General features: G+C 42.0%; 4 protein-coding genes and 1 pseudogene across 5 annotated transcripts; 3 read left to right on the top strand and 2 right to left on the bottom strand.

The window, feature by feature from the left end:
* Window positions 1-25,263: 25,263 nt before the first annotated feature.
* On the bottom strand, window positions 25,264-35,662 carry Rab33b (RAB33B, member RAS oncogene family). The gene is made up of 2 exons (XM_032898435.1): window positions 35,010-35,662; window positions 25,264-27,872 (listed from the first exon to the last, which is right to left on the bottom strand). Exons 1-2 carry the CDS (start codon window positions 35,256-35,258, stop codon window positions 27,432-27,434), a joined length of 690 nt encoding a protein of 229 aa, XP_032754326.1. The 5' UTR covers window positions 35,259-35,662; the 3' UTR covers window positions 25,264-27,431.
* Window positions 31,623-31,963, top strand: LOC116896889 (annotated as a pseudogene).
* A 7,995-nt stretch (window positions 35,663-43,657) lies between the features above and the next one.
* On the bottom strand, window positions 43,658-105,351 carry Naa15 (N-alpha-acetyltransferase 15, NatA auxiliary subunit). The gene is made up of 20 exons (XM_032898436.1): window positions 105,069-105,351; window positions 82,062-82,146; window positions 79,877-79,981; window positions 77,275-77,432; window positions 76,266-76,400; window positions 74,979-75,132; window positions 72,817-72,936; window positions 69,520-69,615; window positions 69,296-69,402; window positions 66,391-66,463; window positions 62,215-62,384; window positions 60,783-60,935; window positions 59,698-59,826; window positions 58,353-58,566; window positions 55,301-55,494; window positions 52,892-53,000; window positions 50,433-50,531; window positions 48,936-49,079; window positions 47,559-47,656; window positions 43,658-46,490 (listed from the first exon to the last, which is right to left on the bottom strand). Exons 1-20 carry the CDS (start codon window positions 105,120-105,122, stop codon window positions 46,290-46,292), a joined length of 2,598 nt encoding a protein of 865 aa, XP_032754327.1. The 5' UTR covers window positions 105,123-105,351; the 3' UTR covers window positions 43,658-46,289.
* Window positions 105,352-112,205: 6,854 nt separating this feature from the next.
* On the top strand, window positions 112,206-116,090 carry Ndufc1 (NADH:ubiquinone oxidoreductase subunit C1). 2 transcript variants are annotated; one of them, XM_032898437.1, is made up of 4 exons: window positions 112,206-112,333; window positions 112,971-113,074; window positions 113,776-113,852; window positions 115,824-116,090. In XM_032898437.1, exons 1-3 carry the CDS (start codon window positions 112,267-112,269, stop codon window positions 113,833-113,835), a joined length of 231 nt encoding a protein of 76 aa, XP_032754328.1. In that variant the 5' UTR covers window positions 112,206-112,266; the 3' UTR covers window positions 113,836-113,852; window positions 115,824-116,090. The 2 variants fall into 2 exon arrangements, with proteins under 2 accessions (XP_032754328.1, XP_032754329.1); XM_032898438.1 differs by lacking the exon at window positions 115,824-116,090 and adding an exon at window positions 114,489-115,600.
* A 7,238-nt stretch (window positions 116,091-123,328) lies between these two features.
* Window positions 123,329-131,361, top strand: Mgarp (mitochondria localized glutamic acid rich protein). Its single transcript, XM_032896750.1, has 4 exons — window positions 123,329-123,517; window positions 128,050-128,153; window positions 128,725-128,818; window positions 130,427-131,361. The coding sequence occupies exons 1-4, from the start codon at window positions 123,436-123,438 to the stop codon at window positions 131,020-131,022; spliced, it is 876 nt and encodes a 291-aa protein (XP_032752641.1). The 5' UTR covers window positions 123,329-123,435; the 3' UTR covers window positions 131,023-131,361.
* Window positions 131,362-144,179: the final 12,818 nt, after the last annotated feature.

Genomic DNA, 144,179 nt, shown 5'->3' on the forward strand with positions numbered 1-144,179 from the left:
GAGTTGGGGTCTGGACCCCGGGGGTGGGACTTCACAGATTTACCAATGCTCTTTGCCTTCTGACCTCCCTCTCCTAGAGGGAGGAGGAGAGCAGCCGCTGGCAGGGGCCATTCTCAGCACACTCCTTATCCTGTCTCAGCTCTGGAAGACTATGCATCTAAGCACCCGACTTCAGCCAGAGAGGGAGACCTCAGAGGATAATGGAAACCCGTGATTCCTGTCTGTGACTTCACACGCAGTTGTTAAATGTCATTTTAATATGAAGACCATTCATGTACCTAAGACCTCCCAACTCTTCCGACTCTTGAGTTACTGGAAAGAAAAACAAAACAAAACAAAATCCTTTCCGATGCTATCCCACCTGAGTGCGTTCCCCAACCCACCTCTGGCCCTGGGTATAATGAAACAATACCTGACAAGTTTCACTGTGTACACTAGCAATATGAACACTGAGCCAGTGCACCTCGGTTACCATCGGTTACCACAGTGAGTCTCCACACACAGGGATACCTACGTCATACCTGGTGGTTGCTTTAGAAAGTTATGAAGTTACGTCCATGATTCTTAGCTCCTTTCTTCAGACGTTTTTCCCCCTCCTGGTTTTTCTGTGTTCTCCTATCCTAAAGAGCATTTGACTGGGTTGTGAGGTACGTTTATGGAGTAGAAGCCAGGGGCAATGCTTTCGGGCTTGATTGTAACCAAAAGTCAACCCATCGCAGTTTAAAAAAAAAAACAAAACATCTTTGGTCTTTTGTGGAATTTGAACTAAATCTATGAGCCTTATTCGATATCTATAATTCTATGATTTTTTTTTAAATTACGGGAAATCAATGGAAGATGTTTACATGAGTAATGTTTGCCCTTAACTGTGTTATGAATGAATTTTTTGTAGTGTGTCTGGGCGCATGTGCAAGAAAGTAGGAAAAATGTTTCTGAAACAAAACTTGACAAATATTTGTAATGAAAAGTAAACTTAAAGATTGCTATAATCGCGCTATAGAAACAATGCAAGTATTAAACAAAATATACAATCACCTGTTGTCGGTTTTCTTTTTCTCAGTTGGCTAGAGAAGAAGAGCAGCAACAGTGTCCATAGGGTGTGCCTTCCTGTATATTTAAGTTACTAAGTGAGCTTCACTTTGTAAATTGTTTAGAAATTCCAGGGATGGAGCCAAGGTGACTCAGTGGTGCTCTGACTGCCATACACTGGGGCTGGAGAGATGGCTCAGAGGTTAAGAGCACTGACTGCTCTTCCAGAGGTCCTGAGTTCAATTCCCAGCACCCACATGTTGGCTCACAACCATCTGTAATGAGATCTGGTGCCCTCTTCTGGTGAGTCTGAAGACAGCTAGTGTACTCACATACATAAAATAATTCTTTAAAAAAAAAAAATAAACACATTCTGGCTGGGCCTTTGATCCCAGCACTTGGAGGAAAAGACAGATCTGAGTTCAGGGCCAACCTGGTCTACAGAGCGAGTTTCAAGACAACCAGGACTACACAGTGAGACCCTTTCACAATAAAGCACAAACAATCACAGCAATAAGAAACAAAAAGATTACACAGTGCTCAGTGCTCTTCCAGGGCACCGGAGTTGCCAGCACCCATGTCCGGTGACTCACAACCGTAACACCAGCTCCAGGGGTCCTCATGATGGCTTCTGGCCTCTGCAGGCTCACGCACTCGTGTGCACATAGCTTCACACAGACACACACTTATCCTCGTAATTAAAAGTAAAGTGGATCTTTAAAATAAAAACCTTATCATGAAGATTGGCTTAGATGGATCAGCAGGTAAAGGTGTTTGCCACCAAGGCTGAGTTCAACCCCTAGGACCCAAAAGGTGGCAAGTAAAGAACCATCTCCTGCAGGTTATCCCTGACTGCCACATATCTCCTACGGCACATATGCCCCCTTGCCAGTAATAACAAAAGTTTAGCTTAAAAAAGGAAAGAAAACATTTACCACAAGCCCTTCTTTTCTGTGAGAGCCTGGACTCTGGGCTCCATCAAGTTGACATCTGTAGCCAACTGGGACTCGCCCCGTTGATGACAAGTGCTCAGGGCTCAGTGTCTTCTGGGTGTGTAGGGTGCACTCTTAACTGATGGCAGAATGTGAAACCATGTCCTCCGTTCTCCATCCTACCTATCTCTTCAGTTACATACAGCAGGCCCAGAGGCTGCCAGCAAGTGGGAAACAAACCATTAACGAGCCTTGCAGTGACCAAATGTGCACAAGTGAGTAGACTTGGGGTAAGAAGAGGAGTGAATAGTGCAGGGGAGGCTGAACCTCGGAGCTTGGAGTCAGGGAAATTTCCTGAGGGTAGGAAAAAAACTAGATCACCATTCCAGGCTGGGGAGAGACCCCTGCCCCCACCCCTGCCCTGCTCCCGAAGTCTGAAACACCTGTGTGTAGTTCTCACAGGAGCCTTAATAGGAGTCAGGGCTGGCTGCAGAGGAGGACGTGGGCCGGGGTGCCCAGTGTCCAGCTGGGAACGGTGTTCCTAAAGGTCTGGAAGCCGTTTCCCAGAAAGCCACCCAATGGAGTGAAGCTGTGTTTGTCTTCAGAAAGCAATTTCGTTCAACTGAGTTTATTACAGTTTTTAGAAACAGTCTTGTTTTGTTGATTGGGAAAGTATTTTAAATTACATTTGTTTACCGGGAGTTGGGATGTGGTGGGCACATTTTTGCTTTGGTATTTCTGTCTGTCTCTATAGGTCAGAAGATTGTTTTTAAAGATTTATTTATTTTATGTATGTGAGTACACTGTCACTGTCTTCAGACACACCAGAAGAGGGCATCGGATCTCATTGCAGATGGTTGTGAGCCACCATGTGGCTGCTGCGATTTGAACTCAGGACCTCTGGGAGAGCCGTCAGTGCTCTTAACCGCTGAGCCATCTCTCCAGCCCCAGAAGATGACTTTAGGGCAGTAGCTCTTTCCTTCAGTCAGTTGCTCCAGGGATCTAATACAGGTTGTCAACAAGCACAGTTGAACCACTAAGCCATCTTGTTTTGAGTCGGGGTCTGGCTATGTAACACAGAGTGGCCTCAAACTGTGGGCATTCCTCCTACCCCCCAGGCTCTGGGGTTACAAGCATATGCTACTCCATCTGGCTCAGAAACACTCCTGAAACCATGTTATCCCAGGATCTTCCTCCCATGTGCTAACACTTGCTCCAGCTGTGGTATGAAGACTCGGGTGAAGAGGGAGGCCCGGTGGAAATAGAGATTGAAATGTTTTATTGGTTCTTCATGAATTTCACATCATGCACCCCAATCCCAATCATCTCCCCTTCTCCTCATACCCTTGTAACCAAGCCCCCTCCAACAGAGAAGCTGTAGGGTGTCGTAGTGCACTCCACGTATACCCCCTTGCCCACACTTATTTGCTTGCAAATGCTCATTGCAGTAAGTCCTTGGTCTGGTACGAGGCCTCTGCTTCTGCTTCACTGTCAATACTGGACCCTCGCTGGGACTCCTCTTGGTTAGCCTGTTGTTACCCTGTGTTCTGTAGTTCTCTATCTGTAGGACCGGCCCTTTCATGCACTTCAGCAGTTCACCGATGGCATAGATGTTGGGATGGTCCAATTTAAAGCCCTGGATCTGGACCTGAGAAGTGTCTGAGCTGCTCAGCCCACCAGCTCTCCCACAACCACACCGTAAGGGCGAGCTCTCCTGCCCCATCCAGACTGGCTCATCCAATGGCACCGCCAGCAAGGGGCAGAGCCAGCTCTCCCACTCATGCTCTCCCATGACCTCCGAACTGACTCATGCACACCCACGCCGTCAGGCCCAGTTCCATTGTGCTGCCCAGGCACATTGCAGAGCCCGGTCTCCTTGGGATGTATCTTACAATAGCAATTGCTGGACTATAGGGCTGGGCTTTTAAAATGCAGATTTGGGGCTGGAGAGATGGCTTGATGGAGAAGAGCACTTGCTGGTCAAACATGAAGATTCGAGTTCAGATCCCTAAGGACCCACATTAAAAAAAAAAAAAAAAAACTAGCTGTGGCCCCCACCTCAATGCCGGTCTCAGTGCTGGGGCAGGGGAGGTAGGCAGTGACGGGGAGGAGACAAGATGGCCACTTTGGGCTTGCTGGCCACCAGCCCAGCTCCAGGTTCAGTGAGAAACCCTGTCCCAGGAATAAGGGCAGAGAGTGGCAATGACCAATACCCTTTTCTGACCTCAGGAAGATTAGAATATAACACACACACACACACACACACACACACACACACACACACAAATAGAAGATTTGTTATTTACGTACAATGATAGAAGACCAGAACGCAAGTGTCAGTGAAGAAATACTTTGTCAACAACAGTTTTCCCGTCCTACGTAGCCACACAGGGAGGCACAAGATGGAGGAAGACAGGAATCTAGAGACGCTTAAGGCAAGAGCTTTGCCTGTGTCTCCCTCAGGAAGGATGCTGAGTCAGGGGAAGCACAGTAGGACTGGATAGGTTCTGGGGTGCAGGACCTTCCTGAGTTCAGACCTTGGGGTGAACGTGTCAGGAGGTAGCCAAGGTTTATGGAGATCACTGGAGTTGTAGCTCCTGGCTGTGCTGGGTCGCGTGGGAAAGACACCAGTCTAGGGTCTGCAGTTGTGGGAAATGAGCTGCCCTGGGCCAGCCAAGGGCCTACATCAAAGCAGAGCTGCAGGACGAGGAGTGTGGCTCGGTAACAGGGCTCTGGGCTTGGGTCTCCAGAAGTGAAAAGAAGATGCTGGACAGTGAGTAAAGGGGGAGCCTTGTGCTTGGAGTGTGCACCACTGAAGTGAGGAGAAAATGAAAGTCACCTCCCATCCTCAGGTCACTGAGGGGTGGGAGGGGAAATGGTTCCCGGACAATCCTTGACTTTCTTTAGGGCTCAGCTCCCTCTTGTGGTGAGGATTTCTTCTCATATCATTAACCTAGATAAAGAAACACAAAGGCCAGGCACCTTTCACTTGGGAAGGGAAGCAGAGGCTGGAAAATCAGGAATTCAAGTCATCCTGGGCTACATCAAGGCTAGCCTGAGCTACGTAAGAACTTCTTGGAAACAAAAAACAAAAACAAACAAACAAACAAACAAAAACCCAACAACAAAACAAACAAAAAAGAAGAGTAAAAAGAAGAAAAGTCTGCCAGGGTTGGGGTATGGTTGAGTGGTAGGACAATGCACAATATGTGGGAGACTCTGGCACCACAGACACACACACACACAGACACACACAGACACACACACAGACATACACACACACACACACACACAGACACACACACAGACATACACACACACACACACACGCACACACACACACACACACACACACACACACAGACATACACACACACACACACAGACACACACAGACATACACACACACAGACACACACACAGACACACACACAGACACACACACACACACACACACACACACACACACACACACACACACACACACACACACACACACACACACACACACACACACATACACACACACACACACACAAACACACACACAGAGGCACACACAGAGATGAACAATACACAAAGGACAAAAACAACCTTACCCAATCGTAATCACCAGATTGAATTTTGAATAGCTTTTTAATTGTTTTAAAAGCCCACATTTAAGAGGGCTAATAGCACTTTTGGTGCCTACAGTAAACCTTATCAAACAAAGCTGGTTTATCGGGATTTCTAACTCAAAACAAAAGCAATTCAAGAGGATTTTTTTTAGGGTTCTGGTTTGGGACGGGGAACAAGGATGAGCTTTTATAGGATTTGGGGGAGCAGAAGCAAGCATACAGAAGCAGATGCATGGTTACAGGGATATAATTGGTGGATTTAATGTGGATGGGTTGAGGTTTGGCCCCCAAATTTTGATTTTCAAGACAGGGTTTCTCTGTGTCCTACAGGAACTTACTCTAAAGGAATCTCTTCCTGTTGTCTTACCCTCTGGTATTGTTGGGTGAGACTGAATGACTGAGGCTGAACTGCCTCTTGTTTAGAACCCAGAGATCCACCCATCTCTAGCTCCCGGTGCTGGGATTAAAGGAGGTGCCACTACCACCTTGCACAGAGATACTTTTCAAAGTGCTCAGGTAGAATGCAGTTATCTAGACTGATTGTGCCTTTTGTCCCCTAAGACAGATATGGGTTATGTGCCCATTAGTCCTAAAGGATCAAACCCTAGCTAGCTTAGGGCTGGAATTGAACAGGGTGGAGGCAGAGGATCTGTGTATGAGTTCAAGGCTGGCGTGCAGTTTGCATAGCACACAAATCAAATTCCAGGGGCAACCAGAGCTCCCATTTAATGAGACTGAACATCTTCTTTAAAAAAACAAAACAAAACAAAACAACAACAACAACAAAAAAACCACCTTGAAATGAAAATTAAGATTCCCTTGGGATGGCCAGATAGCTCAGTGGTATAAGGCAAAACCTACTGCTGGGCCCCGTGGAGCCTGAGCCAAGTTCCCATGGTGGAAGGCGAGAAGACTCCCACAAAAGACTCCTGGGATTGTCCTTTCCTCCACATATGTTGAACATGCATGCAGAAAAAAATAATTAAAATTTTAATATTTTAATTTATTATTTTTTTATTATTAAATTTAAAATTTTAATATCTGTGTGTGTGGCAGCAAGGTGACCAGATTGTGTGTGGGTCGGAGCAGTCCCACCAGTGGTGGTTTGTGTGTTAAGCTTGACCAGTGGTCCCATGAATGTGGAGGTCAGAACATTCCCATCCCAGCATCAGGTTGCACTGAGACAGGTCAGTTCCTTCAATGCATTTCAGCTCACGCAAGCCATTTTTGGGGAGCAATTTTCCAAGGAGCAAGGATGGGGCAGTCAGGGGACACTCATGAACTAGTGGGGTTATCCGCCCACGCCAAGGTCCATTGTTCTTCGGGCAGTCCATAAGTATTGTTAGGTGTCAGTAGCCCTTGCACTCAAGGTGTCTTTTGGATATTGGCCCACTGGGGCAAAGGACAGAGCATTGGGTCCCTGTACATAGCCAGCCCTAGGACCAAGAAGCTCTCCAAGTGGCCCCTCTTGTTCTTTTCTTGGGCAGTCCCTGACCCAGTGTCCTTTTTCTGCATTAGGCACTGATCTTTAGCCAGGAATTCTCTTCTGTTGCCTGGGTACTATCTTCCTAGGTTCCCTAACTACTGTGGCCAGTATATGATCCTCTCTCATCTTTTTTATCTCTTTAGCTCTCAACTTTTTTAGCAACTTAGCTTAACCCTTTAAATTTCTGTAACTTTTTCTTCATATCCTTTCCTTATCTTAGCCAGATTGGTGGGGCATTTTCTAGCCCCTCAGAGACCCACCCTTGGAGCCTGGCGGCAGACCTGGAGCACTCCCTACCTTCAGGCGTATTGAAGTCAACAGTCAGGAGCCTTCCATCCATGTCTGGAACATTCTTTCTGTCCTCTAGTAGGATTCTGTCTTTCCTCAGTGGTAAAGAAGACCTGTAACAGCTACTAACAAGCATCTCAAATGGGATGGTGAGAAAACAAGAGAATCTTGAGAATAGAGGTCTACTGAAGAGGGCAAACAGCATTTAGTCACACAACTAAACCAGGAGGCTCTCTTGGGACCAAAAGGCCATTGTAAATATAAGCACAACTTTGTCTATGAAACAGAAAAGGAGCAGGGGGGCAGCCTATTTACACGCTGTCTCTCTGGACTTAGATTTTCCCTTAAGGAGTACCTCTCTTCAGTGTCAGCTTGGTGGCTTTGCCTCTCAAGAGAACCAGCCTCCAAATGACACTAGCCTTCTCAAAAGATTAATAGAAAAAAAAACAGAAGCGCATAAAAACAAAAGACAACTGGCCACCGCAGATCACCACAAAACAAACTGATTCAGATGGGAGCTTCTGTGAGCTCACCAAACAGATGAAGGGGAGCGGTTCCGCATCACTCTTCTTTTCCCAACCAGAACACAAAACAAAGACCTAAGACACACAGACAAAAACCACTCTGGAAATACAGATGGCCAGGAGGGCAGGTCTTTTCCAATCCAGAGAATCACTGAATCCTCACAGGCACCCAGATGGAATCTCCCAGGCGTCCCTGGGGGTCCCTCACTCACCTCCTGGGACGTCTCCCAGGGCAGTGCAATCAGTGAGCCCAGGCACGTTTCTACGCTCACACTCGCTTCTCTCCTGAGAAACGAAGCCTCCCTCTCAGCCTGAGATGGGAGTGACTCGAAACCAGAACTCCAGAACTCATGAGCAAATACAGACCCAGAGTAGCAAATACAGACCCAGAGTTTAGCCGGCACAAAACACAGACACAGACACAGACACAGATGTTGTTCCACCTTCAAGTGGGTCTTTGAGACGAGGGTGGTCACCCATCCCGGACAGCCCCTCACTCAAGTCTCGGGATGACGCAACCCCCCAAGAACTCACACAAGACCGTCCTTGTTGTAATTATATGAGGTTTATCGATAGCAACCAGTGCACTGGGGTCGAGACTCGTATCCCACGCAGGGGCAGTGGAGTTCGACCCTGAGAGGCTGGGAGAAGAGGAGAAACCACAACCTGAGGGGGCAGGGATGGCGTCATAGAATAACAGTGAAAAATCACAAGGAAGAACTCTCTGTCTCCCAAGATTGTTTCCTAGGAGAAGCTGTCTCTTACTTCTCAGATTGTTTAACTTCATGGTCCGCTAGTTCTTAGGAGACGTTGTTTCCTGCTTCTCAAAATTGTTCTCTAAGATTTATGGTCAGCTAGTCTCTGGGAGAAAGCTGTTGAGCTGGCCAATGTAATTATCCATTCTATAGCCCTAGGAGAGGCTTCTCTGTCCCCCAACCTGGGGCATTTTGACCACAGGGGCAGGAACTGGCTGCTATGGGGATAGGATCAAAGGCACTCTCCATGTCTGGCCACTGAAGGCAGCAACTGGAATTATTTTTTTTTTTAGGGCCAAAAGTCTCATAAAACAACCACTAACTCCACGCTATCTTTTTGTTGTCAAAGCGTTAACCCTGGCAGGCCTCATCACCTTGAAACTCCTCTTACACTGACTTGGCCTGAGCTGCGCCACTGCCCACGCGTAGCCTGCAGCTTGCTAGCAGGCCTGTATGCTCAACACCCTCAGCCCCTACATTTTTTTACTCTGTGTTGTCCCTTCCTTAGAAGCTGTGAATGTTTAAGCAACAGGGAGAAATTTTCTTTAGGATCTAAGGTAAAGCTTTCAGGCTCTTGTTAATACCTGTTTTACACGGGGGGGCACTCGCTAACCTGGAGCAGCTCGACTGGACAAGGGGAGCAAAGGGAGGGGCATCTCTCCTTGGGGAGAAGGCTCAAGAGAGAAAGACAAAACTCCCTGGCAGAAAACAATTTCTCTCAAGCAAATTATTTTTAACTTTTAACTTAAGCACCAGGAGGACCAAGTAAAACTCTTTGATGAACAAAGCAAACAGTTTCATGATTTTCAACACAGTCATCGGTCCAAGATTTTAAACACAGTCGTCAGTCCAAATTCAAACACGAAACAAAAGTCAAAAAGACACTAACAGACACCAACACGTCCAGAAAACCACAGTCAGGTCACAAAGAAGACAAACAATTCCAACAGTCAAACAAGTAACAAAAACAGATGGCATGCGCGGCTTTGGTACCAAACTGAAAGCAAAAAGTCAGATGGAGGTGGCAAGGTCAGGGGCCCTCTGAAAGCCAAAAATACAGACAGAGGTGCCGTAAGTCCGGATCCTCCTCCTTTAACAGAGTCCCAGATTGAGCCCAGTGGGCTCCTAACACCCCTTGGAAGCGTCTTCCAGGGCTGCGGGCGAGAAGTCCGAGCTCGTCAGCCTTCTTCCCGCCCAAATTCCAAACAACCTGGCTGAGCGCTCACAGAACAGACAGAATAGGGCAGAACGAGACAGAATCAGACAGCGCTGGCTGGCTTACCTCCCAGTGGGTGGTCGGTGGTCCCTGGGTGAGAGGATCTCCTTTTCGGCCAATGCACCAAATGATGAAAAGTTCTCAGGAGAACTTCCCGGGATGGAGGTCCTCTAACTCAATGACCAGACCGAGACCACCGGATGCAATTAGCAAGAGGATTTGGTTTATTGTCGGGATACACAGGACACACCTGTGGGCGCTTTCAGTCACTGGGACTGGCGCCCCACGGAAACTCAAGGATGAGCTTTTTTATAGGATTTTGGGAGCAGAAGAAGCATACAGAAGCAGATGCATGGTTACAGGGATATAATTGGTGGATTCTAATGTGGCAAGGGTTCAGCCCAGGGGCAAGTTTCCTAGCTACCTTTCTGGAACATAACAACTGACTCGGCCCCCCAAAGGTTTAGCCCGGGGGCAAGTTCCCTAGCTACCTTCCTGAAACATAACAGCTGACTCGGCCCCCCACCAGGGTGTGGGACCTCTCCCGGGGCTTTTCTCATTGTCAGGCGCTCAACCGCAGTCGTCCTGTTGCCATGTCTTCAACCATACACATCCTGCTTGGCAGCCGCTGTGTACTCAGTGTTCTAACCTTTCTCTGAACCAGTCATCTTAAGTACAGCCTTGCAAAATGGCGTTACTGCTGCTAAGCTGGGGTCTTTCAATATTTAAAAACAAAAGCTCTTTTGTTCTGGTTTGGTTTGGGGTTTGGATTTTGATTTTCAAGACAGGGTTTCTCTGTGTCCTGGAACTTACTCTGTAGACCAGGCTAGCCTCGGAACCCAGAGATCCACCCATCTCTAGCTCCCCGGTGCTGGGATTAAAGGAGTGTGCCACTACCACCTTGCACAGAGATACTTTTCAAAGTGCTCAGGTAGAATGCAGTTATCTGACAGATATGGGTTATGTGCCCATTAGTCCTAAAGGATCAAACCCTAGCGCTTAGGAAACGGGAGGCAGAGGATCTGTGTATGAGTTCAAGGCTGGCGTAGTTTGCATAGCAAATTCCAGGGGCAACCAGAGCTCCCTAATGAGACCACATCTTCTTTAAAAAACAAAACAAAACAAAACAACAACAACAACAAAAAAACCACCTTGAAATGAAAATTAAGTCAGGGATGGCCAGATAGCTCAGTGGTAAAGGCACCTACTGCTCCCGTGGAGCCTGAGCCAGCATGGTGGAAGGCGAGAAGAGACTCCTGGGATTGTCCTTTCCTCCACATATGTACAAACATGCATGCACAAAAATAAATTAAAATTTTAATATTTTAATTTATTATTTTTTATTATTAAATTTAAAATTTTAATATCTGTGTGTGTGGGTGTGTGGGTGTGTGGGTGTGTTAACATGAATGTGGAGGTCAGAGAGCAGCTTGTAGAAGTCAGTTCCTTCCAATGCATGGATCCCAGGGATGAAAACCAAGATGGCCACAACCCCAGCATCTGTGCTTTCACTGGCTGAACTGTCTTGCCAACCCATAAAAAGTAATGTGAATCCCAGCTTGTCATTTGGGTGGGTTATGTATATACTAAAGGAAGTAGCCTGCCCCCTAGCAACTAAACTGATCCCTAAAAGAGCAGTCAGATATTTATCATCTCATGTATATATTTATATCATGAATGTAAAATTATATATTACAATTATAATCCTCCACCCGAGTGCATGTGTGAATGCGTGCTTGTGTATGTACATGTGTGTGCACAAGAACACCTCCTAGGTAGGTGGTGTGGCGTACAGCCGGAAACCTGACAGGAGTCAACCACGATCTCAAGTATCGTGCACTGGCCTTGACGCAGTCACTGTGGAGTCACTCGGAGTCTCAGATTCAGGGAGAAAGGAAATCCAGCAAAGGGGAGAGGAGTGGGGAGCACCAGAAGGGCACAGCTGGTTTTCCACAGTTCTCCATGCGGGTTTTAAGGAGCACACACCACCTATGAGCCTTATTAACCTCTGGCAACATTCCTGAGTTCACCCTCCAACCTCAGTGGCGTCAAAGCTTTACACGGGAGATTTTCAAATGTTGGGTCTCTTGAACTCTACGCTCAGCCCCATGAACTGCATGGAGTTGCCTGGGCAGGACCCAAAATCCCTGGCGCTTTGCCTTGCATTTGAGTCCAACAGTTGATGCACGTGGTAGTGTTTCCGGGCAATAGCGAAAAGGTTAAAAGTGAGCAGAAAGGATGATGGTGGCTGTCTTCAAAGTGCTCTCTGGGGGCCATGTCAGGATCCAAGCAGTGCTACCCAACGTCACCAGAGAACAAGCCAGTGGTCTCAATGTTTGGAACTCTGCAAGCTAATACGGGGGTGGGGGTGGGGTGTACCGGGAAGCTGAGAGGCAGGCTCTGGAGAAATTCATTATATCATCATGCCTGCTTTTATGTTTTTAAATCTGGAATAAAAAAAAAAACAATAAAATAATTTTAAGATTCCCAAAGGTTGGGGTTGGGGATTTAGCTCAGTGGTAGAGTGCTTGCCTAGCAAGCGCAAGGCCCTGGGTTCGGTTCCCAGCTCCGGAAAAAAAAAAAGAAAAGAAAAAAAAAAGATTCCCAGAGGTTATTAACTATAAACGTATGGGGCTCAAGAATCACTGAGGCAAACAAACATTACCTGTCCTAATTCTAGCTGAGCCATTGCCTTTCTTTAGTTTCTGGGGCCTCCTGGCATCTAATCCCTATTGTGAAATGGACGGCTTGGGTTTCCCTAAACGTTACACTGCTCTCAGAACCCTCCTCCAGTCTGATTTCCTGCTCCTTAAGCTGCTCCCTGGCTGTCATTCTGACTTTGGGGGAAAAGTGTTGGACGTATTAGCACAGCCCGTCTGTGTCTGTGGTCGTCACATTTCTCCTCACTGACTGTGACTGCTCTGGGACTCTTGCTCTGAACGTAGGTCTTAGGAGTCTGGTTCATAGATCTGTCCTCAGAGGTGGGACCGTTTGTAGCAGGGTGGCAAAGCATCCAGGTTTTGTGCCTCTGAAGATCTAGGAAAAGACCAAACCAAGGAAGGTTTTTCCAAGGTGAACATCCCTACTCGTATCCCCGCCCCGAGCCCCTGTTCCTGTCATCGTGCTCTGGTCTTCTGTCGTTCAGACCTGACAAGTGTGTTCCTAACTCCAGACCATAACATCTGCTAATCTCACAAATGCTGTCCCTACACAGCTTCTCTCTCCACATCCAGCACTCAGCACCATGTCTATGTGACAGATGCCTTGCGGGCCATACATATCCCACACTGCCCGCTCCAACATCCCATGTTTGTTTCAGTTATCCTCCATGGTGCATCTTCTGCTGAGCACCACTGAGGTACAGCGTTTGCTTAACCCTTTGTATGGTGCCTGAAGCGCTGGAGAGTCTCATTCAATATTGACTAGACACATGGATGAGTCTTTCCTGGGAATTTCCACTTGGAGCGATTGTTCTTCCGTGAAAGAAACATGGGGCTAAGCGGTAGTGCACAGCAGGAGTAAGAAGTACAAATTCGGACACCCAGAATAGTTGGATGACGTCCAGCAAGAGGCAAAGTCAATCAATCAATCCATCCATCCACCCATCAATCAATCAATCAATCAATCACTATAGTGGGAGAGCCATTGAGATGGGCTGAAAGTGGAAAATAGTAGGAAGTGTGGAGCCTGCATTCTATGAACCACTGTCCCAGGAACCATCTGGTCCCGTCTGCTAAGGCAAGGTTGGGAGGACGACCTTGTGGATGTGGAGACAGCTCTTTCCTTCAGCCTTCGGTGTAAAGCTGTCCTCTGACCTCCACACACTCCCTGACATATGTCCACACGCACGTACACACCATGCATGCGCACTGTGCACACACACTAATGATAATGAGGAGGAACAAAATGGTTACGAAGAAACAGGGTAAGAGTTTAAAAAAAAAAAAAAAAAAAAAGGACATAGCAAGCTGGGTGTGGTGACGTACGCCTTTAGCCCCAAAACCCAGGGAGCAGAGACAGGTGATCTCCGTGAGTTCAAGGCCGGCCTGATCTACATAGAGAGTTCCTGGACATCCAGGGTTACAGAGTGAAACCCTGTTTTGAACAAACCAAAAAACAACAACAAAAGAGTAGGAAGCTCTGTGCGCATGTGGCCTGGGCCTGTAATCTCAGCATTCGGGAAGCTGAGGCAGAGATTGAGATTAACCTGGACCACACAGGAAGACCCTTTCTCAAAAGAACAAATACTGGGCTGGAGAGATGGCTCGGCGGTGAAGAGTACTGACTGCTCTTCCAGAGGTCCTGGGATCTAATTCCCAGCAATCACATGGTGGCTCACAACCATCTGTAATGAGATCTGATGCCCTCTTCTGATGTGTCTTGAAGACTGGGTACTCATATACATAAAAAATAAATATTTTTTAAAAAGTACAAATATTAAAAAAAAAAAAAAAACGAAACATGTGGGACCTGCAGAGGACTGTGAAGCAGTTAATACTTGTGGGTAATGTGATTACCCATATGTAACATCAAGAAGAATGGCTGAGTGAACTTTCACAATTACTAAATATTCTCTTTAGCTCCACGGTACCATATCAACGTGCTAACGTCAAACTCACTTCTATACATTAGCAACAAGCAATGAGGAAAATTAAACATGGTGGAGCTGCAGAGATGGCTCAGCAGTTCAGAGTGCTTGCTGCTCTTGCAGAGGACCTGGGTTCAATTCCCAGAACCCACAGGGTAGCTCACCACCAACTGTAACACCAGATCCAGAGGATCCAATGATGCCCTTTCCTGACCCCTGAGAGCATCAGGAACACGTGTGGTGCATAGACACACGCATACAGACAGAACAGCATAGATAAAACAGGTAAACCTTAAAAGAAAGAATAATAAAGCGGCGAGGGATGGAGGGGGACACCAGCCAATCCCTGACTTCCGTAGGCACCTGGACCAAGGCACACAACCAACCACACATACTGTATCCACACGCAATGAAGTAAAAACTCTCAAAGACCGAGTCCCTTTAAAAACAACAAAAAGACAACAAAAGTACAATTCTAATAAGTAAATCCAATCCTTTAAGAAGAAAATTCCAGCTCCTCATTGGAAGATACTAAAGAAAAGCTAAATAAATAGAAGAATTTGCTATGCTCGTGGGCAGAAGGATCTAACTTTATTACCATGTACCCATGCTATTGTGAATTTCCTCTTAAACTTTTACTATTTATTTATTTATTTATTTATTTATTTATTTATTTATTGCCTCTGTGAGCTGTCACGATGGCTCAGTGGGTAAAGGCAGTTGCCACGCAAGTCTGATTTTTTAAAGTACTTCTGCCTCTAAAATGATTTAGTCCCAAGTAAACCTTTTAATTTCTAGTCCACATTTCGCAGCAAGCATGGTGAATACTTGTCAATCTTTTGAAAAGGGATTACATAATGTGCCTCCACCTGTCTCCAAATATAATCACTGTTTTCATAAAGACGGGCTTTCTTGCAGTCCTGCCATGGCCCCACACATGCTAGATAAGTGCCCCACCATTGAGCTACATACTGCCGCACACTGCACACTAACGTTTATCAATTAATACTGCCAGCATAGCTTTTAGTCGTGGTTATTTAGTTCAACGCATGGCTTGTCATATTCGCTTTATTTTCATATCCATATTTTGGGGCCAATCCTTTTTGCTTTCTTCTGAGTCCTCTACATTTTCATAGATCATCTGAGAACTCCCTGGTCTAGTGATTAAAGGAGCTTTGCAGAGGTCAGGAACTAGAAAGCAGCTCCGTGCAAAAATAGCCACCTCCTCCACCAGGCAGCTGCTGCCCACAAGCTCCTAAACTGAACCAAGGTGGAAGTGAGAAAGATGGCCTGTGGCCCCAAGGACAAGGAAGAGGGAAGCAGGGCCAGATGGCAAAAGCCGCTTTTCAAAACACAAGCTCCCAGCCCCTCAGTGTCTGCAGGTCGGTGCTAGAGGAGACATCTGTGGGACACTGGCTGGACCTCTGCAGAACCAGCCTCTCTCTTCGGGGCAGAAACAGCTGAGCAGGCAAGCACCACAAAGCTCAACGCCTCTCTGGATCTTCCGTCTCTGTCGCGTCGCAGAGGCTGAGACTGGAGGTTCATGAGTTCAAGACCTGCCACCCTTACAGAGTGTGTTCAAGGTCAGCTTCCGCAACTTGTTGAGATCCTGCCTCAAAATGAAAAGTTTAAGTTCAAAATTAAAGTTCAAGTGGGCTGGAGAGATGGCTCAGCGGTTAAGAGCACTGACTGCTCTCACAGAGGTCCTGAGTTCAATTCCCAGCAACCACACGGTGGCTCACAATCTGGTGTGTCTGAAGACAGTGACAGTGTACTCATATGCATAAAGGGAATTAATAAATCTTTTTAAAAAATTAAAGTTCAAGGCCAGCCTGGTCTACAGAGTGAGTTCCAAGATAACCAGGGCTACACAGGGAAGCCCTGTATGGAAAAAACAAAACAATAATAATGATAATAATAATAATAATAATAATAATAATAATAATATAAAAGTTAGCCTCACAGTAGTGGCACAAACCTTTTTTTTTTTTTTTTTTTTTTTTTTTTTTTTTTTTTTTTTTTTTTTTGAGCTGGGGACCAACCCAGGGCCTTCAGGCAAGCTCTACCACTGAGCTAAATCCCCCAACCCCTGGCACAAACCTTTAATCCCAGCCCTCAGAAGGCAGAGGCAGACAGACCTCTGTGAGTGTGAGGCCAGTCTGGTCTACAGAGCAAGTTCCAGGACAGCCAGGGCTACACAGAGAAAGCCTGTCTTGAAAAACAACAATAATAAACATTACTTAATTAATATTAAAAAGTAAAATAGTGACAGAAATTTAACAGGCAGAAGTGGCCCTTGCTTCTGTCAAAATGCATCATCATCAGAGGGTGGAGAGGGGACTGGTTAGTCTCACTCTCTTTCCTTCTGAGAGAGGATCTTATTATGTGGACCAAGCTATCAGTTCTCCCTCAGCCTTCTAGGGTTGTGCTCCAAATGTGTGCCATGTCTCCCCCCGCCCCCGCCCCTATCACCTCCTAAAAGGGAGGGGTACTCGCTCGCTACTCATAGCAGAGAAAACAAAGTCAGAGTGCATGACTCGAGGTTCACTTCCAGTAACGAAACTCCCAGAAGGCGCACATTCCCAGCAAAATCCCGATGCCATGTTGCCAGAGCATCGTCACGCTGGGCAGAAATTGCTCATTTTCACAAAGCATGATTCAACCATCACATCAGGAAATGACTCCTCTTGTAAAGCCCTTGGAGCCAAATTGTTAGAGAATCCAGAGGAATCGTTTACAGAGTGATTTTCAAATGTCAAACGCTTCGGGAAGAGGGGATGACTGTGTGGCAATCAAATACAAGACACTGGCCTCGGAATGTGGAGACTGGCACAATCAAAGCCATTATAAACAGAATTAATGAGACCGCCCCTCCTCCCGACCAGGAGGAGCCACGGGAGGAATCTGTAAGCAGAAGCCCTTTACTGTGCCTCGCACAGTGAGGAGGCATGGGGCCACGAGGCCACAGAGCCACAGGCTATAAAGCCGTGATCTAAAGTGGCATCGCTGGTCCTGAGGAAGCTGGTTTACAGAACACTAACAAAGCAGTGTGGCCAGGGTCTTCAAACTCTTCAGGTGACATATTCTAGGCAGGATGGCTACCAGCAAAGGGGCTGCCCAGTCTGGAGAACTGAGTTCAATTCCAGTGACACACACAAAGATAGAATTGATCCCCCCAAAGTGATCCTCGGACCTCTGCGTGTGCCCATACCCAGGACACACTGTCCACGCTTGCTGTCTGAGATACACACTATAACCAAAAAGACTTACAAATCCCCATCGCACTTGATTGAGGGAGGTCAAGGCAGGAACTGAGACAGAGGAATGCTACCTACTAGTTTACCCCTCACGGCTTACTCACCCATCAAGTGAGCATCCCTGACCCGGCTTAGCCTTGTCCCTGGGGTCTCTGTTCTACCATAAGCCATGCAAAAGTCTTTACTGGAATTCACTTGCTACATTGGCGTCTCCCCCAGCTTGCTCTTGCAGTAATTAGGTGTCACATTTGTCTTTTTAACAAATGGGTCCAGAGTCTAATGCAGCTCTAAACCTGGAAGGCTCTTCAACAAGATGAAAAATCCTAACTTTTTTTTTTTTTTTTTTTTTGTTTTTTTTTTTCGGAGCTGGGGACCAAACCCAGGACCTTGCGCTTCCTAGGTAAGCGCTCTACCGCTGAGCTAAATCCCCAGCCCCGAAAAATCCTAACTTTTAACATGCTGAGGGGGGCGCATTTTTTCAAGATGCTATAGACTTCAGAAACAAAAGACATCAGACCAAACCTCCCTAAGGAAGAGACAGTCTCTCTCTCTCTCTCTCTCTCTCTCTCTCTCTCTCTCTCTCTCTCTCTCTCTCTCTCTCTCATTTTGTTTTTCAAGACAGGGTTCCTCAGTGTAACCCTGGCCGTCCTGGAACTCTCCCTGTAGACCAGGCCAGCCTTGAACTCATAGAGGTTTGTTCCCTCTGCTTCCCAAGTGCTGAGATTAAAGGCGTGCAGGTTTGCATCACCACTACCTGGCTAAGTGCTTGGTTTTCTAAAAATAACTATGAATGGCTAAGAAGTGGAACCTACCTAGATAATCATCAAAAAGATGAATGGATACAAAAAACGTGATCTATAGATATGGAATTGCATTCAACCGTGAAGTGCTCAGCTCTAAGTGGGACTCCCGTTGATACTCATCTCAGAAGAGGAGGTGGGAAGAGTGTGAGAGCCAGAACTAGAGGTTTCCAGGTGTGACAGGGGCGTTACACACATGGCCTCACAGCAGCTGCAACTGCGTGCACAAGCCCTGCACAGGATCGAGCCAGGGAAAGTTCCAGCGTAGTCCTAACCACAGCCGAGGAGCTATTAGCAATGGAGACTGACTGTGGGGAAGGGGAGCCAGGTTTCTCTGCCTGTGGTGCCTGGGAGGCCATGCACATACTGGCAGCAATAACTGGCCTTAGGACCTTAGCTCCCAACATGGACGTGCTGGCTCACAAAAGTAAGAGGACACAGCATTGAAAGGGAAAGTGGTAGGAAGGATATAATAAATATTTAAAAGGAAAATGAGCAGCTATAGAGATGGCTCACTGGTTAAGACCACTGGCTGCTTTCCCAAAGGCCGCAGGGTTCGATTCCTACCACCCACACGTCAGCTAACAACTCTCTGTAGCTCCAGTTTCAGGTGTGCCAACGCCTCTTTCTGACCTTCCTGGGCACCAGGTACATACATGATGCACAGGCATACAGGTAAGGCAAAACACCCATGGGAGAGAGAGAGAGGGAGAGAGAGAGAGAGAGAGAGAGAGAGAGAGAGAGAGAGAGAGAGAGAGAGAGAGAGAGAGAGGATTGAGATAGTGACAGATAGATAATTGACAGGTAGCTGATAGATGATTGATGATAGATAGATAGATAGATAGATAGATAGATAGATAGATAGATAGATAGATAGATAGATGACGGATAGATGATATAGATGTTTTCTAATGAAATGACATTTACAGGACTGTAATTTACGGAACTGGGGATAGTACGTTGAATAAGCCAGACTCAGAAAGACAAATATGTTGTGGATTTGCTTTATTGCTTAGGTTAATTACACGGGAATTTGCACATCTGCATGTAAGATGCTGAGAGTCCCTGCCCCCAGTAGGCTCTAATTGGTAAATAAAGTTGCCAGCAGCTAATGGCTGGGCAGGGAGACGGAGGCGGGACTTTAGATTTCCTGGTCAAGGAAACCATGGGAAGAGGGTTTTAGAATTGCCAGGGAAGCAGGAAGATTAAGCTTGGGAGCTGTGGAAGAGAAAGCAAACAGCCATTAAGAACGAACCAGGGACGAGCAGCCCCGGGCCCCTCCCCAGTTTGGGTCTGGGATGGCAAAGATGGAGTTCAGACTTTAGTAAGTGATAATTCAGGAGTGTCAGAGGGGAGGCATTAGCGAGAGAGAGAGAGAGGGAGGGAGGGAGAGAGAGAGAGAGAGAGAGAGAGAGGAGATACATGTGACAAGGGGACAAAAGAGGGACAATTGTCAGAGAGAAGGACCAGCACGGAGGTAGCAGGAGTGTACACAAGAACAGTGTACACAAAGAAAGTGTCACGAGGAATCCATTACTTCAGGCGGTACCCTAAAAAGCGATTTTTAAGAAAGAGAAAAATAAGTGAAAGAGCCAATGAGGTGGCATATGCCGTGGTGTAAGTGTGCTCTCTGTGAGAGGTGTGGCTCAGCCGTCCACATGACAAGGCTTTAATTGGCTCCGCCATGACAGAGGCACTGTGAGCAGTAACTGCCCACGATCCCCTGCGGAGAGTTTGAAAGGCCATAGTTCATGCCAGACCTCTCATTCCAGACAGAGCCTGTCCACACAGGTCAGGAAGCTGCTACGACTGCTGACCAGAGTGACTTTTGTACCTATTGATCATAAGTGGCATTAGGACCATGCAAATGTATCTTGAGCCACTTGCTTCAGGAATTTTCCACACACCCACCTCCATCCCCCGACTTGAAGCTGCCATGTGGGAAGAATACAAACGTCAGGAAGGACCAACCTTAAGCTGTCCCACCTCAGCTGTCCAGCCCTCCCCAACTGCCCCTCAGGTGACATCGTCCTGGATACCCCATCCAGAAGAGCTTAGCCCACTAGCTTGCTATCCCTCACCCACAATAGCTGGGGAATAATACATATTGTTTTATCCACTCAGCTTCAGGGGAATTCGCTGGATGACAATAGATATGGCATATATAGTAACTCATTTAATTGTACAATAACCCAAAGAGTGACTGTCCGTCTTTTCTAAAGTGAGGATATCCTGGGCGTGGTGGGGCAGGCCCTTGTCCCAGCACTTGGGAGGCAGAGGTAGGTGGATCTCTGAGTTCTAGGCCAACTTGATACCCTGTTGTTCAAAAGAATATGAGTACACTGGAGGCCATTGGTAGCGTTATGGTTCAGCAGGTGCTGAGCAAAGCTGGCCACCAAAGCTCGAAGCCTGGAATTCATAAAGGTGAGAAAGGGAAACTTGGGCTGACCTGACAAGGCTGTGCTTTGACTCCAGTACACACACACACACACACACACACACACACACACACACCCATGGTTATGATAAAAAAAATTTTCTTTTTTTTCAAAGTTTTTTTTTTTTTATTTTATATATATGAGTACACTGTAACTGTCTTCAGACACACCAGAAGAGGGCATCAGATCCCATTACAGATGGTTGTGAGCCACCATGTGGTTGCTGGGAATTGAACTCAGGACCTCTGGAAGAGCAGTCAGTGCTTTTTTTTTTTTTTTTTTTCTTCGAGCTGGGGACCAACCTAGGGCCTTGCGCCTAGGCAAGCGCTCTACCACTGAGCTAAATCCCCAACCCCAGTCTGTGCTCTTAATTCAGAGCCATCTCTCCAGCCCACATGATAACATTTTGTAAGTGAGATTAGAAACCACACAAACAAGGCCAAGGGGTTAGGCAGAGCTCCAGGCATCAAGGTAGACAGGAAACACGGGACAACAGCCCCTTTCTGTGATCCTCAGTGGTCTCTTGGGTCACATGCACCGGGCTGAGACCTGTAGAGCTGACTCCTTAACGAGACTCATCTGGCTTGACAAATATTGACACATTTAGGCGGAAGGACCGGAAATGAGGACAAATATGTTGTGTGTTTGCTGACCTGGAGGGTGCAGGTGAAGGAGGCTAAAAGTCTCTGCTCAGCACAGGCAAGGCATGGCCTCTGTGTTCAGCTCTCTACAACTAAGTGAAATTTCAAATACCAAATACCGATAATTTCACATATTAGACTTTCTCTACCTGTATACGCGTGGAGCTGTCGGCTGGTCTGCGCCCGGTGATACTCCGTATGATAAAGCACAAGCCGGTTGAGAGGGGATGCGGGTGGGAACGTGGTAACAGGCGAACGGTCCTTTGGGCACCGTGATGTTAGAGGCCTTCACTACTTCCGCAGCAGCTCAGGGGATCTACTGATGGCAGGTCCTGATATCGCTGAAGAGAGCGGTCCTGACAGAGGGCCCAGTGAGCATTTCTCTTGGATGTCGCTGTTCTTCTATTTGTCACATCTGTCTCTTTCCTGGGTCTGTCTAGTGACTCCAAAAGCCACCCCAAACCCACTAAGTCTTTCTGTTCTCTTTTATTTTGTTTTTATTGTGTTGGGGTTCACGGCATATTGAACTTGGGCCTCAAGTATCCTAGGCAGATAACCTACCACTGCACAGTATTATCAGCCTTTTAGATTTGTATTCATTCATTCATTCATTCATTCATTCATTCATTCATTCATTCTGTTTTGAGACAGAATTTCAACCCAGTCTGCCCTCAGACTCATTGTGACCTTTAAATTCAGATCCTCCTACCTCCACCTAGGATTATGAGTATCCCGTACATTCTGCCAGGGTCGCAGTTACAGCTGTGTCTTTTAAGCCACAACAGTAAGTTGATTGTCACCATGACCTCACTTCCACATGCCTTCCATTGCCACAGAATTCCCAGCATAACTGTGATGATGTCACTACCCTGCGACATGGTCTCATTTGTTACCTGAGTAAAGTCCACATTTCTGTGAGGCTGTCACACTACTTCTTTTCTACCCCCGCCCCCCAAGTCCTTCCCTAAAATCCAAAATACTTCCTTTGTTTACTTAAGATAATGGCCTTAGGGGGCTGGAGAGATGGTTCAGTGGTTAAGAGCACTGACTGCTCTTCCAGAGGTTGTTAGTTCAAATCCCAGCAACCACATGGTGGCTCACAACCATCTGTAATGGGATCCAATGCCCTCTTCTGGTGAGTCTGAAGACAGCGACAGTGTACTTCTATATAATAAATAAATCTTTTTTTGAAAAAAAAAAAAAATGGCCTTAGGCAAGTACCTGACTGGCCAGACCCATCAACAATCCATTCTAGAAATAACTTAGGACTGACAATCAGTTCGTTCTTCTCTGCGTGGTTGCGACATCCAACATCAGAAATAATCAGTGGCCACATTTTCCTCCCTACTGAGCCGGAAAAAAGAGAGAACTCCAGTTGTTGGAGGAAAACTGAGGACATTCCGTGTGGGGCTCAGTCAGCAAGTGAGGAGCAGCCTCAGCTCCCGAGTCCACGGTGACGAGTCAGAGGCCAGTCAGGCCCCGAGTCCACGGTGACGAGTCAGAGGCCAGTCAGGCTTCTACGGCAAACGTCTGAGCTTCCCTTCACCTTTTCTTTTCTTCTTTTTAATTTTTATTTTTGAGGTAGGGTCTCAGGTAGTCTAGGCTGGCCTTGAACTCACGAGGCCAAAGATGACACTAGATCCTGATTGTTCTGTCCCCACCTTGAGCCTTGAGCACACTAGGCAAGCATTCTGCCTACTACCTCCAGGCCTGGTTTAGCCTTTTTGATACTTGTAAGGGACAGTCCTAAGCCATACCAAATCTAGCTCCTCTTGGGGCCATCATGATTCTTCTGTCCCTTGATTTAGAGAATACCTCCCAGGGACCTCAGAATGTCATCCAGATGTCTTTGTTGATGTGATGCTTCTACACAACTCCACTCTGCGTCCCCTCCTGTGCTGTCTGTCTGCTTGTCCAACCAATCACACTTTCTCAGTATGACAGAATCCCTACATTCCTGCTGTGGTGTGCTTTTTGAAACTATCTCTTGCCTACAGAGAGACTGAACCTTTGCTGGGCCTCGTAGCCAAGTTAATGGAGGTTAAGATTATATACTTCACCTATCTGTGTGCTCAGCCTGTTTAACTTGCCTGTAAGGGAACAATGTCACCAATCTTAATATGCTTTGGATTTTCCACACAATCAGCTTTTACAACATAAGTCAAATGCATATTTACTCTTAAAATTGTGTACCCCTCCATGAGCCAAAATAGTGTGTGCATGCAGGTGTGTGTGGTAATCATTTACCGAAAGCATGGCTGCAGGTTGAAGGCAATCTTAAGACAATCTTAAGCAGCCACCATAACTGCTGGACGTGCTCATATCAGTTGACAATGTGTGAGGTTTTGAGTGCTACTGTGGGTCAGTTAAGGTGTTTCTTTCCTTGTAAACCTGTTAAAGAGTTCCTCAGAGAAGCCCATACCATGTTTCCTGTGTTCAATAAATACAGAGCGAAGTTCTTTGCTAGGAACAAGCACAACACACAGGCAACACAGGGCGAGCAACGGGGGACGATCAGACAGACAACACACGGGCTACAGACAGAAGAAACACAGAGAAGTGAAGAAATCAAATCTGGGCTCTCTGGGTCAACCTACTACTCCAAGAGAAGTCGGATTTACTCCTTAATGAGACGTCCAAGCATTTACTCTGTGTGTGTGTGTGTGTGTATGTGTGTGTGTGTGTGTGTGTGAGAGAGAGAGAGAGAGAGAGAGAGAGAGAGAGAGAGAGAGAGAGAGCACTTGTGTCATCTGTAGTATGCAGGTACCTGTGAAACCCAGAAGAGGGCAACAGATCGCCCAGAGCTATCGTTACACGTGGCTGTGAGGCACCCAAAATCAGTGCTGGGAACCTAACTTGGGTCCTCTGGAAGAAGCAGCACTATTAACCACTGAGCCATTTCTCCAGCCCCTTACCTACATTCTAAGCCCTTCAAAGACAGTCCAATTTGTTTATACAATTCCACAGCCTACGACCACTGGGGGACAACACATAGTAGGAATTTGGCAAACACTGAACAGACAAGATTATTTCAATAAACCAAGTAAAGTAGCATGTGCCAGTTTCAGCAAAGAGGACCCAAGTTCCCAACACCCATGTCAGGTACCTCGAAACCACCTAGAATACAGCTGCAGGTGATCTGACGCCCTCTTCTGGGTTCCACAGGCTCCCTCCTGAGTACACGTCTGAAGGATATGGCCAGTTGGTGAACCCAGTATCTGATTAAGACAGCTATGTCTGGATGCAAGTTAGCAGCTGAACTCGAGTAACTTAGAAAACACAAACTGACTATCAGCCACCTCTGCACTGTCCAGAGGGTCCAGGTTGCAGTCTTGTACCTGACACACTCTTCCTTCTCCACCTCTAGTTACCTCTATTCACGCTACTAAATCCACACCAGCATCTTTAGAGCATGCGATGTCTGCACTGAGTATTCTTGAGAATCCCTTATGTTTTAGACTTTGGGTTTGGTTTTAGTCATCTGTATCAACTTCACTGGTTGAGAATTCCTAATTCAAAAACCTTCAATCCAAAATCTGCAAGATTCTGAATGGAATAAAGATCGTATTTTGGATTTTCAAATGAACGAACTGCAGACTGTACATATTTTCTGAAAAGCACAGTAGACAGGAGGAGGTATGTTCTTTAATTTTATATTCAACCCAGTAAACAAAAGAAAGGAATACCATTGCTCATGGAAAAGATGATTTATTGTACATTGTGGGAGAAATATCAAGAGTGACTGTTTCACAGCAAAGCTACTAACCTGGCTGAGAAAACGTCAAAGACCTTACACTGTCATCAAGCTGTCTGGAGCCAACCACAGCAGATGCCAAAGGAGTTTGCTTTGCTGTCTGCAAATTAAGATCTTTTTTCTAAAACATCTGAGACTTCCAATTAAATGTCAGCCAAAATAAATTCCCAGATGTACAAAATGTGTGATTTGTGCTTAAAAAAAAATAACTGGATGTCAGCTCACCGTCGTTTTGGACAACAGTCAATAAAGTGCTTTACAGACACTTTGGACTACGTCGAAAGACATTATCCTTGCTCGCCTGGTATGTATCTGCTTAAAATAAAAAACACTAAAGTGGTAGGTCGTTACAAATGAGATACAAATATGTTTTGATTAATAAATACTAAAATGAAAAAATTATGTAAAGAATGCTCATTAAAAAAAAGTTACTTTAAAAAGAAAATTATTAATTAACAGTATTGAGAAAACAGTCCTGAAACAGCAGGAAGAAAGCCATAGGTGTGCTAGGAAAACGTAGCAGCCCTTTCCCCCGTGTACAGAGTGCTGAAGAACAATGAACAGACAGACGCTCCTCTGTGGAGACATCCTCGGCCGCCTGTCACCACAGCCGTGTTTCACTAGGAAGTAGTTCACAAGTCAGCATTCATTCGGACAAAAGAATCTTTAATCTTTAATTCTAGTACGATTAAGGAAAATGTATTGGACCAGTCCTGGTGACAGGGCCTCTCATGCCCAGCCCTTGGAAGATGAGGCAGGTTGGTATCTCTAAGTCTGTGACCACCCTGGTCCCAGGCCAGTCGGGCCTACGAAGTGAGGCCTTGTATTTAAAAAGTCAGGAAGGAAGGGAGGGAGAGGGAGGGAGGGAGGGAGGGAGGGAGGGAGGAAGGAGGATCTTTCTAACTGCAAAGAAAGCCAATCTAGGCGCTAATCTTTATTTCATTGTATTTACTGAATTAATATTTAAATTTTACAATTATCCCTTAAGTTACTTTTACTTAGTTTATTAAATAGAAAAATTTTGCTTTCATAACTGAATTGTCCAGTTGAGACCTTCAGAATAAATGAAACAAAATCTAAAACTAGGTTGGATTATGTTTGTTTCCCACATTACGAAAATATTTAAGTAAAACATATTTTGGCTTCATTTCCTCTAAAATTGCCAAGGGTTGCAAGCTGTCACAACAAGGATGTGCAACTCAGGCTGAGCGTGGCTTACGCACCACTCTGCTAACGTCTTCATATGTAAACGTGCTATTTCCTTTGTGCAAAGTCTTAAATTCAAACTACAAGTACTTAGGGCGAAAAAAAAATCTTTCTAAACTATTTCTTTCATCACTGAGAGACAGGTAAGATATTTTTCAATATTTAACTCATTTTGATACCAAGTAACAGTTTGTTTACCAATTTTTATACCAAGGCCATAAAATTCAGGCATTTAAAAAAAAAACTCATCCAACAGGAACACATGTAGAGCCCCCAGCCAAATGGATGTTGACTGATACCAGCTCCGAGTCACCCAGCCGTCTGGGAACAGAGGACAAGGGGTACCAGAAACTAGCTTTGTAGACATTTGATATTTTAACTAAATGTCACAGCTAAAATAAACTCCTGTTACAACTGCTTGAATTCTTTTGATTAGTTTTTAGTGCTTAAAGACATAGAGTAAAATAAAGCACCCTATTAACGTGCTGCTCGCTCTAGCTCTGCTCAGCACGTGTGCACCGGTCAGCACATGTGCACCGGTCAGCACGTGTGCACTGCACAGCATGTCTTTTGCTGTCCCAGGAACACAGAGTGGAGCAAGACTGACCCTTGAAGTTCCACCATGCTCACTTGATGCTGCTTCATCTGGCTGGAACTGGAAAGATGGCTCTGGTCATCCTGCCTTTGCTTCCCTTTCTGTTCCAGCTGTTGAGCGGCTCTCTCCATGTGTTGTCTCAGTGACAAACTTGATTAAGAGGATGCAAAATACAAAAGGCATCGGAACAATGGTAACAGCAGGACGATCCATGACATTTAAGATTTACTCTGAGGAACTTAACCACTGTCACACTTCACAAGCTTCTCCTCAGGTAAGTAGCCGGTGATGGCCGCGCCTACAACTTAGCACCAGCACGTCACCGCAGGTTTTGTCTCAGGCTTCAGGCTGATTCTGTTATCAGGCAGCTGGCTAAGCATCAATGGTTTGTGGCTCTTTAGTTTATGAGCCAACGTCATAAATATAGCTTCTACGTGGTCATTATCATTGGGGTTTTTAGCAGAGGTCTCAAACAAAGGCATACTGTGTGTGTCAGCAAACTTTTGTGCCAAGTCTGTGGGCACCTGAATGGCGCTTCTCAAGTCACATTTATTTCCCACCAGAATTCGAGGTATGTCATTTGCCAGCAAATGCTGTTTGCATTCCTCTATCCAAGATGGCAGGCTGTGGAAGCTGGCCATGTTGGTCATGTCATACACAAAGACCACAGCATGCACGTTCCTGTAGTAGTGCTGGACCATGCTCTTCCTGAACCGCTCTTGTCCCGCAGTGTCCCACAGCTGGATCTAGAGGGGAAAACAAAGCAAAGCCGACAAACTCAGTCCAGTGACACACACAGAGCTTAGCCACTATTCCTGCTCCCCAACTCCTCCCCACTGTCTAGTTTGTCTTTTCTGTGTTACCTGCAGGGTTTAGACTTCATGTTTCTAGTCTAGTCACAATGTAGATTATAAACCTGAACAGGTATGGTCTTTAAAAATATTTTTAAAGATTACTGAAGGGGACACACATACATGTACACACACACACACACACACACACACACACACACCCCGTGCCATTTAAATTAAAGCATCTCAGAATAATACAACCCGGTGTTGCACCTAGCATATCGCTGAGTGTAATTCTATTGCTCTGGAGATGGGGGCAGGGTACCTAGAGTTTGAGACAAGCCTGTGCGACTGACTGAGCAATGCTCTACTCTAAGTTTAAAGATTGAGAGGCTGGAGAGACAGCTCAGCGGATAAGGGCATTTGCTGCTCTTGTAGAGAACTAGTATCGGTTCTCAACAGTCGGTAACTCTAGTTAGGGGAACCAGCATCCTCCTCTGGGTACCAGGCACACACATGGCACATAAAATGAAGTAAATGAAAACCTGCTTCAAAGGTGGACGCTTCACTGACTCTTGTGACCTCCGCTCCTGAATGACCTCCGTCACGGGGACCACTGTGGCCTCTTTCATGGCCTTTGGCTTTAGCTTCAAAACCACCTTTCTTTTCATTGCCTTTTTTTTTTTATTAAATCATTTGAATTTGGGGTTTCCAGGGTAACCTACCAACTGACCTGTCTGAACAACTGAACCCTTGGCTCTGAGCTCCTACCCAGCTACACAGATGGGGGGTGGGGGACTATCAGTTACCAGACCCAATCCCGCCCTGACCCACCCTGACAGGAAGAGAGATGTATAATACAACGGGATGATGGTTTGATGGAGGGCTAAGAGGGTTTACACAGAAGCAAAATGGGTGGGATCCCCAAGAAAGAGACACTGAGTAACAATCTTGCAGAGAAATACAGGAGAGACATTCCAAGCCAGCAGCGGAAACCAGAGAATGATTTGAACCTTGAACTCTAGGATGACTGAAGGGAGAGGGCATCGAGCATCAGTCAAGGGAGGCTGTGTGAGCTGTTTTTAAATGAGAGCTGAGCTGCTGTCGAAGTTCAAAGCAGGTTTGGATTTTCCCCAGTACTAAGAAGGAAACCCATCACCCCGAACATGCCAGACACGCACTCCATCACTGAGCTTTCTAGACCTCTATCCCCTCAGAGAGGGGCTTAAAAGAAGTCTTTCAGCTAGGGTTTTGACGATGGGAGTAACAGGAAAAACTGCACAATGAAGCTAGCTGAATTAGGATGTAAAAGATAAAGATTACATCGGGACAACCTAGTAGATTCTGAGTTTTATGTAATCTCCATTTATCATGATAAAAACAGGGCTGGAGTACAGCTTAGTGATAAGAGCACTGCTTGAGCAGAGGGTATGAAGAAGCCTTGGGTTCAACCCCTGGCACAGAAAATAATACAAAAACTATTCTTAGATTGCATGTCACATAAAAAAAAACCAATAGAGCATTTGACTCTCAGCTTGCTATATACCACGTTTCCATTCTTCGTGTTTAATAAAATACCCATTTTATCAATTATTACTCTTTAAATACTTGATCTAAGGGAAAAAGGTATCGATTGTTTCTCCTTAGTTAAAATTACTATCCTGTCTTTAACATGGCAAAACCTCACTTTTCCCTTTATAAACAGGAGCCTCTGTCTTATATGTTTAAGTAGTGATTGCTGATCGATGATGGAACACTGGATTAAATCTCAAAATATCAGGCTATACTCAAGTATCTGCCACGGCAAAATGACTGCTAAGAGAGGCGTACAGCTAGACAGCAGGAAGAAGCATGTGGATTAAGACCGGGAGAGCCAATCTGAAAGTCAAATGCATTTGTATTTAAGGAATTAAGTTTTATTCAGCTGCCAAAATTCTGTGAACAAGATTTTCTCTTTCAGTTATATGTATCTAGCACTCAGAAATCAATTAGCAAGTACAGACTTAGTGGAGTTCTGGTTCCTTTGTGTGTGTGTTTAGACAGGCTCTCACTAAGCTCTGTCTGGTGTGGAATTGAAGACAACTCTTTTTTTTTTTTTTTTTTTTTTTTTTTTTGGAGCTGGGGACCCAACCCAGGGCCTCTGAGCCAAATCCCCAACCCCTGAAGACAACTCTTTAAGGCTACCACACTGGTGGTGGCTGTCACACAGTTCAACTGCCCAGCAGCATAGCCTGACTTCTTTTTCAGACTGATCTGAGAGGGCTGGATTAAAGGTGTGCTACCATGCCTGGCTCTTTTTTTAGACAAAGAGGCCCTCAATTCACTAAGAGTCAGGCTAGCCTTCACCTCAAGGCTGTCCTCCTGGCTCAGCCTCACATTATGTAACTCTGGCAGGCCGATGACTCACATCTACCTACCTATGCTTCCTGAATGCTGAGAACAAAGGCCTGATCAGACCCTGCTTAGGAGAGGTTTCACAAAGACTCTCTACATACAAGGACGAGAGGGGAGTTTAGACCACAGTGCTCGCCCAGCATGTCCACAGCCTTGGACTCAATCCCCAGTGCTGTAACCATGTGTGTGAACCTGTAATCCCAGCACCCAGGGGTAAAAACAGGAGGTTCATGAGTTCAAGGTTGGGTTGGAGAGATAAGTCCCACTTTCAGAAAGGCCCTGTCTCAAAAACTACAGCAGTGGAAGCAATTGAAGGAGTCATCTAACATCAACCTCTGGCCTCTACTCACACATGCATGAATGTGTACACACACACACAAAAATGTACATAAACTCTGTGTGTGTGTGTGTGTGTGTGTGTGTGTGTGTGTGTGTGCGCGCGCGCGCGCGTGTGTGTGAGCGTGCGCTCGTGCGTTTGAGGAGACAGGGTCTCACTGTTTCCTGGATGGCCTGGAACTTGCCATGTAGATCAGGCTGACCTCAATCTCAGATGTGCCTGCCTCTATTCCTGAGTGCTGGGACTGAAGACGGACCCCACGGCATCCAGTCCTGGAACCATAACCTTATGAGGGTTTTTTTTTTTCCCAAAAAAGAAAGTACATCCTTTAATCTAAGCCAATGACTGACTTAAAATCAGATCCTAGGTGTAAGGGACTATTCCTAATACCCTCTCACCACTACCACCATCACCTTCTCCTCTTCCTTTTTTTTTAGTTGTTCAATAGAGGGTTTCTGTACAGTTCTGGATGTCCTGGAACTCACTATGCCAGTGATCCTCAACCTTCCTAATGCTGTAACCTTTTAACACAGTTCTTCATGTTGTGGTGACACATAACCATAAAATATTTTCATTGCTACTTAACTGTAATGTTGCTACTGTTATGAATTGTACCTGATGCTCTTAGGTGACCCCTGTGAAAGGATTCCTCAACCCCAAATGGATTGTGACCCTCAGGCAGAGAACCACTGCACTAGGAAGACCAGGCTGGCCTCAAACTCAAAGATCCTTCTACCTCTGTCTCCCAAGTGCTGGGATTAAAAGGAGTAGTAGATGGATTTCAGTGAGTTAGAGGCCGGCCATGGTGCAAAGAGGGTTCCAGGACAGCCAGGGCTACACAGGAAGACAGTCTCTAAATTAATTAATTAGTCAGTTAGTTAATTAATTAAAAATTTAAGTGGGGTTTGCCTTCCTCTTTCCGCCATCTTGGCAACTTGGAGGCCTGCTGGGAACAGGACTTCTAAAAAAAAAAAACAAGTATGTCTGGAAGGCTGTGGTGCAAGGCCATTTTTGCTGGCTACAAACTAGGCCTCCGGAACCAAAGAGAGCACATGGCTCTTCTTAAAATTGAAGGTGTTTATGCCCGAGATGAAACTGAGTTTTCCTTAGGCAAGAGGTGTGCTTATATGTGTACAAAGCAAAAAACAACACAGTGACTCCTGGAGGCAAACCAAACAAAACCAGAGTGATCTGGGGAAAAGTAACTCGGGCCCATGGAAACAGTGGCATGGTTTGTGCCAAATTCTGAAGCAACCTTCCTGCAAAGGCCATTGGACACAGAATCCGTGTGATGCTGTACCCCTCCCGGATCTAAACTAATGGAGAGTAAATAAATAAAAGTAGATTTGTGCTCTTGTAAAAAAAAAAAAAAAAAGTAAATATCTCTGAAAAGCAAAAACAAAACAAAAAGCCGGATACACAGCCCATTACCTTAGAGAATAGAGGTTTATTTGGTTCCCAGCTTTATAGGTGGGCAAGCACATCTAATAACCCATTAATCCATAAATGAGATTAATTCACTACTCTATGAGCTAATCCCTTAACCAGCCAACAGATTAGCCTAATTAATCTGTGAAGGAATTAGCCCATCCATAAGTCTGAAGACCCAGTCACCTCCCAAATGTCCGACCTCCGAGTTTCATTAGCTAGGAGTGTGGGGATTATATTCCCACACCTGAACGTGGGAGACATTCTCAGGCCACAGCGTCGTTGGCTCACACTTGCGTCTTGGTTGACTGGACTCCAAAGCCTGGGCAACTTTCCCCATAACTGCTTACCCCAAAAGCACACACCAGAAGCTTTCCTGCTTCCACAGGCTCCTCTGCTGTCCTGGCTGGGCTGTGCCGACTCGACACAAGGTAGAGTCATCAAAGAGGAGCTGAGAAAAGGGCCTCCAAGACATCCAGCTGTAAGGCATTTTCTCAATTGGTGATCAGTGCAGGAGGGCCCAGCAGATTGTGGGCGGTGCTGGGACCCCTGGGTTCTACAGTGAAGCAGGCTGAGCAAGCCAGGGGAACCAGTCCTGTAAGCAGCACCCATCTGCATCAGCTCCTGCCTCTGGGTTCCTTCCCCTCCTCCCCACCACCCCGAAATTGCTTTCTGGTCATGGTGTTTTGTTGCAGCAGCAGTAAACCTTAAGACATATACCATAACCATTTTACTTTTTTTAAAAAAAAATTATTTATTTGATGTATGTGAGTACACTGCAGCTGTCTTCAGACACACCAGAAGAGTGCATTGGATCCCATTACAGATGGTTGTGAGCCACCATGTGGTCGCTGGGAACTGAACTCAGGACCTCTGGAAGAGCAGTCAGTGCTCTTAACTGCTGAGCCATCTCTCCAGCCCCCTCTTTTCCTTTTAACAGAGAAAGTCACCTTCTACTCAACCACCTCTTACTGCCACGTACACAAATGACTCTTTCCTCAGCTTCTGCTGGAATCGAACATGGGGCCTGGTGCATCCTGGGAAGCACCCTGCTGCTGAGCTGCACCCCATTCCCATGAGTCTCCCTTTACTGTCTTTATACCATAGTGTAGCCAAATGACCACGCTGGTGACCTGAAGAAGATGAAGATTAATGTTTACGGGGCTAGGGACATGATCAGTCAACAAAGTGCTTGCCAAGGTAAATTTGAACCCTCAGCACCTGTACAATGCAATCCCAGCCCTGGAGAAGGGCTTCCTAGTCAGACAGTCAGTCTCATGGAATCAGTGGGTTCCAGATTCATTGAGAGACTACCTCAAAATGTAAGAGAGCACCTAAGCACCTGACATCAACTTCTAGAGCCTAGATTTACCTCACTCACATACACACATGCTCAAGCACATCTGTGCGTCCACACACATAAAATAAATGCAAATTTAAAAGCAAAGGGGCCCAGAGAAGGGTTGCTCTCTTAATTCAGTTGATTTGCCCTTTATTGAAGAGCAAATCAAACCTGTTCCAAGACTGCAATGTAAATCAGAGTAAAATCAGTTGCTTAAGGAAGTCAGGAGTCCCGGGTTTCATCTGGAGGGGGAGGGGGAAGAGTGTTATGTTTGAGACAGGGTCTCACTGTAGTCCCCCTGGCTCTCCTAGAACTACACACACACACACACACACACACACACACACACACACACACACACACACACACACACACACACACATAAGCTGACCTTGAACTCACAGAAATCAACTTGCCTCTATCTCCCAGAGTGCTACAGTTAAAGGCATGGGTACTCCCCCCACCTCCATTTCACATGTTTTAAGGAGTAGTACTAAGTGACCTTTAGTGGTTTTGCAATGACATGTCAAGGTTGACAACATCAGGAGGCCCCTGACTTGTCAAGGCTCTTTATTCTGCAGTTGAGGACCCCAACCCTTCAGAATCCCAACCTGGCTTCCTTGGACTTCCCTATGGTGATTACAGAGTCTGAGTCTCAGAAGCCACCTGGAAGAGGGTCTGTCCTTGTATCAAGAGATATGAGTTTGGCAAACCACTTAAGAACCATCACATATAAATGCCTTGATGAGGAAATAAATTTTTTCCTAGATAAACTGCTTATCATACCAAAAACGCCTCAAAGGCAACAGGTTTTTGGGCTGGTTTGTGTTTTTTTTTGTTTGTTTGTTTTTGTTTTTTTTTCTATTCTGTTTTTCGGAGCTGGGGACTGAACCCAGGGCCTTGCGCTTGGCAACAGGTTTTATTTCCACAATACTTTGCATTTGTGCAATGCTCAAATGAATTCCTAGAAATAACGGAGGTTTTTGTTTTGTTTTTAAATTTGGGTGTTTGGGGTTTGTTTGTTTGTTTGTTTGTTTGTTTGTTTGTTTGACACAGGGTTTCTCTGTGTAACAGAGCCCTGGCTATCCTGGAACTAATTATGTAGACCACGCTGACCTCAAAATCACAGAGATCCTAGTCTCTGTGAGGTCCGCCTGCTTCTGCCGCTGAGTGCTGAGATTTAAGGAGTGTGCTCCCATACCCAACTTATAACGGAGTTTTCTGTGCTTGAGAAATTTCTGGGTTTCTTTAGGTCATGCAACTCCCAGCCCTTAACTCTCACCCAAGCAACGGGAGCAGGAGATGACCACCCCCTAACACCCTTGATACTCAAAAGTGTGGTCCACAGACTCATTGCATGTGCGTTACAGGGGAGCTTATCAAATCATAACATGCTTTTTTGAAAAACAAGATGTCCCAGGTAAACCTGATGCACATTAGAGGTGGGGGAACACTGCCTCAGAAGTTTGATATATACAAACACACTTTCCCAAGGAGCGCACACACTTGCCTAGACCCTGGGTGCGGTCCAGACACCTGCCAAGAAGGGGTGGCCCTGAGTAGAGACAGCGCCTCCGCCCCATCCGCTCACCTTAATGCGTTCTCCATCGATATCCACGGCTCGCTCTCGGAAGTCTACCCCGATCGTGGCCTCGGTGCGGTCGGGGAAGCGGCCGGCGCAGAAGCGGTAAGTCAGGCACGTCTTGCCCACGTTCGAGTCACCGATCACTATGATCTTGAAGATGCGGGAGCGGGCGGGAGGCAAACATCCAGACGCCCCTGACACTGCACAGCTGGATGAGAAGCTGACCTCCAGCGACGACTCCATCTCCGAAGCCATCCTCCCGCCCCGCCCGGAGCTGAGCCGGAGCAGAGAAGCCGCGGGAATGGCGCCACGCCAGCGACAGCGCTCCCTGGCAGTGATACACAACGCCCAGCTCCCCACAGCCCGCAGGCACCACGGCGCGCGTGCGCGAGCTGCTCTTGCCCACCCAGGTGTGGCGCCCCACTAAGGCCCCGGCGCGTGCGCAGTAGATCTCTGCCTGCCGGCGCAGTGTACCTGGAAAGATGCGTCGGCGATCCCTGGCTGGACTGCGGCGCAGAAGGTCCGCCTGAGGGGCCTCTGTGTGCGGCGCTCCACCTTGGACCGCCTCGCCACGTCCCAGGTTCCCAAGCTCTGGAGGAAGCGGCGCAGCTCTTGGGGGCGGGGAGGGAGACAGCAGAGAGGAAGGAGGTGCGGCCCGGCTGCTGTCTCGCGAGAGGCGGCAGCGCAGTGTTGTCGTGGCCGCCGGATCGCGGCCGGGGATTGGAGGGGGCTTGGAGCTGGGGTCTGCGCATCTCCGTTGCTCACCGCTTCCTCCAGTGCGGAGCGGGGCGGAACGGCGAGGGCAGGACAGTGACAAGCTGCTCAGCTCCTGCCCCTGACCTCTACCTCCACATTGCTGCTATGAAAAGTGTGCACTAACACGCCCAGCCCAGTTTGTCTTGTAAAAACGAAAAATTGTCTTCGGCTGGTTTGAGCAACACAGGCCTCTTAAATCTCTGATTCTCTTCATCTTCATAGAGTTCCAGGACAGCCCGATCTCCGTGAGGCAGGATCTCTCAGTCAAACCCAGAGCTCACCCCATAGAGCTAGTCTTGGTAGCTAACTTGCTCTGGGGATTCCAACTAATTTTCCAAGGTAGGAATTACAGGAGGGCTTTCATGCCTGCTCAGCATTGCCCTGGGTTCTGGGATCCAAATTTAGAACCTCTTACTTGCCCTGAAAACACTTTTAAGCACTGAGCCATCTCCTTATTCCCTTCTTTCCCATTCAGCCCCCAACAGAGTTTTCATATTGTAGCTACAGCTGGTCTAGAACTTCACTGTGTACCTAGGCTGACTCTGAACTTGTGGGAATCCTGTCTCAGTCCCCTGAATACTAAGGTTATAGGCTAACCGAATTTTTCCATTGGGTTAAAAAAAGTGCTGCTGAAGCTGAGTGTAATACCACATGCCTATAATCCCAGCACTGAGAAGGCTGGGTCAGGAAGATTGTGAATTTGAGACCTACTTGGGCTTTATAATGTTAACGGCTACATGTTGACATTTTAGAGTCAACTCTGAAGGACCTGACATGTTAACGTTGTAAGTCAGCAAGTTCCAGTGCCCGTTAATATCTGGCAATGAAACTCCTAGGTGAGAAAGAAAGGGCACTTCTCAAAGTGGCTGAGGCCATCGTGTATGCCCCATTCCCCAAGTGATGCCGTGAAGCCAAGCTGATGTCTGTCCCATGTAAGTGGTAGCATTACAGGAAATGCTCAGCAGGAAACTGGTATTTCATAAATGGCCACTGAATCTGTCCAGCTTCATCCAGAAGAGTGATGGTCCCTTTTCTCATCCTGGAGACCAAATAAGACTTCCTCCTAGAACAAGAAGAGAAAACAATTTTCACTATACAAAGATGATTGCTATACAAATATCCCTGGAAAAGACAGCCCAGAAAGAAAGCTGTTGATCCCTGGCCAAATAAATGGAATTTATAGAGGAAACTGGGGTGCAAAATTTGATAGGACGACTTCAGATTTCATGAAAAAATATCCTTTTGGTATAGGTGGCAAAAAAAAAAAAGCTAGGCATTCTGGAAACACTCCGGGATAAGCAACTAGATAAATAGCAAGTGTTTTTAAAAATCATGTAAGAAATGTCAAGACAGTGGTAGAACATATAATTGGCATGCACAAAGCATGGGTCCAATACATTGTGTTAAGAAAGGAAAGCGTTTGTCAGCCAGGCAAGGTGGCACATAGCCATGATCCCTGGTCCTCAGTAGGATAAGGCAGGAGGATCCCAAGCTCAAAATCAACCTGCTGAATGTAGCAGGATCTGCTCTCAAACAGTATACCAACTATGTACACATAATGTCAAATAAATGTGTGCATAAATAAAAGCTCAGCAGTAAATCACTTGCCTAACAAGGCCCTGCATTTGATCCCCAATACTAAATACCCTTAAAATGTCAACAATTCTCTTAGAATAACACTTATGAATGACTAAACTTGTTTTTTTCTAAGTAGACTTATATAGTGGAAAAGAGATTTCTACAAAACAGGATGACGGGAATGGCTGTTAAACTATTCACTGGTGCCCTCCGGTGGCTACACAGGGAGGATGCTCTTTTCCACAAAGCCATCTTTATTAACATAAATATAATTGAAAAGTAATACTGGAGCTAAAGGTGTAACTCAACAGTATAGCACATGCTTAGCATGTGTGAAGCACATTTGATCTCTAGTGCCAGATATAGTTATTTTTGCTATGTTTTTTTTTTTTTTTTTTTTGGTTTTTTTTTTTGGAGCTGGGGGCCGAACCCCGGGCCTTGCGCTTCCTAGGCAAGCGCTCTACCACTGAGCTAAATCCCCAACCCCCAGATATAGTTATTTTTAAAAGACAGTTACAACTATCGCGTTATAGTTGAATAAATATAAAAGTCAAAGAACTCAAGACACATTTTCTGCTGGGGTCGTAGCTCAGTTGTGAGTGTCCCTATGTAGTATAGGCAAAGCTCTGGGTTCAATTTGCAGAGCTGCATAAAACTGGGTGTGTTGATACACTCTAATCCCAGCCTTTGGGAGATGGAGTTGGGACACCAGACTTTCAGGAGCATCCTCTGAAATCTACACCATTTATCCACCAAACTTCTATTCATACTTCTAGTTGCAACTACCTTTCCTCTTTACAACCCTTCTTCATGTATTTTACTGGGTACAAATTATTCCTTCTGGGATATTTTGTATTGGTTGCATTCCATTTTCCCTTCTTGCTTAAATCTATGTACAATGACTATGTACATACATGTTGATGAGTGTGTATCGTGTGTGTACCCAGATGGATGACAGAGATCAGTCATGTATCCTCTATCAATCTCAATTGGCTTTTTTTTTTTTGGGGGGGGGGGTCTGTCCTAGAACTTGCTATGTAGAGCAAACCTGCTCTGTCTCCCAAGTGCTGGAACTGAACTCAGGACCTCTGGAAGAGCAGTCAGCATTCTTAACCACTGAGACACCTCTCCAGTGCCCATCTTATTTTCCAGTTCCCGTCTTATTTTTTGAATTATATTTCTGTGCAGATGTGTGTAAACAGCCACATCACAACAGGGATATGGATATCAATGGAATTCCTTCCACCATTTAAGTCCCAGATCATCAGTTTTGATGTCTGATGCTTTCTTGTGCAACTACCTCACCAGCTTTAAACCAGTTAGTGTTTTAAGACAAGTTTTCTCACTGAGTCAGGCAATCTGGCCAGCAGACTCCAAGGGATCCTCCTATCTCTGATTCCCAAATGCTGGAATTATAAGCCTGGTTTTTGTTTTTTTGTTTGTTTTTGTTTTTGTTTTTTTCGGAGCTGGGGACCGAACCCAGGGCCTTGCGCTTGCTAGGCAAGCACTCTACCACTGAGCTGAATCCCCAACCCCATAAGCCTGGTTTTTATGTAGGTGCAGAGGTATGAACACAGATGCTCATGCTTTCAGGGCAAGACTTTACCAAGAAAGCCATTTCCAGAGCTCCATGGAAGGTAATTTTTTTTCAGTTCTGCTAATTTACTCATTTTAACTATAAAACCTTACATAGTTCAATTTATCCATACCTATTTATTCTTGTGGGGGTTTTTGTTGGTGGTGGTTTGGGTTTTGTTTTGTTTGCTTGTTTCAAGACAAGTTTCTCTGTGTGGCCCTGGTTGTCTTTGAGCTCACTCTGTAGATCAGGTTCGCCTTGAGCTCAAAGAGTACTGGAATTAAAAGCATTCAACACAACTGCCCAGCAACATTCTTGTATACAAATATAATTCATAAAAGTTAAAGATTGAGGGGTATCAAGGGAAGAATTATAAACGATTTCCTAAAATATTGGCCCAATGAGCCATAGCAAGCAATGATCAGGAATAATAAAACTAGCAGTACTGATGAGAATGACCTCATTCATTTAAAGTGGGTGTAGACTCTACATTGAGCTGCAGTGATAAAAAAGGATAAAAGTTTTATCTGTTTGACCTAGAAATTTTTAAGTGTCTGAGACATCTGAGTCAGTCTGTAACCTAATTCTAACTTACCTACAAGCTGCTGCATCAATTCCATTATATTGCTGTGGTACTAAACCTTTAGTTTGTGTCGTTACTTGGCAATTGAGTCACAGGATCAAAGAAAATAACCTTAATAATGCTGAGCTTCTGTGAAGGCAAATTGAAAATGGAGACCTCCAGGTTACCATGGTGAGGAGTAATATAAACTCTAGAGAGGCAAGGAATAACTTCAATTCTGCTACTTGTTTAATAGCCACTAACCAGCAGAAAACATCCTGGATACAACTGAGGCTGGATGGCAAAATTATCTTTTATTACCTAAAAATAGGAGCTAGATTTTAGAGTCCTGCCCAGAATGTTTGTTTGACACCCTCAGCAGGTAAGTTTACATGACGACTTTGAAGCCTGTCCACCCCTTTACCAAACGCTCCACTACCAATATTCCTGGCACAACTAAGACTCGTAATAGGGATTCATTTATTAACAAGTAAATGCAATCTGGTAGTGAAAACAAATGGTCAGATTCAGAAGTACTGGACTGGTATTTAAAAGCCCAAGGATTTGTCATTTGTCCATTTAAAAATGCTACTGTCTAGGGAAATTTTAAAGTTGTTTCAATGACATAAAATTAACAGGCTGGCTTTTTCTTTGTTCTCTACTGGTGTCTCAGTATAGTAAACATGACTTAAGTATATAGTGGATGGTAAATCAATCAGAAAGCTCTTAACAGAGTTAAAATTCTAGGCTCATTTACTTAGCCTAAGAGAAGTCACAATCTGTACTTCCGTACTTTCTTGTTGTTTGTTGCTTTTAGAGACAAGGTTTCTCTATGTACACCTGGCTGGCCTGGAACTCACTCTGAAGAGTAGGCTATCTTCAAACTCAAGATCCACCTTGCTTTTGCCTCCCCAGTGCAAGGATTAAAGGAGTGCGCCATCATGCCTGAGACAGTGCCTCTTAACTTTGACTGTACCTTAGAATTTCAAAAAAGGTCAGGGTAGGTTAGACACTGTCAGTACTAATACTAACTGTCGATCATTAATCGCATTTCCAGTGGGCCTGGGACTTGAATACAGGGTCAGTGCTGAGTTTACAATTTCAAGGACTGGGGCTGGAGAGAGGACTCAGTGGTTAAGACCACTGGCTGCTCTTCCAGGGGACCAGAGTTCAATTCCCAGCAACTGCATGGTGGCTCACAATTTCAAGGACTAAACTGTCTCCTCCATGGAGAAAAGCACAACTATGGACTAGAGCTGATGACTCTCACTATGCTACTGAGAAGCTAGACAATCCTGCATACTCTATCTTTGTAAAGACTAAAGCTGTTGGGCTATTGAAAGAAACATCTAGGTATGTAGTATGTCTGACGCCAAAGCCCTTAATATTCTCTGAAGGATTAGAAACTGAGTGGCAGTCTTTGTAGTTAGTTTCACTAGGTATGGAGTACCTGGAAAGTGCCTGCTTCAAGATGAACCATTCACTGCCAAGCAGTATCACAGCAATGGGAAAATTAAGAGATGGTAATTCCACCACCTGTGTCCTACAAAGACATGACCATTTCTGATGAACTATGTAAGAGCAAAGATTATGTGGAAAATATACGTCAATAAATGATTACCTGTGGTATATTGACACGATTATATAAGGCCAGCAGATGAACCAAGAAGATGAATCTTCTATAGTCATAAATAAGGGTTAGGAAACTCAAGTGTGCAGATGACCTAAGTTCAGTTATTGCTACTTCCTACATTCTGTGGGTGCAATTATATTTACACAAATCTTGAATATCTATTATGCATTGCTCTTATACTTGTCTAAGGCTGCATAGGTTTACTACGTGGGTGAAGGCACTTGCCACAAGCCTGATGGTCTGAGTTCAAATCCCGGGACTCATACACGGTAGAACTGACTACGGCAAGTTGTCTTGGACCTCCAAGTTTACACACAATGAATAGAACTTTCAAAAATTAAAAATGGACTTACAGCCAGGCATGGTGGTGCACACCTTTAATCCCAGAACTGAAGGAGCAGAGGCAGACGGATCTCTGTGAGTTCAAGCCCAGCCTGTGAGTTTCAGGACAGCCAGGGCTATGCATAGAAACTGTCTGCGGGTGGGAGTGAGGAGACTTACAAGACAACACATTAGTCATATAACTTTATGTTAAACTAGACATTTTAATCACAAAAATTCTAGCAGTCAAACAGAAAATGCTATGTTCAATTGACTATTTAAAACTATAAAATGGACTGTTTTAAACTATAAAAACAGAAACAACCAAAGCAGTTGGCTTATTCTTAGGTCCTTTTTAATGAATTTCTAAACAAGTTATACTGAATTCATACTCCTAAATATGTCTATTGATGTCACTTTAAAAAAACTAAATTAATGAAGGTAAGAATTATTATTTGGTATTCCAGAACCCAGGTGAATAGTCTTGTTACCAGCTACTTGGAATGGTGTCTTGATCATTTTGAAAGATACAAAGTAGCAATATGATTACTTGAGGGCAGATAAGTGGAGCTCCTAAGAAAAGCAGTTTGAAATAATGTAGCCATGTGTGTGTCCTGAGAAACCTGCAATTGCAAAGTAAACAAGTGGTAAATTCATTCAGGACCAAACAATGGAGAACCAGAGAGCAGAGTCCCTGTGTCAGTGATGCACAGGTAAACAGAAGAGAGGCAAGCATCATTCTGAAATCCACTCATGAGATCCAGAATACTCTCAAAACCATCTCACTCCTAAGTGAGAAGGAAGTTTGTCCTCTGGGTGGCCAGACCATCTTTACAATGAGATTTCCAACATGTAGAAATATGCCACCTGCATGAAATATAGGCTCTTAAACTACAGACCAAGGCCTCACTTATGGGCGGGTGAAGGGTCTCACCAGGTGAGGGTGTCATGCAGCCTGACTCCCTTGTAAAGGATAGGTAAAGGTGGGAGGTGGAAGGTATGATCATGTAAGTTTTCCTCTGACTTACACACATACACATGTGCCCACATAATTCTTTTTTAAGTCTTCATAGATAGGCATGGTATATGTGTTTAATCCCAGCACTCAGGAGAGGGAGGCTGACCTCTGTGTTGGAGGCCAGCAGGGGACATAGACCTCAGAATAGTGTGTTGCACTGCTAGTGGCATCCTTAAGTTTGCTATATGCAGCCTTTAAACAAAGACTGCATCTGGTTTTGGTACATAAAATACAGACATCATAACATCAGTAAATTCTAATTTATATTGTACCAAACTTCTCTTTCTTCTAGCTATTATGCCAAAATGACGCTGCCTGAGAACCCACTGCATAAAAGAAGAGGCCGAGTTTTGACTCCTGTAGTTTTCGTCCCTGCTTTCTTTGCCCTTCCAGAGCGGTCCCCAACTCCATCTCCCAAGTACTGGAGAAATAAGCATGCACTCTCGCACACAGCATCCTTGGCTTTTTTTTTTTTTTTTTTTTTAGGGAATTAGGCTCATTTTACATTTACTAGAGAATATATATCAAAGACACCCTTTGTTAATTAAGTACAGCATTCTTCAGAACCATCTACACACCACAAAGATTTTCCACAACCATCTCATAGCTGCAGAAGGGAAAAGTGAAACTTGATAAATAACCTTTTCCAAAAATGTTTTATTGCTACAAGTTGTTAAATTTTCAGCCAGCAAAAACTGAGACCATCTCTGCTTCCTATGGCACAACATAGCCAGCCATTTCATAGGGTTTGTGTATTAGATTAACAATGGGTTCAGCGAAGCTTAGACAATAGCAAAATGGTATGAAGAATCCTTCTATGTAAAAACCAGGAACATGATGCAAAAAGGGAAGACTCCCTCCATCAGAAAGGTTGATCTGAATTCTCTTTATATCGCCATTTTCCGAATTCAGGGGCAGTAATTATCTAAAATAACAAATGCCTGGCATTTTCAGTACTCTACTTTTTAGCTTTCCCCAAATAGATGGTATGCCCAGCAACAGAAATAGTGTTACCAATTAATTAGAAAGGATTTGAGTTCGTCACAACCCACCTGATCCTGGACCATGGTGTTCTAAGCTCTTCATACATTCCCAGCTCTCATTTCACAGCTCTGACAGTAGATAGAGCATGCAGTACAATCGTGGTGACAACACAGGGCCGAGTAAGACCCAGAAACCTTCCCAGCAACATCGGCACTACTTTTCGTCATGCTATTAGAGATCATTTTATTGTTGTGCATAATAAATACAGAAAAAAGGGTGAAAATGTATGACTCACCTATCTAATTAAAGCTAAGTAAACTAAGCTAGTCAGATTTTAGCTTTTCAATGAGAAATAACAGTGAGTGAATATGAAGAAAAACAGAAGGATCTTTACTTTCCTATATTAATACAGGCCGAGGACCCCTTCTCATTAAAAGGGTTGATAACACCAGTTCTTAGCAATAAACATAAGGCACTTGTTTAGATTACAACATCACACTGCATTTTTCCAACTTGTTTATCTAACCCTGTTTTCCCCCACAGTATCACTGGAAATTAACTCAATATGAATGGGGCAAATGTGAAATGATCCAATTGATAGATATGCTCAGAGTAAAGTACAATGTTTTAGGTGAACCCAGTCAAGGTCCTGTGATACCAGACAATGTATCCACTATCAAATAAACCTGAAAGAAAATAAAAGATTTATTCAATAGTTCCAGTAAAATTGGTTGGAATACAATATACACGACAGGAATTTGGCTCCTCTCGGGTGGCATCGGCATCAGAGTTCTGAGTATTTCTGGTTATTCATCCTAAGACAATCTATATCATTTAAACATTGTCAAGACAAACAGACGGATTTCATTATGATATACAGTAGAATTTAAACAAATCCACACACGCACACCTACTATATGGCTGGTGCTTCCTCCAACACTGAATTAGTGGCGGACATACCACTAGTGTCTTTCCAAACAAAAGGAACCTCAGTTGCCACTCATAGGAGAAAAATTTTTAAAGTTTGCTCACTTTTCTTTTGCCATCTGTTAAGATGTTCCTGAGACAGGGCCTGTTAAAGCAAAGCACTGGAGTTCAGACTGTACGTACTTGTGCATCACTAACCTGCTAGACTGGGACGTGGAATGCAGATCATGTACTATGAAATAAATGGATCTCATCTTCTGAAAATTCCCTTTAGTGTATGTACTATCTATAACTAAAATACTACAAAAGTTCAGTTTTATATACACTTAATTCATTATACTTAAACTTAATTGCTCAGACCTTGCAAACATAAAGAAATATTGAGCCTGAGGCTAGTTCTCAGTGTCCAGGTTTGACATGTTTAAGGCTCATTATCCCAATCAAAATGGTCATGTTTAGTTTTCCTTTCAGATTATGAATTACATTCATAGGACCTGCCACCATCCTAGCCCTCAGTGAAATCTGAACAAAGGAGCAGCATTCTACTTAATTCTGGAACTTCCCTGACACCACCATTTAGCCCATTCTAAAAAGCTCCCCTCTATACTAGCCCTACAGTGCATTTCATTGCCTCTGGCTTGCAACCTCTGTTTCCACCTGTGCATTTCACAGAAGCCCAACTCGGATTAGTGGAAATATTCACACAACTGTTTTTCAAAACAATTTATTGCATCATATTTGGTACCTTATGTTTGACAACAAAAAAGAAATTACATTTGTAACTGCAGGAAAAAGAAGCTGGTCTGTTATTGAAAAGAAAAATCTTGGGCCCTTTAAAAATTACAAAGTCTTGGGCTTGCCTGAAACAACTGAGCAAGAAATATATTCTTAGAAATGAAGGGCTTCAAGTATTACAAACCTGTGACACTGTGGAAAAGTTCCAGAGGTATCTAAACTGCAGCACTTTTTCTGCATATCGTGAACAAGGCCTGCTGAGGTTTTTAGCTATTAGTCTCTTGATCAGAATGGTAGTCAGGAGTTCTGCTCTTTAACTTCAAGCCATGGTAGAGTTTCCTTTTTTCACTCTCAGGTGAAAAAGTCATGCTTGCTAATTAGTTGGTGCCACATCACAGTGCATTTGGTTCTTGCATTACAGTTTTAACAAGTTTGGCCAAAACAATGCTAAAGCTTTGCATTGTTATTTTAGTTCTTCAAGTTTTAGTTAAATTGAGATTGTTCCAACTGGTTCCTTCGGTTAAAAACTGTGGTACAAGAACACCAAACTGATCATGTACAGTGAATTTTGGAAACACAACACACGTACTGAACACCTTCTAGGTTTCATTTAATCTGCTTGGTAGCTATGTGTCCAAGTTATCTACAACGTCAAGCATCTGTTGTAGATGGCTCTGTACACAGTGATTCACATTGCATACTTCCTATGGTCAATAATCAACCCCGTAACAAAATCAGTCAGATGCTAAAGCCCCAACAACTCTTTGTGCTCAGTGAAAGAATCCAGTGCTAAAACAGCATTTATGCTGTCTGAGATATAGTAAAATCTCACAAGACAAATTTAAAGTAATATTTCTGCCACACACCTGCTATGTTAGCTGTTATAGCCTCCAGAGTATATAAATTAGTTAAAAACATGGGAAGGGAAGGTAGGAATAGGATACGGATTTTTTTTTTCTTTTAAACCCCTCAATTTTAGCAGCTTTTAATTTTTTAAGAAACTGAACCTATATCCTGTAATGTTAAGATATTTTATATATAGTTTTCAGCAGGATAAAAAAACGTAAGACTATTTGAAGGCAAGAACATTTACTCCTCTCATTCTGTGTAAGTAAGAGCAATGCAGCAGGTGCGTGACAAAAATATTATACACTAGATATGGTCCAAAGTCATTCCGTTTGCTTGTTTAATGATGTTCAAATTTCATTGGCCAGTTCTTCCGTTTCTGCAGAACTATCTCCGTTAACTGTGATCTTCATATCCTCTTCATATCCAGGAGGCATGAAAGCCAGAGCATAAGGGAAAAGCTTATGACAACTCACTCTATACGCTTCAGCAGCTTCTTTACAGTCTCCTAAGCTACCATCACACAAGGCTTCCAACACCTCCATGCACGTCTACAGAAGAGAAAAGTCACGTTAGAACTCTCGGCAGAAAACAGGTCTCACCATGAGACAGTTCAACACCAACCATTTCCAAAATAAGAATAAAATAGATTTTTAAGGGAAACCAGAGCATTTCCCCCAGCTTATAAATTTCATTATGGTGGTCTTCAAGGCACAATTCAACCATTTCTTCATAAATGGAGGGTAAATGCCAAAAAGAAAGAGACAAGTATATGGATATTCGATAAGACACATAATGCATTTTAAAAAGTACTCTTTTGGGCTGGAGAGATGGCTCAGTGGTTAAGAGCACCGACTGCTCTTCCAGAGGTCCTGAGTTCAATTCCCAACAACCACATGGTGGCTCACAACCATCTGTAAAGAGATCCGATGCCCTCTTCTGGTGTATCTGAAGACAGCTAAAGTGTACTTATATATAATAAATGAATAAATCTTTAAAAAAAAAAAAAGTACTCTTTTTAAAAAAGTACTTTGAGGAAGCACACAACCTTATGAAATGACTTTACCTTAGCCTAGCTTGGCCCTAAGTATAAATATTAAATTACATCGTCAATGCCAATTTAAGCAGATAGGCCATTTTACTTCCTTTCCTTCTTTTGAGAAAGCGATGTGCCAGCAAAACCAAATACTGGCCCTGAAATGGTAGCCCATGTTTAATCCCAGCACTTATAAGCCAGAGAGGCAGGCAGGACTTTATGAGTTCAAGGCCAGCCTGGTCTGTATAGTGAGTTCTAGTCCAGTCAAGGCTAAGAGCATCCCAACAAAAAAACAACAAAATTAAACCCTGTTATTTAACCCCCAATTTAAATTAAGGAATTTTGAGGTTAGAAAGATGAAACTAGCAGAGTTCCAACTAATCTGGTATACTTGTGCACAAGTGTGAGCGCACATACAGACATACATACACACACCCTCAAAATGTTTAAGGGGAAATTTCTCACAGATGATTTGGGAAGTATTATGTATAAAGAACAAAAATTATTTCATTGTTCTTAGTAAGAAGTAGTTAGTTTTTCTTATAGAGAGACGATTTAAAACAAAATAAATAGGCTCTGTTACCTGAAGGTTTCTGTTGGTGAGGGATCCATCAAGTGTTGTTGCCAGCTCTATTGCTCGTTTCTGACTAGAAGAATCTAAATAATATATCATTTTGGCAGCTAAGTGGAAGGAAAGAGGAGGTATCTTAGTTTAGGAACCTTCAACAGAATTCTTGTCCTCTATTCGTTTAGCTATAAAGTAAAAGATGATGTGAGCAAAGTACTGCCTGGTAGCTGCTGGAGCCACTTACTGCAGCCTGAAAGGGCTGGACTGTGTAGAGGAGGAGAAAGGATTAAGGTACAAATGTATATCCACTCAATGGGATAGAATGTGTTAGTGAACCATGCATAGTAAAATACATGAAGCAATACAAATATTCTAACACATTTCTTGGTATAATGAGATTATGAATCATTTTTATTGGATATTTTATTTATATTTCAAACGTTAATGAATCATTTTTTTACTAAAATAAATATAATTTGGTAGTGAAGAGGAAATGTTTCATTAATTTCCTGTGGATAAAAAGCCATGAGAGGAAAAGTCAACCTTAAAGGTATGAAACAAAAGCTTCCAATCAGCTTCCCACAGCAGCATACAAAGCTTCTATAAGCTTTCGCCAGGTTTGCTTGGTTGTGTCTGAAACACAGTTTGCTGTGCAGCTCTGGCCTAGAACTTGTAAAATTTACCAGGTTGCCCATAAATACAAAGAAATCTGCTACCTCTGCCTCCAGAGTGCTGGGATTACCACCGCCACCTGTTTTTAACCAGGTGGTATTTTTAAATAATACTAATAAATCCCAGACTTCCGTTCAAGGTGAATGATTCTTCTTGCCTCGGGCTTTCTGAAATGTAGGATAGTTTAGCTTACCAATATAAACATATGAGCATGAAATCAAAATCACACTAAGTGAGCTTTATGATCACAATAAGGGAAGCATGAGAACACAAGCCCTACCTGCTTGTATCTATAATGTACACTTACATTCACTCTGGGGTGGGTTGGGCAATGGAAATAAAACCCACTTAACTTCACTTATACTGATAGGTGGGGTGGCAGATGCCATTAGTGCCCACAACTGGAGACAGAAGCAGGCAGACTTTTATGAGTTACAGGCTAGCCTTGACTAACTAGAGAATTCCAAGTTATATACTGAGAACCTGTTCAAAACCAGTTATACTTTGTTTATGTTAGTGCTAAGCTTTCTCTGTAACAATCCTGTCTCATAAAGATTTAAAATCTAAAGGAAGCACGTGTACATGGCCTGTTTCCCTGTAGTGAAAGTACAGTGCACAATGTCATTCTGAACAAAATGTATATCCTACCTTGGCAGTGATTCATTAAAGCAATAAAATCTTTCACGAAGGCTACCAAAAAAACCAAATAAAAGTGATTACCTGATAATCTATGTGGCAATGAATCAGAATTCCTTTTCAGAAAGGTTTCATTAAAATTCTTTGGATTTGTTGCTCCAAAAAGACGATTCATTTCTTGTTTTAATACTGTTCTAACTGCTTCAGGTAAGTCTTTACTTTCACACACTGTTGAATAAATTAGAAAACGAACTCTCTTAGCAGTTACTCTGATAAAGCTTATAGCAATTTATCTTCTTATAAGCACGAGTAAGGTACCTTTACTAGTCAAAACAAAAATGAAGTGTGGCCAACTTCCCTGACTTTCATCTTCAGGAATTACATGGATAGAGCTATTCGCTTTATAATAAACATTAAACATCAGGAAGAAGTAACCTAGAAGATGGTGTAAGAAAAAGCTACTGGGGGTTGGGGATTTAGCTCAGTGGTAGAGTGCTTGCCTAGCAAGTGCAAGGCCCCGGGTTCGGTCCTCAGCTCTGGGGAAAAAAAAAAAAAAAAAAAGCTACTGTGTGTCATTCTAGTTGTATAACTGGTATTCAATAAATTATACTATTTTACTATAGTTTTGAAAATACTGGGTTAGGGATTTAGCTCAGTGGTAGAGCGCTTGCCTAGCAAGCGCAAGGCCCTGGGTTTGGTCCCCAGCTCCAGAAAAAAAAAGAAAAAGAAAATAGTAAGCAGATTTTCCTAAGTTACAAACTCTGCTGATGGGCCCTGCACCTCACTTGGGTAGCACAGTAGCGCTGGCCCTGAAGGTTTAAGCATGGATGAGCCAGCTGGGGAAGAACAGCAGAGCTTGCCCAGTAGTGTAGGTGTGGGAGAGCTGCTGGGCTGACCAGCTTAGATACCTCTCAGGCACAGATAAAGGGCTTTGAGTTGACCTACTCCTATATCTACCCCATTGATCAACTACTGGAGTGTATGAAGAACTACTGGTTCTATAGATCCAAACCTGCAGGGATTCTGGCACGGCAACAACAAGATATTCAAGAGGAATCCTAGTGAGGTTCCAGTATTGATAGCGTAGCCAAAGCCAGAAGCCTCAGACCAGACTCACTGCAATGTAACAACTCATTGAGATGATCATTTAAAAGCAAAGAATTGTGGACAAATTATACAGCTTCCACAAAAATTTTTTTTACTTTTATTACACACACACACAAACACACACACACACACACAAACCTATTTTCCCCTCATCTAACTAAACAATACCTAACATGCAATACCTCTAAAATGACTGAGTATATATATTCATATTTTTTTAAAAAAATGTATTATTTGCTTTTACTTATGTATGTGTACACCATGTATATTTAGGTGCCACTGGAAGCCAAAAAATGGTGTTGGATACCCCAACCAGAGTTGAAGTCAGAGGTGATTATCTAGTGTGGGTCCTGTAAATCAAACTCGTCTTCTGAAACAAAAACAAAAATCTCTGACCCCTGCAAGGCATCCTCCAGCCCTATATCCATTATAAACTACTAGAAAAGTAAGTGCAATATGGAAATAAAAACCTACCAGAATTAAAGAGTCGAATCATGCATTCATGAAGCCAGGGATGACTAGAATCAATAGCAAACGCCCGCTTTACTGATTGTAGCATCAAAAGAAACTTTTCTATAAAAAGAAAAAATAGTATTTTGATAATTTGATAAAATAAGTTGTCCTTCCTGGAACGGCCAAGGACCTTACAAACACAGTAAGTGAATTTAGACTCAATCGCATGAGCTATAACACCTTTGAAGCCAACTTTTCTTCCAATCGACTACATGGTAGCTATGTTCATATACCATTCTTCAAGAGGTTCTGCCAAGAGAACTTGCACAACATTCTGTGATATGAACTAGGATCATATAAACAGAGAAACTAAATTGAAAGCCATTCCTTTCTAGCTTCCATTACTTAGAACTCTTGTACCTCCTTTCCCTTCCTGCCACCTCTGGATGCATCCACCCAGGCTATGTCTAATTGCTCTACACTATCCCTATTCCCATCTGCTTACCTTTCCCAAGTCTCAGCGGCGCCTCCACCTGTTAAACAGAAACTTCCACTGAGTCTTCTTGACAGTCGCCTTGGTTGAGACTTTCCTAATTTGGTATCATGCTTCCAATATCTAAGTGTAAAACCCTGACTTAAACAATTCTTGTTTCCATGCTCCCCAAACTCAGAAAATAATAAAATTCCTGCCATGCTTATCAGCACCTACTAGCCAGCACTGCAGGGTGCTGAGGCCCCTTTCCACACACAGGGCAGCTTCTGTGTATTTGGGGATTCTACCTAGAAACAGCTTCATTCTTTTTTTTTCTCCTTTTTTTTAAGGAGCTGGGGACTGAACCCAGGGCAAGCGTTCTACCACTGAGCTAAATCCCCAATCCACAGCTTCATTCTTTTATTTACATTTTAGACAAGGATCTTCACTTATGTTGGGGCTGACCTAGAACTCACGAGCCTCTTGCTGAGATCAAATGAACAGTGGCTACCTTGGACTCTAAGAATTGTCTGACTGACTGACTTTGTGTCCACTTGTGGAGGTTAGAGAACATTGGTAGAAGTCAGTTTTCTCTTCTTCCAAATAGTTCTGGGGTCGGAATTCAATGGTCCAGCTTGAGGGGTACCTGATGAGCATCTTGCTGGCCCTCTAAAATTACTTTTAGAAAGAGCTAGGTTAGAAAAAAAAAGCAGCGTGGCAGACCCCTTTAATACCAGCACTCAGGAGACAAAGGCAGGCAGGACCTCTCTGAGGTCACATTGAAACTGTCTCCCCAACCCCTCCCCCAAAAAGGTAGAGTTAGCTGTTAAACATATGAAAATTACTTATCTAATACTTATTTTCAAAGTTATAATTGTAAAAATAGAATATAGTAAGATATTTTAATTATTTAAAAATCTATCAAAAATCATTCTGTTATGTTTCAACCTATTTATTCCTAGTCACTTCTGTGTTATATACCTTCATAAATCTATTAACTACTGGGCAGCTGACCTATACCCGTGATCCTACACTCAGGAAGCAAAGGCAGAAGGACAGCTGCCAAGTTCAAGTCTAACCTGATCCACAAACTGAGTTTCAGGCTGGCCGGGGTAAACAAAGGGACTTGTCTCAGTAAACAAATAAACATTCAATTAATACTAAGTTCTGCATCCTACTTCAAAATAAAAGTTACATTACAAGCTATCTGTATTTCCCATGCTGTCCTTGAACTCATGCCTTTGTCCTTCTAGCCTCACCTTCACATTTGCTGAGACCACAGGTATGAACCACATGCCTGGCTACAATAGTAACTACTTTTTGGTATAACAGTCTTCATCTGAAATTAGTAATAACCAGCATCTTTTTACTTCAATTCATTCAACCTCAATAAACTTTTCCAGTGAAAATTATTTGATGCATAACTGTGTCACTCACTATTCTAAGCTTTATATGTACCTGAAACTTTTATGTATCTGAATTACATAAATATGCAATCTACTATATACATATATGCTCAAAACTGTAAATGTGAAAAACAAAGTCATTAACTCCTCTTCCTCCTGACCCCTCCAAACAACGCAGACACCAACACTGTTGACACTTTGTAGTGTCTTTACTGGGCACTATTTCCTTCAGAATAATCAACTATCCTTTAAGATTCAGCTCAGAAAAAAAAAAAAGATTCAGCTCAGACTAGTTTCTATTTATGACATCAATTCCTAACAGCTAAAAATTATTTGATGCTTAACTGTGTCACTCACTATTCTAAGCTTTATATTTATATTAAGTAACTTTTTCCACAAAACCCTGAGTTCCTTCACTGATTCACATATGAGGTGATCACTGTATCTGACTTAACCCAGGGATCAGTGTGCATCTACTGTGGGACCCTGTTCTTCAAGAGGTCAGATACATCACTGTGCCAAGAAATACAACCGTGAAGGGTGACATTAAGTCTAAGAAATCTCATCAGTTTTATGATGGCTACTATACCCTAATATCCTACCTTTCCTAAAGTAAATCTCAAAGGCAAAAAGATGAGTTTCTATCTTGTTCTTCACCAAGTTCTTCAATGGTGTTAAAAACTTAATAGCTTCTTCCAACGGAGTTTCAACCTAACAAAAATAAAAGACATTATATAAAAGGAAGTAAGATTCTTGAAGAATATGAACTTAATTTAAAATGCTGTTTTCTTGTATCAAAAATAATTTTTTTTAAAAAGGCACTTACCAGTTACTCAGAAATATACTATCAAATTTCAGCCTCCCATAATTCACACAAAGACAATTTTCAACTCTAGAACTCTCTTCAATGTTTTTTTTTTTAAATCTTATTATTTTTATGTATGTTGGTGTTTTGTCTGTATGTGTGTCTGTACATCACATTTGTGCGGTGTCCTCAGAGGTCAGAGTGTGAGACGCCCTGGGACTGACTGGAGCTCAGACTACTGTCAACAAGTAAACAGGTGCTAGTCTCCTAGAAGGGCAGTTTGAAGATGACTGGCTAGGCACTGGAGACATGCCCTAGCACTAATCAGCAACTGCTGTTCTTGCAGGACTCAGGTTTGTTTCCCAGCATTCAAATGGTAGCTTATAGCCATGTGTAACTCCACTTCCAGGGGACATAATACCCTCTTCTTCCCTGACAGCACCAGACACTGGTGTGGTGCACAGACAAACACGTAAGAAAATACTCGTAGATACAATCATGTATATACAAAGAACACTACAGCTTGACAGCTCCTGGAAAGTATAATGAGAAATACATGAAGTCCATGAAGGAATTCATGATTATCAAGTACCGCCCCATGATAAATTAGAAAACAAGTAATTTAAACTTTTTGTTGCTATGCTGGGAGACAGAAAAAGAAACCCCTCCTATACAGTATGTCTAATGACAGTTAAATTTTAAGGCAATTTTTAAATCTGAAAACTGTATGCTAGGTATGGTAACTCATGCTTGGAATCCTAGCACTTGAGTCTTGGAAGGATGGCTGCTGCAAACTTGAGAACAGCCTGGGCCCAAGCAAGTTCATGTGCAGTCACGAAAATTTCAGATTTATCCTTTACTGACTAAGTATCAAACTTACTAAGTAAACCCATGCCATCTTCCATTTCTTCACAGGTAGAAATACTGATGACTTAATGGTTTTGTTTTATTTTATACGTGCTATCTTGAATTGATTATCACTGAATTTCCTATCCACATCTACACTTTAGACTATTTACCCAGATCTGTCAGCTACTTTTAAAATAGACGTCAATGTTACAACTATTATGATGGCTTGACATACCCTGCCCTTGCCACTTTTAGACAGGTATGGGTGCTGCTGGAGAGGGCATCTTTAAGGTACTTATGCTAGGAAGAAAGTTTTATGTTCCTAACAATAATCCTGTAGAGTAAGCAACAATCTACAAGAGGAGTTCCTTCTACATTCCTTTCAAACGAAGGAAAGCACCCAGAAACATGTTTCCAAAAACTCTATAACCAGAACTACTACTAATGATTAGACCGTACTGTGATGACTGGTACAAAAACAATACTACAGTCCAGACTCAGAAAAGCCTTTTTTTTTTTAAAACAATTTTTAAAGATTTATTCATTTATTATATATAAGTACACTGTAGCTGTCTTCAGACACACCAGAAGAGGGCATCGGATCTCTTTACAGATGGTTGTGAGCCACCATGTGGTTGTTGGGAATTGAACTCAGGACCTCTGGAAGAGCAGTCGGTGCTCTTAACCGCTGAGCCATCTCTCCAGTCCCAGGAAACCCTTCTAAAGGAGGCCTGGCACACAGTTCTTTGTAGGGAGCACAGAGTCCCAGTAGTTACATATTGTAAAAACGTGTAAATAAACACATGATAGAGTCAAATCACATTGTTTTTATACCCCTACTGCTATATGTAAAAAGGTGATTACTTGCCCAATTCTAAATGTAGTGTTTCTTTCATATCTTAATTTTTCTACATAATGCAATAAAGAAAATGATTTTAGATTTCAAGAGATTGGTGATGCTAAAAGTACAGAGAAGTGTGCTTATTCTATCAGTTTAACACATTATTTCACCATGGAATAGTCTTGTGAACAAAGAAGGAAAGGTTTCTAAGCAAAAAAAGTCATGTGACAGTGACTATCTAGTTGGGTTCAGTGGTCAAAATCCACAAGTCAGAGTCTGGATTTGAGAAAATAAAGACTCAAAAACATTTTTTTTTTCCAGACAGAGTCTTGATAGGTAGCCCTAGGAGAGCCTGAATTCACAAGTTGTCTTCTAACCTCCACATGCAGACAGACAGACAAACAGACAGACCTGCACAAAACACACAAGTAAATATATAAATGAGACTAAACATTTTTCAATGCCAAAGCCTGTTGTGGCACTCACTCACTTGTGCTAAGCACGACTATGAAATACCTTGGCCAATTTCTCAGGGATAAGTTCTTCTTTGGGGCCTCCAATTTCCTCATCGTCGTCATCCTTTTTCTTTTTCTGATTTCGCTGCTGCTTTTCTTTTTCTGCATTTTTTTTCTCTTCTTCTATCTGGGCTTTCTTTTGAGCTCTTCTTTGTTTATTACGTAGTTTCTTTAACTCTTTGTCAGACATGTTTGCTGTAGGCAGTGTTAACAGAATTATAAACATGTTAACTAAATAAGTCATTGTAACCACCTTAAAATTTTTCAAACATTCATTTTATAGGTATGGGTATGTGGTAGTTTGAATAAGAATGGCTCCCACTGGCTCATATATTTGAAGACTTAGTCATCAAAGTAGAATTATTTGAGGAGGATGGGAGGTATGGCCTTGTTGGAAGTGTATCACTGGAGGAAGACTGAAGTCTCAGAAGCCTAGCTATACTCTTTCTCTACCTGAGGCCTAAGGATCAGAAAATAGCTCTCAAACCACTTCTTCAGTACCATGCCTGCTGCCATACTTCCTACCATGATGATAATGGAATGAAACTGTAAGCAAGCTCCCCTAAACAATTCTTATACAGTGTTACCTTGGTCATGGTGTCTCTTCATAGCAATAAAATAAGAACTAAGACAGGATGTAATGCCTGCTTTTATGTTATGTGTACTATGTACATAACTGGTGCCCTTGGAGGTCAGAAGAGCGCTTTGGAGCTCCTGGAACAGAAGTGGATATGAACCAATCTCTGATCTTTTGAAGGAGTACCAAGTGTCTTAAGTGCTGATCTTTTGAAGGAGTACTAAGTGTCTTAAGTGCTGATCTTTTGAAGGAGTACCAAGTGTCTTAAGTACTGAGCTACCTCCAGGTTCTACTTCTCCTCACCTAAGCTTTTTTAGTTATTTAACTCTTTATTTAAGTATGTGTGCATGGAAGGGGTAGGGTACTTAAATGCAATACCCACTCAGGTCAGAAGACAATGTCAGATTCCTCTGGAGCCATTAGTTATGAGTAATTATGAACCATCCATCATGAGTGCTAGGAACCAAATCTCTCCCTACTCTTAATTTTTTATTTTAAACAAACTTTATTTTGTATGCAGTAATACTGTTTACATATTAAATGAACACTGTAATAGAATGATTGACATAAATGTTTTGCTTTTGTTTCCCCCAGTGTTAGAGGGAAACAAGGCAGGAAAAAAGGAAGAAGAGATGGGGAGAAAGAAAACCAAAGGACAGACTTAAAAGTGAATATGGAAACTTGGCAAGACAGTTACAAACATTACAAATGAACAAAGTGATGTAGTTATTTTCCAACCATAGCCCTGAATGTAACACCTGCTTCTTTCTGCTCTAATAGCAAAATGCAAAAAAGAACCGAAAGAAGTACCAAGGAGCTGATAACAAAAACAAAAGGTCTGACATTAAAATGCAAAAAGATGCCCAGGTGTGGTAGTGAATGCCTTTAATCCCAGCACTAGGAGCCAGAGGCAGGAGGATCTCCAAAGAGTTGTTCAAGGCTGTTATAGAGAGAAACCCTGTCTTGAAAGACCAGAAAGACAAAATAAAACAGAAAAATGGTGCCCAAAAGTACCGTTCTCCCTGAAGACAACAACGACAAAAAGATCTAACAAAATTCATGGAAACAGCCACCATGCTGCTGATAGAATCATATGGGCAGAATCATATCAAATTCGGACCAAAAAGAAACCATGTAAAATAAGAGAGAAGGAGAAAATATCCAACTGAAAGTAAATTTATTTATGTGCCCTGCCCCCTTTTTCCAAACAATTTCCCTTTGCAGTCTAGGTGAATTATTTAGTGAGTTCCAAGATAACCTGGGTTACTGAGTGAAATCCTGTCTCAAAAACTGGTGAAAAATAATAAAAATTATTTTAATACTGAAAATTACATTAATACTGTAGACTGTTCCTTTGTCTGCAGTCCCTAATTAAAAAACAAAACAAAAACTTAGAGTAGATCAAAAAAGAATCATCATACAAGGTGCTATAAGTAATCCAAAAATAATTTAAAGAATATATAAAATAGTACACTGAAATATATAAACTAGCACACATTCTTTCTGCAGTGGGTAAGGTACTAAGTGTTGTCAGTTGTATAGTAAAGCTCTCGTAACTAACAACTGGAACACGAAAGGAGCACACAGGACATGGAATGGACTGGGTCTCACCATACTGAAAATGTTCTTATCAAAGCAAGATCCCTGTATAGATCTGACAGATTTTTGGACTCTATTTTTGTAGTGCGTGGCCTTAATGTACTAGAAAAGAAATCTACCAATTGAGTGACTACTTTCAGCTCTTCTGAAACAGGGTTTTGCTATGTAACTTAGGCTATCCTCAAACTTACTATGAACTAGCCTGGAACCCCAAATTCTCTTGCATATGTTTCCATGTCTGGCTGTGCCATAACTATTATTACCTACCATTATTTTAAAAGGGCTCAGGTTAGTTCACCACAGTAAAACTGTCATAAGTTAAAAAAAATAAGATACACACACACACACCCCAAATAAATGTTTTTGTTTAAAAGTAACAAGCTGAAGAGTCAACACAGTAAGGTAGTTTTCACACTACACTATTTACATCACTAGCAGTTATAATACTATAGTTACCTAAATAATCTTAAATTAAATGTGAAACTTAGGTAGTTCAAGCATTGTTAGGTACAAACATCTAAGCACAAATTAATAAATCCCTATCTGGGAAGTAACTCAGTAACAGAGTACCTGATAAAGACAAGGTACTGAATTGGATTCTTAGTCACCTCCCAAACATCCAAACAAAACTCTCAGATCAGATTCAAATACCAAATAAATCTATGTTTGAAAATTATTTTGAAAGCATAAAAGTAGTTTTTCCCTCTGTTGCTTAGAGAAATTCCCAAAATACCCACCATTTTTCTAGCCTTGGCTAACAACCTCCCACAAAGATACTCAATAAAATCTCAGAGAATGGGGGAACCGTATTTGTTCATGAAAATAAGTTCCTATAAACACAAGCGAGCCAATAATGGCAGATGTTTGAAGGGCATACCTGTATCGGCCTCATGCTCTTTGTTCTCGTCTGTGAGAGGGTTGTCATGCAGCTTCAGATAGATCTCAATAGCAATTCTGGCTGCTTTGAAGTAAAACGGATGCTGCCGAAGTACATCTTCTAGTTTTAATAAGTCCACGTATGATCTAAGGGTGATCTTCCTCATACAGTACGTATGAAAATCAAACTGGTCATCGGTGATTTCTATAAAATGCTAACAAAATTATCTTTTTATTATCACTGGAATATAGCACTAAGAAAATAATAAAAGTGAAGCCTGCAAACTATCTGCTTCTTTTTTTTTTGGTTCTTTTTTTCGGAGCTGGGGACCGAACCCAGGGCCTTGCATATCTGCTTCTTTAGTATGAAAAATTAAAACATGAAAATTACAGTCACTTTTATATTTGGCATATAAAACTAAAAAAGTATAGTGGACTACTGACAAGCAAAGAACAGGAGAAAATACATGCTTTAAAGGAAAAGAGGATAATAATGTTTCAACTATATTCATGACTATATTTATTTCCTTCTTAATCATACTTAACTAAAACTAGTATATATAACAATTCTATATAGTTAGCACATATACTGTACACAGAAATCTTACTTAGAAAATATATAGCAGTGATTCTATAGCATAGTATTTGGTAGGTCTTGTGAGGTTATAAATCTGAACTCTATACAACATGCTGTTGGTATATAAATGAAAAAAATCAAATCAAGAAATCAGCAATGCCATAGTTCAGAGAGAAGCAGAGGAGAGAGAGAGAGAGAGAGAGAGAGAGAGAGAGAGAGAGAGAGAGAGAGAGAGAGATCTCACCACTCATCATAGAAATGAAGATAATAAAACAGTGATGTTTTTTGTTTTGGGGACACTAGTGGAAGTGTTCATATAGTCTTATACCACTGGGGCTGAGTTTCAAACACTTGTTTGAATCTCTATCTTTTTGTCTTTACATCCCAAGTATTAGGATTACAAGTATATACTACCATACCCAGATTGAAAAACAATGACGTTATAAGAAAATTATAAATTGCAAGGCATACAGAAACACTGGGAAAAAAGTTTCAAAGCTTAAATCTTTATCAAGGTAGATAGCATGAATTAAACCACATGAATTAACCACAGGACTCTAGAATTAATGGGATTTTATGTATTAGGGAACAATACAGCAGCAATTCAAAAATTCAAAGTACAATAAAAATATTTTCAGTTTTATAAAATATAAATGTATTATTGATGCTAAATCACATACTGTGAATTACAAATGGGTACAGACTTTTGCTCAAAAGCTTCAAGATCTAACCTAAAAAAAATAGCAGCTCACATATATAAGATACTTACTCTCTCAATTTCGTGGCATTTCTTAAGTGCTTCACCAAATTTGTTCATTGCTTTGTATGCCTGGGCACACTCTGTCTGGAACCACATACACTGCATCTCATTCAGGTTCTCTACCGCTGATGTTCCTTCCTAATGAAAACCACATGGTGGTCCAGAAAATTCAAACCAAATACATCACTTTACCATAATATTAAAAGAATAAGAATGGTCAAATAATCAGAATTCTCCTGAAGTAATTTTTGGGTTTTTTTATTTTCATTTAACAGATTCATTAAATTAAGTTCTCTTTCAAAGTACTAGAGATAATAGCACTAGGTCTATAATAAACATAACAGCACATGGAAGATAATTAATAAATACTAGTCCCCTTTACCCCTAAAACATTCAACAAATGACTACAAGCAATTTTAGCTTTTTTGGTTTCAAAACAGGGTTTCTCTATGTAGCCCTGGCTGACTTCTACAGCTACAAATCTCATTATGTAGCCCCACCTGCCTCTGCTTCCCAAAGTGCTGAGAATAAAAGCATGTACCACCACACCCAGCTGCAAACCAGTTTTAAAAACCATTGTACAGGAGCCTGAGTGATGGCTCAGGAGTTACTCATGATGCTCTTCTAGAAGACCTGGGTTCAATACCCAGCACCTACATGGTTGCTCACAACTCTCTGTAACTCTAATTTCAGGGGATCAAACACCTTTGCACCAATGCATATAAAATAAAATTAAATATATTTTAAAAAACTGTCCAACTCTATTAAAAGAAAGTACTTAATGTTGACTATCTAATACAGTAATTTAATTTCTGGACAACTGCAATATTGATAATAAACTTTAGGAACTGGAAAGAGGGCTCAGGTTCAATTCTCAACACTGACATGGCTGCTCTTCATGTCTGAAATTCCAGGTCAAGGAAGTGCAATGACCTCTTCTGGCCTCTGTGGGCACTGGGCCTGCACATGGTTGACAGGCATACAAGCAGGTAAAATATCTATAAGCATAAAGGAATTAAATTTGAAAAAGACAAATACAGAAATACAAAGTCAATTATATCCTGTTTACGCTCAAAAACATAAACCATACAAACCCTTGTAAACTTGGAACACATTTCTTCAGCCTCTTTAATCAGATTGGCTTTTAACATGTATTTTGCGCACTTGGAATTAATAAATCTGTCTGCTGTGTCCAGGGCCTGGGCTTCATCCATCCACCTGGCAGCTTCTTTAATATTCCCAGCATGCTTACAAGTACAAAAACAGAATTAACCAGTAAATATGACAATTTTACCATATTAATTTGTGAGCTATAATTAAAATTAAACAAATGAAAGAAAAAGTGTTCTTCTGACTCAAGACCAGCACCAATATAAAAAACACCACATGTGGTAGCTTGAGTTTCTAATTCTAGAACTAGGGGAGGTCAGACAGAACTTTCCTGGAAACCACCAGCCAGGAAGTCTTGCAGAAAAGCTGAGCCTCAGGTCAGAAAGTTATTAATGAACACTCCCCCACTATCCCAATTCTAATTTATCTATCTCAAAGCCACAAAACTGAGAAACTTGGCCTTAAAACAAGTAGGGTAGCAAGCAAGATGGCTCAACAGGTTAAAAACCCTGCTAGCAAGCCTGATAATCTGTTCAAACCTGCAGATCCACATGGAACGAGGGAAAGTAACGCTCATGAGTGGTCCTCCGACTTATACTCACATGCTGCAGAACACCTACCTCAAAATACATAAACATAATTGTAGAAAATATTTTTAAAGTTTTGGGTCAAAAATGCTGATACATGCTGGTAATCCCAGAACCTGGGAGACTGAGGCAAAAGAAGTCCCACTTTTGAGGCTGTCCCACTATAAAGGCCATGCCTCAAACAGTAAAATAAAGACAGTAATAACAAACAAAACTTGCAGGTGGGTGCAGCTCAGCCTGTCTATCTGGTATGTATGAAGCATTGGATTAATACTAGATCAGTCGACAAAAGGGGAGGAAGTGCTTTAAATGCTACTTAATTCTAATATTTTCGTTCTAAATATACATTACTGGTTTATAAATAACTCCTTTTATAAAAGGCTTGATTACTGAATATACTAAAAATTAGAAAACGAGCAACTTTAAGATGTCAGAACATGTAACACAAGATTCTTATGCATAGCTCAAGAATTAAGAAATGGTAACGTGTACATTCAAAATAAAATTGTTTTATTAACATCAGATACTTACCCACGAACATACTAAACTGTTAGCAGAAAACACACTTTACAGTACATGACTACCAGCAGAATCATACATAGGTGCGCGCGCGCGCGCGCGCGCGCACACACACACACACACACACACACACACACACACACACACACAGTATTGTGTGTCTATTTTGTGTAGTTATTGATGAATGAGAAAATAAATTTAGCTATGACAAGTCTAAGAAAAAAAAAATCAAACTGATATTTCTCATATTTTACTTACTCTATCTAGAAGCTATATAACCTTATAAGGAAAAGGAGGTAATGGTTTTTACCTTATAGATTTTAGCTTTTACAAGAAAGAGTTCTATCAATGTTGGTGTACTTTCAATAGCAGTATTTATGTATTCCAGAGCAATAGATGGCTGGCCAATTTTATCATAATGCTGTGCCAAATAGTACTGGACCCAAAGTAATGTGGTTGGAGGTTCCTCCTTTCCATCATCTTGAAAGGGAAGAATGAAGAAATCAAGATTAGATATTACAAACATTAAGAGACTAGTCCCTCCCCCCATAGTGGTCCCCCCATTTACAAGGGAAGCAGTTATAAAATAGTTTGTGTATATAACTAGCTATAATCTGTAGCCAAGCACATTAAGACCTATTAAAGCATATTTTCTTAAGGACACTTATACATAACACCATATATATAATATATATAATATACACACACACACATATATATTGTTTGCGATCTGGACATTTTGATTTTTAGTGACATTTTTAGAGCTTATTATTATGCTGAATGTTGATTATTAATATTATGCTGAATATAGACTGAATTAAAAACTATATCCAAAGAAAATAAGACAAACAAAAAAGCATTTCTTCCATATTTACTTCAAGATGTCATCTTAATATATGTGAAACTTAACACTTCAAAAAACAAAGTTGTTTATACAACTCACACTTCAAAAAAAAAAGTTGTTCTTAAATACAAGTTTCTAAACCCAGAGATTTATTTGCTTTCATACTCTATTTGCTTCTTTCTCCCCAATAAAGTAAGGTGGCTGCTCAGTGGAGAATAACACGAGTGGAACACACACCAACTCCCCACCGGATAGACCTACAACAAAGTGCTGCACCTTCCTGGTCGAGTCACTGAGTCTCTTTTGCATTTGTAAGAAAATGATGATAATTAAAGGAGTATCACGATGATTAACCAATGAAGCCATGGTATGCCTTTTTAAAGTACTGCTAAAATTAATCTGAGACCTAGAAACAATGGCCAGCTTACTAGCAATGTGCACCCCAGGTCCCACGGTGGGCTATTCCACTAGTGAAGCCAGAACTCTGTGGGAAAAATGATTCCAGATCTTCAGTGGTAGTGCACAAGGTAAGCACTCAAGATCTTGTCAGCGAATAAGTTATCTACCACCACAGCACTTGAAAGATGGAGCCACGTAAAATTAAATAAATAAAAAAATCAAGCATACTTAAATAAATTATTTTCCTCTAAAACGCTTATATTTATTTATTTGAGTGTATGTATATGGGTGTATGCCTGCCACAGTCTACATGCAAAAGTCATAGAACAACTTTCTCGAGAGAATTCAATCCTTCTACTGTGTGGTATCCAGGGACTAAACTGAGAAGTAACCAGGACCTGAATTCATATTTTTTTAAACAAAATTAGTTGCCAAGTTTGAAGGATGCAATGAACCAGTCTACTCTTTTGAAAACTGGGGAAAAAAATAAAGTATAACACAGGAGAAAAAAAAATAGTGTTGTACCATACAAGCTGAAATTTTTAGAAATCAAGTATATGTGAAATAAAATTTACCTTTTAAAATAATAGTATCTGCCTACTAGTAGATTTTGCCTCACTCACATTACACTTACAAAAAAGGAAGGAAGGAAGGAAGGAAGGAAGGAAGGAAGGAAGGAAGGAAGAAAAAGACAAAGAGGAAAGAAAAAAACCACCCCAAACTTCCCAACCTTCATCAAACCGTTAGCTAGAGAGGGCCAATTAGAAAGTTCTGAAGCGGGGTAGGGGATTTAGCTCAGTGGTAGAGCGCTTGCCTAGCAAGCGCAAGGCCCTGGATTCGGTCCCCAGCTCCGAAAAAAAAGAAAAAAGAAAATTCTGAAGCAACACACATTTCTCTGCCTGCTCTGTTCAAGACAGGCATTAGCTAGGTACATGTAGCTCTTGAACAGAATTTGAACTGTACTGTAACTAAAGAAGCGGACCAGCAATTCTCAACCAGTGGTGAGTCAAATGATCCATTCACGGGAGTCTTATATCAGATAACCTGCATATCAGATGTTTACATTACAATTCATATCAGTAACAAAATTATAGTTATGAACTAGTAATGAAAAGAATTGTATGGTTGGGGGTCACCATAACATGAGGAACTGTATTAAATATTAGGAAGGTTGAGAACCACTGAACTAGACTCTTTACTTCTTAAAAATATAATTAGCCTCCCCACACTGTGAGTTCAAGGACAACTTGGTCTACAAAGTAAATCCAGAACAGTCAAGGCTATTACATGGAGAAACTGTCTCCAGGGGGGGAAAGTAATTAGCCACTGTGGTCAATGGTAAGCAGAAAAGACAATCCATTTCTACATCTAGCTATCAACTTAAAAAGCCTGAAAGGAGAGAAACTTAGTATAAAGCAATTATTCAGCAAAACCTAGAAATCACAGGTACATAAATTAAAAGAGACATAAAAGACACCATCCAAACTCTGAAAGAGTAACTTGAATCTTCAAGCAAAAGGAAAGGGGTTAGGCATGGTGTAATCGCAGCACTTGGGAGACTACGGAAGGAGCACTGCTGAGCTGGCTCGTTTTGCTTCCAACTGGCACAGCCTAGAGTGATTTGGAGGAGGAAGCCTCAGTTGAGAAGATACCTGCTGGCCTGACTAGACTGTGGGCAGGCCAGCCTATAGGTATTTTAGAATTAGTGATTGATGTAGGAGGGCCTAGCCTACTGTCAGCAGTGCCACTCCCAGAAGGTATAAGGCTGAGCCTTCTTCTGGAAACAGGCTGGCAACAGCACTCCTCCAGACCTTGGCTTCAGTTACTGCCCTCGGGTTGTTTGCTACCCTACTTCCCTCAGTGAAAAGTGTGACCTGAGAGCTGTAAACTGAGACAAACCCTTTCCTCCCCAACCTGGTTTTGATCACAATATTTATCACAGCAATAGAATCCTAACTAAGAAAACTACCATGGGTTCAAGAACATCTTGATTATAGAGTAATAAATCTAGAAGAAAGAAAAGGGAAGGAGAAAGGAAGGATCAAGGGAGGGAAAGACAAACATGATACAACTGAAACCATGAATGTAAACATGTTCCTCAGAATTAAAGACATTTATTTTGTGTGCATGTGTACCTGCTGATGTGTGACCCAGTGCACACGTATGTTCTCTCCCAGTTTCAATCTACCCTGTTTTGTTAAGAGAGAGTTTGGGAACATAAATGAATGCCACTAGGCCGTGGTCTTTTTTTTTTTTAAATCTGAACATTGAAATCAAGCTTGAGGATTCTCACATTTAGCAGCAAATACTTTATGGACTGAGCTAAATTTAAATTCATTAAAGAACTAATTGATAAGCATAATAATAGTACCTTCCTCTGTGTGTGTGTGTGTGTGTGTGTGTGTGTGTGTGTGTGTGTGTGTGTGTGTGTGTGTGTGTGTGTGTGCATGCTTTTTTGGGGAGAGGGAAAGCATAGAATACTTGAGACTGAACCCCATGACCTAGTAATATAAACTATGAAAATATTCTACCACTGAGCTAGATCAGTGCCCCCCCTTTCCCCTCTCTCTTTCTTTCTTTCTCTTTTTCTTTTTTTAAGTTTGAGACAGGATCTCACTAAATTGCCCAGAGGCCTTGAACTTCTTAATAGTTCTCCTATCTCTGAGTAGCTAGGATTACAAGCCCATAGCTATATTTGAAGTGAAATACTTCTCTTTAGACGTGTTGAAATATGAAATACTATTAAATTTGGGATTTAAGAACAGAGGGAAAGCCAGGCTTAGTGGTACAGACTTTTAGTCCCAGCACTTGAAAAGCAGAGGTCAGCCTGGTCTACAGATTGAGTTCCAGGACAGCCAAGGCTACACAGAGAAACCCTGTCTAGAAACAAACAAAAGAATACAGGGGAGTAGGCAAGGCTATGATGATGAAATGTTCTACATGAACTTAAAATTACTATAGCTAAGTAATGAATAAATGGAGGATCACTGTATTATTAAATCATTTTATAGGTCCTTTAGATTTTACATAACTTTCTTTCTAATAAATTGATGTGATTCTCAGTAAGATATTGTAATATGTGTAATTAATGGATGATAGGAAAGGAAATTAAATGTATTGTACTTACTACTAAAATACTGAAGACCAACCTTCTGAATGGTAATTTCATAGACCATTAAAAACTTCAAAAACATTTTAAAAAACAACAAAAAAGTTTCAAAGGCATAAAATATATCTACTTACCATTGGGGTTAAATAGGCGACAGCTTTTTAGAGAAGTTTCATAACCAACTACTAGTTCTTCTACAATTGCCACCTAGAGTACAAACATATGCACATTTTAATAAGATGGAACTTATGCTATTGTGCAAAATATATTCCTTATATAAAGGACTAAATAAATACTCCAAAACATTAATTCCCCTCCCTTTATGAATATTTTAACCTCTAGACAAAAACCTAAAAGTTCTCAAGTGGGGGGGTTGGGGAGATGGGGCGGCACATGCCCTTAATTCCAGTACTAGGGAGGTAAAGATAGGTGGATCTTTGTGAGTTCCAGGGCAGCCTGGTATACAGATCAAGTTCCAGAACAGACAGGGCTACACAGAGAAACTGTCTCAAAAAGAAAGAAAAAAAAAAAATCTAAAAATATTCATGATCGAACACATTAATACTCACTGTCCTGAAATCTTACTGCTAAGTTCTTTTCCCTGAGAGAAAATAAAGTATCAACTAAACTAGTGGTTGGTGAGTGTTGGACAGCAGCAATGCTATAGCCAACTGACACCTAAATTCATTTTTATCTCTAAGCACATACTCTATAGTTAACACTTGCTTTTTTTTTTTTGAAGCTGGGGACCGAACCCAGGGCCTTGCACTTCCTAGGCAAGCGCTCTACCACTGAGCTAAAACCCCAACCCCAACACTTGCTTTTTATGATCAAGAATGAAATGCCATGGCCTAACATGGTAGCACATGCATGTAATGCCAGCACATAGGTGGTATGGGCAGAAGGATCAAAAATTGTTTAATCAAGGTCAGTCCCAGCTATGTAGAAGCCTGAAACTTGAGACATGAAACCCAGCTATGGATGGATGGATGGATGGATGGATGGATGGATGGATGGATGGATGGATGGATGGAAAGAAGGGTGGGTGAGTGGGTGGATAGTTGGGATATATGGTTGGTTAAATGGGTGGGGTGGGTAGCTAGATGATAGGTAGGTAGGTAGATAGACAGAGATATGACAGATGAGTGAATGAATGACTATGTAAAATTAAATGCTATGTGAAAAGGGTACTTTTTAAGTGTCTGGTAAATGAACTCTTCTCATAATCCAAGAGAAACATCAGTAGCCCTGAAATCCGGCAAAGTGGGGTGCCTAAGGTCCAGGAAAATACCTGTCTGTCCAGGTTGCACTTTCTCCTAAACTTTAACTACACTTCTGGCTTCCTCAGAGGTATTGAGTACTTATAATACATTAATTTCCTAATACAGGCAAAGCACAATGCTGGATGTCTGTAGTCTTTTTTTTTTTTTTTCGGGGCTGGGGGCCGAAGATGTCTGTAGTCTTATATTCAAGTTTCCAAGGCAGGAGGATCAAATGATCCCAGAAATTCTAGCCAGCTTGGACAACATAGTGCAATACCTGCATCAAATCTAAAATCAAAAAATAGGATTTACTAATTTGATTAATTCATCCGCAATGATATCTATTGCTATAGAAATTCTCTTAAATGGCCCACAGACTAATGCGTGATATATTACTTGTGCGTGAACTTTGAGCATAGAATGCTCACAGCCAGGTTACTCTGGTACACTTGTGCTCACCTCCCAAGTCAGGCTACACACTTATCCCAGGATACAATAGGACACCCCAAACTATTTGAAATGCAGGCATTTATTAACTAACGAAAAAACAGCGGCAGTAGCAGTGCATTCCTTTAACCCTAACCCTCAGAAGGCAGAGGCAGGCAGATCTCTGTATCTCTGAGTTTGAGGCCAGCCTGGTCTACAAAGTGAGTTCCAGGACAGTAAGGGCTACACAGAGAAACCCTGTCTCAGAAAACCAAACAATGTCCCTACCCAAAGAAATGTAACTATCCTAAATCAGAATTAAACCCAATAGTATGTAGACTTAGTAAGAGAAAAAAGAACTATTTCTCAATGTTGGATGCTATGAAAAGATTAGAAGACTATGAAAATATAGGATTGTTTCACAACATCAAATTCTTTTTTTTTTTTTCTTTTTTTTTCGGAGCTGGGGACCGAACTCAGGGCCTTGCGGTTGCTAGGCAAGCGCTCTCCCACTGAGCTAAATCCCCAACCCCCACAACATCAAATTCTTAATGTTCCAACACTAGAGTATGTTATATGCAACAACAAAGAAGAAATCAATAGAGGCTATGCATGGGCTTTCGATTAAGATGCACTACGCATTATACATGCTTGCCATCTCCACCTAGTTCTTTTCAATGTCTTTCATGACTTTAACCCAACAGTATCTTGATGACATTGTTTTTGTAAGGAAGCAATCAACATAAAGATTAAAGTACCTTCTTAAACAGCACTTGAAGCAAAACACATATATGAAACAGGAAAAAAAAAGATTTTCTGAACTAGCAAAAACTTCTCTGATTGTCCTTGCACCTCTTTTGCTCTTGTCTTCCTGTCCTTGATCTCTCCTTATCCTCCCCCTCCCTCCACATGCTCATGGCCCGCCTCTACTTCTCTACTCTCTGCCTTCCCCTCCTTCTTCTACCCTCGACTCCCCTCCCCATGCCCTGAATAAACTATTCTATACTAAAACAAAACAAAACAAAACAAACAAAAAAAAACTTTTCTGACAATTTTTTTTACTGAATAAAAATGTAGAACAATTAAAAGGTTAAAATTTCCTTTCAAGGAAGGAGAAGAAAAATCAATTCTGACTTCTAACAATGAAGAGATTAAAAAAATGTTGGTGTGAGCTGAAGTTGAGGTTCGAAAGCAAATACTGAAGTCGCTAAAGCACCAAAGAGTAAACAGACTACAAATGGAAAAGGGAACAAAAGCTCACACTGCAAGCCAGGAGGCTCACAAAACAGACAGTAGTGAGCCCATCAGCCAGGCGGTTTCTGAGCAGAGAGGGTGTTAGGGTTGGCTTTACCTTCTCTTTATCTCTGTATAAAGACCTCAAGGTATTGAAGACCGGTGGACAACCCTTGCTGAAATTCATCCTTAGAAACCTATCCAAGCACTCCTTAAACTTCTCTCCTGTAAGAGAAAGATTCCGTTGAAACTCTAACGATGCACATATCAGCCTTCACATATATACACATTCATCTTTAAATCATAGCAACACTGTCTTTCTTTAACAATTATTCTACTTACCAGATAAAAAGTTTAACGGCAGTCTTCTTGGCACAAGTCCCCTAGGGTATTTAGTCCAGGCCTCCTCATATATTTTTAGCCGTTCTAACATATTAGCTGGGGGGAAGGGAGGAGAGGGAAAACTGTTTAGATGTAATTATAAATTGCATAGATTTCTGTCAGTTACAAGTTTTTCTAAATTAAAAGTACAACTGGCTGGGTGCAATGGCACACACCTTTGATATATCAGAAGCAGGGGGAATTTTTTTGAGTTTGAGGTCAGCATGGTCTACAAAGTAAATTTCAAGCCAGAGCTACACAGGGAGACTCTGTCTCAAACAAACGAAAAAGTGAAAGGGTAAGTTGTACAAGACAGTTATGTGTAACCTTACCAATTAAATATATCAGCAATCATTTCCAACTCTTTTCATTATTTTAAATACTCATTAGCCATACAAAATAAATGATTTTCTTTAATCTGCTCTTAAGTTAGATAGACTTTCAGAAACCTGGAGACTCCACATTAAAACCTGAGTTAATACACATTGTTTCTGTTCTTATCTTCTCCACTTTAATTCTGGTTTATTTGGAACCTCTGGATCTGTCCTTAGTTCAGTGTCTTCATAATTTATCTATCTTCTTTTACTCTCAGCACAAAGGCATTCTTTGATTTAATCTTCCATTTCCCCAATTTCCCTTTGTCTAATATGGTCTCTGCCCTAATTAACATTAGGTTCTTTATTTCAGAAATAGACAGTGTGTTGCCCATTTAAAGTAACTCACAGCTGCCTGTAACTAGAGGTTTAGGGGAGGTTCATGGGATCCAAAGGAGACACAGACACACAGATGCACAGACACAGACACACAGACACACAGACACACACACACACACACACACACGACATACATACACATGTACATAAACTAATATTCAATATTTTTTTTTTTTTTTGGTTTTTTTTTTTTTTTTTTGGAGCTGGGACCTGAACAGGGCCTTACGCTTCCTAGGGCAAGCGCTCTACATATTCAATATTTTTAAAATAATGTACCACTTAAAGATTTTACTTTTTCACTTCCAGGAATTTTTTTACTTCTGTATTACTTAGTAAGTAGGTTTTCCACCTATCAGATTCCTAACTAATATTTTATCAGAACTATGTTTCATGGATATAATTCCCTCTATCTTAAAGATTCCTCCATTATCTAACATGGAATGAAGGTATTCCTTTGAAAGAATCTATATCACAAAGTAATCACCAGCAAGGTTTCTCTTGTATGTATCAATGATATCAGGAATGCCACGCTATACCAGCCTTAATAGGAACTGAGTCAAACCAGACTGTGAGGGCGAAGTTTTCTGATGAGTTGTTGTTGATGTTGTTTTTGGTGGATTTTTTTTGTTTGTGCCTACCTGTCCCCTCAAGGTTTCTCTGTGTAGCCCTGGAACTCTCTTTGTAGACTAGGCTGACCTCAAACTCAGAGAGTCATCTGATCTGCCTCTCCAGTGCTAGGGTTAAAACCACACCCAGCTGAAGCTTTAATTAAGCTGATCCTTATTCACTTAGCACAGTATTTGGGACAACTGATTCTCAGTTACTTGTACCCAACATGTCTTCCCAGCTTCCAATTTAGATGTTTCTATGCCTTTCTTCCTCTTTGCTCTTTTTGTTGACTTTACCTGTTTTCTTCCCTATGCATCAGCTTCTACTTTAATGAGTGTAGGTTATGCAAAGCTGTTGGTAACGGAGTTAAGAGATGGAAGTATTAGCATGCTGTTTCACAGAGCTATGCTTCATGTTTAGCATGCCAACACTCATATGGCTGTAGGAGCAGCCTTGCCACTGCCACAGCTCACCAGAGGTTCTGCTTGTTTCTTCCCTCAGAGAGACAGGTCCGTTATAGCAAAAATATTATGCATTTATCATTTTGCTTTGTTTTCAGAAGTTATTTCTGACTGGGTATGGCAATATACATCTTTAATATCAGTACTCTGAATGCAGGGGCAGGTGGATCTCTGAATTTGAGGCTAGCCAGGGTAACGTAGTAAGAAAGAAGTTATTTCTAATCATTTCTTAATTTTTTGACAGAGTCTAATTATGTCATCCTTGCTGGTCTATAACTTGCTATGTAGACTGCCATGCTCTTGAACTCACAGAGATCTGTCTGCATCTGCCTCCCAAATACTGGGATTAAAAGTGTGGGTCACGTGATTGGAATTTTTATTTTTTAAGTAAAAAATTATGGGGCTGAAGAATAGTTCCATGGTTAAAAGCACTGGATGTGCTTCCTGAAGACTTAGGCTTGATTGTGAGCACAGCTCACAACCACTTGTAAGCCCAGTCCAAGGCTACCTTCTTCTGGCCATGGGTATCATGTTAAAAGTGATATACACAAACATGCAGGCAAACCACCCATAAACATAGAAATGTGAACTTATTACATTTATTTATTTGAGTACAGTGTGATGTATGCATGGGGTTGAAGAGTACACACACATGCATTTGCATTCCACTATTCACATTTTCAAGCTCAGGGGTCAGGAGTCAAGTTTCTTCTTAACCCATGAGGGTCTAGGTATTAAGCTCAGGTCATTAGGCTTGGTGGTAAGTACCTTTACTCACTGAGCCAGCTCACTGGTCATTTGCAATTTCATCTTGTAAGAGTAGATTTCAAATTAGTCTCAATCCTTTATATGATTAAGAAGTAAACTTTTACATTTAGATTTTGGGTCTGTTGGTATTGTTGCTGTTGTTTTGTTGTTGTTGTTGTTGTTGTTGTTATTGCTGGGTACCAGTATATAAAATCTGCTCTTGAATCTACTATGTAGCCCAGGTGGCTTCAAATTCAAGACTCTCCTACTTCATCCTTACAAGTATAGAGGTCATGGCACACGAGCCTAGGAACCAATCCCTGTTTCTTTGGTTGGTTGGTTTTCTTGAGACACACGTCTCACTAAGTAGCCCTGGTTGGCTTGGAACTCACCTCTTAGGTGCTAATTAAAGGCATACCTGGCTCGAGATTCTGTATGCCCTTAACCACTACTTTTCTAGCAGTACTTTACAAGGAGTTAACAACACTCATTAAGAAATGGTTGAGGGGCTGGAGGGATGGCTCAGCGGTTAAGAGCACTGACTGCTCTTCCAGAGGTGCTGAGTTCAATTCCCAGCAACCATATGGTGGCTCACAACCATCTGTAATGGGATCTGATGCTCTCTTCTGGTGTGTCTGAAGAGAGTATAGTGTACTCATATACATTATTAAATAATATTAAAAAAAAAAAAGAAATGGTTGATAACAGTAAGTATTAAACAACACTACCTGGCTTGAGTGCTTTTTCTAAGCCTTTGTAATAGGCCCAATTTTCAGGATTCCTCTCTTGTAATCCTCTATAAACATCAGCAGCATCTTCCAAACGACACAACTGCAACAGAAGCTCTCCTATTTAACAAAAAGACAGTAATTAAAACATCTGAGGAGAACTTTCCCTCAAAAGTTATCTTCAAAATCTTATTCTGAGACTTGAGTTCCCAACTTCCCTATTGTGCTATTTTACTTTCTCCTTTATTCAAGTTAACATTAATTTTAAAATCCATCAACTTCAAAGTCTCAATTTATTCAGGAATCTGTCCAACTCCAGGCAAAGTTCCCACATTCACTGAATACACTGTTACCAAACCATCACCTACTCCTTAATTGTTCCTGATAACCTATGAGCATCAGCATCTAATTTATGATCCACTAAATATCCTAATCTCATTATCACTTGAAATCAACTATAAAATAATTCCATGAGAGCAGCCCACAATTTGGTCACATTCAAAACCATCCAGTGGTTAAGTAAATACCCAGGGCTCACCTTAACCTACTCAGTAAGCCCAGTCTCAAGAAGGCAGATGGTGACTGAGGAGAAATGACACTGGAGCACACATCTTGTACGTGTATGTGCATATGCTCGTACACATGTTCACATGCACGTGCATGCTTCTAGTCTTTACCTTTTTATCTTTCCCAACAACCAAATAAGCAAGCTGCTTTAAGAGTAGCCTTGTTTTCTTCTTGTCTTCCTAATGCAACCTCAATTACACTTAGGCGTTAAGAGCACACACATGGCAGCCCACCACTGTCTGTAACTCCAGCTGCAGAGGATCCAACACCCTCAGACATATATTCAACCAAATGCACATAAAATTAAAAATAATTAAAAACAAAGGCAAGCTCCACCACCATCTGGCTAGTTTTAATTTCAAAAACTATTCTACTCTTGTAACCTGTGCTTGTATCAAGTAACTAAAAATGATTATTTACTAAAGACTTATGTACCTGTGACTTCTAAATATTTCACATGTAATAAGCAATTAAATCCTTAAAATTAAGCAATATTGTCAAAAGTATTTCAGAATGTGGTAAAAATGAAGACCTTGAATCCCAACGTGACACTGAGTTCCCAACCGAGGCACATCTGACAGTACTTAAAGACATTCTACTTGCTCTTCTGACAGGAGCAACCTCTGAAAAACTACAGAGTACCCTATACAGAAGAGATGCCCAGTCTTAATAAGCCAGGCCAGAATACAAACAGAACAGGCTGGGAAAGGCTAATCTATAATAACGTAAAAAGACCTGGTCTTCACTAAACAATCAACTAATAAATGAGTAAGAATTAGTAAGCGTTTTTTTCTCTCAGCCTAGGAATAAATGGCAGCACTTAGACACATTTACTTAAATCACAAAGAATCCAGACTGATCTCAACCTCCTGACCCTGACTTAGTCCTTTCAGTTCAGGATTGTAGAACATCACTACATACAGCTCCCTCTCTGTATTTGAGTAAGGACTAATTTATACATATATAGTACTGGTAAAATCTGGCATACAGTACTTACACTGTCATTTTTCCAATGAATTATCTCTAAAAGTCAGTAAATCTTGTTTTATAAAATTACAATTGTGTTTTGACTGAATCCTGGAATGATTTTTTTTTTCCTAGTACTTGGAATTGGAACTCAAGGCCTCACACATGGTAGTCTAGTATTCTACAATGAACTATACCCCTAGCCCAGTATTTTGAATGCACGATACTTTACACAGGGGCTGACTACACTGGCTGTTAGCCTAACCCTGTAGTTTCATTATTCCCGCTGGAGAGTAAGAACCACTGAGCCCAGGAGTTTGAGACCAGTCAAGAGAACACAGCACAGCCCCCCGACCCCTTTAAGGCAAACAATGGGGAAAAAAATCAAAAATAAAAGTGCTTTACCTAAATCATTTTATTAGATTTTTGTGGCTTTTTATCCTCACTTGACACTCTCCATCAGTTAATGGTATTTTTCCCACATCACAAATTATTCAAAATGCATGAATAACATACATTTCCCCGTCTTCAGCAAGCTGAATTTTACGTGGTGACCGTCAGCAGCAACTATGAATTTTCAGCCTGCTACTGGCTATAATTAAGTTAGAGTGCTATATATTTTTAAATACCTTTGGTTTCTTCAACGGCAAGTTTATCACAAATCTGCTTTTCATAGGTACAAAGATGTTCCAAGGCTTCTCTATAAAGACCTGCTTCCCGAAGAACTTGATTCTGATATAAAAGGAGTTCACTATATTCATAATCCACTTTATCAGGAGATGTCTGCACAAAGACATAAGAAATACTAATAAGAATCTTATTTTTTGTATTAGAAAATTATTTACACACCCTCAAACACAAAAAAAACCCCAATTGATAGCAATTATTTTTAAAACTCCTAAATATCTGTTTAAGAAATGTTAAATAAGTAACAACAGTATCAGAAATAAATAAACAGAAAGAAGAAAACTGCTAGCAACAGGATGCAAGTAAGAAATCTAGAAAAAATGGTGGAGTCAGAGAATTGGACTTCACAGCTGTCATTTTAACGGCTGAGCCAGGCAGTGCATGCTAAAGACTAGAAGTCAAAATCTGCTGGCAAATAAGCTGGTTTGGTCTTTGGTTGTTTATAACTAAAAAGTAAAACAACCAGTTGACAGCTACAAATACCATCCAGTACAGTAATAAACAGATCAAGCAAATTATGTGCAATTGATATGCTGAACTGAATCCATCAGTCTGTGGGTTTCTGTGAAACGTACAGCTTTAACTAACAATTAGGAAAAGCAAACAAGGGCTGGAGAGATGGCTCAGCGGTTAAGAGCACCGACTGCTCCTCCAGAGGTCCTGAGTTCAAATCCCAGCAACCACATGATGGCTCACAACTATCTGTAATGGGATCTGGTATGTCTGAAGAAAGCTATAGTGTAATCGTATACATAAAATAAATAAATCTTTGGAAAAAAAAAAAAAGGAAAAGCAAACAAATCCAAACTCAGGAACATTCCAAAAGCATTACTGTGTGCTTGGCAAAATAAAATTAAAAAAAAACAAAAAACTCTTTAAAACCACTTCAGATATAGACTCCCCAGGGAAATGATTATATAATAGGTATACTTCAAAACCAAACAATGGAATTGGAAAAGGCTATTAGAAAGAAAAAAATTAAGATAATTTACACTATCTACAACTTAGAATCAGTAAGTTTTGATCATCCCTGATAGCACGGTCAGTAATAACAACTAGAGTAATTTTTAGGAGCATATGAAGTATGCAAAAGAGCATGCCTGTAATCATTTAAGGAACAAAATATAAACACAAAGATATTAACCACAGAGATTTTTCAGGTATGTATATAAACTTCTTTCTTTCAGTTATACTTAGAATCAGACACAATAAACTTGTCTTGTTATTACCTGCTGTGTTTTCCTAAACTCTTCTAAAATTTTTGCTGCCATTTCATAGTCTTCTAATAAATGGTAAGCAATAGCATAACCAATCCATGATGCTCTCTGTGCAGGTCGAAGCTGAAGCAACTGGTATCTTGTTTCCTTCACAGTGTGGGAAAAAAACAAGATTTATCTTAGGTTCACAAAGTGAATGTCCTGCTACTGACTAGAACAGGAGGCCCTGAGTTCAGTCCTCAGGGCCCTCAGAAAAACAGAAGATCGCATTACTTTGCGATCTTTACACTGTAATACAATGCAGGCAACTATTTTAGAAAAATTTCAACATCAAATATTATACTGCTGCACAGAGACAAAGAGATACTTTGAAGCCTCCCGCGCTAATCTTAGGGGTTTTTTTAAAGCTTGATGCCAGATATCCTTATTTCCTAATCTCTTCCACAAAAGCAACAAACGACATTCTTTAATAAGGTATGTAAAGAAAACAGCACTGCAGGCATTATCGTGAAGAAACAGATTATCAAGGAAATAAACCCAAAGCTGACTTGAGGGTTCAATGTACACTACTGAACTATATATAAATAATACCAATGAATATAAAGAGTCAAACACAAAATTTAAAAACTTACTTTAATGAAAAGGACAAAATACTATAGTTACTCTATCAGAGTGTTAATTTTTAATAAAGTGATTTTTAACAAAAACTTTAACAATTTTTTTAACAATCCAACATATTATTCCAACTCTATCCCTCTACAAAACGATCTGTTTTTTTTTTTTCGGAGCTGGGGACCGAACCCAGGGCCTTGCGCTTCCTAGGCAAGCGCTCTACCACTGAGCTAAATCCCCAACCAAAACGATCTGTTTTTAAGATCTATCTGTTCCAATCACAAATGTAATCACTAACGGGGGAGGGGGCAGTCAAAAAATGTAAAGAAATTTTTTTATCAGAATATTTTCTAGGTTCTGAGTAAGGATTTTTCTCTTATGATAAAAATAAAAAACATCTTTTACTTACCCTATAGCCCTCAAGGTCTCGCATTTGAATCTGCAGTAAGGAGAGATCTCTTAAGATCTGAAGATTGTCTTTATCCCATTTCAGTGCATTTCGGTAGCACTTAATGGCTTCATCATACTTCTTGTCTGACCTCTGAAGAAGGCCATAAACATGCCAACCTAAAGGAATTTTAGTTAAGGATATAACGTATATGTCAAGAAATACGATCCCCAGTCAGATTTGGTAGCACACACCTTTAATACCAATACTTAGAAAGCAGAGACAGACAGACAGACTTCTGAGAGTTTGAGGTCAACCAGGAATACAATACAGGGGCACAGGTTTTATACACACACATTTACCACACAATCTCCCCAACCCTCGGAAAGCTAACATCATTCATAAACTTCTGAATGGAAATGGGGACACCGGAGAAGAATGCAAAGATAAATGAGAATTTAACAAACAGAAAAGAGGAGAGCTTTTGAAGCCAAGACAATTAGGGCTAGCCTACTATTTTAATGCTATAACCTCGAATTAGCCTTATTTTGCTTCTCATTTACAAAACATAAATAAGAATATCTACACGATAGAGCAAAGTAATGGTAATGAACTGAGATAGTTAGTATTAATGCAAGTGCTTGGTGACTGGAGAGATGGCTCAGTTGTGAAGAAGAATGATTACTCTTCCAAAGGAGCAGAGTTCAATTCCCAGCAGCTCACATGCCAGCTCACAACCATCTATAATCAGGATCCAAGTGACTTAAAACCTGACACAAACACATATGCAGGTAAAACAGCAATGTACATGAAATAAAAGTAAATAAAATTTTTTTAAAAAAAGACAATGCTTTTACATGGCACAAAGTTCCCAAAAATCAGTCACATATAAAACCAAGACAAATAATTTTTACAAATTCTCAATAGCTAGATTTATTTCCAACATTTAGGGATCTTATACTCTATTAAAGGAAAATAGCTAAGGAAGCAAAATGGAACTGTTTATAAGAATGCCATAAAGGAAGAGGGCCTTTTTACAGTGTCACTGCAATCATGCAATCCTACCACCCCTTTGCTTTTTTTACTTTATCCTATTACTCTTTTAAAACCCACAAAAAGGGAGAAAAAAAAAAAAGAAGAAGAAGAACGAGTCTTTAATACCTCTTCCTAAACAGCCTATCATCTTCAAGGAGTTTAACTTTCTTTACAAGTTTGTCACAACTGGAAGGCAGCTCAGGGATTCAGAACACATGATCTTATCAATAGAGGGCCTGGGTCCTGTTCCCAGCACCTACAGAGGTGGGTCACACCACTGCTAACTCTAGTTCCAAAGGATCTGATATCCTCTTCTGGCCTCCAATGGCACAGGGCAGGCACGAGGTATATATTAATATATGCAGGCCAAAGACTCATACACATATAGTAAATCCCAAAAGCAAACAAACAATAACAACAACAAAAACTTGCTGAGCTCTGGCTTACCTTTCTAGTGCTCTGGTCCCTCTTTTCTGCACTCTTGTGTTTTCAAGATTGGTGGTACGGCTTTGAACAAGCCATGTTTTATAAACACTCAAAAGGTTCTATATAGGCATCTAGTATTTTCTTTCCTTCAACAGACTATTTACCTGTACTGTCCTAAGAGACCACTAAACACTTGAAAATGTGTTAAATGACTTGGCTCTTAAATGTTGCTATCCTACAAAACAGGTATAGGAATCCTTGTTAAGAGACTGAAAAATGGGGGTTGGGGATTTAGCTCAGTGGTAGAGCGCTTGCCTAGGAAGCACAAGGCCCTGGGTTCGGTCCCCAGCTCCGAAAAAAAGAAAAAAAAAAAGAGAGAGAGAGAGAGAGACTGAAAAATGCCAAAGCACATTTTTTTCTCTTTTCCCTAATAAAGTTCTACTCAAACCCAGCCCTTGTCACAAATAAGGAAACATGGATAACAGAAAGGCTGAGGAAAGCTTCAGATCTAAGTGAACAAGCTAAACTTATACTTCACTGCCTCTGTTCTTACTCAGTATAATACAATTTGTTAATGTTCTTTGCAACATCTCTCTAAGGTTGGGAGTGAAATCACAATGTACTGTCTCAGACCATTTGCTCTAACTAAATACCTTACTTAAACAGGGCAGCTTATAAACAAAAGAAGTTTGCTGCTCATACTACTACTTCTGTATGTGTCATCTAGCGAGTCATGCGCTCTTCTTCATAGATGGCATATCCTATATGTATCTTCCTGTGACAAAGGGGCTAACAAGTTCCCTGAGGGTTTATACATCATCCTGAAGGTTCTATCCCCAATCCCTAGTGACTTCTCAAAAACCCCTACTTCCTAACACCATCACTCTGTGACTAGGCTTCAATGTAATGTATGCATTTAAAGAAATATGAATATTCAGGCCATAGCAACACCTCCTCCCAATGTTAAGACCAGCATTCATAGATACACTTTATCTAAAATATACTGTTAAAATGCAGTAGGCATACTAAAAAAAAGTTCCCTGTTTTCAGTTTAAGAAAAAATTATTTCCTCATGGTAAGAGGAATTTACATTTCTTGACTCTGTTTGTTTTCTTATATCAAAACAGTCTACTCAATCTTTAAATGTATTTCCAAAGGATACACACATGACTCTTTAAATCATTTCTCAAACCTCTGCGAACCAATTCATAAGCTTCTTCCTTTTTTCCCAAACAGTTCAACGTTAATCCTTTCATAGCCAGGGTTTCTATAGTTTAATAACAAAGGAAAAAGAAGGTAGAAGAAAGTAATCAATAAGAAATAACTATAATCTCATAAAACAAACAGTACAAACATCATGTTAACAAGGCACTTCCAGGTGTGTACAGAATTAAAATATTTTCAAACACTGATGCGGCAAATAAGAAAACATCTCTAGATTCTGTTTTTTGAGGCATTTTTAGATTTTTTTGTTTCGTTAGTGAATAAATAAAAGATAAAAACCTAACCAGGCATGGTGGCATTTATCTTTAATCCTGGCATCTGGAAGGCAGAAGCAGACAGACCTCTTATGAGTTTGAGGCCAGCCTGACCTATTTAGAAAAGTTCCATGTCAGCCAGGGCAACACAATAAAACCTGTCAATAAATAAATAAATGTGTAAAATATCTGACTAGGTAGACTTCCTAGTAATAATCACTCTATTGGCATTCTTAAGCAAATTCATGAAATGACTACCTTCTTTCAAAATACAAAACACAATTTTGAAAACTTTGTTTCTATGAACCTAAGTTCAATTCTTCATTAAGATACACATAAATTATCTACAGTTCTCTTCTCTCTCTCTCTCTCTCTCTCTCTCTCTCTCTCTCTCTCTCTGTGTGTGTGTGTGTGTGTGTGTGTGTGTGTGTTGGAGGGTGCTATGTGTCTGTAAGTGTGGGTGGGCATTTACATGCACCAGCACATGTGTTGGGGTTAGAAGACAACCTTGGATTTCTGTCCTTGCTTTTCACTTTATTTAAGGCAAAGCCACATTGTTATTTACTATAAAGAACACAAAGTTACAGATGTCAAAAAGTCATCATTTCTAATCACTTTAAAAGAGTGTTGTAAGAAATAGTACCTTTTCAGAAAAGAAAAAATGTTTCTAATTTTATAATGCATGAGTTAAAATAGACTCATTGTGACTTATTTGCCTGATTATTTTTGTATTTACCTAATTTTTAGGATCAATTTTTAGAACTCTGGAAAATAATAGAGCTGTGTATATAGATCAGGATGTGTGCACACATAGCCCTGGCACTTAGAAGGTAGCAAAAGGTCCATGGGTTAAAAACTGGCATGAACTCGGTTCTCACAAACAAAGTCTTAAGGTGTTAATGTCTAAAACTATCTCCAGTAAATTTGTGATACTTCATATTCAACCTCATTTCAGTCATGTTAAAATACAGGGAAGGGGTACATTTCAGAAAGGAAGAGAGGAAAACCAAATGCTAAATTCATATCATAAATAAGATGTGACATTTTCTGCTAATAAAACTATGATTAAATTAGTTCCATTACCAGTATGTATTCTTCACAAAATGGAATATAAAAGAACCTACTGTTCAGATATCAACTGAAGACAGGTTTTCAATCAACTAGGTATTGTTTAGCATCACTGCCTCCATCTTCAAACTGCAGCATATGTAAAATCTCAAGTATGAGCAAACATAACAATGCAGAAAGGGAATGACGAAAACTTTGCTACTGAATTGTCATCCTCCCTCCTCAACACAGTGTCAGGTCACCACCAGTGAGTCATGTTTCCCAAAGCTGTACAAATCAGACCCACAAAATGTTGTTTTCCTCTTATTTCTTTACAAGTTTAGTCACATACCTACCAACTTTTCTACAAATATCAAATCACCCATCTTATTCAGACAGAAGCTATATATCTATCTGGCTGTTATAAATACAAACATCTTAAACATGACTCAGTTGTGATGAGCTAATTAATATACAATAAAAATAAGAGAGACTAAACAGTCATTTTCTGAGCAAGCTTATGGTAAAAAATAAAGTTCTTCCAGCACAAAATTCTAAAGTGAAATTTTCTTTAATTTAAACAAGCATCGGGCCTGAATGGGCTCTTCAGCCTTTCCAGAAGACCTAGTATAGAAAAAAAGAAACCAAAACTTAAATTGAATGTGCTATCATTTTCATGGTATTTAACTAAAAATTAATTATTAGATTTTATCCCCCCATAGGCGTTAAAGGTTTACTCTAGAAATAATGACAGTGAGATAAGAGAAGGCAGATGGAGTTACAGTAAAGCCATGCACTTAGATATATAAACAGTGTTCTTACCTCCATGCTCTGCAAATTTGGGATTGGAAAGGATTTGTTTACAGAACTTCAATCCATTTCTATACTGTTTATGTTCATAACATCTCTGTCAAAACAAGAAAGTATGTTAGTTTACCAATAAATGAAGAAACTTTCCAAGTTCACTGCTACATTTTTTACTACAAAGCAAAATTATTTTCAGGTTTTTATTAAGTTCCACTAAATGGTTACCAAAGGGGGTGAGGACGCAGTCGAGTGACAGAACACCTGCCTAGCATACCAGAGCACTAGGTTCTCTCTTCAGCACCAAAAATTGAAAGGCTTAAATACAAAAAATTAAAAGCAGAACAAAGTAAAAGGCACAGATTTGAAAAATCAAAAACTCATTTTTAAAAAATCTAACAATTGAGTTATAGGAAAAGTGAAAATATAATTTAAAAGGTACAGACCAGGTATGGTGGTGCACACCTGTGTCTTAATCCCAGCACTTGGGAGGCAGAAGCAGGTAGGTCTGTGACTTTGGGGTAAACATGGTCTCTGCATAGTGAGATCTTAGCTTAAAAAAACCAAACAAACAAAAAGATGAAAAGGAAACAGGAACTATGGTTTAAAATTACACTTTTCTAACCAAGGTAGTCTTTAAATGCAATAGACCAGGTAAGTATATGCAAAACAAGAAGAAAAAAAAGCCTACACCACAGCATAGTGGCACTGAGAGGTGGGCCGGGATGAGAAAGAGTTGAGGGTGGACTGGACTAGAGGAGGATCTGGAGCAGAGAAAAATGTAGGTGGGAAAGGGGCAGAGGAGGGGTAAAAAACACAAGTAAAAGATTTTGATTTCAAGTCTATACTGTCAGAAATAAACAGTGAAATCTGCTCTTCTAGTATCATTTCTTCAAATATCTTTTTCCATCTTTTCATGTTCCCCAGTGAGTTCCTCCTCCCCAGTGAGGCTTCTTTTGGGAATAAATAGATGGATTCTGTCTTGTAAACATGTAATGATAAGAAACTTGGGACTGTTAGCACTCAGAGCTATGTACTCATACCTACCATTGGATTGCTTTTGTAGTATCTGGTATTTTCCTAATCTTCATCTGCTTTTTTTTTTTTGGTTTTTTTTTTGGAGCTGGGGACTGAACCCAGGGCCTTGTGCTTCCTAGGCAAGCGCTCTACCACTGAGCTAAATCCCCAACCCCTCATCTGCTTATTAATGGTTTTTAGCTGTACTTTATTATTCTTGTATCCTCCAGGATATGATTATCTTTCTCTTCAATGTTTAGAATTCCTTTAAATATTTCCTGTGGTGCCACTAAAAGTGGTAATAAATTCCCTTTGTTTCATGGAAAGTGTCAGTTTTTGAAGAATCACAGAAAGATGACTTTGCTGGATATACAAATCTAGGTAAGTGGTCATTATCTTTCAGACTTTTGAAATACACTGGTTTGTGTCCTCTTGAGTTTCAGAGTTTCTGTTACTCTGATGGATTTGTCTTTGCCTTGAAGCCTGCCTTTTGTAGCTTTCACCCCTTTTCTGTTCTGTATGCTTAGTGTGTTCAGAATGCTACAAATATAATGTAGGGAGGCTGGCTCCTCAGGTCTTCTACTTGGGTGTCTCCTACCTAGATACCTATCTCTTTCCCTGGGTTTTGGAAATCTCCTGCTGTGAGTTTACTGAATATGTGTTCTAAGCCTTTAGCTTGCACTGCTCTCCTCTGTGCCCATGGTGAGCAGATGGTGTCCCACATGTCTACGTTCTTTTTGTGCTCTATTCTATCTGTGCCATTGTCTGTCTGTTCTAATCCATCTACCTTGTCTTCAAGCTCTCAAATTCTTTAGTTTTGCTTTGTTATTTTGGAGAAAGGGTTTCTCTGTGTAGCCCGACTGTCCTGGAACTCACTACATAGACTGGGCTGGCCTCAAACCTGTCCTCTGCCTCCCAAGTGCTGGGATAATGTGTGTACCACCACACGCTTCACACCCTCATATTCTTAACCCACTTATTCTATGAGTGAGGCTTTCCAGAATGTTTTTACTCAATTTACTCTTCACTTCCAAACTTACAATATTTTCAGTATTCTTCTGTTAAATGCCCCTTTCATATTATACTGGTGTCATTTCATTCATCTGTTTCTGTTCTCTGAGCTCATTCAGAAATGTATTCCTGGGGCTGGGATTTAGCTCAGTGGTAGAGCGCCTGCCTAGCAAACGCAAGGCCCTGGGTTCGGTCCCCAGCTCTGAAAAAAAAGAAAAAAACCAAAAAAAAAAAAAAAAAAAAGAAATGTATTCCTGTACTCTTTGATTTCACTGACTCGTCTTATAACTGTTCTTTTGACTGATTTAGGATTCCATCGTATTCTCATGGCATACACTATTATAGAATAAGCAACTGTGAAGACTTGTGCTCTCTTGATTTCCATGTTTCATATGTCTCTGAAGTCAAATTTGGTGGCTGGCTGAATTTTTTTTATTTGATTGCAGTTGTATCAGTCCAAGTATTTGCAGTATTCAAGAGGTTTACAGTAAGTCACAGTTTCTTCCTACTAGCCTGGAGGTACAGCTCACAACTAAGCCCTCAGCTCAGTCAATGCACTAAGCGTGATCTCCAGTATCACTCTGAGAATACAATACTATCTTTTGAAACAAGATAAAACAAAAGACAGTTTACTAGGAAAATACAGTAAAAATAAAAGTTCACCCCTTGAAATCCAATAATTTGGAAGGGAGGTAACAAGCAAAGGGCAGGATAGTGTACATACCAAGGCATTCGTTAATTAAAGGTTAAAACTGGAGAAAGATATATGCAGATTAAGATTGATGATTAATATTAGAGCAACAGATAAAAAAATAAAATACCAGCCTAGTGGTGGTGGTATGCACCTTTAATCCTTGTAGTATTCAGGAGGCAGAGGCAGGTAGATCTCTGTGAGTTGAGGCCAGCCTGGTCCACAGAGTGAGTTACAGGACAGCCAGGGTTACAAAGAAAAACCCTGTCTCCAAATTTAAAAGAAGAGGAGGAAGAGAAGGAAGAGGAGACAAATTAAATAAAATGGAGAATAATAGAAAGAGGAAGAAGTGGGGCTAAAGAGATGGCTCAATGGTTAAAAAAATACTTGATTTAGCTCAGTGGTAGAGCGTTTGCCTAGGAAGCGTAAGGCCCTGGGTTCGGTCCCCAGCTCCAAAAAAAAGAAAAGAAAAAAAAAAGTATTTGTTCTTACAGAGGTTCAATTCCCAGTACCCACATGACAGCTCATAACCATTTCTAAATCCAGTTCTAGGGCATTCAACACCCTCTTCTGGCCCCTGCACACACCAGACACACATGTGGTGCAAACGTATGTGCAGGTAAAACACATGCATAACATCATTTTTTTTCATAACATCTTTTTTAAATCTTAAAAAAAAAAAGCAGAGAGAATATAAAGAGCAAAAGAGGAGATAGGATAGCTCCATCTAAAGAAAAAATAAAAAGAGAAAGGCTGAAGAAATGGTTCAGTGGTTAAGAGCGCATATTGATTTTGTAGAGAACTTGAGTTAGGCTCCCAGCATCTACACTCGATGGCCCACAAGCACCTGAAAATACAGCCCCAGGGAAATCCAATATCTGGCTTCCACAGGCACCTGCACTCACATTACACATACACAATTAATTTAAAAAATAAAATAAAATAGAAACAAATAACTCTAGCACTTGGGAGGCAGAGGCAGGTGGATCTCTGAGTTTGAGTCAGCATGCCCAGCATGACTGATATAGTGAAACCCACTCCAGTCAAAGGATACATAATGAGGCCTGTCTCAAAAACACAAAACAAAACAAAAACCTTAAAAACAAACAAGTCAGAGAGGGAAGGGGAAAGGAGGGAAGGAAGGGGCAGGGAAGAAGTATAACCAAACAACCTTAACTGATCTCAGAGCTCAGCAGGGAAACTTATTCCCAGTTCCAGGATAGTCTGTGTTTGGGGCAGGACAAAGCCATCAATTAAACTGAAGCTAAATATTAAATAAAGGATGTCTGGCCCAGGATGTCCAAGGTCAAAGAGCAACACTGCAAGGTGGTGATGAAGAGATTTACTAAGCCCAACAATCTAGTTGAGGAGTAGCAGCTGAACACCACTAGGGGGCCATGATAGACTATGATGCAGTGCACAGGATCAACACTGAGTGGACTCAGTTATAAAAAACAAAAAACAAAAACTGTAACCACAGGAAGTTGGGAAGGGGATGGAGGAGTTGAGAGCTTGTATATCATAATAAATATACTGTATTAGTATATGAAATTACCAGGGGGTTGGAGAGATGGCTCAGCGGTTAAGAGCACTGACTGCTCTTTCAGAGGTCCTGAGTTCAATTCCCAGCAACCACATGGTGGCTCACAACCATCTGTAACAGATTCTGGTGTATGTCAAGACAGCTACAGTGTATTCATATCCATTAAATAAATAAAATATTTAAAAAAATTACCAAAGAAAGAATCTTAAAAAAAAAAAAAAAAAAAGGAAAAGAGAATGAAAGAGCGCTGCAACAATCTATTTTGTCTTTGCTGAGCCTGGTAACTGCTGGTCACCTTCCATGCTGCAGCTGCTCAGTCAAACTGTCCTGCCTCTAAGCTGTCTCTGGGGACAACTGGGGGTGGGGAGGTGCTACAAAAGTATGCCTCTGTACAGTCACTAGTATGCCTAGAGCCCACAGAGACCAGAAGAGGATGATGGATTTCCCTAGAACTGGATTTTAAAATGGTTACATGCTACCACGTGGGTGCTGAGAATCAAACCTGGTCTTCTGGAAGAACAGCAAGTGCTCATAACTGCTGCACCATATTTTATAAAATGAAAAAGTAATCTGGGGCTGGAGAGATGGCTCAGTGGTTAAGAGCACTGACTGCTCTTCCAGAGGTCCTGAGTTCAAATCCCAGCAACTACATGGTGGCTCACAACCATAATAATGGAAACCGGTACCCTCTTCTGGCATGTCTGAAGGATGGATAGAGTACTCACAAACATAAATAAATCTTTAAAAAGAAAAGGAAAAAGTAACCCAACATACTTAGTTTTCTACAACAAATCACTAAGCTAAATTTTAAACTGAGTTTGCAATTCCTTACCCAAAAACCACTTTGTTTCAGGAATTCTTGAAATTTCAAAATTGGGAAAAAGGATTTCCTTAGTATGAAATGAATGTCATATGTTCTATGTGTTCTGTTTTCTATGTTAGTTCAAAATTAAATACTACATTATAGATTTCTTCACTGATTAAGATTTTAAATACTAATACTATGCTATATAAAAAAATGAATCAAAATAAGGTAATAAAACAGAATGAACTATTCTGATAGATAATAAAATCTCATCTCTGGCACTCATATACTGAGAGACATCTGCTTCGAAATGTATAGGAATAACTGCCGTCAACTCAGACACATGCCAAGTATAAAAGTGTATAGCAAATATGAAAATATCTGTTAGCAGCTGTTGGACAAAAAGCAGCCCAGGACTGTTGTCTTAGAAATGAGGTAAATCCCTGCTTCTGCCTAAAGGCATTTTCCAGACTGCAGATTAGACACTGGAGAAACAGTTCAGCAGTCTCACAATCTGAGCAGCTACAGAATGGGAAACTGCTGAAACAGCTACAATCTTTCCAGAAAGGATCACAGAGAAGTTGACAGGTGCAAGCTTTAGAAATGTCCTTAGGAATCTTTGGTTAAAGATTAAATTGGGAGAGAGATGGCTCAGTGGTTAAGAGCACTGACTGCTCTTCCAAAGGTCCTAAGATCAAATCCCAGCAACCACATGGTAGCTTCACAATCATATGTAATGAGATCTGATGCCCTCTTCTGGTGTGTCTGAAGACAACTACAATGTACTTATATAAAATAAATAAATCTTAAAAAAAAAAAATTAAATTGGGGAAGGCCCACACCAGACTTAAGCCACAACAGCTACAGAGCAGCACAAGCCTTACAACTCCAGGTGTTCAGGCACCAAACACCTAGGGAAAAAAAATCTTCATCAACAGTAGTGGATTAGCATAGACCCAGTCTGCCCATACCCTGGGAGCAAGACTCAGAACTACCTTTATTAAAATTTGAAAATTTGGGCAGGTAGTTTATACCCACCTAACAGCCTAAGTTGGACCAGTACAATGGAAGGAAAGAACTTACTCCCAAAACTTACTATGTGAACCCACATGGATGGACATATACACTCACTAATAAATAAATGTAATTTTAAAAATTAAAAAAATAGCTAAGCATTGGTGTTGCACACCTTTAATGCCAGGACTCAGGAGGCAGAGGCAGGCAGATCTCTTGAGTTCAAATACAGTCTGGTCTACAGAGTGAGTTCCAAAACATCCAAGGCTACACAGGGAAACCCTACCTCGAAAGAACAAAAGAATGAAAAAGTTAGAGGCCAGTCAGGTTTATAGAGCTAGTTCCAGGATACCCAGGGCTACACAAAGAAATTTTAAAAAAAAGAAAAAAAAAACTTAAAAATAAAAGAAACTTGAAGCCATAGTAATAGAAAACTATCTAAATGCAAACTTAAATAGTTCTAAGTAAATGAAAAACAGCGTCCCAATGACCTGTGAAACAATATTAAATATAACTAATGTACCAGAGAAAACAAAGGCTAAAACGGGGAGAAAAATCTTGAAACTGGGCTTGGTGCCATATGCCTAGAGGGAGAAGCAGCAGAATCACAAGTTCGAGTTATCCTTAGTTACAGAGTATGAGGCCCGTGTAGGCTGCATTGAGACTGTCTCCAAATAAAACCCAACAACTTCTTCAAATATTAAAATTAAACTCAAATGTGGGGCTGGAGAGATGGCTCAGCTATTGAAGAGTACTGACAGTTCTTTCAGAGGACCAGGGTTCAATTCCCAGCACCCACATGTCTGTAACTCCAGTTCTAGGGGTTCTGAGACCCTTAAACAGATACATGCAAGCAAAACACTCGTGCATAAATTTAAGAAACAGTTGTCTGTTAACCTCTATATTCATACTGTGGCATATCCTCTACACATATACACACAGAGAAGGATATACCCACATAAAAACAATGATAAAGTGGGCACATATACATAACAGGAGAAAGGGATGTTGGACACAGAATGAAACAAATGGTTATCACAGCAAAGCCATAACTTAAGAAAATTCTTTAATTAAAACATCTCTATTTTGACAGACAGACAGACAGACAGGCGTGCGCGCGCACGCACACACACACACACACACACACACACACACACACACACACACACAGTTTTTAAAGTCATATACAAAGAAGAAAGTTGAAACTGACCTCTGTGGCAACCCACTCACTGCTCAACAGTAGTACCTCTTGCAGCTTTTCACTTTAGCTCTGTTCTAAAAGAAAAGTCCTTCCTAGAACTCAGAGGGCAGGTGGGAAAAGAGAATGGCCTTCCCATGCATTGGGAGTGGCAACTAAAATAGTAAAACAGGTACCATGAAAGTGCCTCAGATGCTGTGTACAAGAGGTCCAAGGCCTAGGCAGAAGAGCCATACAAAGGCCATGGTCTCCACAATGCTGTTAGGTAGGGAACAGCAAATTCTGTATTAATGCTTGTTTTGAATGTACACATTTGCTCCAATAGACTTATTAGAGAACATTTAAATCCTTTGAATTTCATGTTTGCTTATGTAGGGTTTTGACTGCCAGAACACTAACACAGAGAACAGCCAGCTGAAACAAGTCCTGTGGGCATGTACTGTTACACTGTACACTGTTACAAAGACACCAAATATCTCCCAGGTGCCTCAGTTCCTCCTGTGTGCTCTGAGTCAAGCTATGCCACTTATCTGATGCTTCTTTGTATCCGACTTCAAAAAGAACCTCTATCAAGTCATACTAATTAGCAAAGTTTAATGCCTCCAATGCTACTTATGAAACAATCTAGCTTCAAGTGTTTTTTCAGGAAAAAAATGCACCATTTACATTATAGTATTTATGTGTCTGCTAATTATTTTACATATATAAATCTGTGCTAAATTTCTTAAAGATTTATTTTCCTGGGTGTGTAGCCTTATATGACTGTTACAGAGTTACAGGTTACTTGTTACCTACCTAACATGAGTGCCTAGATGTGAATTCAGATCTCCTGACAGAGCAATAAGCATCTTAACCACCGAACTATCTCTCTAGCCCCCACATGCTTTCATTTTTATTAAAGTCTCATTTGGCTGTTTTGTTGGGGACTTGATTTTTGAGATAGGGTCTTTCTATGTAGCCCAGGCTAGTTTAGAACTTGACTTCCAGAGTGGCTTTCTGAAATTACACACATGTACTACAACCTTGCTAATCTTCATGACGCTATGCTAGGCCTAGGCCCATTTGCCCCATATACTATACGTTTAGGGTTTTTTAAAATTCATTTATTATGTATGCAGCATTCTGCCTGCACATATGTCTGCAGGCCAGCAGAGGGCATCAGATCCCATTCATTACAGATGGTTGTGAGCCACCATGTGGTTAGTAGGAATTGAACTCAGGACCCCTGGAAGAGCGGACAGTGCTCTTAACCTCTGAGCCCACATTTAGTTTTTATTACAACCTCTGCACAGTGCAATGTCTTTTAGAAACTTGTATGCCCTGATACAGATAGAATTCTTTATATACAAAGCAATCAGAAAGATACTTTTAACAATGTAATTTTAAGTATTACCTATCTTATGAGTTTTTAATAATTTATTTGTATTTAATATATATTGGTGTTATATATTGGTGTTTTCCCTGCATTTATGTCTGTGTGAGTATGTCAGACTCCCTGGAACAGGAGTTACAGAAAGTTGTGAGCTGCCACATGGGTACTGGGAATTAAACCCATGTCCTCGGAAAAAGCAGCAGTATTCTTTTTCTTTTTCAAAATTTATTTATTATATATAAATACACTATAGCTGTTTGCAGACACACCAGAAGAGGGCATCAGATCTCATTACAGATGGTTGTGAGCCATTGTGTGGTCGCTGGGATTTGAACTCAGGACTTCTGGAAGAGCAGTTAGGGCTCTTAACCACTGAGCCATCTCTCCAGTCCACAGCCAGTATTAACCACTCAGCCATTTCTCCAACTCCATTACAATATTTTAAAGGAATGTTAAAAGGTTTATCAACACATAAAAAGAAAAACAAACAAAAAAACCCTATCATTCTGGCTCAAAACAGATTTTCAACAAATAATATAGTTTACAAAAACTCATCTGATGTGGTCCTTAAACATGGATTCTCAAAGTACCATTTTATATAGACCCTATTATCATGGAGAAGAGAAAAAAAGATTGCTATTTATTTACTTGGTATGGTAACATGTCTGAAAGTAGAAAATTCATCCTAAGAGTATGCTGCTCCCCTACTCCCAGCTCTGCCTTTATGAAAGCAAGTTTTCATTTCCCTCTTTATCTAAACAAGATAAAACCTCAAAAATCAAAACAAAAACACCCTTACAGTTTCCATGGAAAATCTAATAGATATTCCAAATTACTAAAAGATAATCACGGTATAGAATATGAGGGAGTTAGGGGTGTTCTTAGGCATGATGGGACACACCTGTAACTGCTGCACTCAGAAAGATGAAATAGCATTACTGCAAATCTGAGGCCAACCTGGGCTAAATGGCTGAGTTCCAGACCAGCATGAGCTACAAAAGACTGTCTCAAAAACCAAACTAAGAGAAGCTAAGAGTACTGGCTTTGGGGTTGGGGATTTAGCTCAGTGGTAGAGCGCTTACCTAGCAAACGCAAGGCCCTGGGTTCGGTCCCCAGCTCCGAAAAAAAAAAAAAGTCAAAACCAAATGTTGGGCAATGGTGGCACACACCTTAAACCCAGCACTTGGGAGGCAGAAGCAGGTCAATCTCTGAGTTCAAGAACAGCCTGGTCTACAAAGTGAGTTCCAGAACAGCAAGGGCTACACCCAGACTCAAAAAAAAAAAAAAAAAAAAAAGATAAAATCAAAATTTAAAATTATCACAGCTCCATCATTTATTTCTGCACAATTTTTTGTTTTACTTTAAAATAGGGTTGGACAAGGAGTGAGCAGGTACTGGGCCTAGGCTCCTTGCACACGTGCAGCTTGGTCTTCAGGCAGATCCCTGCCACCCCAACAACTGGAACAGAGGTTGTCCCTGAACCTGCTGCTTGCATTCCCCTAACTGGCCGACTTATATGGCCTCAGCTGCAGAAGATACACCCAGTCCTATAGTGACTTGTATGTATGTGTGTGTTGGGACTGAGGGATGTATTATACCCAGAGTGGGACTTTCCCCTTCTCTGAGAGAAGAATTAGGAGAGGATCTGCAGGAAGGGGTACTAGGAGGAAGAGTGGCTGAGATTGGGATGTAAAGTGAATAAATAAATTAAAAAAAAAAAAGAAAAGAAAATAGGGTTGAAAGGGGGCTGGGCATGATGACACATGCCTTTAATCACAGTACTCAAGAGGCAAAGGCAGGCAGATTTTCTGAGTTTGAGGCCAACTTGGTCTACATGAGATCTTAAAGTAAAGGAATTGTTTTAAAAGAAACAAGCCAGGCTGGAGAGATGGCTCAGTGGTTAAGAGCTCCAACTGCTCTTCCAGAGGTCCTGAGTTCAATTCCTAGCAACCATATGGTGGCTCACAACCATTTATAATGAGATCTGATGCCCTCTTCTGGTGTGTCCGAAGACAGCTACAGAGTACTCATATATAATAAATGAAATCTTTAAAAAAAAAGAAAAGAGGGTTTGGGGATTTAGCTCAGTAGTAGAGCGCTTGCCTAGCAAGCGCAAGGCCCTGGGTTTGGCCCCCAGCTCCGAAAAAAGAAAAGAAACAAGCCAATATAATTTATATCCTAACAAGGAGGAAAAAGCAACTATTCACAACAAATCGAACTAGGTTTTTTGTTTCTGGTTGGTGTTTTGTTTCTGTTTTGGCTAGGATGGGGAAGTGGTGCAGGAGACTAAAACTGGAAATGTGAAATTCTCTAACACTGAATTACATCCCTAAGCATTGGGTTTTGAGACGGGATCTTACAAAGTAACTCACAATGACTCTGAACTACGGTGATGACCTGCCCACTCTAACTTAATCTTTCCTCCACTTCCCAGAAGGCCATGACTCTGCCACTACTATTGGCTTGAACGTTTCCTTCTCTTTTTAAAGTCTCAACTTTAACGCAAAGCATTTAGAGCTTAGATATCTAAGTGTACACTTGTTATTCCAGGGAAATCCCTAAAAGCCAAGATCACAGCCATTGATCAAGTCCCCTCCACTTCCTAATAGTCACACTGAGAACTGTCATTCTCAAATCCTCTCCCATTTATTAACAGAACTACAAAATGACATTCTTTTAAGAACAAACTTTGCTAATAGTTTTCTCTAATCAACATGAGACTTGTCTGAGCCAGGTGGAGGATGCCTCTAATCCCAGGGAAGCAGAAGCAGGCAAAACACCCTCTGAGTTTGAGGCCAGCCTGGTCTACAGAGCAAGTTCCAGGACAGCCAGGGCTACACAGAGAAACCCTATCTCAAAAAGCCCCAAAATTTAAAAAACTAAAAACAAAAAACAAACAAATGCCCCACCCTAACAACATTTGAATATTCATGGTTATATTACATATAGTAGCCTACTCTAGCTACTCTAGCTGTGTAAAAATCACTTGTAGAGCTTTATAAACACATAAGATGGCTTACCCTTTAAATCAGTTCTCAACTTTCCTAATGCTGCAACCCTTTAGTACTCCAACCATAAAATTATTTTCATTGCTACTTCATGACTCTAATTTTGCTACTGTTATGGATGGTAACATAAACATCTGTTTTCCAACTGTCTTAATCACACCTTTAAAAGGATCCTTCAACCTTCAAAAGAACCTGGACCCACAGATTGAGAACCACTGCTTTAGAGACTAATTCAGCAGGCACCTGATATCTTTAATTCTGGCAACTTTTTCTCCAATGCCAAAACAAGCAGAAATGAAACAATGACAAAGATTTCCTTTTATTATGCTTTTATAACAAGAGGCCAAGAAAATGAACTAATACCATGATTCCTTCATAAATACGATTTTCAAGGTCTTACCAAACAAAGAACATAGGCTCAGCGCAGTATCCTACGATTACTCTGAACCTGTATACAGTCTACAACACCAGGGCCCAGCTCAACTACTTTCTCCAAAAATATTCATACAAACACATAACTCGAAGATCTATCTCTCTTGTTTTGTAATTGCTGTTTTAACACTTGTTTTATGCAACAAATATTTATTTAGCTTCTACTGTAGCACATTTCCCATTATGGACATACATAGTAATTAACAAAACAAAGTCCCTATCATAAAACACACATTTTAATCGCAGAAGCTATGTGATAAATATACAGCTAAGTGTATCTACCAAACAGTCATAAATTATATTGGAGAAAAATAAAACCATGAAGGAAGAAAAAAACAGGTTGAGAAATACTGCTGAGCAAAGATTTGACCAACATTTAGAAGACTTCACCTAAACACAGGTCTATAAAGAAGTGTTGGGTAAAGTTTCCTGGAAAAGAAACATCCTAACACACAAATCTTTGTGTATGCTCTCTCATGGACTTTTTTATGTCCAAACACACTTTTATGAATAAAAAATATATACATTTGAACCAATCCTCTATTTTTCTCAGAAGCAGAAACATTAAAGGCAGTAAGATAGCACACTAGAAAGAATAATCCATCCAGCTGAGATCATCTGGTCAGTAGCACTCCAGTCTTCCAATCCTTCTGGGTGCCAACTGTTCCTCTCTGGAAAACTCTAGTCAGTGTTTCACAATAGCTAGGATGGTAGTTCTTTTATCAAATAATGAATCTATGTGAGCCCCGCAAATGACCCTAGACTAACTATATGGCTTTGCAATACCTACGGAATGAAATGGTAAGTTCAGTTCCTATAAAGCTTTTGTCTCTTTTGTAAGAATACAGCGTTGTCTATTAAGGTGGTATACACCTTTACCCAGCACTAGGAAGGCAGAAGCAAGTGGAGTTCCAGGACAACCAGGGCTACACAGAGAAACCTATCTCAGAAAAAAAAAGAAAGAAAGAAAGAAGAAAAAAAAAAAAACAAAAAAAACCAAAAACCCTAAACTTTAGTTCTTTTTTTTTTTAAAGATTTATTTGTTCTATTTATAGAAGCACAATGTTGCTGTCTTCAGACACACCAGAAGAGAACATCAGATCCCATTGCAGATGGTTTTAAGTCACCATGTGGCTGCTGGGAATTGAACTCAAGACCTCTGGAAGAGCAGTCAGTGCTCTTAACCACTGAGCCATCTCTCCAGCCCCTAGTTATTATTTTTTAATTTTCTATCCTCCTCAAATAATCGACCAAATGTTTGTATGTTTTAACTTGTCTTGCCCAAAATCCTATTTAATTGCTTTATATTTTGATTTTATTTCTTGTGTATGAACATTTTGCCTGTATGTATGTATGTACACCTCATTGAGTTCTGGTACCCACAGAGATCAAAACATATCAAATTAGGGATGGTCATGAGCCAACATGTAGATGCTGGGAGCTGAATCCAGGTCCCCTGCAAGAGAAACAAGTGCTCTTAACTGATGAGCCATCTCTCCAATCCAAAAAGATCAATTTTTAAAACGTCATTCAAACACTATAGCATTTTTAAATGTATCTACTATGCTTTGTTAATTTAATGAAAACATAAAGAATTTGTTCCTTCATACCACATCTCATTCCAAAAAAAAAAATTAGAGCAAAGCTTTAAAAGCAAAGAATGACAACCATATTAACGAAAGATTTTTATTGCTTGTTCAATTTTTTATACTTATAAAAATTTGGTTTTTATATTAGAACATGATTTACATTATACCAAAACTACAGTTAGTATTCGGTTTCTTTTGTTTTTGTTGGTGGTGATGGTTGGTTGGTTGTGGAAAAAGGTTCTCAATATATACAGCCTTGGCTGGCCTGGACCTCACTATGTAGACCAGGCTGGCCTACAACTCAAGAGATATGCCTGCCTCTGCCTCCTGAGTGCTAGACTAAAAAGCCTGCCCAATCTTTGTTTTCTCCTTGAGACAGGTCTCATTATGTTGCTCAGGCCAGCCTTAACTGAATTCGCCCTATAGCAAGCAGTCCTTGAACTTGCTAGCCTCCTGCCTCAGCTTTCCTAATGTTACATTTACAGGTGTAATTCTAAATGTAGATAAGGTTATATGCCTTCGCTAACAGGCCGAGATACTGATTTCACATATTTACAGAAAAAGAGAGACACTTCAACACATGAACAACATAAAATGTCCAAATCAAGATAACTGGTACATCCATTAATTCAAACAGTTATGTGTTAGAAACATTCAAAAATCCCCTCTGCTAGATATCTGCTAGATAATTAACTGCTGTCAACCAGAGCTGCATTACTGTTCTACAGAACACTAGAAGTTATTCCTCCAACTGTCCCTTGACTCAATAACCATCTCCTCTCTTTCCTCCCCAGAACTCTGTTGTACTTTTTTTTTTCCCCTTGCTCTGTGAACAGGGTCTCACTAGATAGCTCAGCTGTCCTAGAATTTATAATCACCCATCCTGTTTTCCTAGTGTTCCAACAGGCCTGGGTCAAGCGGGAATAGTCTTTTTTTTTTTTTTTTTTTAATTAACTTGAGTATTTCTTATGAAGCGGGAATAGTCTTAAGGAGAAAAGAATCACTAGCCCAGCACTGTATCATTACGCCACACTCCCAGCCTAAAGTTAATGTACAGGAGGTGACCTTACAGTAGGTAAAATTTTATTTCTACTTTTCTTTTAGTTTTTTTTTTTTTATATTTTAAATGTATTTATTTTGTGTGTGTTTGCACACTACCACAGCACACATGAGAGACAGAGGACAAGTTATTGGAGTCTATTCTCTCCTTTTACCATTGTGTGTTCTGGGAATCAATCTCTGATCACCAAATTTGGCACCTTCACCAATTAAACCCTATCACTGGCCTAAACCACACCATCTAAAACTGGTCCCAACCCTTTAAGACACTAACTGTAGTGTCATTAGCTATAACTGGCCCTTGAGAGTTGGAAAGTAATTTAAAATGTAACAACAATAGAATGTCTTGGGGATGGAGAGATAGCTGGCTCGGCAGTTGAGAACACTGCCTTGTAGCTCTTACAGAAAGACCTGCCTAGGTTCAATTCTCAGGACCCATATGGTGGCTCACAACCATCAACAACCCCAGTCCCAGCACACACTGAACGGGCACACACTGGTGCACATACACACACACCAGCAAAACAGTAACACATAGAATAAAAATAAATACAAAATTTTCTGAATGTGCAGGAACCAAAAAGTAATTCATAATCAAACATGTAATCCAAGGTGTTTCTGGCAAAGTCCACCTACATCACATTCTACATCTCACTGCAGCAGCCTTGGTTCCAAACACACAACATATGCCTATGTGCTGCACCAAGCCACAGAATACCAACTATCACTGCCCAGAGCACTTCATCCAAGACTCAAGGCTACTTACACTATGACTCACAGGCACTCTTACAGACCATACAGTTTTCTGCTCATAACCTGAAAAAGGGCTATTTCTGAGGATACTGGTATCAAAATATAAACCACTATACTTTAGACTACACTTAGAAATGTTTGATATGGGGCTGGAGAGATGGCTCAGCGGTTAAGAGCACTGACTGTTCTTCCAGAGGTCTCGAGTTCAATTCCCAGCAACCACATGGTGGCTCACAACCATCTGTAATGAGATCCGATGTCCTCTTCTGGTGTGTCTGCAGACAGCTGCAGTGTATTCATATAAATGATAAATAAATAAATCTTAAAAAAAAAAAAAAGAAAGAAATGTTTGATATGTAAAACTGTTGAGCTGCTGGCTTGAGTTTTACCTTTTAAAAAAAAATCACTTGATTTTTGGCTTGGGATTAGGACAACTCTGAAAAACACTAAAGGTACTTGATATTCTGCAGTACCAAATATTCAGTGGAGTCTTAATTCTTCATGTAAAAATAAATAAGCCCATACAACTCACTAGTGTATGTCTTAATTTCATTTCCTTTTTTTTTTTTATCCTGAGCTGAGGACCGAACCCAAGGCCTTGCGCTTGCCCCACTGAGCTAAATCCCCAACCCCTTAATTTCACTTTCTATTGCTGTAATAAAATATGGCAGATGCAATTTAGGAAAAGAGAAACGGTTTATCTTGGCTCACACTTCCAGGTTTCAGTGCATCACTATAAGGAATTCTTAGCAACAGGAACTTGAGAGCTGTCTTAGAAAGGGTTTCTACTGCTGTGATAAACACCATGACCAAAAGCGACCCGGGGAGAAAAGGGCTTATTTCATCTTTCTTCCCTGAATGATGGCCTCTGGCTCCACATGAGGGCTGTGATATGTACCCCAAACACACAAAATAAATAAATGTAAAGCAAACTTTAGCTAAGTTTTAATGAGTTACAGTAAGTTTTTTAATGAAATAAATGTCTTTATGATCAGTTAGTATCTAATCTGAATATCTACTTTATGTATCTTCCATATAGACTTGTATAAAAATTTCCCAGGCCAAAGGAAATCACAAGTGGAAAAAGTTTAAGTGGCCCTTGTTTACATGCATGCAGTACAGGCAGAAGTGTACTGAAACTAGTTTTGAAAAGAAAGAAACCACTTTCAAAGTAACTGTCTATACTCAGCTATGAAACTAGAATGTCACACTAAAAATAAATAGCTAAGACTGGCATGCATGTCTGATCTCCAACTTGGGGGAAAGTAAAATAAAAATGGCAGATGACCTTTCCTGTGTATATACATATGGAAATCTACTTGTTAATAATTGTTAATAATTCCTAATATGAATTTCATGTGCAACTAAAAATATCATTAGTTATAAGTACACTTTTTTCCTCTCACTCTCTTCCCTCACATCTCTCCTCCAAATAGTAAATACTAGATAACTATAATTTAATTGCCCTGAAAAAGTATAAAGTCTGGTTCCTCACTCCTAGCTCTATCTGTGAACCTTACTTTAACTTCAGTCTGTTTACTTAATAAAAATATCCGCGTGACACCAGCAGGATAGTTCAATAGGTAAAAATGCCTGCTGATGCCCAGCCTGATGCACTAAGTTTGATCCCCAGAACTCACATGGTGTGCACGCACGCACACACGCATACACGCATACAAAATAAAAATTTAAATTAAAAGTCTGCCTTTTGGGGCCAGAGAGATGGCTCAGTGGTTTTTTCTTCCAGGAGAGCCAGGTTCTATTCCTAGCATCTACATGGTGGCTCACAGCTGTCTATAATTCCAGTATATTAACCCTTCACATAAACATACATATAGGCAAAACACCAATGTACATATATTTTTTTAAAAAGGTCTGCCTTGCAAGGTTTTGAGATTAAGAAAGAATTCACAAAAAGTGCACTGTAAGAGAAGGGCATGGTGGCACATACCCACAACCTAGTTAATACTCAGAAAGTTGAGGCTACTCTACAAATGATCCAGAGCACAGCCTCAGAAATGGAAGCTGTTTAGTAAATCACAAACTAATTGCAAGCTGTTACCATTCTCCTAACCTTTCTCAAGAAATATTTTGTCCTAAATTCAACAAACTACTCATACTAAAATTCAAAGCAGCATTTAATAACAGTAGTTAAGTACTCCCAATTTGGATTTTACTTTCTCCTAACTCACATTAGTAGATAAAGAGTGAAAGAGAAGGACGAAGCAGTGAAACAACCAGCATGCTGATAACTGACTGCAAGCATTAAGAATGTTCCACTTTCCAAGAGAGCTAAAATCTGAAAGGTGTGAGTTTTGCCCACACCTTTCAAGAACATCTTTCCTACCTTAAACCTAGACCACAAGAAAGTGAGGTAAAGCTGGGTGATGGAGCATGCCTTTGCTTCCAGCGCTCCTGAGACAGAGGCAAGCAGATCTCAGAATTCAAGGCCAGACTGGTCTACAGAAAGAGTTCCAAGACACAGAGAAACTATGTCTTAAAACACTTTGAGTGTGTGTGTGTGTGTGTGTGTGTGTGTGTGTGTGTGTGTGTGTGTGTGTGTGTGTGTTGAGGGGGGCATGCTCTGGACAACTCTCAAGCTATCTGGATGAACAAATAGCACCAAAGGTATGCAGAAGCCACAATTTCCTAATGACTTAATCTTCTAAATATATTAAAACAATGTGAAATTTTAAAAGGAAAGACTAGGGCTGGAGAGATGGCTCAGCGGTTAAGAGCACTGACTGCTCTTCCAGAGGTCATGAGTTCAATTCCCAGCAACCATATGGTGGCTCACAACCATCTGTAATGAGATCTGGTGCCCTCTTCTAAAAAAAAAAAAAAAAAAAGGAAAAAAGTTTTTTAGAAGAAAAGGGGGGGGGCAAAAATAAACCAAGTAAGAACAAAGAAAAAAAAATTGGGGGGGGGGGATCTTTACTTAAAAAGCTGCCCAAAAAAACTTAAGGGCGGGTTCCAACAAGCCAAAAAAAAAAAAAAAAAAAAAAAAAAAGAAAAAAAAAAAAAAAGACTAGCAAGCAATCAAGCAAATCTCACACAATACGATATACATATATTTGCACCATCAACTTTTACCTTTTTAAAAGAAAAATAACTTCTTTTTCCCTAAATGAACTAGAGATAAATTTTGCAAAGTGATACTTATACCAGGTTTCCATACTGAGCCAGAGGGTTGGAGAAATAAACAACTCAGTGGTTAAGAGCACTTGCTGCTGCTCTCCCAGAGGACCTGGGTTCAATTCCTTGCACCCACATATTGGTCTATAACCCTAGTCAGAGGCCAAGTATGTGGTACACAAACATATATGCAGACAAAATACTTAGAAACATTTCATCATTCTGAAATTGAGGCAAAAAGTTCCTGTGAACTGATCCCATGTAAGTAAGTTTACTAAGAGAACAGGACAAAAGGAGTAAATTCTGATGTCCCCAACCTACCAACACTTGGTTTATCACTGGAGTATACCCAACTTTTCCTTTACCAGACCAGAAAAAAGGTGGGAGAAAGCTTAAAAATCAAGTGGTGGCAAACAACTGAGTCCATTCTGGTCTAAACAGTGAGTTGTAGGACAATCAAAACCATGTGAGACATGATCCCTACCCCTGTCAGGAAGGAAGGAAGGGAGGGAGGGAGGGAGGGAGGGAGGAAGGAAGGAAGGAAGAGGGAGGCAAGAGAGCTAACAATATAAAAACTCTAACAGATGCAATTTTGAAACAAAACTATTACTTTACTTGGTAACATTTTCTTTATTCCTAATGCCAGTCAACAATAAAAACATTGTATCTCTTTTTCTTTCATTTAGTGATTTACACACTTTTCTTGTTTATGTCTTATCACAATAAATCCTTTAGTGGGCTAGCAAACTGGCTCAATGAATAAAGGTGCTTGTCCTCTGAAAACCTGAATTTAATCTCTGAGACCCACATGGTAGTTTCTGTTTCCTAACCTATACATGTGTGCCTTGGCAGGAAGGCATCTACAGCATTCACAAACACATGCATGCACAATTAATAAAATGCCTTAAAATAATAAATCCCTTTGTACTGTGATTTTAGCAATAAAATTAAAGATTCTGTCCCATCACTACCAAGAATCGTTATTCTACAAATGGTTAAACAAACCCTACTAAATCTACAATGTGGATATTACTATGCAATAAAACAGAACAGACTACTGATACAAGTGAAAACTAGGTGAGCCACAAGGAAATTCTTCTGCATGGAAGAAATACCAATCTGTAAGTTCTATATTTTATGATTCTACTTAGTAAATATTTTTTTTCTGTAAGTAAGAGACACATTAGTCATGATTGCTAGAAAGTGAGAGTAGAGAGGATGGGAAGGGCACAGGTGGTTGTGGTTCTAAAAAGGTTCCTTTGTGTTTACATAGAACTGTCTTACATCTTAACTGTAGGGACAGAACCTATGTGTAATAGCACTGCAGAGAAGTAAACACACAACTACAAGCAAAACTTGGGAAATATGAGTAAAACTGGTAAACACTAACAATATTACAATCAACTCTAAGACTTGTAAGATACTAATTTGGAAAAGTAGGTAAAGTATACAAAGAATATTTGCTTTATTTCTCAAACTGTATGTAACATTATGGCTCTCTCAAAAAAGAATAAAAGAGTGAGTTTTAGAGGAGAGAATATATACTACTCAGTGGTAAAAAAAACACTTGCCTAGCAATGTTCAAAGCCCTGGAGTCAATTCCAGCATGAGCATGTACATAGGCACACAGTTGATTCTGCTCAGCATAGTGGCTCACATCTGCCACCCAAGTACTAGAAGGCTGAGGCAGGTGGAATACCAAGAACTGGGGCCAACCTGAACTACAAAGTAGGACCTTGTCTCAAAAGAGAAAAACAAAACAATAAAAGGGTGGTCATTAACAGTTGGAAATTTTGAATATTTGGGGAAAAAAACTGGGGTATTTTTTTTTTTTTTTTTTTTTTAAGATTTATTTATTATATATAAGTATTCTGCAGCTGTCTTCAGACACATCCGAAGAGGTCATCAGATCTCATTACAGATGGTTATGAGCCACCATGTGGTTGCTGGGATTTGAACTCAGGATCTCTGGAAGAGCAGTCAGTGCTCTTAACTTCTGAGCCATATCTCCAGCCCAGGGGAAAAAAACTGTTAATCACGTTACACCTATACAAGGCAATGTCTTTACTCCTAAGAGTGAAGCATAAGTTCACAGCTTTCTTTTGTTTGGGTAAGTATATTTTGGTACTCTTGATTTTGTGGGGCTTTTCCCTAGTCAGTATAAACAGAGAGTTAGGAGCATATCTCTCCTTGTATTTAGCACAGGGTTCAACCTCCAGCATTATAAGGGAGAATAAGAGGGAAAATGGGGGGCAAGGGGGCAGGATGGGTAAGTGCTGAAAGGAAACTATGCTATATAGTTCTACCTACACATCACTTTTAAGATAATTGGGTATAACTCAGATGGATGACCTGCTTCACATGCTAAAGCACAGAAATAATAACAGCAACTGTTCTTTAGCTGGTGAGATGCTCTGTGAATAAAATCACTTGCTGCCAAATCTGTTCCTATTTTTTGTTTTGTTTTGTTTTTTCCCAAGAACAGGGTCTCACTATTTATCTTACTTTCCTGGATCTATTAGAGCCAGCTGGCCTCGAACTCACAAATATTGCCTACCTACCCCTCCAAAGTGTTGGGATTAAAGGAAGACAATACTAAGCCCAGCTTTTGCTGCCAAATCTGATGACCTGAGTTTAATCTCAGGAACCCCCACATGATGGAAGGAGAGAACCAATTCCTGGAAGTTGCCCTCTGACCTCCCCACACATAAATAAAAAATAAACCATTATAGACCTATGTCACAAGAATGCGTAGTAGTTCCCATCTGTAATCCCAGCATTTGGGATGCTGAAGTGGAATGATTGCCAAGAGTTCCAGTCCAGCCTAGCTATAGAGTTATGTCTCAGAACACTGAAAACAAATCTATGCTACAAATCCACTTACACTTCTAAAGGTCTGAAAATAAAACGCCATTAAGTAGTACAGGAAGTAATAACTGTATAATACGTTTTCAACACAAATTGATTAACCTACAACATAACATGGATATTTCTGTAAAATCAATTACCTCAATTTAACTGGTTATTTGGGATTTATTTATGTATTTTATGTATATAAGTATATTTTATGTATATAAGTGCTGTATGTCCTGAATGTCTTGCACACCAGAAGAGGGCATCAGATTCCATTATAGTTGGTTGTAAGCCAACATGTGGTTGCTGGGAACTGAACTCAGGACCTGTGGAAGAACAGCCAGTGACTGCTTTTAACCACTGAGCCCATAAATGGCTAAAAAAAAAAAAAACAAAACAAAACAAAAAAACAACTAGATCTCCTTATTTCTTTATCAAGCAAATGAATTATAACTGCAATCAAAAAGGCTAATAAACACATGCTCCAAAATTCAAGTCAAGTTTGGCAAATACAGTTAATTCTTTCACACACAAAAAAAGTTTGTGTAAAAGAAGCTACCCTCATATTAACAACAACAAAAAGTGCTACAATGTATTAATGTCAGCGCCCATACTGCAGGGAATAGTTTACAATGTAAACAGCTTCAATCCAATACCCATAAAAGTATCACAGCCCGTATTTTTATGCAAACTACAAACATCAACATCAGAAGCAACCGAATGAGTTTGAGATTGCGTCAAGATCCATCTAGGAAGACTCTTATATTATCTCCTGCTAAGTTTTTGCACCGCTGTTTTAAAAACTTCAGAGTAAGGGGGAGGGGGTAGTCTGTACTAAAACTTCCTACCGGACCGCCCCCTAGAAATGAGTCCCACCTCCGAAGAAGGGTGACGGGGTGGGGCCGTTCTGCTCTCAAACTAAGAAATAAATGTTTCTTTTCCCACTCCCCGAAACCGAGGGGCTGCAGGACCAAGTATGCAAGTGACTAGATGGTAATGACAGAGTACCCTTCGCCTCTACGCGGTTCCATCCTTTCGAGTCAAACAGTGACCCCGGCCGGGCGGGGACAGGTGAATCCCAGGTGGAGAGGAAGAGGGAGGGACGGGCCGTGGAGGGAGAAGCGCGTTCAAGCAATGAATGAGTCCTGCCTCAGCCACACCACCTGTTCCTCCCGAGGGTGCCACCCCGACCAGCCAGCAGGATCCCTGTCCCGAGCGGGCCGCGACTCCCGGCCGGTGCGGCCCGCTGCCCCGCTCAAGGCCAGGCTGCTCCTCCCTTCGTTCTAGGAGGGTAAAAGGCAGCCGTGTGGAAGCCGGGGAGTCGGGGCCTAGTCCGGAACCGAGGCCTCCGAAGCCCGCGATACGCGGCGCGCGGACGGAGGTGGGCGCCACCGGGGCGAGACGAAAGAATGCGCTCCGCCAGCCAGCACAACCAAGGTGGGGTCCCCGCGGGGTGGCTCGGTGCCCGCCCGCCCGGGCTCGGGACTGACAGGCCCGGCTACCAGTGAGACGCTCTCCGCCGCCCGTTCTCAGCTTCACACTCACCAAGATCCTCTTGAAGAGCGCGTTCTCCTTGGGCGGGAGGCTCACGGCCGGCATGGTTCCGGCTCCTCCCGCGGCTCCCGCCACCACCCGGCTCGGTCAGTCCGTCTGTCCGCCCGCCGCCACTGCCGTTTCCGAGCTCACTTCAGCCTTGAAACCTCCACTCTGCCGCCACTAGGCCTCCCGTGTCGCCGCACCACCCTGTCCTGACACTCCCTTCCCCTCCTTTTTTTTTCCTCCTTTTCCCCCTTTCTCACTTAACGCTGCCGCCACCTCCCCCCTCACGGGTCTCCGTCGGCGGTTCACGTGGTAACTGAAAAGACCGACAGAGGCAGCCAAAATGGCGGACTCGGAGGGCTTTCCCACCCGGGTCACACCTTCCAACGCGCAGGCGCGGTGACCCGCTCTCCCCACCCTCGATGCACCGGAGCCTGCCGGGAACGCGGAGGCCGGTCGGGTCTGCGGAGCGGCGGATTATGAGTTGGCTCTGCCGGTCCTGCCAGTGCCGAGTGCCTGGGAAGACCGCCAATGACGCTTTCGCCACCTCCTTTCTAGAAGCAGCCTTTCTGCCCCTTCTCGCCAGACCGGCCTTTCACTCGTTGGGGTAGACTCACCTAAATCGTGTCATCATAGTTTGAGCATCAAGTGCCAAAATGAAGATGTTTTAAGAAGAGATGTAGTGGTTCAAGGCCCAAGTGCCTAAATTGTGAACAGAGGCGAGCGAAGGGTAAGATGAGAAAACCTTCGCCTCTGTTAGCATTTGTGAACCGATCTAAAAAAAGGGGGCTTAATCGTCTTGAAAAGCCTGTAAGAGCTTGACCTATGGAATGGGCCCGGCTGGCTAGGATATCAGTGATTTTTGTTGTCTGTTGCTAGAGACATCCAGGAAAGATGTTAGTCACATCCGAAGGGACATATTTATACTGCCAAAGGAGTCGCTGAAGGTTGAGGTGTATATTTATTTCATTGCTGAAGTCGTATAATGCAGAGTTGAGGAACTAGCTGTGTGAGTCACACAGCTAGATGTAGTGGAGACTCCTGGAGTTGGCTTCTAATTCATGCTTAGGATTCCATTTGTTGAACTGCCTGTTAACAGAAATCTTCAATCCTTAGAAGCCGAACTCCACTGAGCAAGTCAGGCCTGACAGTGAAGAAGATCCAGCTATTCCATTACAGTTAACAATAAAACTTTACAGAATGACACGCCAATGAGATTTTACCCTTGATTATCTCCTGCAGGCCTTATAGTAATTTGTGCTCTTTGTTTTGTTTTGAGACAGGGTTTCCCAGGGTTTCCCTGGCTGTCCTGGAACTCACTCTCAAACTCACAAACGGAGAGCAAGCTTACAGCAGGCAAATCTTGGGGTATCCTTGAACATTAATCTCTCTAAAGATTAGGAAAATTAAGTTGGTGAGATGGTTCAGTGGATAAAGGAACTTTGCAAGCCTGACTACCTGAGTTTGATCTCACAGAAAGATAGAAAAAGAGAAAAGGCTTCAAAAAGTTGTTCTCTAACCTCCATGTTGGCACATATAAGTAAGAAATGCAATTATAGGGCTGGAGAGATCGTTCATAGAGTAAGCACACTGTTGCTCTTGCAGAGAACCTAGGTTGGGTTCCCAGCACCTCCTAAGAGACTGGGTGTGCACAGGGTATTCATGCAGACAAAAGGGCTCATACATATAAAATAAATAAACCTAAAAGAAAACTCATCACATACAAAGACACAAACAAATAAATAAATAGCTTTTCTGCAAGTGTATACTGTTGAAGATCTAACCTGGTGCTTTATTCATGCCAGATAAGCACTTCTACCATTAAGATAGCTATACCCACAGCACTAAATACAACTTTTGTTTTTTCAAATTGTACAAATAATTTTTAATTGTAATTTTATTGGCATGTTAATTGTATACAATAATGATGTTCATTATTTATATACATGTACATAATATATTTCAATCATAATCACACATTCATACCCCTACCATCTTGTCTCCCACTACAATTTTTTTGAAGATTTATTTATTTTGTGTATATGAGTATGCTATAGCTGTCTTCAGACACACCAGAAGAGAACATAGGATCCCATTTCAGATGGTTGTGAGCCACTATGTGGTTGCTGGAAATTGAACTCAGGACCTCTGGAAGAGCAGTCAGTACTCTTAACCACTGAGCCATCTCTCCAGCCCCCGCCCTACCCCCACTACTTTTAATCCCCCTCCTACTAAGTGGTAATTTGGTTGGTTGATTGGTGTTTGTAAGTAGCCCAGGCTTACCTTGACTCCTCCTCCTCTGCTTTCCAGATGCTGAGATTACATAGTTACCCATCCAAGTCTAAGCAGCAGAGGTTTGGGTGGGCAGTGTGTGTGTGTGTGTGTGATTGTGTGCATGTGTATACTGGTGCCCATAGAGATCAGAAGAGTATCAGATCTTGGAGCTGGAATTCCAGGCGGTTGTAAGCCACCCAACATGGGTGCTGGGAAAGGAACGGAGGTCTCCTGGAACAGAAGCAAGTGCTCTCAACTGCCCAGCCATCTCTCTTGGCCCAGACATCAGTTTTTAAGGTTCAGTGAACACTGGTCTGATTACAACATTGATCTGATTCATTTCTGAGTTAAAATGCACCTGTAAAAATAATAGTCTGGGGGTTGGGGATTTAGCTCAGTGGTAGAGCGCTTGCCTAGCAAACGCAAGGCCCTGGGTTCGGTCCCCAGCTCCGAAAAAAAGAAAAAGAAAAAAAAAAAAATAGTCTGACCACACAGCTAGTGACATGATAGCCTGAACTCAACAATAAAACACCTACTATGCTCACTACAATACAACAAATAGAAATTGAATGTGAGCTATGCTTTTGTGTGCTCTTTGTGCTTCCAGGAAGTGACAGCCAAGACTGTATGGCACTGCAGCTGTTGGTGACCTTACATCCTTCCCTATCGCCTTGGTTGAAGGGCTTCCTCCAGCTGGGCGTGGCGGTGCACATGTGTAATCCCAGAGCTGGGGAAGCTAGGGCAGAAGGACTGAAGAATGAAGTAAGTCCGGCACTCCGGAAGATTGCCTTGAATGGGGAGACCAGGGGCCAGTCTGTCCTTGCGTTTTACAGAAAAGAAGCCTGTCACCTAGACTTAACAAAAGTGGGAGCTGGAGGGATGGCTCAATGGTTAAGAGCACTGACTGCTCTTCCACAGGTTCTGAGTTCAAACTCCACAGCCATCTGTAATGAGATCTGATGCCCTCTTCTGGTGTGTCAGAATAGCTACAGTGGACTCATATATAATAAATAAATCTTTAAAAAAAAAAAAAAAGCAGTCACATTTTGGGATAGCTTCTGCTTTTTGTTTGTTTAATAAAACCTTACACATACAAGAAGCCATTCTTCAGGTCCTGGGTTCAGTCTATGGACTTCTTATTATCTTCTGTTTCCTCCTCATTCCAACCCTTGCTTAACTAATGTTAAGTTATATGTTTCTTCATGGAAAAAACTCCAGCGCTAAACCTTGTTTTCTAGCTGCTATCTCAAACCTCCCCTTACCTGGGTCACAAATAGGGTTTCTAGCATTTAAATTCAGGACATGGTTTAAGTAAAGGTTAAGAAAGACGTCTACCAAACTACATAATAGCTATTAGCTGGATTATTTTCAAGATGGGAGTTTCAGCTGCTTCCTCCAACTGGAGGGGCCCAGCAAGCTCCAACATGTGAGACTCATACTTCATGGCTTCCCCAAAATGTACACTAATAAAAGAAAACGGGGACGAAAGTCCTGAAAAGGAACAGACTGGACTCTCCCAGCATAGATCCTGAAGTTAGTGATGTGCTTACTGGCTCTGTGCACACCGACGAGCCCTGGCTTCTGTTTCAACTTGTCGAAGACTAGCAAAAGCTGTGTCAGGACAAGCTCTGGTGAGATGGTGAAGAAAGCATCTACAACTGCCAGGTTGCTGAGTGGACAAGAAGCCAGCGAGCTGGGAGAGCCAACAACTGATTCAGCGCATTAGCAAGCTGGTCTGCCTACTTGAGCATTAGTCCAGCAAGCTCAAACTAGGTGACAGACCAAAGTAACTCACAGTTTAGTAACATGTTTAGCCATCGTTGGAGTCTTAAGATGAGCCACAAAGCACAATATAATTATTTTGCCTTCTACCAATAATTTGTCTTCTTTTCCCCTGCTTTTTTTAGATGCACTTATTTTGTGTGTGTGTGTGTGTGTGTGTGTGTGTGTGTGTGTGTGTATACGTGTGTATACCTGTGTGCACATGTTTGCTTGTCAAAGCACCCAAGTGGAGATCAGAAAAAAACAGAAGTCTGATCTCTTCTCCCACCGTGTGGGACATGGCAATTGAACACAAGACATCAGGCTTGACAGTAAGTGCCTTTACTCTGAGTTACCTTTTGGGTCATGCCTTTTTTCTTTTATAAAATGGGGTTTTACACTAGCCCAGGCTGACCTGGGACTCACTATATTTGAAGCTCAAGCTACCTTCAAAACTGAGGCACTCCTGCCTCAGCTACCCAAGAGCTTGGATGAGATATGATTTACCACATTCAGCTAAAGACTTTTCATTTTAATAAAAAAGATTTCAGGAGCTGGAGAGATGGCTCAACAGTTGAGAGCACTGGCTGCTCTTCCAGAGGTCCTGAGTTCAATTCCCAGCACCCACATGGTGGCTCACAACCATCTATCATGTATCTGATGTCCTCTGATGGAGTGCAGGTATACGTTCAGATAAGCCATTCATACATAAAATAAGCAAATAGGCTTTGAAAAAATCTTAAAGTAATATTGCTAAAAATACACAGAAAACTTCTAACACCTATTTTGCTATTACAGTGGACCTAAACAGCTTTAGGTTTTAGCAAATCACTTTTCTGGGCAAGATTGCATCATCTGTAGGCTAGAGAGATGGCTCAACTGTTCAGAACCCATATTTCCCTAACAGAGAGCTAAGCTCAGTTCCCAGCACCCAATTCAGTTGTTTCACAGCCAGCTGTAAGTCCAGCTCCAGAGAAAACGACACCCACTTATGCCTCTCAAAGGAGCTTCATTCTTAGACCCTTACCACTACCATATACACATAAGACTAAAAATAAGATCTTTAAAAAGTAAAAAGAATGTCATGTTACCTGTACTTTTTTTTAAATGGTCTTTGGACAGGAGATGGTATTAAGAATACAAAGAAACAGAATCTCGATCAATTATGCAACATAAAAACCAGCTGATCCGGGCTGGAGAGATGGCTCAGCAGCTAAGAGCACTGACTGTTCTTCCAGAGGTTCTGAGTTCAACTCCCAGCAACCACAACCATCCATAGTGGGATCCGTTGTCCTCTATTGGTGTGTCTGAAGACAGCTACAGTGTACTCACATACATAAATAAATAAATCTTTAAAAAGCACAACAAAAAACCTTGCTGGTCATGAACTGGAGAGATGGCTCAGCAATTAAGAGTGTGTGTTGTGGGGTTGGGGATTTAGCTCAGTGGTAGAGCGTTTGCCTAGCAAGCGCAAGGCCCTGGGTTCGGTCCCCAGCTCCAAAAAAAAAAAAAAGTGTGTGTGTTGTTCTTGCAGAGGACCAGGGTTGTTTCCTACCACCCAGGTCAACTCACATTGGACAACTCACACGGGGATCCAGGACCCTCCCTCTTCTGGCCTCCATGGACACTTGAGGACACTGATGCACTTGACAATCAGACACAAATACAGACATAAAAATAAATAAAAATGTTTAAACCAGCTGAACAACCAGAGTGAACAACACCACTGACCTTCCCACACCTGCACACATGCACAAACAGCTTTTTTTTTTTTTTTTTTAGAACAGTGACTCGGGCTGGAGAGATTGGCTTAACCACTTGGCTCAGTGGTTAAGAGCACTGGTTGCTCTTCCAGAGGACTCAGGTTCAATTACACATGGTAGTTACAACTGTCTGTAACTCCTGTTCCAGGGGATCTGACACTCTCACACAGAGATATGTACAGTCAAAACAGCAATGTACATAAAATAATAAATTATTTAAAAAGAGAAGTGTCTTGAATAGGCAAACAGTATTTAGTACTCCTAGATAACACCTAAACTTCCCAACTACCCTACAGGGTAAGTTTTATGTTACAGGTATATAACTATAGTAGAAAGTAAGTAATAACTAAAAGAATATATTGTTGAAATGCAGTAGACACAAATTACACACAGACATGACAGTTTGGATCTTGTTCTACATAGGCTCATGGCATTATAGCCAATCCCACCTTGTTAGGTGAGATAACAGGGCCACTACAACTAGAGTTCTGAGGGCTGCACCCTGGATGACCCTGCCATCTGAACCAGTCAGATCACTTTCATGTAACATCTGTAAGAAGTTTATCAGGGCTTGTGGTATAAGTTTATAATCCCAGCTCCTCATGAGGCTGAGGTAGGAGGATCAAGTTCATGGGTACCTTAGTGAAACTCTTTCTCACAAAGTAAAAAAATCTATGCGGGGCTATAAAAAAAAAAAAAAAAAAAAAAAAAAAGTCTATGTGGGGCTATGTAGCTCAGTGGTAAGACACTTAACTAGGATGTAGGATTCCTCCCCGGTGAATAACAGAACCTACCTCACAGGACTGAGAGGAATCTATGTGGTCTTGAGTATAAGTGAATTTTAGGAACTGTTAAGAGGCTTTGCAAATACAAAGTTCCCTTAGTCGACAAGTTTGTCTTTGGGCACACCTCTTAATTGATGCTAATAATCACAGCACACCCTGCAGCCTTGTAATGACAATCAGACACAAATACAGACATAAAAATAAATAAAAATGTTTAAACCAGCTGAACAACCAGAGTGAACAACACCACTGACCTTCCCACACCTGCACACATGCACAAACAGCTTTTTTTTTTTTTTAGTCACACTAGTTTTTGACTGACAGACGAACACTGGAGCAAACCTGACAAGCACCCTGGGGATAGACAAACTGCTTTCCCAGCCCAAGCCCCAGTCGAGCCCCAGCCCCAGCCCCAGCCCTCTTTGCACCGTGTGTTTTATGCACAGACCCCTGAGTGAACCTTGTCCTGTAGCTACGACTCTGGCCCACCTGCGAGTCCCATTTCTGCTGCCAGGGGGCGCTGCGCTCTGCGGTACCTGTCGGAGATGCGCGCGCAGGAGGAAGGCGGTGCCCGCTCGGCAAAACGAGCAAAGCGAGAGGAGGAGGAGCCTGAAGCGCAACATGGCGCCGCCCGTAGTACTGCGCTCGTTTTCGCGGCTGCTGGCCCCCGCCAGGCTGCCGAGCTGCTGTGAGTGTCTTTTCAGGCCCATTCGGCCTTTAGCCTATCCTCACCCAGCATGAGCCACACTGGAATCTCTGTAGTAGGAGGAGGTCGCGGTCCAGGCCGTCCTGCAGTGACCTTCACCGTCCGCGAGCGGGGTTCTCCACTCCTCATCAGCCGTCAGTCAGCTTTCCTCCAAACTAACCCCTGACTTCTACGAATGAATTTTGGGTCTTTTGTCCCAGGCTCTTGAATGCCTCGGAGACAACAAACAGGGAGATCCTTCCGGGGCTGCCTCCCAACCCCCCACTCCAGAGCCTTTGAGGGCCGGCGAGACTTTAACCTACGCTTTGAAGACGCCATGAGTCCCAAGGACGACCTTCTGTCTCTGCTGGTGTCCCCGAACGAATGACCTTGGTTCTCTGAACTATGTTCCCTTGACTATTTAAATTGGGGCTGGACAGATAGAGGATAAATGACAGGAAAGCCTGGTGAAGCTCCCCTGGATTCCCTATCCTGCAGGAAGTGGAGACAAGCAATCAGGAATTCAAGGCCAGCTCCGGCTACAAGAACCCCTAACTCAAAAGAAAATTTAATTACGAACATGTTAGGTTTCCCCCGCCTCCCTTTGTCAATAAAACACATATTCTCTCTCTCTTTTCAGCTTCAACACGGTCAAAGTTCTATGTCCGGGAGCCAGTCAATGCCAAACCTAACTGGGTGAAAGTTGGGCTGACCTTGGGCACCTCGGTTTTCATGTGGATTTATGTGAGTATGGTACTCATCGGATCCCCTGGAGCTGAAGTTACAGACATTTATGAGCTACCTCTTGTTGGTCCTGGGAACCAAACTTGGGTCCTTTTTAAACAGTACATGCTCTTAACTGCCAAGCCATCTCTGCAGCTCCAAGTTAATATACATTCTTGAAAGCCCCCCTCACCCCGCCCCACGGAAAGCTTTACTGCTGCTGAGAGCAATAAGGATGAATATTATTGCATTAGTCATTGTTCCCGTTCCTAGTCTGCCAGACTGTGGTTCTAAGGTAGTAGCTGCCCTCTGACTTTAACATACATAGAGGTGAGGGATGGGGTTGGTCATTTACTTGCAGTGTCGGGCTTCTGAGATTGGAAGTACAGCATACTGTACACACACACACACAAACACACACAGAGGTACACAAAAGTATAGCATACACTTGTCAGCCAGCCTGGGACACACTCAACAGCTAGAGTGTCATGTTTTATAATTCTTCTGTCATCATATGCTTCCTACTGTATCGTTCTTAAATTTAACGTCAGGTTGTGGTCAACAAATTATTCCACGAATAATTTTTGAATTTGAATTTCTTGGCTTTTTAGTTGTTCTAACCTACCCAGCTTCTCTTATGAAACATAAGGGTCTTGTCTTGGTTTCTTCCTCTTCAAGCTGCCAGGAAACTTATGGTTCTGGTTTTAACCATTAACTTATAGCTCATCCACCAACACAACGAAGATGTTTTGGAGTATAAAAGAAGAAATGGACTGGAATAAACTTTGGAGATACTACAGTAAGTATATTTATAGAGTACATAGATTATGGGAATTAATTTATCTATTTGTTTGTGACCGAAACAGGGTCTCACCCCAAGGTTAGTGGTGCATGCCTTTTTTAGTCCCAGCACTAGAGGGGCAGAGGGAGGCACATCTCTGTGAGGCCATCCTGGTCTAAGAAGTGAGTTCTAGGACAACCAGGACTAAGTAGAGAGACCCATCTCAAAAAAGAGACTCAGTGGTAGAGTGCTTGCCTAGCAAGTGCAAGGCCCTGGGTTCGGTCCCCAGCTCCGAAAAAAAGAAAAGAAAAGAGAGAGAGAGAGAGAGAGAGAGAGAGAGAGAGAGAGAGAGAGAGAGAGAGAGAGAGAGAGACTGAGTCTCATTGCATAGCCTTGAGCTATGGACTAAGATCCACCTGCCCCTGCCTCTGCTGCCTAAGTGCTTGGATTTAAGGAGCGTGCCTGCAGGTGATACCAGTACTGGGTGAGGTCGTACAGACCTCTAAGGCCAGTACCACAGAAACTGTGGCAAGGAGATGATGAGCCTGAGGCTAGCCTGCTATGCACATCAAGACCCAATCCCAAACCAAGAACGAAGGAAAAAACAACAAGCCAAAACCACATTAAGTCATATCTACTTTACTGGTCCTTTAGGCATTGTGTTCCTAGTACTCGGAACAAGGCGACATAATTTGTGAGTGTTCCCTACTGTGTTTGCCTTGTCTTGTACTTGTGTATGAACTCTGTAAAAGCAGGACTCTTGTCTACTGTGTTAATGATCATGTTCTCAAACTGTACTGGGTACCCAGCCATCGTGGGAGCTTAATATTTGTAGAACAAATGAATGTATAAAGGCCTGGCCATTTTGCTAGGATTGTCACTACAACTAGCATCCAATTGAGTAGTTCAGGTAAAACCCAATATGAATGAGATAACATATTTTCCCTGGTCTGTGATTTAAGAGAGAAGATTTGTGAGTATGTGTGTGCACTCACGTGTCATAACATACATATATTACATAAGCATGTAATATATATGCTTTATTCCTGAAAATTATTTGAAAGATATTCTTTACCCTGGAAAAAGTGAAAACCCTCATTTAAAAAAAAAAAAAAAAAAAAAAACCCAAAACAAAAACAAAACATAGCTTCTAGACTGAGGAGTTAGCTCAGTGGTTAAAGCAACTGCCATACAAGCATGAGGACCAGAGCTCAGATGCTTGGAACCCATGTGAATGCTGGGTTGGCATGGTGACCATTTGTAACTCCAAAACTCTGAAAGTGAGCCAAGGGTTCCCAGAATAAGGTGGCTAACTAAATCAGCCACTGGTGACCTCTGGGGCCAATCAAGAAACCGTGCCTCGATGAATAAGGTGGGAAGCCATTGTAGAGATCCCCAGCATCAGCCTTGGGCCTCACATGATTGTTGCACACACATACCACAGACATGTGCAGATATGTAGACATGCACATACACCACACAAAATAATTCCGTTTCCATGGGTTAAGCTGATAAAATAGCTTATATCTGCTAGATAATAAACATAGTAACCACAAAACACATTTTCTTTATTTAAGAACTCTGAAATTTGGGCTGGAGAGCTGGCTCAGTGGTTAAGAGCACTGACTGCTCTTCCAGAGGTCCTGAGTTCAAATCCCAGCAACCACATGGTGGCTCACAACCCTCTGTATGAGATCTAATGCCCCCTTCTGGTGTGTCTGAAGACAGCTACAGTGTACTTGCTTATATATGATAAATAAATATTTTAAAAAAATCTGAAATTTACATTTTAGCATTTATTGTCCATTCTTTTGCTTCTTTTTCTGTTAATAGCACTTTGTCCATTTCAGTATTTTTGCTTTGAATTTAAAATGAAGTACTGATATTATTTAATAGATATATTTTCTAGTGCTCTAAGATAAATTATTCAGAGATGTCCAGATTAGCATTATCTGAGTTGATTGGTTTATCGCCCCCCCTTCCTTGCAGGTCTGCTTCCTGTGATGATCTTTGTCATTCCTCTGATCTATCCAGAGTTGTGGAGACGAGAAAAAATCTACATGTGAATATGTCCTAGTCAAGTCAACGTGTATATTTTGCATTGTTAAAGAAATAAAAAAGGGGTTGGGGATTTAGCTCAGTGGTAGAGCGCTTGCCTAGCAAGTGCAAGGCCCTGGGTTCGATCCCCAGCTCCGAAAAAAAGAAAAAAGAAAAAAAGGGAAAAAAAAAGAAAAATAAAAATACTTGTGCTCTTCATGTGTAGAGATGGACTCTTTTTAACTTTTAACTATCTATTTTTATGTGTGAGTGCTTGCATATAAGTATGTGTACCATGCACATTTGGTGTTCATAGAAGCCTAAGGAGCGAGCTGGAGCCATGCTGGTTGACGGGGGTCTTGGGAATCACCTTTGGTCGTCTACAGAAGCAGCCAGTGCTCCTAACTACTGAGCCCCTCTTGTCATATTTTTTCTTTTATGTTTTGCTGTGGGGTCTCACTCCAGATCTCTGGCATGTCCACTGCATGCTGGCCTTGAACAGACAAATCCTCCTGCCTCTGCCTCCTGGGTATGCCACTATGTTTTCTCTTGTTTTTTATCAAAACACTTAGACCCCCAAGAGACAGACCACTCTACTATTCAAAATACAGAAGTACTATTTTGTTGATGAAAAGGAGATGAGTTGGACAGTACAGATGAGCCCTGTATCACTCTCCACTTTAATTTGAATGGTTTTTATTGAAGAGACTGACTGTTTTAACACATATGTGTGTGTGTGTTCACCCACATGTTTGCATGCACACCATACTTGCAGTCTTGGTGCCCTTGAAGGTCAGAAGAGGACATGGAGTTGTGAGCCTCTGTGTAGATGCTGTGAACTGAACCCCAGTCTTGTGCAAGGGCAGCCAGTGATCCTAACTGCAGAGCATCCTAGCCAGCCCCATAGTGACTTCCTGCTCACTTGTGTGGCCACATGAAACTTTTCCATTGGCTTCAATCAAGAGACAGAAACTAGAGTGTTTTAAAGAGGGGACTGGGCTGGTAAGATGGCTCAGTGGGGAAAGCAAGCGCTCACCTGGCAACCTGAGTAGGATCTATGGACTCCTCAGAAAGATAGAACAAAGTTCACTTTATAAGGTGACACTGACTGCTCTTCCAGAGGTCATGAGTTCAATTCCCAGCAACCACATGTTGTCTCACAACCATCTGTAATGGAAGCTGATGCCCTCTTCTGGTGTGTCCAAAGACAGCTACAGTTTACTCACAAACATAAAAAAAAAAAAGATTGTCCCCTGACAACGACAGGCATAGTAACAAACTAAAAGTGGGGGTACTCACATAAATAAATCTTTTTTTTTTTTAAAAAGCTGAAAACCTAGTACATAATTCTTGAAACCCTAGGTTTAATCACATGTATGAAAATTGTAGAAAGGTTAGAGAGTAGATGCACTTTAAAATGATTATCTGAGCCTCCTTTGAGCAGTGTCTTTGAATGTCATTCTGGACATAAATTCAAAATTACAGTATTTTAGAATAGTTATACACATGCTATGAAAAGTCAAATATAATACTAACTTTCCTTATGTCAGCTTGGATTCCTGATAGAGTGGGTGGTAAAACTTGAGATCCTAGACCAGTCTCATGCAAATGCAGTAACTAGAGAAAGATCTGTGGTAGGGAGAAAGACAGTCTGTTAGGGTCCAAGAATTGCCAAAGAATGATACCCAGACTCAAATTTTATGCAAAAGTGAAGTGTTTATTTAGCCGGATTTCCTACATGCAGGGGTCTCCCCATTTAGGATCCCTGGTGGATTTGGAGGCCCAGATTTTATTGTCAGTTAGGAAAATTCTGTTAGGGGTTGGTTCTAATGTTTTGATTTAATGGGGAATCTTTGTGTCCAAACCCTGAAGGTCCTTGTCCCCAATTGGTTTTTAATTGATCAATAAAGATGCCAGCAGCCATTGGCTGGACAAAGGGAGACAAGGGTGGGATCTTTACATTTGTGTGGGCTGGGAACTGGGAAAAAGGAGACAGGGATTGCCCTGAAGCGGTGGGAGACGGATGGACAGGGATCTGCAGGAGATAAAGCCAACCGGCCATGTAAGAATTCAGGCAAGTGGCCACTAGCCATTTCCCCCGTGGGCCTGGGGTGGCAGGGGAAGGTTTAGGAGTGCCCAGCTAAGGCGTTTTAAAATTAACTGGCATGTGCGTGCATGCGTGCGTGCGTTTGATATCTTCTAGAATCCAGACAGCTCCTGGGTGAGTGCACACATGCGACCTGCCAGGACCCAAAGCAGTGTAGCTAAACTCACTGCTACAGAATTCTGGGGAGGAGTATATGCCCTTTTACCTTGATTGGTTAGCTCTCTCTAGGGGTCTGACTGATTCTACAACTCCTCAGGCTCTGGAGACCTCCCTCGGGGATCGCCTACTCATTCTAAATACTTGTTCTTACTTCAGATGACAAGGTGGCCTCAGATTGGTTACCTGAAGCTGTGGCTGGCTGACCACAGGTTCCAGGATCCAGGTTCTCATTTCTGGGAAACAGACTTAGGCCCAGACTCCCAAACTGCCAGTTTGCAGCCTGTCATGGAGTCAGCCTGGGTCTGGCTAACTCAGTCTTTTCAACTCCAACAAAGTATGTCTATCCTAAAATAGGTGTATATGTTAGACTCCATGACAAAGAGGAGTTAAAATTGCAAGGGGAGCAGGGTTGCCAGTAGTCCAACCTTGAGATGAAATTACCCTGGAGTATCCATTTGTCACGACAAGGGTCTTTATAAGTGGCAATATGAAATCCAACCCTCTACTGCTGGGGTGTTTGCTATTCTGTTTTGGTTTTGTACAAGTAACCAATCTAGGACTTTACACATGTCACACAAGCACCTCCTTAGCTCTGTCTACACTATTTCTGGGTTTGAAGGAAGAAGGAGATCAAGAGCCAAGGAATATCAAGAAAAAACTGAATGCTCCTGTTGAACATAAGACGTACCCATAAAACTACAGTTAATAAATGCGTATTGTCTCAGGTTGCTTCATTTGTTACAGCACCTATAAGAAACTGGTGGGGTCACGTAGAAATTGAAGCGGAAAAGTCAGTTAACTCCAAATTAGTAGTAGTTGTCAAAAAAAAAAAAAAAAAAAAGGCACTTAAAAAACCGCGTTGCGGGACTGGAGAAAAAGCTCAGTGGTTAAGAGCCCTGACTGCTCTTCCAGAGATCCTGAGTTCAATTCCCAGCAACCACAACCACATGATGGCTTACAAGCATCTGTAATGAGATCTGATGCCCTCTTCTGGTGTGTCTGAAGACAGCAAGAGTGTACTCATATGCATAAAATAAATAAATCTTAAAAACGACAACAACAACAACAATAAACTTGTTGCTGAGGTGTGATGGTGCATGCCTTTGCTCCCAGAACTCAGAAGGCAGAGACAGGCAGATTTCTGTGAATTTGAGGCCAGCCTAGGCAAGTTTAGGAGAGCAAAGAAACCCTGTTTCAAAAAAAAACCCAAAAAAAACCTCATCTCTAAAGAGTCCAGAAAACAGCCAGACACACCTACAGGTTGGAACAGCAAGGTTTAGTTGAAAACAAAGTATACTTTTAATAAACAGAATGTACTGCACGCCAGACTTTCAGTGCACCTAGCTTGTATGACCCTTTCTCTTCAGTTTATTCATTTTCACTTTAGAGGGAGCCATTCCCTGTAGAGCGTAATTATTAAAAAAAAAAAAATCCACAGTAACGCCGGCAGCTCGCAGGCAACTCGCTGGCAAAGGCAGTCTCGCTGCCCCCATGGCTATCCCCAAGCAGCGGAGGGAGGTTCGCGGAGGGAGGTTCGCGGAGGGAGGTTCGCTCGACACCAAACTGCTAGAATTCCCAGTCTTAAGCCCCCTGCAGCTAGTCTGCCCAGGTTGGCTCCCAACCCCGAGCCCGGTATAAAGAAAACTCCAGAGGCTTATAATTTATCAGTCAGATTTATAACAGTAAATTCTCAACCCCCAAAATGCCCACACAAAGAATTCAAAACTCAATTGATAATAAGCACAAACTACACACCCAGATGGGGCAAATGCACCCTACATAACTCTATTGCCTTTTTATGACATCCATAGCTACCTGTGGCTCTTTCAAGGCCCGTGGATCAGGTTCATCGTCTTCTCCAATAGGTTCCATCTTGTCTCCTCATCGCTGGCCCCCTCCCTCCCTCCCTCCCTCTTTCCTTCTCTCCCTCTCCCCCTTCCCCTCAGAGTCACACTCACACAGAGGCTGCCCATGTGGGACAGAGCAAGCAGATTGTGCCAGGGTTTACAACTCAAAAACCTAGAGCATCAGCAATAATCATTCTGATTCAGCTGGGCGGTGGTGGTGCATGCCTTTAATACCAGCACTCAGGAGGCAGAATTAGGTGAATATGAGTTCAAAGCCAGTCTGGTCTACAAATCGGGTACCAGGACAGCCAAAGAAGCCCTTTCTTGGGGGGAAAATCATTCTAGATTCCTGAAAGAACTTAGATCAAAGGATTTAAAAAAAAAAAAAAGATTGTTTTATTTATATGAGAACACTGTAGCTGTCAGTCACACCAGAAGAGGGCATCAAATCCCAGATGGCTGTGAGCCACCATGTGGTTGCTGGGAATTGAACTCAGGACCTCTGGAAGAGCAGTCAGTGCTCTTAACTGCTGAGCCATCTCTCCAGCCCATGATTTTTTTTTTTTAAGTGCATTTATTTAAGTGTGGAGGGGCACTGTGTTTAGGTGTGAATGAAGAAAGAAATAAAAAGGAAAGGACATGACTGCTCTTCGGTATGGTAGAGGAGAAAGTTTACTGTAGGTAAAAGGGAAAGCCCAGCCAGAGGCAGGGGCATGGCCAGAGTGGGCCTGACCTTGAGCTATTGTGAGGACAGAGGAGATGAGAAGGAAGAGGGAGAGAGGGGAGGAGAAGAGAAGGGGGAGAGAGGGGAACCAGGTATAATAACCAAGAGGCCAAAGATACAAAAGGGGCGTGTAACCAGAATGTCCGGACTAAATAGGGAAGGGCCGCTGGTGGAAGAGCAGCCCAGCTGCTGGAAAGAGCTGGAGAGTTGAATGGGGGATGCTGGGAGAACCCGGAGGCCAGGTCTGCTTTGATATGTTAACTATGCACCTCAGCCATTTGCCCCAGGTTTGAAACTTAACAGGTACACATGCCATTGTTGTGCCAGTGAACCCCAAAAGACCATCAAGGAGCCATTTCTGATGCAATTGCATTAGGGTCTTTTTATTACAAGCTCCCACTTGGGCTCTCCTACAACTCAACCCTGACGCAGCAGAACGGGAAGGGAAGGCAGAGCCGCCTGGAACCCTCAGCAGGACAAGTTCTATATGACTATAAACTGACAGGTAGGTGCTGTGAGCAAGACCGTACCCAATCACAAAAAGTACATCTGAGGGCTGGAGAGATGGCTCAGCGGTTAAGAGCACCCGACTGCTCTTCCAGAGGTCATGAGTTCAATTCCCAGCAACCACATGGTGGCTCACAACCATCTGTAAAGAGATCCGATGCCCTCTTCTGGTGTGTCTGAAGACAGCTACAGTGTACTTATATATAATAAATGAATAAATCTTAAAAAAAAAAAAAGTACATCTGAAACAATCAGACTAATCTTTGATCTACTGTTGCTAGGAAGTAGCTAGGGAGTAACTCTGGCCAAGGACAAGCGTGGGGTCCTTCCTAGGCGGTGGATGCAGCTTGGGTGTTGCTGCCCGTCAAGTTCTCAGGCTTTTTTTTTTTTTCTCCTTTTCTTTAAGATGGAGGCTGGTCCCAAGATGGGGTAGGTTTGGCCTCTCACCATAGGTGTGTATGGAGGTCAGAAGACAACCTTCCGGAGTTGGTTCTTTTGTTTCCATTCTGTGAGTCCAGGGGATCCAACTCAGGTCAGCAGGTGCAGTCTCCAGACCCCAAAGACCTTTAAATTACCTAGCACAGAAGCCGTGAAACCATAATTACTATTGGCGCTGGACCCTTACATTGTTTTAAATTTTTTATCTTTATCAACAACCAAAGATTAACTGGAGGTCATCTGACTTAAGCCAACATATTTCTGACCCTCGATGCTTTCCTAAACAGAACAGAAAAATGTCAAGGATTTTCTCAAGGGCAGTGAAGAAATGTCTGCACCTTCATTCAGTCAGCTACGGCAAAAACTAACATAACAATGCCCTGGGGTGACGGGGAAGCAGCTGAAAATCCAGCAAATCTGACAACCAAAGGCTTGGGAAACTGCTAGTTAAAAATGTAAAAAGAACCCACCAAAGCTCAGAAGAATAGAAGGTTCTTTTGCCCTGAGACATGAGCCTTTAGGAAAGCAGGAGGTATACAATGTCACAGTACTGTCTCTCTCAGCTGGGACCATCATACAAAATGGATACAACAAATATCGCCACATACCAGACTAAACGGAGCAGAGGAATCGTGACCCAGCACTGACTCTTCCATCGGGCTGAGCGTGTTCCACATCTACTATGCTTCAGAGCTCTCTCCTCCGTCGTCGCCCAAGTCAACAAGATTCATAACTCTGGCCTGAGTAGAGGTGGCAGCAGCATAGCCTTTCATCCCAACACTCCGGAGGCAGACAGGGTTCCTGGTTTCTAGATCGTTTGTCTGTGTAGCCCTCGCTCCTGAAAACAGCTGGCCTCGCTTGGTCTATAGAGTGATTTTCAAGACGCCCAGAGCTACACAGAGAAAACCTGTCTCAAGAAACCCAGGGTCACAATTCAGACTGGAGAGATAGATGCCTCAGTGTTTACGAGCACTTGCTACTCCTCCAGAGGACCCTTTACCTAATTGTCCTGGAGTGGATTATTTTGTTTTTTCGCCTAATGCCCTCAGTGGTTTGTTTGTTTGTTTGTTTGTTTGTTGTTTGTTTTTGAAGCCTGTCTCATGTAGCCTATAGTGTCATGCTACGTTGCCAAAGATCTTGAACTCCTGAGCCTCTTGCCTCCCCCTCCTCTGTCCTGGGAGTAATCTCTCGCGCCACCACGTCTGGTTTTATGCGCTGTTAGGAATCGAACCCATGCTAGGTAAGTACTTTACCCTATATTTAAAGTCCCGGACACAGTGGCTAGCTTAGAACTCAGCCATCGCCAAGGGAAACCTTACCCTTCCTTTAATTTTAAATCTGTAAAGTCGCCTGTTAAGTTTCCCGCTACCTTTTCCTAGGAATGCTAGCACAACGAGTGGGAAAAAGTGGTCTTTCACCTGGAGAATAAATTCTGTCTGCGCATGAATCCTGAATCAGGCGCGCTTCTCAAAATGTGTCCTGCGTGCTCTGGAGATACACTCCATGGGACAGAGCGGGTCAGGCACGTAACAGCGATTTCTAAGCTCCCTATCCTCTTCTGAGATGCAGCCATTAAGCGGCTGCCCGGGAGCACAGGAAAGCAACACTACTAGAGCTGGGTAAGGGGACCAAGGTGCTAACCACTAACTCGACCCCCTTCCCTCGTCCCCCGGGGCTGGGACGCACGGGATCTCGAGTCCCTCCCGGGGCGGGGCGCTCCCGAGGCTCCTCCCTCTGAGTCTGGGTTGCTTGTTCGGCTGCCGCATCTCAGCGCATCCGGCGATGTATCTCCGCAGAGCTGTGTCTAAGACTCTGGCGCTGCCCCGGAGGGCGCCCCCCGGTCCCGCGCCACTGGGGAAGGACGGTGAGTGCCCCACACTTCTCCATGGGTCCAGGCGGGGGACCAGCGCCCGAACCCGCCAGCACCTAGTTGCAGTACCCTGGGCCAGTGAAGGAACAGTGAGGGAGGGTCTCGGGCAAGCTCTCCGAAGTCCTTAGAGACTTTGGAAATAACCTTTTCCAGGATGGCCTCTGAATCCAAATTAGACTTCCTGGGTTCCAGTCTTGAAATCCTGATCTCCGACAAGTAATGTTCCTTCATTTTTTAAAGCGAGGACTACAGTGGCTGTGGGTTATAATCAATAGATATGGAATGAAAAAGAGGGTCTGGCTCAACCCCAGAGTCCCACGTTGACTATTCAATGAACCGCTAGTTTCTCTGAAGAGGTAAAGTCATGTGTTCGCAGGTGGGCTCCAGGAAAAGTGTCAGTTCAGTGAACATTGGTGTTGCTAAGCCCCGGGTTCTTCTGGCCGGGTCATCCTTTCAAAGGGGGCGGCCGGCCTCGGGGCACTCTTCTGGTGTGGCTGACAAGCTTGCAGCTCCATCAGTTTCGGATTAGGGGATACGTGAGGGAATGGAAATTTTCTAAAGAAGAAGCATCCTGGAATTTAGGAGCTTAACAGGTTTCGCTGCTCTGGGCCTGTTTGCAGGGTCCTCTCCCAACCGCCCATCCTCTCTGTCCATCACTTACTGGGGCACAGCTCTTTCTTGAACATTAGAAAGTTAATTCTTGCTGTACTTTGCCCCTCTTGAGGCATCTGAGGCAGCGTCCAGAGCAAGGATTTGAGTGAGAAAGACAGAAAAATGCCTGTGGAAACCCACGAGCCAGAGGATTTTTTGGTTTGTTTTGGACACTTGTTTCCCGTGCTTTGATTAGGCCTGTGTTGGGGTGGAGGGTCTCAGGAAGGAGATCTATTCACCTATTTTTTTTTTTTTTTGGTTCTTTTTTGGAGCTGGGATCAACCCAGGGCCTTGCGCTTCCTAGGCAAGCGCTCTACCACTGAGCTAAATCCCCAACCCCATATTCACCTATTTTTTAAATGCTGCTTGAAAGAAGTCTCCCACAAGTAGTAAGATGCCTTCCCCTCTGAGGTGAGGAGAAGCCATTTATTTTAAACTGACTATAATCGGGACTGTCCTGGTGTTCAAATGAAGAAGATGAGACTGACCTCATCCTCTACAGAAGTCTCTCTCTCTCATCCAATCTCCCTCTCTCTCTCCCTCCTCTCTCTCTCTCTCTCTCTCTCTCTCTCTCTCTCTCTCTCTCTCTCTCTCCCCACACGTGCGCACACACACTCACACACACGCGCACACACACACACAGCACACAGGCATAGTCACACACCCATCAGAGCCTGCTCGTACTCAGAAAACAGCTTGCAGTGGGTACCAGAGACTGATCTTGAGGCTTGGCTGCAGACCCCTGTACTCCCTTGAGTCCTGCATCTGTATCATACTTTTTTACACCCCCACTGCCTCCTGAACTCCTCCCATTAGATCAAAATAAAGACAGTGTTAACATAAATGTGCAGTTAGCAGTCCTAGATGCAAGGTCACTGACGTTTTAATTTTCACCTACTTAGGTCCATCTAAGGCCTCATAGGCAAGCCTACTTCTGTGAATAATTACTAATAATTTTTGAGATAGGGTTTTTCCTGTGTAACCCTAGCTGTCTAGAACTCACTCTGTAGACCAGACTGGCCTCAAACTCAGAGATCCCCTTAACTCTGCCTCCCTATTGCTGGGATTAAAGGCCTGGGCCACCAGTCTGGCATTGGCTGAAATCTTAAATTTGTCTTCCATTGTGGGCATTAATTGATGTATTATGGGTACTTCTTTAGTAAAAAATTTGTTTTGGTGTTTTAACTATCATTATGTTTTGTCCTTCTTTTTGCTGTAAAATATAATAACTTTTCTAGTTATTGAAATGTAATTTTTAATGAATAATTTAGATTTGCAATAGTTCATTGGGAAAATATCAGAAAGACAAAATATAACATGTAAGTCTTCCTATTCAGTAAATACCATTATTTATGGTTGGCCTACTTGGTTTTAGAGGTTGTCGTTGTTATTATTGTTGTTGTTGTTGTTGCCTTATAGAAACAAGGTCTAGCTATCCAGGCTGGTCTGAAACACTTATATCCCCCTGCCTCACTCTCCCAAGTCTTAGAACCACAGATGTGCACCAACACATTCAACAACTGTAGGTCTTTTTCTTTTTTTCTCAGCACATTCTTCTTATGTAGCTTGAGCCCATACGTCTGAGAGCCTCTGCTATAGGATGTATTGCTGTGTCTTTTCACACAATATGCGGTTGCATTTTATCATAGTCTGGGGAGCAGTTTGGAGCGCTGGTTGCTCTTGCAGAAGATCCGGGTTCAATTCCCAGTACCTACAAGATGGCTCAAAACAGTCTGTGACTCTAGTGCTAGAGAACCTGAAGCCTGTGTCTGAGTTTCAGGGCACCGGACATGCATGTGTTGCACATACATACACATGCAGGCAAAACACTCATTCATACACATACAATTACAAAAACAAATCCAAAAAATTTTTTTTCTCCAGCCAGGGACACAAAAGAACCCAGTCTCAAGAAACAAAACAAAACAACAAAAAAGTAAATCCCAGTCTTCACATTGTTCGTATTGTATAAACCTACTAAGATATGTTTGATAAATTTCTACTGCATATTTCTCTTATTGTTCTTTTAAATAACTCAGCTGAAATTGTATTTAAGTCTACTTGTGGGCCAGAAAGATGGTTCAGTGGTTAAGAGCACTGACTGTTCTTCCCAAGGTCCTGAGTTCAATTCCCAGCAACCACATGGTGGCTCATGACCACCTGTAATGGGATCTGATGCCCTCTCCTGCTGTGTCTGAAGACAGTGACAGTGTACTCACATACATGAAATAAATAAATCTTTTAAAAAAAAGTCTACTTGTATCATTGATCATTCCCTTTATTTCTTCCTATTTAATAAGCTCTTTCTGAATTGCATGGTATAGCTTGCTCAGCAAGTTAGGAACCTTGGATTTGACTCCTAATATTAAAAAAATCCTGGATCAAATAAGAAACCTAAAGGTTATACACATGTGTCAAAAGGTTGTGATGTGGGCTTTTTTTATTTATTTACTTATTTACTTACTTTTGTTGCTGGGGAGGGACCCAGGCCTCCTGCATAGCAGACATTCTCTACCATAAGTGGGATGGGGTTCTGGTGGGGTCGTTTGTTTAACAATGAGATGCAGGTCAGGGAGGTACAGGTGCTCATTTCAAGCCTGATGAACCCCAAGTTTTATCTTCAGGACCCACATAGTGGAAGAAGAAAATTAGCTCCCACAAGTTGTCCTCTGACCTCTACACACAGGCTAAATAAATTCTTAGAAGTGAGATTTCGTTATGGAATTCAGGCAGATTCCAATCAGATATCCCTCCTTAGCTTCTTCTTTTTTTTTTTTTTTTAAGATTTATTTATTTATTTTGTATATGAGTGCACTGTAGCTGTCTTCTGACACACCAGAAGAGGGCATCGGATTCCATTACAGATGGTTGTGAGCCACCATGTGGTTGCTGGGATTTGAACTCAGGACCTCTGGAAGAGCAGTCGGTGCTCTTAACCACTGTGCCATCTCTCCAGCCCCCAGCTTCTTTTTTTTTTTTTTTTTTTGGAGCTGGGGACCTAGGGACCGAACCCAGGGCCTTGCGCTTGCTAGGCAAACACTCTGTCACTGAGCTAAATCCCCAACCCCCTCCTCAGCTTCTTAAGCAGCTGGATCTATAAAATGCACACCCAGATCACAAATCTGTTTGTTTTTTTTTTAAGATTTATTTATTATATGAGTACACTGTTACTGTCTTCAGACACACCAGAAGAGGGCAGCAGATCCCATTACAGATGGTTGTGAGCCACCATGTAATTGCTGAGATTTTGAACTCAGGACCTCTGGAAGAGCAGTCAGTGCTCTTAACCACTGAGCCATCTCTCCAGCCTCACAGATCTGTTTTTAAGCCAACAAAGGTCTCACCACAAACCAGCTTGTGGCTGCAGTCCACAAGGAGGATTCAGGAGGACTGAGACAAGAGAAAGTACAAGAGTGTGACTGGCCTGAGCTAAGTATTGAGAGCTTAGGGCTATTGCATTTTGAGCATGCTCTCTACCAATCCTCAAGTACAAACTTTATCCTTAGGTATAAGGGCACTTAATTTTTAAAACAAGCCTTCCCTTCTTTCTCAAGCGGACAGCTGAGAAATAGAACAGAGAAAAAGGAGAAGTGATTATTTGTGATAAAATAATTGTTGGACTTGTATGGAGGAAAGTAATTCTGTCCTTTGTCCTCACCCACATCACCCTTCCTGACATCAAGATGGTAGGCTTCACCAGGGTCCCGCAAATCAGGCGAGAAGCTGTTGGATAAGATCACTACCCTGCCTCCAACACTGCCTTCCCAGAAGTGAAAGTCTCCTAGGATAATAGGAGAAACTACTTAAAGGATGTAACTATTTAAGATGCCTATATTATGTGGTGAAAGTAACCATGTTCAAACTTGTTTTCCTAGCATCTCTTCGCCGAGTGTCATCCAGCAAATTCCCTGGACCATCTGGCTCCAATATGATCTATTACCTGGTTGTAGGTGTGACAGTCAGTGCTGGTGGATATTACGTAAGTGCTTAAAGACCTATTAAATAATTCATATGCCTTGCTTCCTAGCTCATGCCAGTACTCTAAGTTCAAGGCCAGTCTGGTTGGCATTCCAAGTTCCAGGTCAGCCAAGGCCCTTATGGAGAGAGGTTCTATCTCCAAAAGAGGGGGAGAGGGGTTGGCTCAAGTGATGGTGGGCATGATTTCTCTCTTGAGCTGCACTGAAATTGTTCTTTAAGCCGCTTCTTCTTCTTCTTCTTCTTCTTCTTCTTCTTCTTCTTCTTCTTCTTCTTCTTCTTCTTCTTCTTCTTCTTCTTCTTCTTCTTCTTCTTCCTCCTCCTCCTCTTCTTCTTCTTCCATTTGTTTTGTTTGAGACAGGATTTTTCTGTGTAGCTCTGGCTGTCCTGGAACTTACTCTGTAGGCAAGGCTGCCCTTTAACTTACAGAGCACAGAGATCCACTTGTCTCTGCCCCCAGTGTGCTGGGAATAAAGGTGTGCACCACCACTGATCTTTGAACTTCTAATGGAGGTCTCATAGAGCTTGTGTGAGATAAACCTAAGAAATAGAGCTAAGCGCACATTTTCTTTCAGACTTACAAGGCTTTCACATCAAAGCAAGTCAGACATACAGAACATGTAACTGACCCGAAAGAACAAACAAAGGTGGAGTTACAACCACTTCCAGGTAAAGTAAATTTCTTCTTCTGTTTATTAGAGACAAGGTCTCATGACTCCAAGACAGGATGACCCTAAACATGTGGTCATCCTGCTCCACCTTGTGAATGATGGATTACAGACATGTGCCACCACACTTGTCTGTCTGTCTGCCTCCCCCCCCTCTTTCTTTCTTCCTTCTGTCTCTTTAGTACCTTAATCAAGAATGGCTATGTGTGGCATTCACTTGGGAAGGAAAGTCACAGTGCTCCTAGGGAGTTTGCTAGATCACACTCAGAGAAGAGATATTAGGAAAACAAGTTTAAACATGTTTGCCTTCACCACATAATGCAGGCATCTTAACTAATTACATCTTTAAAATATTTTCCCCTATTATCCTTGTAGATTTTCACTTCAGGGAATGCTACTTGCTTTGGATGAGTGCATTTGATAAATGAAGGCGATTTCTGCGTGTCCTGCTGATGGGCAGTTTTAATTCTCTGTATGGTAATATAATTGCTACTACTCAGATGTCCAATCATGCAAACATAATTTTAGAATCTGTCCCTCTCAGCAGTGTGAGCTCTCATTTCCCTCTTTACTGTTTTAAATTATAAGCTATCCCTTGAGCCAGTGGTGTGTACTGAGTCCTTCAGTCGAGAATTCAGCCACTGTGAGAATAGAACCTTACAGTTTCACACTTACATCCAATTCCTGCCTTAAATAGCTCACGTTAACTTCTTAAAGATTTATTTTATGGGCCTGGAGAGATGGTTGAGTGGTTTGTACGATACATGTATCCCTGGTCTTCCCCTCCCCCAACACACCACACACAAGAAGTCAGAAGAGAGCTGGCTCCCCTGGAACAGCATCACAGTTGGTTGTGAGCCACCGGTGGTACCAAACCCTTGTGTCTGTAGCAGTAGCCTCTGCTCTTAAGGCTGAGCCCTCTCTCCAGCCCCAAGCCAATTACTTTAAATTGATCCTTTTTTCTATCTTAATTATAAAGTCACTATTAATTACTATGATGATTATTTAGGAACAGAAATATTAGCAGCTCAGGAGTCAGGTTTTGGTTCGGGGCGGGGGTTGCTTTGTTTTTTGTCGGGGTTATTTTGGTTTGGTTTGGGAATTTTTTTTTTTTTTTTGGATTGTTTGTTTGGTTAGTTGGTTTGGTTTGGGGGGCTTTTGGTTTGGTTTGGTTTGGTTTTGGTTGGTTGGTTGGTTTGATTGTTTGTTTTTGAGACAACCTCTCAGCATGTAAGCCAGGTCGAACCCTCCACCTGCTTTTAGCTCTGGGACTCTGGAACCAGGAGTGTGCACCACAGGGCAGGGCATTCGGCTTTAATTTCTTTGTCATGACACTAGGAAACTGTATTAGAGCCAGCACGATGGCTGCGGAGTGCGGGGTAGGAGAGGGGGAGATAAAGGTAATCACAACGCTTGGGAAATGGAGGGGGGGGGGATCGGGAGTTCAAGATCATCTCAGGCTAAGTAGCAAATTCATGGCTAATCTAGTCTGTAGTAAGTGTTGTATCAAAGATGTTTCCCTTCCCCCAAAATAAAATAAAGTGTAGCATTCTACTTTACTCCCATACTCTACCAATTAACACTTTGCTTAATGAACCAAATCCTAAAGGCGAAACGGAGCATGTGGCCGAAGCCGGGAAAGCGTGTTCAGAGACTGGAGAAATTTCTGTAAAGGAATCTGACTCGGTAGATGCCGAGGAAGTCCCAGCCGAGGAAGTCCCAGAGGCTGCAGCTGTGCTTCCAGAAGACTCTCAGGCCTCCGCCTCTGAGGTCCCTGCCGAAGCTGCCCTGGTGGAGACGTCCGTATTGAGCTCAGAGCCTGAGCTGAAGATCACTGACGACGACGACGACGCTTCCCCGGTGGAGACCACCGAGGGTGTCCCAGAATCCCCTCCGGAGGTGGAGGGTGCAGCGCCAGACCAGGCCGACGTTTGCAGTGAGGGGGGTGATGATAACAGCAAGGAGGGGGCTGAGACCAGCAAGGAGGGGGCTGAGACCAGCAAGGAGGAGGCTGAGACCAGCAAGGAGGAGGCTGAGACCAGCAAGGAAGCTGAAGGTACCACTACTGCGGACGCGGAAGAGGAGGAGAGTGCGGAGAGTGCCGAACTAGAAGAAAGCCCTCCCTTAACCTCTGAACCCTCTGCCCAGCCTGAGTCACAAGAAGAAACCGAGGTCACAGCAGAAGCAGCATCACCTCAAGGCTGATCTGCAAAATTCTATAGTTGCTTTTTTATTTTTAGTAACCTTAGCCCTCCTTTCTAGAATATTTTAATATACCTTAAAGAATTTGGCTTTACTAATAGATATTTGATTGAGATTTGATATTCTACATGTCTTAATAGTTTTCTACCCTCTAAAATCAGTCTGAATTAAGACCTTAAACAGTGTTAACTTTGGATTTAAGTTTTACATTCTAGAAATTGAGTTATCTATGCAACCTATGTCACTTTGATTTTGCTCTGCCTTTCTCTTACTTTATTATATGTAAGACTAGATTGTTGGGTTTGACGTGAACTCATTTAAATAAAATTAGAAAATCCTAAATGTTTCTAGTCTTTGAGGTTGGGGGAGGGGAGCTTGTGCTCTGGATAAAGATGACCATGACCCAGGTTGGCCTGGAGCTCACTGCATAACCTGGGTTGGCAGCCTTGCTCAGTGCTGGGTTTCAGTTGTGAGCCACTATCACACCCAGCCTAGGGGTTCTATTCTTACACGTACATGCAGAAATACAGTGTATGGTACATTAAGATAAATGCATACATCTTCACACGAAGAAACCAAGCTTGTAGTACTGAAGGAAAAACAGGATTCTGGGGAGCTCTGCCCTTTCCCTAACTTGTTACGTAAGGGAGGATGCCATGCTTGTCTGGTTCAGTTCAGTGTTTTCTGAGTCCTTCGGCTTCCTGCCAGGAATCATTCATGCACGCACGTATGCATCGCCTGCACCAGAGTGCCTTTCAGCCTACCAGCCACTGCTTTAAAGTAGTCCTCAGAATATGTCTTTGAGTGGAATTAGATAATAAAACAAGTAAGAAAATTATATATAGGGACTAGGTAGAATTTCTAAGTATTGGTTGGGAGTGAAATTGTCAATTTTAGATATGACGGTAAAAGCCAGTCTTATTTTATTTTATGACAATCCTTGCCTCAAACTCACTATGTTGCCCCAAAGCTAGCATTAAACTTCAAATTGTCCTGCCTCCGTGTCCCAAGTCCTAGATTTATAGATGTGTGCCACCATACCCAGCCAGAACAAGCCTTTTTATGAAGGTGCCTTTTTTTTTTTCTTTTTTTCCAGAGCTGGGGGCCGAACCCAGGGCCTTGCACTTGCTAGGCAAGCACTCTACCACTGAGCTAAATCCCCAACCCCATGAAGGTGCCTAGGGCGCAGAAAAGCACAATTCATCGGCAGCCAGTGCATGCTGGAAAGTTCCAGAATTTTGAGGTGGCCAGTATGAGTGAAATGGAGTGAGAATGAGGAAGAATAACTGGAGATGTCTCCGAAAAGAAAGGGGGTGGGTGAAGCCAGGCAGGATGAGGCTTGCACTCAGAGACTGGGGATGAAAGATTATGAGTTCAAGGTCAGCTTTGGCTACATACATAGAAAGACCTTGTTTCAAAAGAGAAGCAGGGTGGGGTAGGGGGAGATGGCCTAGATAACATGGAGTTATGCAAGATTTGGGGCATTACTGGGGTTAAATGTGGCCACTGCTGACGTTCTGTTTTGATCCCCTTAACTGGATACATTTGCTCCCAGCTGCTCTGACTATTCACATCCTTCTCCAACCCCCTCCCTGGTTGGTCCTCAGCCCGGGCAGCTCAGAGCCAATGACTGACTCTCAGAGCAGCAAACACTGGGGTCAGCCGCAAAGCTCTACCTGGGTTGGAACTGAAGCAGGTCCCCGAAGAGATTATGGCCTGCTTAACGCAAATTTCCCTGCTCTTTCCTGCTCCCCTCCCCCATTCTCCCGAGAGCATTCTTCCAGTAAGTAACAATGCTCACTGATGCCCCTGTGTCTAGGGAGTGTTCCCGAGGATGGTTGATGGTGGGCTTGTGTCTAGGTCAGGAAGCAATAGACGGAGGAAAGTGAAATCCTGAGTAGCTAATGCCCTGGGATTTGAGAGGTAGAGACACAGAAACTGCAGGGCTTAATCACTACTCCGAGGACAGAATGACACCTTGTATTTGCCTCTAATTTGATTCAGTATGAAGTCTTCGTGAGACCTATAAACTTAAGGCCTGTGGATGAATTAAAGTGTTGCTTATGGGGTTGGGGATTTAGCTCAGTGGTAGGCGCTTGCCTAGGAAGCACAAGGCCCTGGTTGGGGTCCCCAGCTCGAAAAAAGAACCAAAAAAAAAAAAAAAAAAAAAGTGTTGCTTATTCGGGGCTCGAGAGAGGGCTCAGTGACTGAAAGAACTCACCCTTCTTCTGAAGGTCTTGAGTTCAATTCCCAGCACTCACATTGGTAGCTCACGATTTCTCTGATGCTGTCTTCTGGTTTGCAGATGTACACACAAAGTACATACATACATACATACATACATACATATATACATACATACATGATATGAAACAGAAGATACACAGAGAGATAGACAGACACACAGACTATTTTTGTCACCATTTTATTTTTTAATTAATTAATTTGGTTTTGGAGGCAGGGTTTCTCTGTGTAGTCCAGGCTGTCCTGGAACGCTGTAGCCCTGGCTACAAGTTCTGGGATTAAAGACAAGTGCTACACCTCCACCTGGCTCCTGATTACTCTATTAGCTGAGATAGTTTCTGCTGTAAAGAAGAGAAACTAGTTGAAAATGATTCAAGAACAGAGGCAGTTATCTCCCAACCAGGGGATCCAGGGCTGGTTCTGTGACTCAGTCATCAAGAGCTGGGGTGTTTATCATCATGCTTTCGATCAAGCATGCTTGGCAGTTGGCCTGGAGACATGGTTCAGTGGTTGAGAGCACACATTGTTCTTGTACAGGACCTGGATTCAATTCCCAGCACTCACATCCGGTATCTGCACCGTAGATCAGCCACATAAAAGAAATTCTCTCTGGGGTTGGGGATTTAGCTCAGTGGTAGAGTGCTTGCCTAGTAAGCGCAAGGCCCTGGGTTTGGTCCCCAGCTCCGAAAAATAGAAAAAAAAAAAAAAAAAAAAAAGAAAGAAATTCTCTCATGTTCGAAAGCAAGCCTTACATGCAGACTTCTTCTTCAACATTCTATTGTAGAAGAGCCTAAAACAAAAGTAGAATAGTGCAATAAAAGTTCATGCATCCGGGCTGGAGAGATGGCTCGGTGGTTAAGAGCACAGACTACTCTTCCAGAGGTCCTGAGTTCAAATCCCAGCAACCACATGGCTCATAACCATCGGTAATGGGATCTGATGCCCTCTTCTGGTGTGTCTGACAGCTACAGTGCACTCATATAAATAAAATAAATCTTAAAAAAAAAAAAAGTTCATGTGTTCACATGTAAACTTCCCACATTGCCTTCAACCACTACGCCTTAGGCTCTGCCTGTAGCTGATAACCAGGTGTGAAAGTGAGTCTCTACAGTCAAACCTACACAATAACATCTATGCAAAATGATAATGATAAATTGGCTGGGGAGTTAGCTCAGTGGCATAGCCCTTGCCTGGCATACCAAAGGCTTTGCATTCAGACCCCAGCACTGCACAACAAGAAAAGCAACATTTAAATGTAGGTCCATCCAGGCTTATCCCCAGGGAAACTTCCCCCAAAGAAGCAACACAGCCTTCCAACACAGCATCATCCATCAGGGATCAAATGTACAAACAGGACCCTACAAGGGACATTTCACAAGCTAAAACCCTCATAATCTGGCTGAGAGATTTGGTCACTGATGAAATAAATACTGACAAATTAGTATATTATTATTTGCAGCGTAATCAAACCTTGCTTCTACCAGGCAGGCTCTCTTCTCTCTGAGCCACACTGCCATGCATAAAGGCAAATATATCTGTGAAATATGTACTGACTGATTTGGAACTGACCTCCACACATGCTTACACACACACACAATACATTACATATAGACCATATAGACACACATACATATACTCACACTCATACACACACATATAGACACACACATACACACACTCATATACACTTACACACACACATACACACTAATAACTACTTTCACACACACTCTCAATACATACAAACACACACATATAGACACACACACACACACACACGAACACACAAGATAAGCAAGACCCCTTATTCTGGTTATTGTGTTTTCCTGCAGAGTTTAGCCACTTTCCTTCTGCACAATTCAGACATCATAAATGATTTCACATTAGTTCTTGAAACAGACACCCCTGTTTTATGCCTCAACGATTGTGGAAAGGTAGGGGCTGGAAAGACACTCCATGGTTTCTTGATTGCTAAGTGATGTGGGAGGACCCAGGCCACTGTGGGCGGTGCCATTCCCTAGTTTATGGGCCTGGGCTGTATGAGAAAGATTGCTGAAAGTCGGACTTGGTGGCACTTGGGAGGTAGAAGCAGGTGGATCTCCGAATACGAGGCAAGACTGATCTACACAGTGAGTTCCAAATCAGCCAGGGCTATACAGAGGAATCCTGTCTTGACAAACTAAAAGGGAAAAAAATAAAGGAGGAGGAAGAGGGGGCTAATGGGTAGACCAGGGAGGAGATGGAAGAACAGGAGGAGAGAAGAAGAAAAAGAGGCAGAGGCAGAGGCAGAGGCAGAGGCAGAGGCAGAGGCAGAGGTGAGGCAGAGGCAGAGGCAGAGGCAGGAGGCAGAGGCAGAGGCAGAGGCAGAGGCAGAGGCAGAGGCAGAGGCAGGAGGCAGAGGAGGCAGAGGCAGAGGCAGAGGCAGAGGCAGAGGCAGAGAAGCCGTCTGCTGAAAGTGAGCCTGAAGAAAGCCAGAAAATAGAAAGGAGAGCTCCGTTCTGGGCTCTGCCTCAGTTCCTGCCTCCAGGGTCCTGCCTTGAGTTCTTGAGCCAGCTTCCCTAGATGATGGACTATAACCTGCAAGCTAAATAAACCTCCCCACTGCCCAGTTGCTTTTGTGCAGAGTGTTTCATCACTGCAACAAAAACCAAACTAGAACAGCTGGTCTGCTTTGATATTTAAAGTATGTACCGTAGTCCCTTGTCCTGGGGTCTGAAACCAAACTGATACATTATTGTAACTTCCCTAAAATAATTATAACCTCTGAGGTAAACTTTCCTCAGATTCTAAAGGTGCCCAACTAAATACATTCTTGAATCCAAATCCAAATGCTTTCCCCAAAGAAGTGAGCTGTTTTCCCTGTCTGAACAAAGCCCATCTGTTATTCTAAGTGGGATATTTCACCAATTTCAAGAAGCATGCTATTTATTGATCTAGTACTCTGATTCCCCTATAGTCCACTGTCCTTCACGTCTCTTCCCCAAGCCAGAGAGGGCAAATGCAGGGCGTGGGCTCAGCAGTGCTCTGAGGCTCTCTGAACGGTCCACCAAGCAGCTCAGCCCTAATCAGCTTACATAAGAACGGCCACCGCAGGCCAGGCGCATCCCAGTGTGAATACATCTGCCGCTTCGAATTAGTGTAGCCTCACTGTTCCTCAAGAGACGTTCCCAGCTATTTTCAAAACTGACTCTTCATATCAGAGTGACTAGCTCTGTCCTAAGCTGACTGCCTAACACCCCACCTCCTAATGTTTCTTAAAATTCCTTCAAGAAAAGTCAGTCAAATAAAGTTACTGTGAGAACTTACGTAAGTTCTTTCGAGGACATTGTTTTTTGTCCAGTGGCATGGTAGTTTCAAGAGAGGGATTCCTGAGGGCAGTAATGAAGCCTGATCTCTTAGGCTGTCTTTATTCTCTCTTACCTAGTGACTGTTTTCAGTTATGGGAGCATTTCCTGCTTCTCGAAAAGTTAATTTCCTGTCTCCTTGTAGCTATTAACTGGAAGCAGAGTTTCTCATGTCCTTCTTCAGACTCAAACCTGGCCAAAACCTTAACTCTCTGCAATTTTTATCCAGTGGAAGAGATTTCTAGCTAAAGATACGTGGTTGGAAATAAAGGGGCCAACGAGACCACTCAGCAGAGAAGGACACCTCCTGATTGATGAGCTGAGTTTACTCTCTGGGCCCACATGGTCTAAGGAGAGGACCAGCTACTGAAAATTGTCCTCTGACCCCTACACATGTGCTGTAGCCACATACATACATACATACATACATACATACATACATACATACACATACAGACATACAAACATGCATATATACAAATAAATATAATTAGAATTTTAAAACACAACATACAAGCTTCTGACATTTCCGCCATCTGGCCATCTGAATGGCTTCCATTAGCTGTCATTGATTCGTTGACCCACAATCTATAGCTTCACTGGGTGGGTTTTTTTGTTTGTTTGTTTTCTTTGGGAAAAGAGTTGATCCTAAGAGTTTAACCCATGATCTTGCACGTGCTATGTGTGTTTTACCGCTGCCTATACCTCTGGCCTATTTCCATAGTTTCTTCTCTCTTCCCTAAGCTTTAACTCCCTGTCAGCTGAGGGTAGCCTTGAACACCTGATCATCCTGATTTCACTTCCCCAGTGCTATGCTTACAGATGAGCAGTCACTTGTGGTCGCTGTTCCCTCCCAGAGCCTGTCTCCATCCTCCCTTCTTTTCCTCTTGGCCTTTTCTCAGAAGGTATTCTGAATATTTGAAAATCAGTTACTTTTCCTACTATACTCTATTTCTGTTCTTTCATTATTATCCCCCAAATAAATCAAATAAACATGCATTTTATAATTATCATATAGCATTATATGTTGCATTATGCATTTCTTAATTAGCTGACATTTAAAGTATTGTTAGGTGTGTGTGTGTGTGTGTGTGTGTGTGTGTGTGTCAGTGTGTCTGTGTATGTGTGCCAAAGTATAAGTGTACAAAAAGTGCAGAGATCAGAAGAACAACCCATGGGTATCTGCTCTCTCTCTCTCTCTCTCTCTCTCTCTCTCTCTCTCACACACACACACACACACACACACACACACACACACACACACACCCTCCCCAGGTTTCACTATATAACCTTGACTGGCCTGGAATTTGTTATATTAATCAGGCTGGCCTTGAACTCATAGAGATCTGCCTGCCTCTGCCACCTGAGTGCTAGGATTAAAAGCATGAACTGCCCCACTAATAACCCCATATAAGACCCCATCCACCCCTCATTCTCTGCTTCACCGTGTGAGTCCCAAGAAGTAAATGCAGGCTATGAGGTTTGCCAGCAAGGGCTTTTACCCGTGAGCTATCTCAGTGGCTCACACTGTGTATTTACTGACTCACTTGGTAAGCGTATTCCGACTTCAGTTTCAATTTTAATATTAGAGGTGCATGAGGGACAGTGAACTCGCTGCTCAAACTGGACAACTCAAGAAGAAAGGAAGTGACTCTTGAATGTTGTCCTCTGATCTCCACATCTGCTAACCACCCCATATACACAGTAAAGTAAAAAAAATAAAGGAGTACGCATATTCAATCTTTTTAACAAGGTAAAGAAAAACAATAGCAAGAATTCATTCTATCTGCCTTTGTCTGGGGTTGCCATTTTGGAAAATAGTTGACTCCCACATGCTGGTTGTTTCTGCAGAATAAATGCTCTTTGCTTTTTATTTTATATATAATTTATTTATTATAAATATAGTTCACTATAGCTGTTCTCAGACACACCAGAAGATGGCATCAGATCTCATTACAGATGGCTATGAGCCACCATGTGGTTGCTGGGATTTGAACTCCAGACCTCTAGATGAGCAGTCAGTGCTCCTAACCACTGAGCCATTTCTCCAGCCCTGTTTTTTCAAACTGAAACAAACAAACAAACAAACAAAAAAGAATTCATTCTATCAAAATGAGAATGCATGCCAGCTATTGCCTTCTAAAATCTTAGTACTTAGTAGAAATTATAAAGGAGACGGGATGTGATAGACTGTGCCTTTAGTCCCAGTACTCAGGAGGCAGAGGCAGGCAGAGCTCTACAGTTTAGTTTGAGGCCAACCTGGTATACATTTCAAGCTGACCAAGGGCTACACAGTGAGACCATCTCAAAAAAAATTATAAAGAGAATCGTTTTCTGACTCAGAGAGAGAGAGAGAGAGAGTGAGAGACAGAGAGAGACAGAGAGAGACAGAGAGAGACAGACAGAGACAGAGACAGAGACAGAGACAGAGACAGAGACAGAGAGAGACAGAGAGAGACAGACAGAGACAGAGACAGAGAGAGAGAGAGAGAGAGAGAGAGAGAGAGAGAGAGAGAGAGAGAGAGAGAGACTCTGATTAGAGGCATTTTCAACTCCCTACTGTATGCACTCTCCACATCCAGAAAGGATTAGGGCAGCAAGACCTACCACACTCAGCATAGTCAGCACAGACATTTGGAAGCAGACTGTGATGCTAAGGGCTAAAGTAGACTCCACAGCCAGATGAGAGAGAAACAAGGAAGTCAGCCATGTATTACAGACTTGTCGACCAGTTACTCAGGAGGCTGAGGCAAGAGGAGTCTAAGTTCAAGGCTGGCCCGAATAATTTAATAAGACTCTGATCCAGAGTAAAAAATGCAATGGGACCAGGGGCTCCAGGTCAGAGGTAGAATGCTCTCCCAGCAAGCACAGCTTTGAAGTCCAAACATGACCTTCTTAAAAAAATAAAATAAAAACCTGAGGAAGCCATCAGCTTTCTCTCTCCTGGGTCTCCTGGGACACAGGAGGTCAGAGGAAGCAGGGTTGTTCTCCCAGATACAAATAAAGAGTTCTGCAAGGTGTCCAGACATGATGGGCAGCTGAATAACATTTCTTTTTCTTTCCTCGTTTGGGTTTTTAAGAATCAGATAGTACTTCATTTTATTCTCTGTTTGGCCAATTTTAATTAAAAAAATTTTTAAAAAAAATCACATTTCTTTGAATGGTTTGGACATACTCTCTTTTTTCATTCCAGGGATTTCCTTGAAGTAATTTCCTGTTTTATTATCAGGAATGTAAAATATGGGCTAGGGATAAAGGAAGCTCTATCTGGGTTTAGGACAAATAATACTCTTGTGTCTTAGTTTCTCTTGTTGGGATAAAATATTCTAACCGAAGCCATGTAAGGGCGAAAGGATTTATTTTGCCTTACAGACCCGGAGGGCAACAGTCTATCCACACCACGCCAGCTTGTCACATTGTATCAGTAGTCAGCAGCAGTGCAAAATACAGGAAGTAGCGTCTGGAGGGATGGCTCAGCAATTGAGAGCACTGGCGGTTCTTCCAGAGGACCCAGGTTCAATTCCTAGCTCACATCCAGTTCCAGGGGATCTGAGACCCTCACATACAGGATACAAACAGGCAGAACACCAATATGCATAAAATAAATAATACAATAATTTAAAAAAAAGAACAGGAAGTGGATCTGAGCTATAAGACCTTGAGGCCTGGCCCCAGGATGCACTTTTCTCAACTACCAACAGTTTTATAATTTTCCCAAAGTGCTTCACTAGCTGAAGACCAAGCATTGGAGCCTTGTGGGGGACATTGCATATTCAAACAACATTTTGTAATGTAATGAAAAGAAAATTATATGCTTTCCTTTATTTTTTGTTTGTATATTTAATTTTTCTTTTATTTCATGTGTATGGGTATTTTGCCTGCATGAGTGTCTTCACACACATGCCTGGTGACTGTGGGGGCCAGAAGGAGGCATTACGTCTCCTGAAACTGTATTCACAGATGGTTATGACTTACAGTTGGGGTACTGGGAACGGAGTCCTGGTCCTCTGGGAAAGCAGCCAGCGCTTGTAACTACTAAATCATCTCTCCAGACGCGCTTTTATTTATTTTATTTTATCTGGGTGGGTGTTTTGCTGGCGTGTATGTCTGTGCACAAATTGTGTGTCTGGCGGGGGCCAGAACAGGATGTTAGATCTCCCGAAACTCAGTTGCAGATGGCTATGTGCTACCACGTGGATGGTGGGTCTCTGCCAGAGGAAAAAGTACTGGTAATTGCTGGCAATCCTTCTGCATCCTCCTACATCCCTCCTAGACGAGTGCGCGCGTGCGCGTGCGCGCACGCATGTACACAATTTTTTTTTAAAGCAATAAGTCTAGGGGCTGGAGAGAGGGCTCTGTACTTCAGGAAGTGGCTGCTTTTCCAGAAGACTTGGTTTCAATTTCCTGTACCCACATAGCAGGATATAACTGTCAGCAACTCCAGTTCCAGGAGATCGGACTATTCCGACTTCTTTGGGCACCAGACATGCATGTGGTGCATAGACCCATGCCTGCAGGTCAAATATCTACACACACACACACACACACACGCACACGCACACGCACACGCACACGCACACACACACACACACACAGACACACACACACACACAAAGCAAATCATTAAACTTTAAAAATCAAGACAGCAGAGTAAGGAAGGCGTGTTTTACTGATGGCAGATCACTGACTTCCAGACCTCACTGCCCTGCCTTTTCCCCTCAGTGGTTTTCTGTCTCCTCTGAACATCTGGGTGTTGCTGTGGTTTTCTGAACACGAAGCGTTCTGACAGGCTCACGGGGTGGGGCAGGGCAGTAAGGTCAAAGCCATCTCCTCAAGGTAAGAGGATGGTCCTGGTGGAAACCAATCTGCAGTCCAAGCCCACAGTTCTCACGAGTATTAACTCGGCTGAGGTGATGTGGGGTGAGCGGCAGGCCTCCCGCTGTACTACCGGCCAGCATCTCAGAAGAAATCCTCGCGTTGTTCCATGCACCTCCCAATCAGCTTTACTGGAGCATACTCTACATTTCATATGGCTCACCCACGTCAGTTGCACAATTCAATGACTTTTGTACATTTATGTCCACAGCTTTACACGTGCAACCATCGCTGCAAAACAGTTTTAGGACATTTTCATCTCTCAGTAAGATCCCTCAAGAGCGTGTACTGTGACCCTCAGTCCCCGAGCCTCTGGCCCTTCCAACCGCCATTCTGCTTTATGACTGTACAGTTTCGTTATCTCTGGAGGTCTCACGTAAATAAAAAACACACACTCTCTGATCTCTATATCCACCTCTTTCGTGGTTCAGCATGAAACATGTTTAGAAAGGAGTGTGTAGGCATGATAAATGAACTTCATTTGAGAATGATCTTTCATGATAGAGAACTTCTGCAGGGTGCTAATATTTCAGAAGAGACTAACAGCAGTTAGTTACAGCACATGGCCCAAGTCTCCGGAAGACACCTCAAGTTTCTGTTGTCCCACGCTTCCCTCTAGTGGCCGAGACTAAATTGCTAAAATAGATTTTTTAATGTTCTCACCTTAAATACAAAAAAAAGTAGGTAAGGTATTAATAGCTTGATTGACTCTTTCTACCATATTGTCATAGATAAAAACACACATCAGACCCCACGTATTTGTATAAACAAATATTTTCCAATTAAAAAAAGTAAACAGGGCTGGAGAGATGACTCAGAGGTTAAGAGCTCTGTCTGTGCTCCTCCAGAGGTCCTGAGTTCAATTCCCAGCCAGCACATGGTGGCTCACAACCATCTGTAATGGGGTCTGATGCCCTCTTCTAGTGTGTCTGAAGACAGCTACAGTGTACTCACATACATAAAATAAATAAATCTTTTAATTTTTTTTCTTGTTTAAATCTTACCTATGGGGCTTAGTTATGGGGCTTGGGGTAAATCACTCACTAGGCAAAGATGATCACAGAAGCAGTCTACCTGATTTTCTATTTGTTTGTTTGGGGCTTTGTTTCCCTGTGCTTCTGTTTTTTGAAACAAGATATCATGTATCCAAGCTGGTCTCAGACACTGTGTATGTGAGGATGACAATGAACTTCTGATCCTCCAGTTTCTACATCCTGAGTGCTGAGTGCCACCACGCCTGGTTCCTGTGATGCTGGGGATCAAATGCAGGGCTTCATGAGTGCTTCTCAAGCACTCAGATCCTGTCTCACCACACACACACACACACACACACACACACACACACACACACACACACGCACGCACACACACACACACGCACACACACACACACGCACGCACACACACACACACACACACACACTTCACGTTCGCCACAAAGCATACATAAATCTCTTTGAGGAACAAGGAAAGCTGAATACAGCTCAGACTTGACTTTATCAAAATTTGTAAAGTCCAAAAATATAGGCTCTTCAGATTGATGAGAAAAAGAAATTACAATAAGGGAACGATCTGGTACCAGAAAAATCTCTATTGACCCAGGGAGAACAGAGGTCACCAGATTAATACACATCCACTCCCAGCCTTCTGGGCAGACAACAAGTTATGCATTTCTTCCCCTGAAGAAACAACCTTGTGTACTTAACATTCTTGGTTTCCCTAAGGTTTATCTGTGAGCACAGATATATGCAAGAGAGTATTTATCTCAGTGTTGCTTAAGTATGCTCAAGGTATGATGAGAATGGTATCCTGAAAAACCTACTGTGCCCTGAAAATATCATCATCATCATCATAATAATAATAGTAATAGTAATAAAATAAGTAAATGAATAAAGAGCCTTGCTGTGATGCTAGCATATCTTTAATCCCAGTGCTTGGGAGGCAGGGGCAAGTTAATGTCTGTGAGTACAAGGCCAGGCTAGTCTACATAGTGAGTTCAAGGACAGCCAAAGCTATATAGTGAGACTATCTCAAACAAAATAAAACAAAACAGCAAACCAACAACCACAAATGCTTTTAGGGCCTGGGGAAACGGCTCGGCATCTTGGAGCCCCTGGATTAGTTTTCCAGCACCCACAGCCATGATTTCAGTTTTAGATGATCTAATGCCCTCTTCTGGCCATCACAGGCACTGCATGCACTTGATATACAGACATACAAACAGGTAAAAGACTCGCATATTTAAAATAAAAATAACATTTTAAAAACTCACTGTATACACCCAACCCGCCTACCTCATAGTTTGTCAACACAACATGCTCACAGCATCGGTCATTAACTTGACCTCATGCTGCCCGAGAGCTGCCATCCAGCGGAGTGAAGAGGAACCGTCACATACCCCTTAGCCCACTGCTACAGTTTGGATGCTGACCACCCTGAAGGCCCTTGTACCAATACTAAAGGCTTTGTCTCTGACTTGGTGCTGCTTAGAAGCTTTAAGAAGTGGAAGTCGGGTTGGGGATTTAGCTCAGTGGTTAGAGCGCTTGCCTAGGAAGCGCAAGGCCCTGGGTTAGGTCCCCAGCTCCGGAAAAAAAAAAAAAAAAAAAAAAAAAAAAAAAGAAGTGGAAGTCAAGCAGTGGGGCCTTTTTGGTTAGTTTATGCACTTGAAGATGACAGTGAAACCAGGCCTCCTATGAA

This window comes from Rattus rattus, chromosome 3, assembly GCF_011064425.1.
Source record: "Rattus rattus isolate New Zealand chromosome 3, Rrattus_CSIRO_v1, whole genome shotgun sequence".
NCBI lineage: Eukaryota > Metazoa > Chordata > Mammalia > Rodentia > Muridae > Rattus > Rattus rattus.

What these genes read in the sequence shown, in the direction of transcription:
- Mgarp (XM_032896750.1), top strand. Translation starts at nt 123,436, where the DNA reads ATGTATCTCCGCAGAGCTGTGTCTAAGACTCTGGCGCTGCCCCGGAGG. An exon ending in CGCGCCACTGGGGAAGGACG is followed by an intron (nt 123,518 to 128,049) that starts GTGAGTGCCCCA and finishes TTGTTTTCCTAG; the next exon opens with CATCTCTTCGCCGAGTGTCA. An exon ending in GGAGTTACAACCACTTCCAG is followed by an intron (nt 128,819 to 130,426) that starts GTAAAGTAAATT and finishes CAAATCCTAAAG; the next exon opens with GCGAAACGGAGCATGTGGCC.
- Naa15 (XM_032898436.1), bottom strand. Translation starts at nt 105,122, where the DNA reads ATGCCGGCCGTGAGCCTCCCGCCCAAGGAGAACGCGCTCTTCAAGAGG. An exon ending in TGATTTAAAGAGTCATGTGT is followed by an intron (nt 77,433 to 79,876) that starts GTATCCTTTGGA and finishes AAATTCCTTTAG; the next exon opens with GTTGGCATGTTTATGGCCTT. An exon ending in GATTCGACTCTTTAATTCTG is followed by an intron (nt 49,080 to 50,432) that starts GTAGGTTTTTAT and finishes TTTATTCAACAG; the next exon opens with TGTGTGAAAGTAAAGACTTA.
- Rab33b (XM_032898435.1), bottom strand. Translation starts at nt 35,258, where the DNA reads ATGGCTTCGGAGATGGAGTCGTCGCTGGAGGTCAGCTTCTCATCCAGC. An exon ending in TCGATGGAGAACGCATTAAG is followed by an intron (nt 27,873 to 35,009) that starts GTGAGCGGATGG and finishes TTTCCCCTCTAG; the next exon opens with ATCCAGCTGTGGGACACTGC.
- Ndufc1 (XM_032898437.1), top strand. Translation starts at nt 112,267, where the DNA reads ATGGCGCCGCCCGTAGTACTGCGCTCGTTTTCGCGGCTGCTGGCCCCC. An exon ending in CGCCAGGCTGCCGAGCTGCT is followed by an intron (nt 112,334 to 112,970) that starts GTGAGTGTCTTT and finishes CTCTCTTTTCAG; the next exon opens with CTTCAACACGGTCAAAGTTC. An exon ending in CGGTTTTCATGTGGATTTAT is followed by an intron (nt 113,075 to 113,775) that starts GTGAGTATGGTA and finishes ATTAACTTATAG; the next exon opens with CTCATCCACCAACACAACGA.